The sequence below is a fragment of the Myodes glareolus genome, chromosome 14 (assembly GCF_982192425.1).
Source record: "Myodes glareolus chromosome 14, mMyoGla1.1, whole genome shotgun sequence".
Lineage (NCBI taxonomy): Eukaryota > Metazoa > Chordata > Mammalia > Rodentia > Cricetidae > Myodes > Myodes glareolus.
In genome coordinates, this window is record NC_142039.1 from 39,855,872 (window position 1) to 39,995,559 (window position 139,688).

Consider the following 139,688-nt stretch of genomic DNA (forward strand, 5'->3'; position numbering starts at 1 on the left):
ATCGGGCTTCTTGCTGCTTCTCTGAGTTTGCACTTTTACTGTATATTACAGTCTTACACCTGGGGAAGGAAACGCCATACGGAATAGCAGAAAAGATTATGAACGGAAAGTCTGGGCTGAGGTTTCCCTTTAGTTCATCCCCACACCTTTGTTTTCTAATTCCACTAATACACAACTGTCCGTTACTGAAAATTCAGGAGAAAAAGAAGGGGCGTTTTCCCTGAATCCTTGAATATTTGTTCCAGAAGGCTTGGTGTCACGTAAAGGTTTAATACAATTATCCTAGCCCTTCTTTCCAAGTCTGTTTGAAAAATGTTTTATTAATGAGACCAAGAACTTGAAAGGAAACCCGAACTTCCCCAGTATCAAAGCCGGGAAACCTGGGGCTATGTTGATTAGCATGAAAGCCTGTATTAAGCCATGCTACCCAGCTGGCAGGCCGGTTGAGCAGCCAACCTTTCTGCTCTGATCTCCTGTGTTGCAAAGTGTATTGTTAGAGGAGTAATAGGCCTTCGCAGTGAAGAATCACTCTGCACACTTGGAGGTAAAGGTTCTCAAATGAGGGTGTTTGTCCAGCTCTAACAGCTTCCCCAGGAGGAGCTGGCCTTGAATAGAAGATTTCACTAACTTACAGACACCCCGAGCTTCTGTATTCTGTCGCTCTTGAATCTCTTTGGGTATCAGGCCCAGGTTACACTCTGAGCAATTTAAACAAGGACAAATCTGCTTTTCTGGCTCCTCAGGCAGGTGGAAGATTTACACAGCAAGCATATTTCGAGAGAGTTTTTTTAAGGTTTTCTTTATAAAATGGCTGTTGCCTGGGATCATCTTGCCCACCTGGTAGAATAATGCTTTTCTCAAGAAGTTAGGGGAGTTGGGGGCGGTGGGTTGCTTTGTGGCAGGCCAGGGTTACACTGACTGTAACCCTACACTGACCCCTTGGGATGCCTGCTTAGAGTCCTGTTCTTTGTTATGGGAATGTGCCTAACCGCTGTTGCAGCTCACGGTTGTCTCTGTTATGGAAATGAGCCTAAGGGCCAGTTAATCCTGGTGAATAAACAGTTACCTCCTAGCACCCTAAATTTCCCTCCTCCCTGAACTGGTTAGTACACTGCTTATCTTTAGGGTTATTTGGAGGGCAGTGCTCCTTTTAAATTCTACCTCATGTGACTTCATGTCTCCTAAACAAACCTATTATTAACAAATCATTTATAATGTCATTTCTATTATTTTGAATCTCTTCCAAACCAGTACAGCAAGCATAAAATCAAGGGAAGCTCTACTTAAAGATACTTATTTAGAGTCAGCAAAAGAACCAGTAATACTAAATCATCCATGACTTTATGACTACCTCAAAGACAGCAGGCCTACATGACAACTTTGTGTAACAAACCTACAATAAAAAAAAGATATAGCTATTTTGTCTCAAAGCAAATGCATTCATAAACTTTTGATATTATCAATTCTATTACTTCAAGTTCCTTCTCCATTAGTATCGTCTCTGCTTCTGCAGGAACTATATAACTTTGCTCAACTTGTTGTTGAGAGAGGATGTCTTCTTGCCATCCCCATGATGTAAATATCTGATAATGAGTGAAACAATATAATATGGTTTTTTAAAATGTTAAAAATAATTTTAGATATTTTTCTTTAAACTTGCCAGAAATCACAAATCTTAAAACATTTTTTAATGAAGGAGCTAGAGAGATAGTTCAGCAATTAAGGACACTTGAAGCTTTTGTAGAGGACCAGGGCTCAATTTCCAGCACCCACATGGTGGCTTCAAATCATCTATTCAGTACCCCAGTGCCAGGACACCTAATCCTCTTCTGAACTTCATCACTGTTGGACATCAGGTATGCAGGTGTTGCAGGCACACAAAAAACATACTAGTACAAAAAAAAATTTACATGAACATAATCAAGTAAAAAAAGAAATCTTCTTAAACATGTGCCAGGCAGTGATGACACGTGCCTTTAATCCCAGCACTGGGAGGCAGAGGCAGGCAGATCTCTGTGAGTTCAAGGCCAATCTGGTCTACAAGAGTTAGTACCAGGACAGTCAGGGCTACACTGAGAAACCCTGTCTCGAAAAAAAAAAAAAAAATAAAATAAAATAAAATAAAAACAAAAAAAAATAAAACTTTTGTGTGGAAACAATACAAAATGCAATAACTGTCCTACTAGAATCAAGAAGTTATTATATTAGTGATAATATTTTATTTACTATAAAGTAATCAAAAAATCAGGGCAAGTGGCCTGTTGATGCATCAGACAGTCTTTCATTCACACTGAAAATACATTCTGAGCATAAAAAATATTTGGGCTGTAGCTATATATTAAATCTAACCCTGTGTTGAAGTCTTTTGGCTCTCCCCAACAAGATAACACAAAAACCACACCGTCTAGATAGGCTAAGTTTATATTCATTAATTAAATGCAGTCGACTAACTTCTAAGTCCTGGCATCGGCTGTTCTTCATCTTGCAAGGATCTGATGACCGTGTGTGAGGGGCACAGTGAAGAAACTGCTGGCATGACCTCTCCATGATATGTTAAGATCTTTACCACAGAGATGAGAGAGGGAAGCACCAGCGGCATCTGGATGAGTCCAGAGCAGAGACAGAGAGATGTAGACTGAGCACAGCCACAGCTAGGGAAGAGGGGAGCAGTAGAGAATAAGGGAGATATGGAGGAAGCCAGAGACAGAAACTAGAGCACAGGCAGAGAGGGTAGGAGAAAATGAGACAGTAGCTGTGAGGGAGGTAGGGGCTAGGCTGAGAGGAGGCCCTGAGTCACAGGGAATTTAGGGTGAAGGACAAGGCAAGAGGGCTGAAAAGCTAGTGGGGACTTTGAAATGTCTACTATGTACTTCTGATTCTGAGGGAGCCTGGAGGCCAACATGGGTGTCCATATGCAGGCAGACATAGCCAAAGATCACTTCTGCCGTAGGAAAGGAAATAGACTTTTGGCAGATGGAAACGAGGTTGGCGAGTTCCTGAGCAATACTGACTTTTATCTAACTGCCAGAGATCCTGTCATTCAGGCTGAGCTCATTTCTGGATATATAGACTGCCTGCCTGCCTTTTGGAGGTTTGGGAAAATGAGTTTATATAGGACTTGACAATGACCTCACATAAAAACAATTTTTAAAGTGCCTAGAGTTATGATTTTCTTAGTTCTGTTACTATAAAAAGTTCATATTACTATAAAAAGGGTACTATATTCTAGAAAGAGTTACTTACTTGAACATGGAATTTGGGTTAACTGAAATCTGTGTCTCTTGAGCCACGATTACTCATATTTGACTCCAGAATAAAGGATGTTATCCCCCTTTGATGAAAAAAGTATTTTTTTTTTATTTTTTACCTATCACAAATGCCCATCCTCTCGGGAAAAGCATTTGAATTTCATATTATGGTCAGAAATTTGTATTTTATATACGAAAACATTCCATCAGCATGGTTTGGTTAAATGTGTGAACTTTTGTTAAATGTGTGAGATTTCTTAAAATGAATGCCCACATAGTTATGTTGAAATATTAACTATACAAAAAAGTTTTAAGCCGGGCGGTGGTAGCACATGCCTTTAATCCCAGCACTCGGGAGGCAGAGGCAGGCGGATCTCTGTGAGTTTGAGACCAGCCTGATCTACAAGAGCTAGTACCAGGACAGGCTTCAAAGCTACAGAAAAATATTGTCTCAAAAAAAGAAATTTTAAATTTTTTCTGCACACCATTTTAAACTATTTCACGGTATAATCCCTCTGCCACGAAATACTGATCAAATTAAAAGTAGAATTTGTTATTGGTAGTGGTAGTATTCAATGTGGGTCTGAAAAGAGAAAACGCATATGATTTCTTATGTAATTCGTGAATTTCTTTGCAATTGGTTAAAATTTTTTCTATAAGTGCTTAAGGAATAAGCAGACATGACCATTAAGAAGCTATAGCTAGAGTAAATTATTTGAAATGTAGTCACTGTAGAGAAGGAACACAAGGTAATTCACTGCGTTACGCGCCTTAGAAAGTGTGCACTGCCCGCCAGAGCTCCTAAGCAGCTGCCTGCGGTGCTCCCTCTGGACCGGGTAACGGTTGTTAGGGGGCCGCTCGGCTTTTTGTATTTTGCACAAAGTCAGTGTATTGCTTGTGCGCTCGATTCTTCAACCTTAAAACAGGGTGAGGAGCTAGTTCCATTAGAAAGCACAGACAAAGAAACAAGAGCGCCTTTCTTTCTTTCTTTTTTTTTTTTTTTCTTAAGCCTTCCCCTCCCCCACAGCGGCGGGCGCAACTTCCCGCCTCCTCCCTCAGGTTCTCAGTTCGGTCCGCCGCCTGCTCTATAAAAGCCGGTGTTTGGGTGCCGTCTCAGTGTCTCAGCGTTTCAAGCTCTGAGCTCTCCGGTATCCAACCATGTCTGGTCGCGGCAAGGGCGGGAAAGGCCTGGGCAAAGGCGGCGCCAAGCGCCACCGCAAGGTCCTGCGCGACAACATCCAGGGCATCACCAAGCCCGCCATCCGCCGCCTGGCCCGGCGTGGCGGAGTCAAGCGCATCTCCGGCCTCATCTACGAGGAGACCCGCGGGGTGCTGAAGGTGTTCCTGGAGAACGTGATCCGCGACGCGGTCACCTACACGGAGCACGCCAAGCGCAAGACCGTCACCGCCATGGACGTGGTCTACGCGCTCAAGCGCCAGGGCCGCACCCTCTACGGCTTCGGCGGCTGAGCTAATTAATGACATTTGTCTCATTTTTTCCAACGGTCCTTTTCAGGGCCACCACATTTTCTTTAAAGAGCTTAAACTCTTATGTTTAAGAATACGATTATCTGAAAGCCTATGATGCTAGAAACCGACTGGTATGAATCTGTCCAATCAAAGCATAGCTGTCCATGCTTCATTTGCATACCACTTAGCTAAGTGCTGTCGCCAGGATCGTTTTGGAATCAGTTAAGCGGTTGTCAAAGTACTTAAATTATCCATGTTTAGGCTTTTCCCAGTTTTTAGATGTTTTCGCTCTTTTTCACAGCTTCCAGCCTCATAATAATTTGAGGTAGCTCTGACTTTACAAACTAACCGTTTTCTCTGCAAACAGTTTCTGCTGACTGAAAGTTGCCACCTTGGGGTTCTGAGCTTCTAAATTGATATTTTTGTAAGCTTTAAACAGCACGTAAGCAAAATTGATCAATAGTCAACAACTAAAACTATACAGTTTGTATGCATTCTCAACTAACGCTCCAACTTTCACACTTGTAAACATCAAATGTATTTTATGCCCTAATCCCTCTTTGAGAAACAAAAGTCCAGGACAGAAATAACACTAGGAAAATAGCTTTAAATATCTTGTTCAATACCTGCACTCATTCTTTATTCCCTCATACATGTCCTTGTTCTCTTCGTGTTGTGCTGTACCCTTATGTACATTAGCTTACATATATATTTTGCCTTATTCCGCGTTTGAGAGTATGTGGGGTTTTTTTTGTGTGAGATTGTGTGTCCTTGCTCAATATACATTATAATTCCATCTATTTTACTGCATTTCCTGACTTCATTTTTCTTTAGAGCTGAATAATATTCAAGTTTAGTTATTTATATACTGAATTTTCATTATCTGTTCCTCTGTGGTAGACAACGTTGTTGATTCCAATTCTTTGCCATAACGAATGAAGCAGCATGAACATCGGGGTACAAATATCTCTATGGTATTTATGGCGTTCCCTCAGTATATGCTCAGATATGAAATAGCTTCATCATATTTTTTTTGAGAAATTTCCAAAATGATTTCCACAATGGTTATCTATTTGCACCTCCATCAACGGTGAATCAGGGATTCTTCCACATCATCGCCAACATGTATTGATGATTGCCATCCTTAGTGAAATAACATTTCAAAGTAGTTTTAATTTGTATATCCCTGATATCTTTGATTATTGAACACTTAAATAATTATTGGCCATCTGCCTTTAACTTTCTTTTAACTATTCAATTTATTTACTGATTGGCAGCTTCATTTTTCTGGTTTTTAATTTCTGTGATTCTTTGTAAATTTTGGATATAGACTCTGGTCTGAAATATAGCAGGCAAATTTGATCCCATTTTGTAGTTTATCATTTAATGTTCTTATAGTGGTATATTATTTTTATTTTAATAAATTAATCTTGTCTGAAGGCCAGAGGCAAAGCTCCAACCACTAGAGGCCAGGTAATGGTGACACACACCTTTAATCACAGGAATTGGGAGACAGGTCAAGAGAATTCTGTCAAGGCCACCCTGGGCTACACAAGATCAACTCAGAAACAAACCCAGGTGGTGGTGCCTCACCTTTAACCCCAGTACTAGGGAGTCATGACTTTAATCCCTGCACTAGAGGGAATATAAAATATGGGAAGAGAGAGACTTGGTCTAATTGGTTTTTGGTTGACCAGCCTTAATAGAAGTAAGACTTCTCTAGTGGCTTGGCTAACTTGCTTTTTTGGTCTTCAGGCAAGATTTATTTATTAAAATACAAATAATATATGGCTATATGTTTTGATTGTTTATTTTGATATACAAAAATTTTTATTTTCATGTTGTTCCACCTGTTGGTATTTGGCTTCAGTTCCTCGGTTTTTTGTGTTCTAACAATTCTTCCTATTACATAGCCTGAAGGGAATCCTCTGTGTTTTGTATAAAAGTTTAAATGCTTCAGAGTTTTGATCCATTCTGAAATGATTTTTGTACAAGATGGAAGTTATAAATTCAAGTTAGAAATATCGTTTTACCAGCACTGTTTGTTAACTGCTTGATCTGTTACAAAGTGTGTCTTCCCCTTTGTCAAAAATTTGTTGGGTAAAATTTTTTTTTTTATTTCAAGGTCCTCTATTCTGCTTCATTGATCTGTCTACTTGTCTCTTTTTATGCTCTAGCTCTGTTGTATGATAAGATCAGGTACGGCCTCCAGCACTGCGCTTACTCAGTAGAATTCCTGTGGTTACTTATGGTCTGTCTCTTCATGGTTTTATATGAATTATTCCCATTTTTTCCTAAACCTGTGAAATGTGACTTGGATATTTCCATAAGTATTGCATTAATTCTCTATATTAATTTTGCAACTATAGATGTTTTTGCAATGTTATTTTGGTTATTCAGGAGCATGGGATTTTTTTTCATTTTTTGGCATCTTCTGGTGCTATACTTTCGTTAAGAAACTTACACACCATCATACCTATAAGGCCAAATTAGTGTTTTTTTTTATTTTTGGCCAGCCACCAAGCATGAGCTAGAGCAGAAGAATGTCTCTTGGTCCCGAAACTCAAGGAAACTGTGTTTTTAAAAGCGCAACAGACCATAATTATGTCAATATTAGGAGAGGGTCAAAGTAGCCTTATCTCTGTTTTTCCTCAACATTGTAGTTATTTCAGATACAACAAAATAATTTTATCACTTATTTTTGGTTATTTTTAATTTGTACAAACATTATTGATCTTAGTTAATACATCTGGACAACGGTCAGGGTCATCAACAGTGTAAAAGTGTCCCTAAGACAGGCAAGGCCATTGTAGAGCTAGAGAGCTGAGACATGTCTACATACACAGACAGAAAATGAAATCAGAACAAGATGGCCTAATCTTAGACACTTCACTGTGGTTTTCTTTTTCAGTATCTTAAAGTTCTTGTTGCAGAGCCTTTTGAATTTTTTGTTTTTTTGGTTGGATATATTCATGAATTATTTATTGGTGGTATTTTGAATGGAGTGATTTTTCTGACTAGTTTCTGGGAAGCTGAACTGTGTGTGACATGGAAACCACTGTTTTGTTTTTGTTTTTATTGATTTTTATATGCTGTGACTTTACTGTGTCTAGCTATATGAAGTCCATGGGGTTTCTAATCGACTCCATGAGATCTTTAACAGACTCCACAGGGTCTTGAACAGACTTCACAGGGTCTGTTAAGAATCCTATCATCTTTAAATAAGGATAGTTTGACTTCCTTGCTTTCTGTTATTACCCTTTGTATGTCTTCCTCTTGTCTGTTTGCTAAAGATAAGGCATTCAGAACTACATGGACTATGAAATGGGAGAACCCCTGTCCCTGCTTTCAGAGGAAATGCTCCCACTTTGTTTCCATTTAATACAGTGCTGGCTATAAATTTGTTGGAGATAATATTTATTATTTTGAGGTACTTTCTATCTATTCCTAAAGACTCCAGAACTTTTATCGGGAAGGAATGTTGAGCTTTATCAAATGCTATTTAAGAGTCATTTGTAATAATTCTGTGGATTCTGCTCATGAATTTGTTTCCATTTCTTTTTTTAAATTTAATATTTTCTCAATATCCTATAAAGGTTTATTATATAGATGTGATATGTAATATCTCAAATCAACTCTCCATTAATTTATTGAACATCTTTACTTTGATATCTTCAAGTAAAAAGGTGAAGTTTCATGTATAAAATTTAATTCAAAAGTAATCTTATAGCTATAGTTTTAATAGTTTTCTTATGGATCTATGACTAAAACTTTTGGTTATTACTTTTTCCAGTTCAAGGATATAGTTTGAAAGGAGATGTTTATAAAGTGTTACAGTAGATAGTTTTGAAGTTTACTAAGTACAGAGAACACATTTCATTGTTTCCTCATTTTATAGAAGACACACTTTATGTAAGAAAATAGTCATACAATTGAGAACAAGTAATTAACCTTTTGATAATTTTATCACTGAAACAGAGCAGAACAATATATATATATATATATATATATATATATATATATATATATATATATATATATATATATATGATACCATATCATTACACATCTGTTCCAGGGGTGGATGATACTTGGAAAAATTCATAGTCTTGGTATCCTGGCATTTCAAAAATTTTTCCCTGGAACTATTTGAAATTACTTAGCTCTGATACTAAGAAACAAATATGATAAATAAAACAATAAAGAATAAGTTGTGCAATTGTGTTAATGTGTTTAAAGGGATAAAGACCCAAGAGACTAGTAATACTTGTGAAGTAGTATTTAAAAATGAAAAACCTAGATGCTAAATTCATGATATACTAAATATACTTGGTATATGGACTGCCCAAATTCAGTCACACAGTGATAATATCCATTCTAGATCTATGTCCACCAAACCGCAAATAAAACTTGAAAGTATTCTAGAGGTTTGTGTTGAGCCACAGCGATGAGTGGGTTTATTTGTCTCCCAGCTTAATAAAGGGGAAATAAGTTATTTGCGTAGCCGCCTAGTTGCCCAAACAGGGACCTTTGTCTTCATAGCCAGTGAAGAAGCCTGACGCAGTAGTAAGAAAAATAAGCCAGAGGTGGCGATGTTTGTTGTATTTCAGACACTCCAGAGATGAAATCAGGAGCATCAGCCAGGAGTTCAAGGCTGGCTTTGGCTAAAGTTAGTTCAAGCCTAGCTGGTAGTATGTGAGACCCCATCTCAAAAATAACTTAAAACAAAAAATACGCCTTGCTCCGTTTCTTTCCCTTTGCTTTAGGATTTCTTTATAATTATTTTTATGTCCTTTCAAATACCTGGGTTAAAAAATTTACGTGTGTGCACATGAATATTGAGTCAGAAAAAATAAATGGAGCTGTTTCTGAGAGTACTAGGAAGTGAACTCCAGTCCCAAAAGACCAGCAATTGTTCTTAAAACTCCGAGCAATCTCTAGATAGTATTTTGACTCAATTGTCCTAGTTGTTGCATAAAGTTGGGCGGCTTAGTGGCACACTTACATTTTTAATTGTTGAGATGCTTAGTTTGTGTAGTCCAACATTCATTTTCAGTAAGGATTAGAAGGCTATTGGCTACTACTTAGGCTATTAAACATTGAGTGTGAAGGTTTGTAAGATTAGACAGTTCAGTAACTACAGAAAAGACAAGTCTACAATTAATACTCTATACAAACTTAAGATTGAACCTCTCGCCGTAAATATGGACAATGTTGCAGCTCTTTAAGAGGATAGAGTGGGTGGCCCTGAAAAGGGCCTTTGAATAAACAAAGCTTAAGAGCATGAAATAAACAGCTTAACCACCGAAGCCATAGAGGGTGCGGCCCTGGCGCTTGAGCGCGTAGACCACGTCCATGGCGGTGACGGTCTTGCGCTTGGCGTGCTCCGTGTAGGTGACCGCGTCGCGGATCACGTTCTCCAGGAACACCTTCAGCACCCCGCGGGTCTCCTCGTAGATGAGGCCGGAGATGCGCTTGACTCCGCCACGCCGGGCCAGGCGGCGGATGGCGGGCTTGGTGATGCCCTGGATGTTGTCGCGCAGGACCTTGCGGTGGCGCTTGGCGCCGCCTTTGCCCAGGCCTTTCCCGCCCTTGCCGCGACCAGACATGGTTGGATACCGGAGAGCTCAGAGCTTGAAACGCTGAGACACTGAGACGGCACCCAAACACCGGCTTTTATAGAGCAGGCGGCGGACCGAACTGAGAACCTGAGGGAGGAGGCGGGAAGTTGCGCCCGCCGCTGTGGGGGAGGGGAAGGCTTAAGAAAAAAAAAAAAAAGAAAGAAAGAAAGGCGCTCTTGTTTCTTTGTCTGTGCTTTCTAATGGAACTAGCTCCTCACCCTGTTTTAAGGTTGAAGAATCGAGCGCACAAGCAATACACTGACTTTGTGCAAAATACAAAAAGCCGAGCGGCCCCCTAACAACCGTTACCCGGTCCAGAGGGAGCACCGCAGGCAGCTGCTTAGGAGCTCTGGCGGGCAGTGCACACTTTCTAAGGCGCGTAACGCAGTGAATTACCTTGTGTTCCTTCTCTACAGTGACTACATTTCAAATAATTTACTCTAGCTAAAGCTTTCAAAATGCCATCTTAATATCTGTATTATTTTCTTACTAATTTTTCATAAAAGCAACATGAATCGGTGAATTAGTCACCTGCATCAGTTGTTGAATGCATCAAGTTTAAGGTCATTTTTCACATAATTTTACTTAATTTTACTTAATATCCTAGGGTCAATACTGATATTTCCATTCCATTTTGACTATATTAAATTATAAACTTTATATATAAATGGCATTATATTGAAACTTTCATCTCTTCTCACATATTTTCTATTTAATTGGCTTTCACCAGTATTTTCAAAGAATCGGCAAAATGCTTCTGTGAAGTTTGGATAAAATCTTTGAGGCTGGTCGTTCATCTGTGACTGCTATGCATAGTACAAGCAAAATGAAAGTGCTTTTTTTTTTTAATCTCCTGAACTATTTTTTTCCTTAACTTTGAAGTTAGAATCTGTGAAGAGAACTGGGGAGCAGTGTCTTCAAAGACTCACTGACTAGGACTAAGATGATGTGGAGAGATAGGGGCCCAGACCTAACAGAAGATGGAATCTTACTGGTCCATAGGGTGGTTGTCTCGTCTTTGGCTAGTTTTAAGCCCCTGCATGTGGTTGCCCACCTCTGTGTCTAAAGTAACACTAGTAAATAAAAGCCAGTTGCACCCTTAACATTGCAGACCACTAGCTTTCAAATCAATCCAAAATCTAAGAATGCCATCAGATGTAATCAATATGTATCCTGTAGCCATTGTCTGATCAGCAGTAGGCATGTATCGAGGTCTCCTGAAAGGACCCTATTTGAAGTTGAACTGTTGCCTACGAATTTTCCTGTTTGAATTACCAGGATAAACAGCCTCTGCAAGGCCCAGTTTCACAGCCTAGACCTAAACGATGAACTATGAGCTCCAATCAAGCTTAACCACCAAACACATGTACTGACAGATTGACACATTGCAGCAATGTGGCCCTCATTTACATGAATAGACTAGGTTGGGGATTGGGCTGCAACTTTCAAAGAATAAAGTTTTCTCAAACACACTTTACTTTAATGTGTAAAAATGTACATTTGCAAGCTAGTTGTTGAAATAATCTTTTTTATGTAAATTCTTTTCTAGTGTGAAAAATCCGTGTTTTTTTTAATTTCCCAAGATTTTTCATTTACACTAAAACTTAAACTCCTATTTAATGGCAACTTAACATAAAGTATCTCTGAGACATTATTCGACAGTGGTCGGTAGCAGTTAAAATAGCACTGCAGTTCATGCTACCCAGAGATGCTACGCCTGGCCTCAGATTCTCGGGCATCCTATCTCGACCTCCTGAGCCCTGGTATTGAAGGCCTGAGTATCAGACTGGCTAAAGAACAGAATTTTTTTACCCAAAAAATTTATAGAATACTTTGAACATTTGTTTCTTTCTTCTTTCTTTATTGTTTATTGTTTTTATTAGTTTACATATTCATAATTTCAATTTAGAACCTAAATAACTCTTACTTATAAAAAAGATTTAACCTTTTCTTTCCATTTATTTAGCTTTATGTGGATGAGTGTTTTGCTTGCATATATATAAATAAAAACATACACTATGTGCCCCTGATGTTTACAGAGGCCGGAATACAGCGTCAGATCTCTAGGATCTGAAATAGACAGTTGTGCGCTATCATGCAGGTGTGAGAACTGAACCCAGGTTCTCTGAAAGAGACACAAGGGCTCCTAAACCTTGAGACATTCCTTCAGGCCTCCACTCCACCCTACATTTTAATAAAGAGACGGTTGTATACCACCAGGGAGATGAGGGCTGTGTGGGAGGAGAACTGGTGGGTAGGACACTAGGCATTGCCAGGAACTGAAAGAACAGTTCCTAGGAGTGTGTGGAGTGTGTGTGTGTGTGTGTGTGTGTGTGTGTACAAATACACATGAGAGTGAACATGTACTTGCAAGTGTCTATGTGTGCAAGGGTGATGACCCAAAGGGTTACATGAGAGATCAGTGAGGAGGTATAGTAAGATCCCATCGTCTCCACTGAGCTTTCCAGTGGAAAAAGCAACACCGACTACTCTGACAAAGTCTGTTTGTTGAGAACCAGTCTACATGCTGGAAGCAAGCTTGTGAGTGTGACTATTTTAGTAAACCAAGTAAAATGCTGGCACTTTTCTATAGGTGTCTTGGAGGTGTGCTCATGACTCTGCTTTCACTGAAGAAGGCCAAGTCTCTTTTGTGAGAAAAAGAAAATTAACAATAAAAAGTGGAAGAGCTGGGCTTTCTTATTCCTCTGAGTTTCAAAGCTGTCATTTGAACACTAACTTGAAGATCTTGATCACAGAATCCCAAGGCAGGCAAGGAGACCCAGTAGAATTTCTGGTTTTGATTGACGATCTTTCTTTAGTCCTTGAGTTCTGCACGTACAGAAATGATATGTTTGGTTCATTCCAACTAACCAACGGTTGGCATAAAACCACAGGCAGTATATACTCAACCTATGAGATGAATAGTTTTGTTTTGTTTTTTCTGTTTTGTTTGCATAAATTTGGTGTTTCTGTATGCCTCAATGCCAGAACTGGAACCCACCCCATCACTCACCCCTCTATGACGTTCACTCGTAAGAACTAAACTCTGGTCTTCTTGTAAGATCAGCAACTCTTCTTAACCACTAAGCCATTTCTCCAGCACCCTTTTGAATGTAACTACTGCTAATATATACTGCAAGTAGTTTTCAGATAAAATACGGATTCTGGTGATTAAATTTAGTACATCATTATTTAAACCTTTTCTTTCTAAAGTTGCTCTTCCCACTAACTTATGAACTCGCGATAAATATAAAAGCACCGAATTTTGCATTTTTCGCATAAGTTTCTTAGAATTTTTTTTTAACTTTTCTATTAGTCTATGGACTCCAAGATGTCTCAGAACTCAAATCTCTCACCTTAGGCTTCGTCAAAGCCTGTGCCACCACCCCGTGCTTGTTTTTCCATATACCTTCCAAAACTCAATACCAACTCAGGAAGAGCAGCCTTCATATAAGAAAGCAAAAATTCAAGGTTGAAAACTAGCATAAAATTACAAAGGATTAAGGTTTTTTAAAGACAATAAGTCCTCCTGTAAATGCAAAGGCAGGAACAGTCCTAGACCGAAGTTGGTATTACTCATGCAATAAACACAACGTGATTTTCAATGCTACGTTCCTGTTATAACACTGGTTATCAGGCATTAGTACCTGATTCGCGCAATATTTAAATGGGTAACAAGTAGCATGTATCTTCACTGAAGATCTGATTTATTATCAATAAATTTAGCTGAGTTCACTTAACGTTTCTTTATCCCTTTGATATAGAACAGACTGCTGGTTCTACCACCGGCAAGTAGTACAGCGCTTTCCAGTGTTTTCGTAGGTGGCTCTGAAAAGAGCCTTTGTCTTTATAGTAACGGATCAGTGGGAAAAGACGGTCTTATTTCCCCTTGGCCTTGTGGTGGCTCTCGGTCTTCTTGGGCAGCAGCACCGCCTGGATGTTGGGCAGGACGCCGCCCTGCGCGATCGTCACGCGGCCCAGCAGCTTGTTGAGCTCCTCGTCGTTGCGGATGGCCAGCTGCAGGTGGCGCGGGATGATGCGCGTCTTCTTGTTGTCGCGGGCCGCGTTGCCAGCCAGTTCCAGGATCTCGGCCGTCAGGTACTCCAGCACGGCCGCCAGGTACACCGGGGCGCCGGCGCCCACCCGCTCCGCGTAGTTGCCCTTGCGGAGGAGGCGGTGCACACGACCCACGGGGAACTGCAGGCCGGCCCGGGAGGAGCGGGTCTTGGCCTTGGCGCGAGCCTTGCCGCCCTGCTTGCCGCGTCCAGACATAACTAGAAAACTAGCTGTGAGAACAAGCTCAGCAATGAGAGTGCCACACTGGTTCCGTTTATAGTCAAAGCATGGCGCGAAAACGGAGCGATTTCATTGGTTACGTATAGCAGTTTCATCTAAGCCACTAACAGAGTGGGTTTGAAAATTTCTTGCTTTGATTGGACACTTTGTGAATGACGTTTGCAAATCGCGATAAGCATAGACATACGTTTATTTAAAAAGAGGCCTCTGCAGACTACGTTCACACACTCACTTCTATTTCTCTTTGTTTTCTGTTTGGTCTCCGCCATGCCTGAGCCCGCTAAGTCCGCGCCCGCCCCGAAGAAGGGCTCCAAGAAGGCCGTGACCAAGGCGCAGAAGAAGGACGGCAAGAAGCGCAAGCGCAGCCGCAAGGAGAGCTACTCGGTGTACGTGTACAAGGTGCTGAAGCAGGTCCACCCCGACACCGGCATCTCTTCCAAGGCCATGGGCATCATGAACTCGTTCGTCAACGACATATTCGAACGCATCGCGGGGGAGGCGTCGCGCCTGGCGCACTACAACAAGCGCTCGACCATCACGTCCCGGGAGATCCAGACGGCCGTGCGCCTGCTGCTGCCCGGGGAGCTGGCCAAGCACGCCGTGTCCGAGGGCACCAAGGCCGTCACCAAGTACACCAGCTCCAAGTGAGCGTGCCGACCTCACTCTTAACCCAAAGGCTCTTTTCAGAGCCACCCACAATTTCGTGTGAAATAGCTGTTACATGTATTGGAGCTTTCTGTGTTTAGTGTGGCCTCTAACAAATCACAAAGTAATGGCCGAGAGTATGGAGTATGAAAATCGATTCTATCTAATTTTTTGACACCCCACCCACCTTGAGCTTTTCTGTAAGCACCTAATTCTCAGATCTTAACATTAGAGTTTCCCTGGTGTTTGGTTCCTTGCAAAGTCATTTTTTCTATCTCCTAATTGGAAAACGGACTGTACCCACAGAACAGCAATGCTGCAGGAATCATGACAGGCCATCTACAAGGCTCTGGGATTTGAATGTCCAGCAGCAGAAGTCTTAGCTTAAATGCTCTTTCCAGAACCACTCACTCTACTGGTAGGAGGTAGCACTATTGTCAATAGACATTTCTTAGAAAGCTGTAACAGCCAGCCACCCAGAGGTTGTCATCCGGATGAAGACTTGGTAAGGTTCTTGAGTACTTATTAACGAAACGTTAGCGCCTTGCACACCAAAGTTTTCCTGGTCTTTGAAGCACCTGTGCACAAATAACACCTATTGCTCAGTTTTAACGTTTGCTGTTCATACATGTTTATTTGGTTTGCCCCTGGAGCTTTGTTTTACCAAAAGTGAAACTAAGCAAGAGAATTTCTGCTCATCTTCATTGGCCAATCCACGCGCTGCGCGGGCAATTTAAAAATCACGCGCCAAATCTTTTTCCGAAAAGGAGCGTCTCTTCCGCGGAGGCGTTTTGTTTCCCCCACCTATTCATGCGGTGCTTCCCTGTTAATTTATTTTGTCTGTTTCTGACGCTTGGAAGAGGCTTAAAAAGAAAAATCAGAATGCTTTTGCTTGCTGTTCCCCTATCCTCACCTCGGATGATTAAAATAGGCTCTTCAGTTCAAATATGTAGTAGCGAAATTGAAATATTTCAACAGTCTTTACCTGGAATCCACATGAAACCACTTCCACAATAAGTTTATTTTGCTCAGCTCTTTTGTTGGTACATTTTATATGATTAGGATTTTCTAATGACTCCCGGCTGTTTTCGTGAGACTGCTGCAAACACAAGCAATAGGAGATGGGGGGGAGGTTCGTTTTACGAACAATGGTGTTCTTTCAGACAGACTAGTGGAAATAACCACATATTCATATAATAGAAATACTATAGTTGAGGTAAATTGGCATAATGCATTTTATATAAAGAAGAAAATGACTGAAATAAATTATTTAATTTCAGAGTCATACCTCAAGAGGTTTGCAAACAACAGCACTTAATAAAACCAAAACCAGACTACTTAGTTTTAAAGTTCATTTACAAATTGGTAAATGAAAATGTAAAACTATTAGACAGGCTGCTTCAGTGCTAGTGGTTGCCAAGGTAACGGGTAAAGCACAGTAGTTCGGTCTCGGGTGCCTCGTATAATTTGCTTTACATTTTAGGTGTGTGTTTCCTGTATCCTGCTTGTTATCAGATACTATATGATGGTATAGCTACAAAAGAGACCTGAAGAACCCTGTGTAAACAAACAAGTTCTAAGACTCAGTAAATGTAGAAAAATCTATGAGAACCTAGTTTTTCTAGGTATTCTTATTTTCTTTTAGAAAACGGGAGAAGGAAGAGAAATAAAGTAGTAATGGAGGAGGCCAATAGCAAGGCTCATGGTTTCAGATTTAGGCTAAAATTAAGTGTGAAAGATTGAAAGATCCAGTCAAAGAGACCATGGATGCAGAAGTCAAAAGGAGGAACAGAGTGCAGAGCCTTATTCTTAGCCAAACTATACTGTTGCAGCTCTGGTTAGAAAGTACAGAGTGCCTGAGATACCAGCCTATAATGCTGGATTTTTTTTTTCTTACTAGACAAAGAGCAGCTTTTTATATAGTCATTAATTGCACATTTTCCCAGAAGATAAATTGAAAAAAAAAATGACACCTGTCCAAGGAAAAGCTTCCCGGAGTATGAAGGCAGCATTCTGCCACAACTCTACAAACATTCCCTTGCTTTCAAGGGTTATCTGGCAAGTGTGTTGTCCTGGGTTGACATCTGTTCACCAAGTCTCCTTCATTTTCCACTTTTCATTTAATAATATTTGTTATGTAATTTTGCTCGGTGTTGAATTACCTTTTTTCTAGACTATTAAAAATAAAAAAAACGAGCAAATAATCAATATAAATATAACAGTATAGGAAGAGCTTGCAATCTTAAGTTGATCAAATGGATTTAACTTCCCTAAGACACCAGCAATCCCCACCAATAATCTATTAACAGATAGTCTGGGCAATCAATTGTTCTGCAAACATGTGAGTAATAGCAGACAGTAATTTCAATATTCTCTGATTCACAGTACCATGATATAATAAATGTTTTCTAACCTTATCCCAGGGAATAGAAATGATTCACATTCCACCAAGCACATCTTAATGATAGTCTTTTTAAGTTAGCAACTTGGTCACTTAACATAATCACAGCTGATTCTAAATCAGAGATTTCGGCATGTGGTCTAATATCTATATGTCTTAGAGTAGTCCATAAATTTTCTGAATAAGAGTATCATTTTTAACATCATATGCATTTTGAGGATTTTGATGTAGGGCTACTCCAGCAGTTATAGCAGTGGTAGCAATGGCAATAATTCCCAATATTGATGTGGGATTTTCCTCTGTATGCTGTGATTACCACTGATAAATAAAGAAACTGCTTTGGGCCTATAGCAGAGCCATAGGGGAACAGAGCTAGGCAGAGGAAACTAAACTGAATGCTGGGAGAGAGAAGGCAGAGTCAGAGAGAAGCCATGGAACTGCTGCCAGAGAAAGGCTTGTTGAAACTTTGCTGGTTGCCCATGACCTCGTGCACAGATTAATGGAGATGGGTTAAATTAAGATGTAAGAGTTAGCCAATGAGAAACTAGAGCTAACGGCCCAAGCAGTGATTTAAACAATATAGTTTCTGTGCGGTTATTTTGGTTCTGGGTGGCTGGGACGAACAAGAGCAGACACACACACACACACACACACACACACACACACACACTACGCAACCTAATCTTCATTTAATCCAATATATCATAAAGCATAGACATAGAGGGCATATCTTCCAAGCTTGACCCATCTATACAGGCATCCAAACACCAATTCACGATAGAAGTATGTAGATATTCTGGAAGCTCAAATTTACAGGAGTAATTAGCATTTAAACATGTCTACAAGGAACAATTGAAATGAGACACGGATCCTTCAGATTGATCCCAAGTGGTTTCTCCAGTCATAAAAAGTAAGGAAGAGTAATACATGCTCTACTAATATATGATATTTTTTAAAAGAACAGTCTCATTGTTAAAGAACATTTTTCCATATATCCCCTTGCCAGCTTAAATGTTACCTAATGTAATTTCCAAAGACGTTCTGGAGTAGTTCCTCACTCCAGATGAGGAGAGGAGGGAGACATCCTGCCTCCATGTCATACCAACTCCTCAGACATATTACTATGCACGGAGATGGTATAATTATTACACAACTATCAATTATTTGCCTTTCCATTTGGTGCAAGCAGAAAGCTGCAGGGCTCCAATCTATGGCACTACCTTAGGAAGTGTTAGTAAGAACTCACACCTCTGGTCCTCGACATCACTCCCATTCACTTAACTCTGAGACAGACAGCAGGAGCATTGCAAGGGGGAAGATGAGGTGGAATGAAAGGCTCATGAGTAATATTTCCTTTAAAAGCCTTAGCTGTGACAATGAACAGATTCTTCTTCCCTTCAGGTTTGTTCCATTACAAATACTAGATAACCATACCCTAGATCTAACTTTCAAACAGTGAATTTCATGCCTAATACAAATAGGAAGTCCTTCCACTCACATATAAGATTAATTCAAATTTAAGCCCCCTTCGTTGGGAAACAAAGAATCTCTACTATCATAGGGTCCTAGAATCCAAATAGAGTCATTAGTATAAATGAAATAGTTTGAACCCCCTAAGGTCACCACTGAGTTTAAGTGAGAATTACAAATGTAAACCCAGTAAAGTCCTCTGAATGTGGGAGACATTTGTGCAGCTTGGGCAGTGGCACTGGCAGTGGAAACAGGTTTAATCCCTAATGCATGAACCGGCTTTTGAGAGCTCATTCCTTATGAAGGGGTACCTTGCTCAGCATAGATATTAGGGAAAAATCTTGGTCATGTCTTAAAGTCAGACTTTGTTGACTCCCCATGGGAAGCCTGACTCTTTCTGAGGAGAGGATGGGGGTTGGAGTAGGGGGAGCAGGAAGAGGGGAGGGAGAAAGAATTGGGAGCTGGTATGTAAAATGAAAAAGACTGTTTTTCAGTTTTAAAAAAGTAAGTGAAAAAATAATAAAGGTAAGCAATTTTCAAATAGTCATTTTAAAAAATCATCGTCCGCTCCTGTCTCACACCCACTGATGTGAGCGAGTTTTGTGTGCTACGTCTCCCCCCGTTCGAAATCTCTCCATCTGCTTCTTCCTCCCCACAGGGACCCTGGGAGGTGCCCTAAGCATGCTGTGCACAGTGCTCCTGAGAGCCCTGACCAGGTCTACCCTAACCCTCTGACTGAATTGTCTGACTTCCTGCAGGTAGTAGCAAAAGATGACTCCCCCAGGTTCTTGGTACAACCCTGCAAACTTAATGCTAGCACCTTAGTGAGGTTTCCTGTAACAAAGCACCTCACAAAAGCAACTAAAGGGAGGAAGGGGTTGGGTTAGCTCCTGATTTGAAGAGATACAGTCCTTCAGAATAGGGATGGCATGGTAACCATCCTGGCGCGGGAGGAGATGCTCTACTGAAAACCACACAAGACCCTCCCTTCAGATATCAGGCTACCTAAAGGATGGGAACTTTACCCACATTAAAGTTGCCCCCTGGGAATCACGTACTGGGGAAAGGAAAAGGTTCAAGCCTTGATGCCAACTGGAAAAGGAACTCGCCTCCTCAGAAGAGGTTTCAAAGAGTTTTGACAATCAGGCAACCTTGCAGGACCAGTGGAAAATGAGACGATGATGGGCCAGTGTTGGGTGGGCCAAGCCTACATCAGGACTTACTAGTTATATATACCCGTTCGCTTCTGATTTAAGCTTGTGTCAAAAACCCAAAAGAAAAATATACTGGACCTCCTTATTTGTTCCTCTTCCCATTGTGAACACACTGAACAAATCCTCTTTCTCTGCTATTCTCCATGGTTTGTCTCCTTAGTCAGCCACCGTATTGAGAATGGGTGGCCGTGCCCCGCTTGCTGTAGCCCAGGTTTAACTGTAAAGACTCCTGTACTAAACATGGTAACGGTCCTATGAAGTAGCTGTCACAATGCATCCACACCAAGATGCAGAAAGATGCATGATGGCATTCTTGTTTCCTAGATTTCATTTTTATTCAGTCTAGGATCCAGACCAAGCTTGCTTTGGTCCAACCCACATTCAAGATGTGTCTTCCCTCCTTGGTCAAAGGCTAGAAACGCCACCACAGACACACACAGAGGTGGGTCTCCTTTGTGGTTCCAAATACAGTTCCTCTGGAGACGAACAGGAACCACAAGAAGGACACAGAAGCTGCCTTGATGCTCTTTAAGCACAGCACTGTGCAACTTGGCCGCAGGGCACAGAACTGAAAGATTCTAAGGTGCTTGGATGACTGAGTGGCAGTTCACTAAATCAACTTAAAGCACAGAGCAAGAAACAGGGGGCGAGATGAGCAGGCTAACAGTTTAAGGTACAGATGGGCTAAAGAGGCCAGCGCTCAGAATCAGGAGTTTGGAACTGGAAATCAATCTGCTCTGCCTTACTTTGCATGGTGAAGATGAGTAGGCCTGTCCACTGTTGGGAGCTGTCCATTTATCTGCTGAAGAGCTAAGGAGTTCCTTTTCTCCCTCTCTTCTTCTCCTCCTCTTCTGTTCCCCTAACCCCTTTCCTTCCCCCTTCCCTACCACTTCCACATAGAGTGCATGCTACCCATGCATGCAGCCCAGACTAGCTTTAATCTTATGATTCTCCTGTTCAGACTGTTGAGCAGAGGAATTAGAGGCCTGCGCCACCACGCCCAGATTATATCATTTCTTCAATACAGTATTAGTAGGGCAGAGAGTCAGAGAAGTCATAGATCCTCTGCCTGAGACAGACGCCGGTTAAGATCTTGCCAGTAAGCCATAGCTACGTGGCGATACACAAATTAATAAAAATAGGTTAAATTAAGATGTAAAAATTAGCCCATAAAAGGCTAGAGATAATGGGCCAAGCAGTGTTTTAATTATTACAACTTCGGTGTGGTTATTTCAGGGCTAAGCTAGCCGGGTGGCCAGGATGAACAAGCAGGCCTCTCCCTACAACAGGTGTCCCCAGCTTGTGTGTGTTTTAAAAGTATGTGAGTAGTTAATGTTTGAATGTGTCCCATGACTAATTCTATTTAGTGTTTCCTATTTATGTCTAAACATTAATTGTCTCTTGATGCTGAGGCCCTTCTGTCTGTATTAAATTACGTATGCTCTGTTTCTTAAGTACTTATCTATCCTTTAAGTATCTTAAGTTGTTTTGCCTATAACTTACTAACTAAAGGTATATTTATTTTTCATAACAGAATTATATCAAAGCCAGGCCTAGTGGCACATGCCTTTAATCCCAGCACTGAAGAGGCAGAGGCAAAGCAGATGTATCTCTATGTGTTCAAGGCCAGTCTGGCCTACATAATGAGAATCTGTCTCAATAAACTAAAAATCTTGGGGCTGGAGAGATGTGACTCAGCAGTTAGAGCATTGGCTGAGAGGACCCAGGTTCAATTTCCAGCACCCACATGTCCCCTTGCAACATTTGTAACTCCAACTCCAGGGGATCCAGCATCCTCACACAGACATACGTGTGGACAAAACACCAATGCATGTAAAGAAAAAATAAAGAACTTAACAAAGACATTGACTTCAAATCAAAAAGCATGCTACAATACGAAAAAAACCCACCTCTTTCTTAATGGTACAATTTTTACATCGCATTTTATTATTTGTACATTTGTAACAGTTTCTAGGTTAAACGTACAGCAGATTTTAGTGTTGTCAATAGCAGGGTGACCCGAGGCCATACAAATCTGTTCTTATAATTGTGAAGATTCAGCAGATGGCTAAATGGCTTGTTATGATGTCTTCACAAATATTTTGTAATGGTGACATGTTTGAGAATTATGGAAATAGAAAAAAAGTTTGTTAGAGGTTTGAATTCTTAAAAAAAAATTAATAGCCAAAATAAATGGGTTTCATGATGGCATTGTTGTTATGCCAAGATCCATGAAGTCACCCAAAACCAACAAAGAGACTGAGTCCCGTATATAAAAGCAAAGAGCCTTTATTTTATACAAGCTTGCAAACTCGGTCTTTCTGAATGTCCAATGTATTGGAATAATCAGAGAGCCCTGAGCTCTGTTAGAGTCAGGTTTTTATAGTAGTAAAGGTGGGAATTAGGGGTTTCTAAGGTTCAGGACCCCTGATTGGCTGACATTTGTCTAGAGGTGTCCTGGTGAATGTGTGCTGGCAGGTGATCCTATCTACAACAGTTGAAACTTTAGGTATTTTCTTAGGATGGTCTGTTCTTGGGTGTTGCTCAGGTAATTTCAATTTACGGTCCTTCCTGCCCCAGGTATTGCTTCAGGGTAAGCTACTGAGATTCAGGCCTCCATTGAGCTTGTCGATGACTGAGTCTTACTGCGGCAGGTGATAATGATTGGAAGTAAGGAACTTCCTTTGGGTGGTCTGTTTCTACTTAGCTTATAATAGCTGGCTCCCACAATTGTCATACATGCATATTACTGTTCCACTATTCTGCCCCCTTTAACATATACTCTTCACCTTTCTCTGGGAGTGTCTTAGCCACTGTTCTATTGCTGTGGAAAGACTCTGCGGCCAAATCAACTCATCAAAGAAAGCATTGACTTGGTGAATTGCTTACAGTTTCAGAAGGTGAGTTCATGACCATGGCAGTGGGTGGGCAAACAAGGACCTGAAGGAGCTCACTCACATCTAATCCATAAGGGAGTAAGCAGAGAAAGATACAAAGACTGGGCCTGGCTTGGGCCTGGCTTGGACTTTTGAAACCTCAGAGCTCACCCCCAGTGACACACTCCTCCACAAAGCCAATCACCTAATCCTTCTCAGAATAGCAAATAGGATCTAAGCCATAGAATAGAGCCTATAGGAGCCATTCTCATTCAAACTAACACAGAGAGGCAATTAAATCAGCATATATACTTTATTTAGACCAGGAAACTATTTCTATAGTCAAAATAATGGAAACTCAACAATTTTTTACGTGAAAATGTTAACATAGAAAGTGGTCAAGATAAGGGGAAGGGAAAGAAACTATAAGAGTAAAATTTTTATTCATTGTAAATAAATTGATAATAAATAAGAATAAATCAAAAGACTGAGTGTAATGGTCTGTCCTGTTCGTTTAAGAGACAAGCCCCACCCACTCCCTACTCCCCTACCCTACACCCTCTGGCATAGAGACAAGTTGATTTTTAGTTTCCAGCCTGAGTCTTTCCTTTTCCTCTCTCTCCTGAAGAGGTAGCTGCTGTTGTGGCTCCTATCCTCCCCACTTCTGCTTCTGTCTCTCTCTTTCTCCTCTCTGCCTCTCTGTTCTTCTCCCTTTTCCCCTTCCCCCTTTCCCTACCATAACCCACTAAATAAATATCCAACCTCACTGCATAGTGTGCCTACTCATCTCTGTCTCTCATCTACAACATGGCTCCCTGTCTAGGACCCACTGGCCCTCATGGCCCACGGGCTACTCGGGGGATCCCTGACTGGGACTGGCTGCCTTTGTGGCCCGCCATGGTCTCCGGACCTGCTCCACGCTGCCTGCTGCCACTTGGGGACCTGCAGCCTGCTCTCATGGTCTGCTGCCCACTGCCACCACTTGGGGACCTGCAGCATTGTGTTTAAATCATAACACTGAGACAGGCAGATTATGATTGGCAGGCCTGCCTGCTAGTCTCAAAGACCAAACAACAAGGACTGAAGAGATGATCAGTAATTAAGGGCACATAATGTTCTAGTAGAGGACCCAATTTCAGTCGCAGAAACCAGGGGATCAGAGGCCATTTTCCTCACACACAAACACATGAACACAGACACAGACACACACACACACACACACACACACACACACACACACACACACAAAGAAAAACTTTTTTCGTAAAGCAAGACAAAAGGTAATGTATTGTGTGGGTGTTCTGTTATATGTGGATCCATGGACAAAATCAGAGTCACTTCCAGTATGCATTTTGAGTTGAAGCAGCAGGAAAGTCAGTTTTTGGTGAACTTGTAATGGTTTAAATAAAAATGGGAGGAAGAGAGATGGGGGAAGAACAGAGAGAGACAGGAGAAAAAAGGGGGTAGAAGCAAAGTGGGGAAGAAGCTGCCTCAGAAAGAGAGAGAGAAAGAGAGAGAGAGAGAGAGAGAGAGAGAGAGAGAGAAAGGGAAGAGACTTGGGCTGCAAGCAGGAAGATCTGCCTGCCCTGTGGTGGATGTGGGGGAGGGAGGGAGAGGGTCTTGTCTCTTAAAGGGGCAGGACAGACCATTACGTACCCATCTCTTTTATAATAAAAAAGGTGGGAGATCAGGCACAACAGGTTAAAGGAATTGAGGCAGCGGATTTTCAAGACTGCTTCCTGCTTATTTGTGGCCATCAACTTGGGGGGGACCTGAGAAAGCTGGGTGCTGGTCACATTCTGGGGTAGCTGGTCTCTGTTCCTGACTGGTGTTTGTGGTATAGAAATGTCTGGTGTCTCTTACACCTGTTTAAGGTATTGGCAGAACAGAGGACAAAGTTAAGTTTAGGGGAAAAAAAATTTTAGGACCAAGGAACTGACAGGGATGTATCTGATTGTTTAAAGTGGATCCTTTAATTGGGCTCCCTGGAACTCAGAATTCTTTGGGTTTGTGAAATTATAAACAGCAGTATATTTATATCAGAATGACTGTGACAGATGACAGATACTTTTTTTATAATGAAAGTATTTTTAAGACTATGAGTGAGGGAGAAATTTGATAACTTGTTTTTGTCCTCACACCCTTATAACTTGCAGGTACACACCTTAATAACTTGTATTTGTATTTTACTGAAATTTGTTTGGTGAGGTTGTCCTTTTAAACTGACAAAACCTCTCAGCTGTCAAACTGCATCAGAGATCTTTGAGAAGGATAAAATTTTACTTGAGTTATTGATTTAGAAAACGGCACCACCACTACCCAGCGGGGTTGAGGGGTGGGGAAGACCACACTTTCTAAACCACAGGAGTTTTAAACATAATAACAAGAGAGGCCTAGAGGCATGATCCTCCCTATTGCCTAGTGGGAGTGGCCACACCACAAGCCACAGAGGAGCCAAGGCTGGAATTGAAAACAGCAGTGTTGGCAAATGCCTTTAATCCCAGCCTCAGGAGGCAGAGGTAGGCGGATCTCTGTGAGTTAGAGGCCAGCCTGGTCTACAAGAGCTAGTTCTAGGACAGGCACCAAAGCTACAGAGAAACCCTGTCTCAAAAAACCAAAAAGGGAGAGTGAGGGTTTATACCATAGCTGAAAATGCGAAAAACCCGCAAACACCGCAGGGTTTGTAGAAGAGCATCCTCTCTCTACAGGCCAGGTGTTAAAGCCTGACTGGCCCTGATCAGGGCAACTCGGAAGCCAGAGACATTTACAGGCACTGACTGCCCTTGCTTTGCAAAAAGGTCTTTTTTCATCGTTACACAATTTATACCTTAGCAAGTCAATTTCTGCAAATCAAATGTTAATTAAAGCAATTCTCAGTCACAAGACCTCTTGGTGTTTCAAGTCCTCCCATGACCAAATTTTGCAAAAGCTTTGAACCCTTCAGGAAGAACTCAGATAAGATTCAAACACACCAAACAAAAGGTAACATCACAGAAGGCAATTGCAGCCCAGGTGGTAACACTCAGGAAATCAAGGCAGATACAATGTAACAATAACACTACAGTATTAGCTAATTATCTTCTGCTGGAATGAAACACCAAGAAAGTTTATTTTGAAATATAACCCCAAAGAGAGTCCATAATGCCAGGGACCCAGCATGGCTATTGGGGCTGGAGGCTGAAAGTTGTGACCTCAAATCTCAACCACGAGAATGAAGCTAGTTGTAAATTGTAAAGGGTAGGCCTGAGGCTCTCAAACCTGGCCCCCCAGTGACAACTTTCTCCATCTTTATTTCTAAACCTCTCCAAACAGCATCAGCAACTGGGAACCAAGTGTTCAAATGCCAGTGACAACAGGGGACATCTCTCATTCACTCAAACCACTATAAGTAATAAGGCTGCTTTAAAAAAAGAAAAGAACAAAAAAAAAAAAAAAAAAGACCTGGATAAATCCAGATCCCCCTAGCAGGAAAAAATAGAGCCAAAAATCTAAGCAGGGAGGGAAGAATGAGAAATCTAGCTTTAGCTGGTTCAGTGTTTCGGGAACTAGCTGAAGATAAAGTTAGATTGTAATCTTGAATAATCTTGAGAAACAGGGAAGTTTCCCCCCTTGTGATTATCATTAGTATTTTTGGGACACTGTGTTTCAGGAACTAGCTGATTATAATCTTGAATAACCTTGAGGAACAGGGAGTTGCCCCCTGTGACCATCACTGGACCTCCCTACCCCTTTCGGATTACTGGGCTGTGGTTTCTTCCCTTAAAAACCCCTTCTCCCAGCTACTCGGGGTCAAACTCTTCCCCTGTGTGGGTTCTGAGTCTCAGCCCCAGTACACTGGGTCTCGTCTCAATTAAAACCTCATGTGATTGCAGCAAGGACGGTCTCTCGTGAGTTACTGGGGGCGGGGGGAGGTCGTGTCATCTCGAGGCTTCAATGAGAGTCTCCCCATATCGGGAGGTGGAGGTCTTTCACCTCCATCTCCCAGTATTTCTAATTTTTATGTTACTCATTTCAATGTTTCCTGACCATGCCCTTAGAGGCAGGTTCAGAGGTCAGCAGTGGAATCCCGCAGTCACATCCTTCCGCATCTGACGGCCTGAGGACTACAGTGGACGTGGCCCGAGATGAGCAGGGGCATCGGAAAGTGACAGTGGCTGATACAAAAGTAAGGAAGGGTTCCTTAGAGCCCTACATGGAGATGCAGGTTTCCTGAACTTGATCATGTAAGGTTTGAGGCAGGTCCTAAGGAGGAAAGAGAGGTGGAAAACAAGAGATAAGAGGTATGCTGGGAAGGCTCTACTTTGTGAACTCGGGTGGCTTAGCCACTCCTAGGGCTTCTGCACTACTTGTATTTCCATCTCCCTTTGCCAATCTTTATCAAATGCAACAAAATACCAGCAAAATAGGCACTATTGAAGAACGGAGTTTTGGCTAGCTTACAATACTGGATACCAAAAGTCTAAAGATAGTGAAGGAAGCATGACAAACGCTGAGAATCCCTGAAAAGATCACTTCTTCCAAGAGAGGGGCTTGCAGTGGAGGGTGGCTCACTCTTCTGCAGTAGCAATAAGCCTTTCTTCGGAATTAACTTAGGACTTTTCACAGTCACTTTGGTCACTTCCAAGGCCATTGTCCACAGTGACCTAAGGGCTTGCCAAAAAGGCGCTGTATGCTAAAGGTCAGGAATGTCTCCCATATCACCAAACTGGGAGCAAATTCCCATTGTAGGGACATTTGTAACCCAAACTAAACAAACTCAAACAGTACCTGTCATCCATTATCCAGCCACCAGCCAGCAATCCATGCATTCATCTATCCACTCATCCCAGATCAGGCATCCAGCCTTCTCATTCATCTGCTTCCTGGTCTGTCTTACAGCCAGGTGAGGCAGTGTGACTGACTTCCAGCCTTGAGATAGTTGACAAGGTCAGAGACCTTAGATTTCAAAAAATATTTGATGGGTGAAGTACTGTCTCCATAGTTAAAAGCACTTGCTATTGCAGCAATCCCTGGAAAACCTCACAACCTTCTTTAACTCCTGTTTGAAGGGATCTGACTCCACCTTCTGGCTTCTAAAGGCACTGCATACACATGGTTCACATACAGGCTTACAGAAACAATGCGCATAGAATAAAAAAACTTTTTAAATTTATTATTTAAATTGTGTGCGTGTGTGTGTGTATGTGTGTGTGTTTACACAGGCATGAGTGTACAAATTCTTGGCAGCCAGAGTCATCAGATCCTTCTGGAGCTGGAATTAGGAGTGTGGTTGCTGCCTGAAGTACATGCAAGAAACTAAACTTGGTTCCTCTGCAAAAGCAGTGTATCTGTTCTAAACTACAGGGCCATCTCTCCAGCACCCCAGAGCCAGAGCATTCTTTTTGGTTCATTCTTTATATTTTCCTGTTGGAATGGAAATGTAAAGGCTGGAGTCAAAATACCTTTTGTGGACAAGATCTAGAGGTCAATAGAAAGAGCTGGGATACTAGAGCATGACGGTGGAAATGGCCTGTGCTGTGTTTTACGAGCTTTCCAATAACTCCAGCCAGAAGTTCCAAGTCTGATGAGGGCACAGTTCTCCACCCAAAGCCTTACAATAAAAAGGCCAGCCCTTTCTCCCTGTCCTCAAGAGTGGCATCCAGATGTAAGAGAGACGGCTGTCACTCTCCTACTCCTGCTCCCTCTCTTTGGCATTCTAGCCGCCTGTCTGCGCAGCAGTTCAACCTGACCCAACTGGGATTTTCTACAATTATCTTTCTGGGTAAGATTTTTTTTTTAACTACACAACACGTTTTAAATGATATATGAAGTATGAGGGCAAATATGATGGCCAAAATATTCTAGTCAGAGGAATCAGAAAATATGTTTTCAACCATTGCAGAATAATTCAATCTGGGTTTCAAATGTCATACATCCCTCCCTGGATCTTGATCTTGATATGGTCTTAAGTCCAGAGCCCCAGAGGCACCAAATTCAGCTATCCTCAGTTCCGCAAGCTTTGAAGAAATGTTGAGACATGGGCTGGTATGTCAGAGGCCACTCCGCCAGAAATCAGCTGGGGGTACCCTGGGAGGGGGCCACTGAGGCTAAGGAAATGTTAGATTGAGAGAAATGAAGACTGAAACATAGGATAGACTTGGAGGACTAAAAGCCAATACCAAACAGCCCCGAGTTTATTTCTCAGTTTCTGAGTTTATATACTACAGGACAAAGACTGAACAAAGAGAAGTAAGTCAGCTGACCACCTCCCTGCACTGTCCTTGAAAGGAAGTTCATCATCTTATTCAGTTAAGCAGCTTTTATTCTCTAACGAGGAGTGCTGTGCCTGTCATATACCAGCCCAAATCTTAATAGAAAAAAAAATGTGCTCTTTTTGGAAAGGGCAAAAATGCACTTTCTAAGAGCTAATACAGATGTTACTCATAGCCCTCAAGGTTAATGGAAAAAGCAGAGCAGGCAAGGAGGTTTGAACTCAAATGACCTCTTTAAGTCAGAAATGACTCCAGATGGAAACTGAGTCACACATGGGCTCCCACATTGGTACAAGTTCATCCTCAAGAACAACTCCTGATGCGCACTTAGTCCCCCAAAGAAGCAGAAAGAAGCATGTTATAGTGCAACAAGTCCTTTGTGCAGCTGAAAAATCCAAGGGTTTAGAATTGCTGATCTCAAAGGGTAGAGTGGGAGGACACACTGCAGGCGTCCTAGCTCTGGCCTTCATCACAATAGGTTTCAGAGAAGCAGGAGCCTCTCCTGACCCAACTAGGAATCCTGGGCTGCTCCATCTCCTCTGTGTCCCATATTCTGCCCCTTCCCTCTCCCCTCTCCTCGGAGTTTCCCTGTCCCTTTGTCCTCCATGTTTCACTCTGTCTTCTGATTTCCTGTCTCCTGTGTCTCGCGGTCTGTCCTCTTGGAGCTGAGTCTCGGCGTACTGCACAGTTGTGCTGTAGCGCTACAACTCATTTCTCTCGAATAAGAAGTCCCCGAGTTGCTGTTCACCTCAGTCCTGAAGTAACCCAGCACATGAGACCTGGGTCTGGAAGTGACACCTGTTAACTTACTTTGAGCAGCTCATACCCCACCCTGTCAAAGCACAACCCCACCCCGAATGGCAGGCATAGAAGAGCAATGGGTAGACAGGGTGGCCAAGCATGACAGCAGAAATTGTCTTCAAACCATTCCCAACTGCAAGTGTTCCTCTCTGTCCCGCCCGCTCCCTCCTAACCCACAGGATCAACCCTAGGAAAGGCAGGATTTCACTGTTTTGCAGTTGGTCCTAGATAGCGGGACTGATGAGAGTTTACAGCAAGCCTGGGCTATGTAACTGGGAGAGGAGGTCAGTTTTGTGCCTCCGGCTTAATAGTATTTATCCCGGGAAAAGCCCTGTAAACCTAAAGTCCGTCCTTTTCTAGTTCACTCCTATAAAATATAAGATTGCCACAGGCACAGTGGAGAATAAGTTCTTTTCCTGATTTGAGTCAAACTATACATAAATCCATTTTCCTTAACCAATTTCTGTTTCATTCCTTTTGTAATACAGCAAAGTTAAAAAGCAGGGAAGGTGAACCTAAATGCCATGTAACAGTTGTGCCAAGGGGCAGAAAATGCCAGGGCTGGGAGTGGCGGGAGCAGGGATGCAAGTGGGTGTGGGTATTGAGGGGGATGTCGGCTCTGGCTGACCACTCCTCTACTAATGCTGCCATCTCTCCTTTCCAGTTCTGGGGCGCAGGGCTCTGTGCCTTCTGCACGGACGGCAGCAATAAGAACCCCTCCTAAATCAGTGTTCCCTTTTTTTTCCTGCTGTTCTTGCCCTTCGACTCTAAAGGCTGGAGTTTCGGTATAACCACATTTACCATTTAACCTCCTTGGTTTCTATTTCTTCAATTTGTAAATAAATACAATTAATAACAAAAATATCAATATTCTCATCAACCCCATATCCTATCCCCTTCTGCTCTGGGTCACTGTCCTGTCTTAGGCCTAGTGTAGTCAATGTATTTCCAATCAGAAGCCATCCATGTTGTACAGCATCATTGTTAGAGGGTCACTGTAAGGATTCTAAAGTAAAGGAAAAACCTTCCTGCAAACTATACTTCAGTTTTGCATATAGGAATCAATATAAGATTAAAATTTTTAAATATTTAAAGTGATAATGAAGTTAAAGCAGTAAAATATAAATTCACAAAACCTTCCAGTGTTCCCTTTTAAATTACCAAATAAATTTTTAAAAAGCAGCATTCCTAGGAAGAGAATATATCAATACACAAAAAAATTCAGAGGCAAAGATGAAGCAAGATCTGTTTGCCTACTGATTTGTCTCTCTAGAAACTTCTGAAATACCTTTGTCACTCAACTACTAAACTATACTGTCCTACCAATTAGTCAGTTAATGCCTAATTTTCTAATTGTTGAAAATACATATAAAAGCATATTGACAAGCTAAGGTGTTTAATCTGCAGCATACTCAAACTGGTCACTTAACATCTCACAAGAATGAAGTCCTAAAATGAGGGTAGGGGACACTCCTGGTCTTTGCTTAAGGCAAGGCATCACATTCAGAAATACTGCTTTATTGCTTAGAATTTCGTCCCCACATTGCAGAAGAGAAAGAATATAACGAAATGAAATAAAGAGCTAATTTAAAAAGACAAATCTCTATTGTGGATGAAGGAAAATTCTAACACCGTGGAATTAATGACAAACAGGCAGGTTGTCGCCTACATTCTAAAGCACTGCAATCCCAGCGCTGAGGTTCAGTAAGAACTGCTTTCTGGGGGCAGTGTGGGCTGGGTTGTGGCCATACCTGAAAAATAATAAGTAGTAACAAAATCAACTTCTATAGGGGCAAAACATTAGAAGGCAAATAAAACATAGGCAGCAAAATGAAGCTAGCATTTTCATCGTAGGAACGTTATTAAAAAGTATGGCCAGCTCTCGGAAGACAGAGGCAGGCAGATCTCTGTGAGTTTGAGGCCAGCCTGGTCTACAAGAGCTAATTCCAGGACAGGTTTCAAAGCTACAGAGAAGCCCTATCTCAATAAATAAATGAATAATAAAGGAAAGAAGGAAGGAAGGAAGGAAGGAAGCATGGCAACAGAAATTCCAGTTACTTTGCTCTGTATAGATCAGATATACAAATCCACAGAAAAATTCGAATTACCAGCAAAGAAAGAGTTTACACTAAAAGCCAATTCTGACTCTACTGTGGGATGCCTTGACTAAGTATAATTTAACTTCTTCATGAACATTCAGGCATTTCACATAAATTAAGCCTGCAGCGACCAAGAAACCGCATCCCCAACACTTATATTGCTAAAGAAAACACGAATTGGAAGTTGTTCCCTTAAAGACTATTTACTTAAGCATTCTTGACTGCCCAGCTGGGAAGCCTGCAACAGTTAACAATGGATTACTGAAATGTTCCCAGCAATCTAACCTTAAAACTGAAAACAATACACAATCTCTAACGCCTAAAACCGACCTAATGTTAAATACAACAAAACTCCTGTTTGGGTGTCACACCAGTCACATTATTAAACCTTTAGAACAAAAGGACTGTTCTCAAGGAACTTCGGTGTCTGTGTACCACCAAAGGAAGAACCCAGTAGACATTCCATTAGAAGCGTAAATGAGGACCAGGTGGAGTGGTCGTGCACGCTTTTAATCCCATCACTCCGGAGCAGACGCGAACGGATCTAAATTCCGTCTAATCTACAGAACTAGTTCCAGGACAGTCAAGACTGTCATACATTGTCTCAAAAAAAAAAAAAGTGTAAATGACTTGGACAGTTTTGCTGCAGTCGGACACGACGTCTTTGGCACAGGGCGTTGGAAGAGATGCCGGTACTGCGTGTAGCTCCTTCGGCACGTGTAAATCTACTGAGTAACTCTCCTTGGGGCTGGCTTCTAGAGGTCCTTCTGCGACCTGGTCACCGCCTTCATAGGGAAGGACTTCCAGTCGGGCGCGGACTTCGCGAGTTGAAGTACTGCGAAGAACGGGAACTTTAAAAAAAAGAAAGTGTTTAAAACGCATTGGCAATTTAAACAAGTAGCATGTATCTACAAACGTCACCGACTAACTGTCCAATCAGCGTAAGGTTAGAAGAAAACCATGGTGCCATTTGGTTTGGATTGTTATATTCAGCCAATAAACTCGGTCTCTTTTCGCGCCCTGCGTTACTTTAAATTGTGAAAGCTTCACTGCAATACATATGAACTGTGGAAAGCTGCATTCCTAACGTATGTTTTCAGACGATAATGGTGCACACACTTAAGGACAAGAGGGGGGACATAATCCGTGGTGTGCAGTTTGCCGCCCACTCCTCAGAAAGTCCAAGTACCCATGTCAGTACCAGAACGGTAGAAATACTTTGCCATGAAAAGACCCATCTCTGCAAGTATTTCTAACCTTAGCAATCGAGCCAACAACTGCAGCCAGGTGCCTCGATTCAAAGTCAGGACCGTTTAAAATTTCAAGCCAGTGTGTACAGCTACATTCACCGAGCTCTCTGGGTGGCTCTGAAAAGAGCCTTTGGGGCTTTGTTGCTGTCAGAAGCAAACCTACTTCTTTTTGGGAGCAGCCTTCTTCGCCTTAGCAGCTTTAGGCTTAGCTGTCTTCGGCTTGGCAACTTTAGGCTTAGCTGCTTTGGGCTTCACAGCCTTGGGCTTTGCTGGGCTCTTAGCTGCCTTTTTAGGCTTAGCTGCAGCCTTGGCCTTCTTAGGGCTCTTGGCCACTTTCTTTACTCCAGCCGCCGCAGGCTTCTTTGCTTTCTTTGGAGTTTTCTTGACGGTCTTCTTGGCCCCCGCAGCCTTCTTAGACTTTTTCGGAGTGGAGCCTGCAGGTTTCTTGGCCTTGGCAGCCCCGGCCTTCTTGGCTTTAGGCTTAGCCTCGCCGGAAGCCGCCTTCTTGTTGAGCTTGAAGGAGCCGGAGGCGCCGGTGCCCTTGGTCTGCACCAGGGTGCCCTTGCTCACCAGACTCTTGAGCCCCAGCTTGATGCGGCTGTTGTTCTTCTCCACATCGTAGCCACCGGCAGCCAAAGCCTTCTTGAGCGCAGCCAGGGACACGCCGCTGCGCTCCTTGGAAGCGGACACAGCCTTAGTTATGAGCTCGGACACCGGAGGGCCGGTAGCCTTGCGCTTAGCAGCGCCAGCCTTTTTTGTCGGCTTCTTCTTGGCGGGAGACTTCTCCACTGGAGCTGGTGCAGCAGTCTCGGCGGGAGCAGTTTCGGACATGGCGAGAATATAAGATGCTAGCAAAGTAAAGAAAACCTAACTCAAAGAGCAAATTTTGCAATGCTCCTTAGCTCAGGCTCCGGGCTTATATAAGGCAGAGCTGGGCTGTGATTGGTGGAGTGTCCAATCCACCGCCCTCTGGCCGCCGCGACTGAAGGCTACAATCCCAAATTGTGTTTGTTAGTCCCCAAATTTTTACTTACTGCTGAAAATAATGGCACAGAAATTGGCAATTTGGAGTTCTAAAGGAGAACAGCCTTCGGGTTCACATACCTGTGTGTGCTTTTTTGAATCACACTCAACTGAGCAAAGATATTTTTAAAAATCCCTCCAATGTTCACGAAGAATCCACTAAGCAGAAGGTATCCTCATAGTTACTTGCGTATTTTATTAAACTTAAACGAAGTAGACAAGGAACATTATTTAAAAGGATTTGTCTACAAGTTCTGCCTTTAATTTTTGCAAGTGTAAAAGTAATAGATTTTTTGGTTTGAGCACAAACTTTGTTTCTGACTGTAGCAAATAACACAGGTACCGGATGGGCTACAGACTGAAGTTAGCCATGGTAGATGTTTCTCTATAAAATGGCTCAGGCTCCTGGTGCTTTGCACACATTGATATCTTTAATGGAGAATGCAATTTTCAATTGTGAAAGTTTTTTCTTTGAAGTAGGAAGATTAAAAGTCACTGACTTTAGGAGTGGTGGAAATGGCTTGGCAGTTAAGAGCATTTGCAGCTCAGGGAAATCTGCATTTGTTTCCTAACACACAAAGGCACCCAACTGTCTCTAATGCCGGCCCCAGGGGATCTCAGGCTTCCTTATAGGTCTCCCGATATCAGGCCTGTAAGTGCTGAACATATATATATACAGGTAGGCGAAACCTCATAGACAAAGCTTTAAAAAGTAACTCAAACATTCAAAAACAGATCACTGACTTCAGAGACTAACCTAATTAATTCTGAGTCAAAATAAATTAGATATGAATCTGACTGGGTTATTGTCACTTATTAGTGATATATAAAGACAGAAAGCACAAAAAATAATTTACATTAGGAAAATTCTAGAATATTCAGAAAATTATTTGGGTGACCCTACAGCCCTCAAATGCAGTTGGATGAGATGGCCAGTGAGAATTTGAAAACATTGAGCAAACAGGCATGCTCTTAAGTAAATAGTCAATGCCAATATAGGGTTTGGGGAGGGGGGTGTACATGTTCAGATGCCAAGCAGAACAATATATTAGATTATTATTAAGGGGCCAACAGTTATAAAGTTTCAAAGAATTTGAGAAGAATAAAACAAGGTAAAGAGAAAGGGTGTGGTGAAGTTTGCTATATGGGAAAAGTGAAGCTTTGTTAGGGGAGAGGTGAGACTATGGTGGGGAAAGATGTGCAGTTCTGTACTTATTAATTTATGACATCATCAGATGGGTTTAGATGTGAAATAACAAAGGGTACTGTTTTATTTTAAAAAAGAAAAATGCAGTTTCTTTTGACAGTTACAGCCTTGATCCAGGTTTACCAGCGCATGCCGATAAACCTACAAAAAATCTTGCAACTGAGGTAAGATAAAGATGACAAGGTCTTTTGTTGCTACATCTTCAGGTAATTCCAACATTGAACAATAAGCTTCCTGAGAACTTACCTCAAAAAAAAGTAAAATAAAACAACTGCCTGACCAATACAGACATAAACAAGGACGCAAGAGACGCCAAGATCTATTTTTGCTACAAATGACCTGGAAATGGTGTACAAAATAGCAAAATTTACATAGTAAATTGTATGACTCTCAAAGTAGGAAGTTCTTTAACCCTAAAAAAATAAAAAATGTCAAAGATAGTGTGTTACTTTGAAAACAAGTTTGCTTCTTCACTGAACACCAGGCTAATTAAATAGGCCAGGTTAGCACTAGAGACCAAGATTATCAACAATTCCAGGAAAGCCAGATCTAAAGAAATGTATGAAGTTTTAACTACTAAACTACTAAAATTCCAGCTCTTCGGAACACAATGCAGAACAAGTGAACGGTATTTTGCTTTAGTAACATCAACAGGGAGTTAGAGGACATACTGGCTTTCTATGGGGGTAAATGGGAAACCATGGGGAAAACAAAAAAAAAAAGCACATGAACTTCGCGTTTAAAGGAAACCTAGGAAGGGGATTTAGCTACTGAAACAGGAAGCCCACGATATAGTAAACATTCCAGTGCTTACTCGATACTATATATATCTTCGTATATAACTTATTAAGAGTGGCTGGATTAAGTCTCACCATGTGAACTCACAATTGTAAAAGTAACAGCTCGATTTTAGTGAAAAAGGAGGGGCTCTGAAAAGAGCCTTTTGCAGAATTAAGACAACCAGGAAATTTAAGCCCTCTCCCCGCGGATGCGGCGGGCCAGCTGGATGTCCTTGGGCATGATGGTGACTCGCTTGGCGTGGATGGCGCACAGGTTGGTGTCCTCAAACAGACCCACCAGGTAGGCCTCGCAGGCCTCCTGCAGAGCCATGACGGCCGAGCTCTGGAAACGCAGGTCGGTCTTGAAGTCCTGCGCGATCTCGCGCACCAGCCGCTGGAACGGCAGCTTGCGGATCAGCAGCTCGGTCGACTTCTGGTAGCGCCGGATCTCGCGCAGCGCCACGGTGCCGGGCCGGTAGCGGTGGGGCTTCTTCACGCCGCCGGTGGCCGGGGCGCTCTTGCGGGCGGCCTTGGTGGCCAGCTGCTTGCGCGGGGCCTTGCCGCCGGTGGACTTGCGAGCAGTCTGCTTGGTACGGGCCATTTCAAAAGGCAAAAGGAGCGCAAGGAGTAGACTGCCCGAAAAATCCTATGTTTATATAACGGCTCTCCCTGTTGGATTGGACAGCAAACTGCTGACATCATACATCCAGACAAGGGATTGGTCCGCGTTGAAACCCAGTACTAGAAGGGAACTCGTCGCCTACATTTTCTTCTAAATGTACAAATTTCATTTTTAACGTAACAATTACTCTAGCATATCCCAGGAATTATGATCACAAAAAAAGTTCCTTTGAAAAAAGTCAAAGTATGGTTTTATTGCTTAAATAAAGGAGTCATTTGGGGCACAAATTTAATGAAAAACTTGAAAGGAAAATTGGCAAGAAATTACTAATTCCTGTTGTCATCCACACCTCTCACACTTGATCGCACGCAAGAACGGCACCAACAGTTATATCCCAGGAAACTGTCATAAATTACAGTTCATGCTGCCTTTCTCGCAACTGTTGCAGTTTTGGCGCGAAAACATTCAAAATGGTGAACCAGCAACTTCCTGTATTTACAAACCCCGAGGGCATTGAGATTTAACTCGGGACACTGGCTTGTGATCGGCACTCGTTTACTAGTTACAAAGTTACACGGTTCAAGGTGTAAGGAAACCCCGAAATTATTCAGAGACAGCAGCCTATACAGAAATTTATGCTGCCCTGCTGCGCCAGACAGATGGCAGGTTTGGTGATAATCCTGTGTATTGTGTAGGACTTTGGCGTTTAGCACGGGCTTTACCCAGGTCCTTCTCTCTTTTAATGTGGACATATTTGCCAGATACAAAAGACAATAAGGTCAGGCTGTTATTTTATAAACAGGTTTTTTTTTTATCTGATAGGGAACACTTTGTGCCACCAACATTTATTCAATATTTACCAAAGAACTTTATCAGAATTTTCAGAAAATAAGAAAGCACTGTGCTGGAACCCCAGATTCTCTTGCGGTCTATCAGGGAAATCTCTCCAGCCACGTCACCTTTGGAGCTACTCACTGCTAGTAGGCCACCCCGGCTTTGGAGTCAGGCTCCCAGCCTGCTTCGCTCACAGCAGAGATACAATAGTCTCGTGGCTGATAGGTTTGAGACTCTCAGTTCTGATCGAGTTATTTCTGACGTCTGGCGTGCAGAGCGCTTTCTTTCTAACGGGAGCCAAACAGCCTGAAGAGTGGACGGCTGCGGTGGGTGCAGGGTTACGGGAGATTACATGCGGCTTACCCCCAATTGCCAAACGTACTTCTTGTCTTTGCTCCATGTATAAATATTTCATGAAGAGGGATTGAAACCCCAGTCGCCTGCTGCTTTCAATCCCTTTGTTTCTCTCAGACTTGCCACCTTTCCGGTGAGAAGTGATTCATGTTTTCTTCATTCCGAAATCTTCCAAGAAGCAGGGCTCTTGCTCTGTATTTCCTTGCAGTGTGTAGAGATATAAAAGTGCTGTTCAGACCTCACTCCCATCCCCTTTCTCTACCTGTGGAAAGCAACTGCACCCAGACGGCCTCTCCTTTACATTTACAAATAAGAGAACGAATGACTAAAGATGGCTTTCTCAAAGGAAAACCGAAAATGTAAGAGTCCTGCTTGGTTCCCAAGATTCAAGCTGTTTGGCCGGGTCCTAACTTTCACAGCAAATGAGTTGTCTCCCACCCACCTCCTCCTCTTATCTTCAGTGTCAGTGACCGTTTGACTATAAAATGTGTCAACACATTGATAACTCTTGGGGAAAAAAATGTCACATTGAATCTTAACGAGGCAGTTTGTCTAAGTATATTTTGAAGTGTGATTTGCACATACAAAACAATACACACTCATGTTCTTTAAATGAGTATTTTTCGTGGAGTTACTAGTTTGTAAGTGATTGGTTTCGGTATCTTGTGGGAAAGGTTCAACAATCCCCTTTCCTTGCAAGAACTACTTTAAAACCAAGAAGCATTCCATATGTGGAAATAAGAAAAGCCCTGGGAGCACTATTTGAATTTCTGAAAAAAGAAATTGTGGGTCTGATTTTCTCTGTAATGAAAGTTCAAAACAAAAATAAAAATAAAAAAGTAAAAAAATATCCTCTACCTTAATGTTCAGTGCCTGGGGCCTTGAAATTAACCTGGCAAAAGGCACGTTGACAGGGGAAATTATTTACTTTATCAAATATACAAAGAAAAGTTTTGCAGCAAGCCCAGAAAAGTCAACCATAAAACGTATCAGCTATTCTAGGGAGATGGGAAGTTACTATGTGGGACGGTAAATACAGGAGTAAACTTCTAACAGGAAAGGCAACCTCATGGAAATCCCTGGGAACATGATGTCCTGATATGTAAGGGCCGGCAACTTAGGAACATTTCCATTTATGAACTTTTAAAGAAAAGGGAAACTTCTACCTACCAAGTGTTTCCCAATCAGTGTTCACTGTTTTAGCTTCAATTTATCCTTATATCTAAATAATATACTTAAGGTCAAATACTAAGTACCCTGCCCAAGGTATTTTGAAAGGTTGTGGTGACCATGGCTTATTTTGGTAATCCTCTCTGATTAGAGGTTCAGAGATCAGTACTGAAAGAGAGTGGAGGACCTGAGAAAGAAGTCCCTGGCATTCCACCATCCTGTCTTTTCTCCCAAATCTAGTTACCAGACAGAATTGCTCAACACAGCAGGAAGCAGAAACTAAAGTCAGAGTCGGCAAAAGCGGGACATTGGTGTAAGGAAGTTCATACTTTTCTTTCTCCTTTGCAACGCCCCATTCCATACCTGTGAACGTGGACCGACAGGCCTTACTTGCAGCAATTCTCCTTTGCACTGCTAGCACTGGTCAAATATGAATGGAGCAGCATTCCCTCCAAACCTCCAGTCTATTTCGTATCATTTACTTTAAACACATACACACAAACACCCAAATATTTTCGCCGTGAGAACCTTGAATTTCAAATCGTCTGGTGACTATGCTGTGTGTCAAATACATGCACATAAATCCTGCCGACTTGATACCTTGATACCTTAATCTTTCAGATGGCCTAGTGAGTTATCGAAGTTTTGAGCTGCATGTCACTGTTGGCAACTTTAGAATTGTAGGTTAGAGAAATCTAATCGCTGGGACTTGCCATTCCTTTGTCATCGGAGGTTATTAACTACATCCTACTTTAAGGGAAAGTAAAACTACTTTCTGATGATAGGTTCTGTAGTACAATATTCAATATGTATTAATACAAGTTGCTAATGCTAGCACGCTTAGTGGAATCAGCCTCTCTGAGAAATGTGGTGGCTCTGAAAAGAGCCTTTGGGGAAGAACACGCCAGAGGAATCTTAAGCCCTCTCTCCGCGAATGCGGCGGGCCAGCTGGATGTCCTTGGGCATGATGGTGACTCGCTTGGCATGGATGGCGCACAGGTTGGTGTCCTCAAACAGACCCACCAGGTAGGCCTCGCTGGCCTCCTGCAGCGCCATGACGGCCGAGCTCTGGAAACGCAGGTCGGTCTTGAAGTCCTGCGCGATCTCGCGCACCAGCCGCTGGAACGGCAGCTTGCGGATCAGCAGCTCGGTCGACTTCTGGTAGCGCCGGATCTCGCGCAGCGCCACGGTGCCGGGCCGGTAGCGGTGGGGCTTCTTCACGCCGCCGGTGGCCGGGGCGCTCTTGCGGGCCGCCTTGGTGGCCAGCTGCTTGCGCGGAGCTTTTCCGCCGGTGGACTTGCGAGCGGTCTGCTTGGTACGAGCCATGTCCTCAAAGTGAAGTATTACAGAATGGATGCTGCTGAAGGTGTATTTATAATCAGAATCCGAAGCTGATTGGACGAGAGTACATTGGGCCCATCCCACTCAACTATAAAGGTATTGGTCAACTGTACAAGCGCGTTTGCTTTTTTTTCTTCCAATCCTGCGCTTAACGTTTGAAGTGTAGAAGTTAGAATCCTAAACCAGTAACCCGTCAATCGGGAAACTGAGGCAGGAGAATCGCTTCTAGGTGAACAGCCTAAATTATATAGTAAGAGACCGTGTTTTAAAGAAATGTTTACAAATCCTTTGATACCCTTGGGCTATCTATTCCTCATGAATATGTTGTTTCATACGTCCTTTTTCCAGTTGACATAACTGCGAGTGACAATTTTTCCTAAGTACACTAAAACGGTAAATTAATAAGCCAGGTAATGTTTCCTCGCTGTTATCGCTCGCAAATATTATGCTCTCAAACATTTTACTGTTGGTTTGGATCTTTAAAAAAGACTTTAATCAGATATTAATAAAATTACATATTTTAAGGCAAGGTTTTCAAGCTTATGTGTGAGGGGATTTGTGAATATGTAGGGGAACATTAAACAAGAAAATTAGAAACAAGAAGCGATCAGATAAACCTGAATACTTGCAATTCATATTTACCAAAAACAGATTCTAGTGTGGAAGGTACTGGGTAAATTCTAAGCTAGTCCTATTCAACAACAGCGACAGGTTAAGTTTACCATTCTAAACTATGGCTTATAAAAATCCATAGTTTCAAGTCAGTAATCCTCTTGAGTAAACTATACATGAAAATGCCCAGTTCTTTTAAAAGAGGGAGTGGGTGGCTCTGAAAAGAGCCTTTGGGAAATTTTAAGGGACTTATTTCCCCTTGGCCTTGTGGTGGCTGCTCTCGGTCTTCTTGGGCAGCAGCACCGCCTGGATGTTGGGCAGGACGCCGCCCTGCGCGATCGTCACGCGGCCCAGCAGCTTGTTGAGCTCCTCGTCGTTGCGGATGGCCAGCTGCAGGTGGCGCGGGATGATGCGCGTCTTCTTGTTGTCGCGGGCCGCGTTGCCAGCCAGCTCCAGGATCTCGGCCGTCAGGTACTCCAGCACGGCCGCCAGGTACACCGGGGCGCCGGCGCCCACCCGCTCCGCGTAGTTGCCCTTGCGGAGGAGGCGGTGCACGCGGCCCACGGGGAACTGCAGGCCGGCCCGGGAGGAGCGGGTCTTGGCCTTGGCGCGAGCCTTGCCGCCCTGCTTGCCACGTCCAGACATCTCGAGTAGAAAACAGCCGTTAGCAACAGTGTAGACGAAAGTAGGAAGAGCTTGGATTTTATAGTTTTCTCTGGGCGCGAAAAAGAACCCTTCTGATTGGCTGTCTTCTTCATTTCATTTAGACCAATGGGAAGCATTTGTGCTGTCGCGCATTTCTATTGGGCCATACTCCTGATGACATCGCCCAAATATCACCCAACCAGAAGAGTGCTATTCTAAGCCTCATTTGAATAACGCCTTATAAAAAGGGAGGACACGGAACATTCGCCGTTAGAGTTTTTCTAGGCTGTGTCAATATGCCTGAACCGGTGAAGTCGGCATCCGCCCCTAAGAAGGGCTCCAAGAAGGCCGTGACCAAGGTGCAGAAGAAGGACGGCAAGAAGCGCAAGCGCAGCCGCAAGGAGAGCTACTCGGTGTACGTGTACAAGGTGCTGAAGCAGGTCCATCCCGACACCGGCATCTCCTCCAAGGCCATGGGCATCATGAACTCGTTCGTCAACGACATCTTCGAGCGCATCGCGGGCGAGGCGTCGCGCCTGGCGCACTACAACAAGCGCTCGACCGTCACGTCTCGGGAGATCCAGACGGCCGTGCGCCTGCTGCTGCCCGGGGAGCTGGCCAAGCACGCCGTGTCCGAGGGCACCAAGGCCGTCACCAAGTACACCAGCTCCAAGTAAACTTCAAAACCACACCACCAAAGGCTCTTTTCAGAGCCACATACATTCTCAAAGAGGAGCTGGTTTGCTTCTAAACTAGTAATTGGCAACAGTAAATGACCTTGTTTAGGCTTAGGCGCTCAGGTTTGTCTTCTCCTGGGTCCCGGTGTTAAAACTGTACACATTCACGGCACTAACGTTGTTTTGTTTTGTCTTTGAAATTTCAGATTCCACGAAGTGATGGAATTTGCCATGTCTTGTCCGTGTTGTGATGTAGTACTTTTAAATCCTATTAATAACTGATAAAGCTGAGACATAGCTTTTCCAAAAGTCACCTGGTTTTCTCTTAGAGCTAGGTTTTAGGGCCCAGAAGTCTGCATGTTAGGAGATGATGCTTACCGAAGATGTAAGAGGCATAGTCCAACGCAGCTTCTCTTGACTGGGTCCCATTTTCTTTGTTTACCCTGAGTTTTGTTTTGTTTGCACACCAGGTTTCACCATTTAGCTCTAATTAAATGGATCTTACTGCTTCAGACGTCATGAGTAGCTGAAATTAAAAGCCTCTATCACCAGGCTTGGTCTTACAACGACCCAGCACTTGGAAAAATAGGAAAACTTGTTTCTTCCGTTTTCTTAACTGATTTGTTACTTTCATAATTTTCTTCTATTTCACCTTCACTGTCTACTTATTTCTTGATTTTAAGATTTTGTGTGTGCGGTTTGTATATAAATATATTCTTAAATATATACTCTACTGATATGATAATTGAAAATATATTGTGGAAGAGAAAACACTAAAGAGGGTCTTAATGTGACTCTGCTATTGTATTTGAGTTTTCTGAGCATCAGATGCTAAATAAAGGTTTATTCAAAAAGAAATTTGGGGTAAAAGGCCATTTCTGTACATTCTCTAGTCTGGTATATGCAAATAAAGTATATGAATATGAACAGCTTAAACTAGTTGAATATCAAAGAAATGTTCGGACACTACTGGAAAATGTATGTCAGCTATTGTCTGACTAGTGAGATGTTAATAAAGCCTATCCATTTTCCCTAATCATCCCCATTAATCTCCACAGTATAGTGTGTGACAAAATCTGTTGTCATCCTTCCTTTAAAGATGAGGAAATTAAAATGACCAAAGTGAAGCTGCAACATAAATTCAGTCTTGTCTGAGGTGAAACCAAACTGGAAAACCCATGGTCCTGAAGAACTACTTACTATATTATTAAATAAATGTTTTTAATTGACCCAGAATGCAATACAATTGCATCCATTTGTTTATTTCTTGATTTGTCTTTGGGTTTTCTGGGGATCGCTTATTTGGCTTTTTTTCCCCAGTTTTGTGGATGTGCGAAAGAGAGAGGAGTCTTGCTCTGTATGCAAGGCTTAAGGAGAAAGCCTCCTTCCTCATCTACATTCATCTCCATCAGCTGCAGTTTATAGATAGAAGATTTTCAGCTGAATTCCTGTGGAGGATAAACTTTCCTTGTCCACTCAGAGTGCACCATGATTAAGTAAATGATGTAAACAGATAAGGCAAAGAAAAGAGTGTACATCTGTTGCATGAAAGCAAAGTGAATACCTAAACTTCAGCGATATCTTGAAGTTTATATTCCTTTTCAGTGGAGGAGGGAGAAAATACTGGAAAACTGGTGGAAAGGAACTGACCTGGGACATGCCCTTAGGAAATCACTTGCAGCAAGTCTCTATGAGCAGGGAGTTGATCTTCAAGGCTCTGCTGAGACAGTCTGTACTTGAGGCACATTTGACAGAAAGCCACATTGTGCTAACTTCTAGACATTTGCCTTTGTTCATCTCAGGGAAATTCAAATCAAGTCCCGCCCTGAATTTGATGTTTCTCAAACACCTTCAGTCAGCAGTGCAAAGGACATAATTTGGGGTAGCATGTAGCAAATTCCTTCACTTCACATGTATATGAAAAGACAAATACTTCGATTTGGACGTGTACTATTAGTCTCAGGGGCAAAAGGAAGAGAAACTTACCTCACTACTGCATCACAGCATAGGGAGTTCCCTTAATCTTGTGAGGGCCCCAACTCAGGTGCTACCAAGTCCTTTGACCAACCCACCTTTGTCAACCTCAGCTCCTTTGCTCTCACTTTTGTGCTGGTGATCAGTGGCCTTGGGTATCCTAGCAACAGCTGAGCCTACTCTCTCAGCTCCTTCTCGGATATTCATTAGACGCAATTTCGACCTGACTTATTTAAGCCAGTATGTCCTTCACAGCCCTCATTAGGGGCACCTGGCCTTCCTTCACTTTCGCAGGACCTGGACATCAGTAGGTTTGTTCCTCGTCGTTCTAGAACGCTATCCTACCAGTTCCAACGCTCGAGGTCCAGGTAAGCTGCAACACCCTTTCCACTGTGCTTGCTGTCATCTTCATATCATGGGAAGTAATAACTTATTCCTTGAAGTGACGCTTTGGGTCATTCTCATCTTTTGAAGTTTTGGATCCTTGGTGCTGAGTCTACCATATTTAACATAATAGGTAAAGCCCGCATTTTTCATGAAGGAAGGAAGGACACTGGCCACAAATCCTCAGTTTATTTCATCCCCATAGGAAGTCAAAGCATTCAGAGAAGAAAGGTAAATGCATCCATGAAGTAGTGCGTGATGGAACTGCAATCGCCCATGGAATCAGGCTGTCAGTCACAGCCGTGGGCATTCCCACAGCACGGGCACGCTTTGACAGCGAGCTGGGAAGGGACTGCCACCGTTTACTGGTTAGTTTTTGTCAACTTGTCATCAACTGCAATCACGCTGAAAGAAGGGAGCCTCAGTCGAAGACCTGCCTCCAGCAGATGGGCCTGAAGGGCGTTTTCTTGATTTATCATTAACGTAGGGCAGCCAAGCTCACTTTAGGAAATGCTGCCGTAGCCTGTAGGCTGTAGGCTGTACCAAAGCTGGTAGAGTACAAAGAATTGGTGGAAGTCAGAAGACAGGATCCCTCTATGGTCTTTGCTTTAGTTTCTGCCTGCATGTCTGTGGTGGCCCACAAGTGACTAGGTTTCCATCTAGAGTCCATTCAGATTTAAAAGTCATTCGAGTTCAGGCTTCCCTGCTCTGCCTGCTCCAGTATCTTGAGAGCTATGAGAATGTTCTGATTACGCCCATGGGAAAGAGCATTTTGTACAAGAGAAAGAACACATTATCTACTAAGATACAGGCTGGTGAATGCCAGCCAAAGGCACATCCAGATGAGAAAAAGAAGCTGCTTGCCCTTAGCAGTTAGCAATAGATAGCAGCCTGCTTGCTTGTTCTTCCAAGGACAGAGAAGGGAGGTGGTTAACTGACTGAACGGCTCTTTGTTCTGCTTTCTGTCCTTAATCTGTATAAACGCAAGTTCTGAAATAAACTATGCCCCCGTCTGCGCTCAAAGCACTAGAATGGAGGTTGAGGAAACACACGCAAAGACAGACCAACACACGGACCTCTAATCGCTGGTACAAAAGCCCTTCTTTAATAGCACCACAGAGGCTTAAATACCCAGCAGTCAATGGCCAACAGGTGAAAATCCCATCCTCTGATCCTCTAGGCAAAGCACAGGTTTTAGTCACTTCAATTAGAAGGTTCTAGACAGGGATGAGCAACTGAAGGCCAGGACTCAATTAGTCCCAACACTCTCGGCTGTTTGGTATTGGCCGAGAGATCTCTCAAACTTATCCTGTGTCTCTGTCTCAGTTCCCTTCATCCAGCATTTCCCCCATCTCTTGCACCCTTCCAGGTACTCGGGCTGACTCGGAGCAGGCTCTGCCATCCCCAGCTTGACTTTCAGATCCCACTTCCCTCAACCATGAACTATAACCCAAACGATGGAACAAATCGATTCCTCCCCTTAAGTTGCTTTGGGTCATGGAGTTTTATCAGAGCAACAAAAGCAAACGTTTGAGTCTCAGAAGATAAACTTCCCTGAGATGAAAGATTGGCAGGTAAGCCTGAACCAGCTCCAGGCACTGCGCCACCTCACCAGAGGACTCGTTCCTGTGTTGGCAGGCATCAGACACTTAGAAAGAGGCAAGCATTGCAGCAACCTAGGGAGTACTGAAGACGTTTATCTGCCAGTTGAAATAAGAACACTGGGTGAAAGTTTTACATGGAGCAGTCCCAGAAAACCACACCTAGGTAGGATGTGGAAACAGAGTACACATTCCTAGCAAAGTGGTTAGGTTTGGGAAGGGAGAATGGCTAATGGAGGCCAGAAAGAGGAACATCTTCAGTGAAAGGGTTACGTTTTGAGCCAGTCCGGAGACGTTAGGGGACTTCCCAGCAGGGAGGTACCTGACATAGATATTGGAAGAAGGGCTAGTGACTTGAAGTCTGGGAGTCTTAATTGAGTAAGACAATATCAGAAACAAGGCATGGTGGCTCAGGCCTGCAATGTCAGATTTTGAGACGCTGAGATAGGAAGACCACTGTGAGCGTAAGGACAGCCTGGAGTACAAGCTTAGTTGGCAGAAGACTTGCAAGAAGCTCCATCCTTAGCACCACATAGAACCCAGCACTGGGGCGAATGCCTCGAATCCCGGCATATGGCCGGTGAAGGCAGATAATTACAAAGTCAAGGCTGCCTGAGCTACCCGAGGCCCTGTCTCAAATAAAAGACTGTAAGCAAAAACAAAAGGCATGGTCAACTTTTTACCAGGGTGAGTATCTTCAGAGGACTTCTGCTTCACAGCCAAACCCAGCAGACAGTGATTATTCTATCTGTGTTCTTGCCTAGCATGCCTGAGGCCCTTCCTGCATTTACTGTTCTTACTGAGGATGGGGTGAGCACAGAGTGGTGATGCATGCCTGTACTTCTGGCATGGGTTGCAGAGGCAGGAGGATTGCTGAGAGCTAGAGGCCAACCTGGAATACATAGCAAGACCCTGTCTTAAAACAGAACAGAACCAAGAACCTTCCTCCCAAACAAAAAAGTAAGAGTGACTAGGAAAATTGAGAAAATAAAAGCAAGGGCAAACCCCATTTTTTTAGCCATGTGAAGGTATCTCAAGTGCAAAATTAATGGGCAATATGTAAAAATTACATTGCCTGCCCATCAAAATCCCAGTAAAATACTTTAAAGACCTCAAAAGAACAGTACTCAACTTCATTTGGAAAAGCAAAAGAAAACAGGATAGCCAAATAAAAGAACTTCTGGAGGCATCACAATCCATGACTTCAAATTCTACTACAGAGCTACAGTACTGAAAACAGCCTGATATTGGCATAAAAACAGACAGGAGGACCAATGGAACCGAATTGAAGACCTGGATATCAATCCACACATCTTCAAACACCTGATGTTTGATAAAGAAGCAAAAAATATAAAATGGAAAAAAAGAAAGCATATTTAACAAGTGATGCTGGCATAACTGGATAGCAACATGGAGAAAAATGAAAATAGACCCACATCTATCACCATGTACAAAACTCAAGTCCAAATGGATCAAAGACCTCAACATAAAGCCAGTCACACCGAACCTTATAGATGAGAAAGTGGGAGGTACACTTGAACGCATTGACACAGGGAACAACTTCCTAAATATAACCCCAGCAGCACAGACACTGAGAGAAACAATTAATAAATGGGACCTCCTGAAACTGAAAAGCTTCTGTAAAGCAAAGGACATGGTCAACAAGACAAAAAGGCAGCCTATAGAATGGGAAAAGATCTTCACTAACCCCACATCAGACAGAAGTCTGATCTCCAAAATATACAAAGAACTCAAGAAATTGGACACCAAAAGATCACAGAATCCAAATTTAAAAATGGAGTACAGACCTAAACAGAGAACTCTCAACAGAGGAATCTAAAATGGCTGAAAGACACTTAAGGAAATGCTCAACATCCTTAGTCATCATAGAAATGCAAATCAAAACAACTCTGAGATTCCATCTTACACTTGTAAGAATGGCCAAGATCAAAAACACTGATGACAACTTATACTGGAGAGGTTGTGGAGTAAAGGGAACACTTCTGCATTGCTGCTGGGAATGCAAGCTGGTTCAACCCCTTTGGATGTCAGTGTGGTGATTTCTCAGAAAATTAGGAAACAACCTTCCTCATGACCCAGCAATACCACTTTTGGGTACATATCCAAAGGATGCTCAATCGTGCCACAAGGACATGTGCTCAACTATATTTATAGCAGCCTTGTGCTTGCAAGAGCTCAAATAGTTAAAACAGGGCATCTTGTCCCCTGAATCTGGAATGAGAAGCGATGTGTGTCACCATGTGGGTTCTGGGAATTAAATGTGGATCCAAGAGCATCAGTAAGCATTTCTCCAGCCCTTTTCTTATTTTTAAATCTTGTTTTCTCCTTCAGCAAACTGTTGTATGGTTAATATTACATGTCTTCTTGTCAGGGCAATGAGCTTGATATCCACATAACTGGCCAAACATCACCATGGGTTTGTTTCCCTGTGCACTTTTTCCTTCATCCATAGATGAGTTTAACATTCACCCAGGGGAAAGAAGACGGTCCTCATAGATGGAAATGGGCTTCATCCAACTAAGTGTAGAGCCAAATAAAACAGAAGCAGCAGCAACCACACACACACACACACACACAGAGAGACAGAGAGAGAAAGAGAGAGAGAGAGAGAGAGAGAGAGAGAGAGAGAGAGAGAAGAGGGCCTGCCTTCCAGCACTGACAGCTTTTGGGATGAGACATAGTCTTGCAGGTATTAAACTCGAAATGTTGTCAACTCTTGCTAAGTATTGAACCGCAAATACGCCATTGCCTCCAGCTTGCTAACTGTAGGTGTTGAGAGTTGTCCATCTTATGCCTCTATGAAGATGTTTACTTCATATTGGTTTTGTCGCGAGCCCTATTCCTGAGCGGGCATTCTGCCCTTACTTAGAGGTCTGCAAGTAAATACTCAGGATGACCACAGTGTTTGTTCTAGGAACAAGTTTATTATGCCAATAGTCAAATCTCCAATTGTTAGCAGGTATGGGCAAACATCAAAACTATAACAATCATTTAAATCCCTAATTATTCTTATATCAAATATAAGTAAACATCACACCTATAACAATCCTAGTCAATCAATCACATCACACCTTCAATCACATCACACATTCAACAAAAGGTTCCTATGTGTCCTAGGCAAGGTCTTCTATTCTATCTTACTGAGGCATTTGTATATATGACCTGATAATGGTCCGTGGCTCTCGATGTAGACCTCTGGATCAGCAAGTCTTGATCCGCAGGCAAGAGCTAGTTCTCTGGCTCTTGGACGGTCTCAGCTGTGAAGTTGCTGGTTCGTTGGATTCTCTATGACCGCTCTGACAGCATGTCTAGCAAGTCATTTTGAGAATGTCTCCTGGTCGTGAGCCTCAAGTTTTTATACTATTTTGTGGCTATGGTACTTTTTTTCTTTTTAGATTAGCTTATCATATAGTGACGTCACACTTGTTCACCAGCTCAAACTCTTATCACCACTGCACACGTTGCTTCATGCTTTTTAGTTTCATTTTGTGTGTGACACCTAATATTGTGTCTAACATTTCTGGGCTTATTTTTATAAACTCATATCATTTCATTTAATATTGTCTCCTAAAACTCCTGGACTTATTTGTCCTTACAGACTCATAACAGGTTTCTTCTGACTAATCAAATGGCAAAGATAACCTCATTCAGATGAGACAGTAGGGGTGTAGTAGCTTTATAATTTCTCTACGAGTATGAGCTCAATTGAAATTTTTTCTTCCTTGATTAGTTCCTCTTTGAAATCCAGCCAGGCTGGTAGTGGCACACGCCTTTAATCCCAACACTCCAGAGGCAGAGGCAGATGGAACTCTTGTGAGTTCAAGGCCAGGCCAGCCTGCTCTACAAGGGCTACTCCGCGACTGGCACCAAAAGCTACAGAGAAACCCTGTCTCAAAAATAAAAAAATAAAAAATTTTAAAAAAAAGACAATCCAAGCTAGACAGTGATAGCATAGGCCTTTAATCCCAGAGGATCTCTGTAAATTCAAAACCAGCATGGTGTAGATTGAGTTCCAGGACAAAAAGAACAGAAACTCCATCTGTGGAATCACTCCCCCTGAAGCAGAAAGTCTGGTAGAGCAAGGAATCATGTTTCCCTCTACTGCTGCATGCCTGGTACTCAGACGTGCGCTGGAAAAGGAGCCTTCAGCAGACCGGTACATGATATGCACTACAGGCTACGTATGCACTTGATATCGACAGCTACATGCATGCATGCTGTACTCGATTCTATAAATTGTGTTTATGCAACATAGAAAACCTGTACATTAATATAAACTAAAATTATCAATCACATAGAAAACCTGTACATTAATATAAACTAAAATTATCAATCAACTTCCAGGTAGTAAAAGGAAGTGTTGGGACCCTTCAGAAGCAGAGTAACAAGGACAGAAAGGTTTAGATGGCTGGAGGTCATGCAGGACTTCAGCCCACTCTGTATGGACCTTAGCCACCTACCCTGTGCAACCCAGGAGATGACCACATGTCCATCTGGAAATTCTGTTATTTCAATCTACAAAACACTCATTGGTTTTCTGCTGCAGTGTGGAACATCACAGCCCAGCACATAAAAAGTGTTCAGTTCTCTGTTAACAATGAACAGCAAAGAAGTGCGGGCACTCCAGGGAGGAGACACCAGGAATGTGCCCTTCCTCACTCAACACCACAACACGGTTTCCAGCAATTGAGGAGACTCCCTGCAGTATTAATTTCTGACTGTGGGCCTGCTTGTGAAAGTGTGTGGTGAGCAGGTTTAGGGGTTGGTTAATACTGAGGGACAAGTAAGTTTCAAGGAACAACATTACTCAATAATGGAAATCTAGATGACCCTACCAAGATTTGAACTCAGACGCCTAAATTTAAAGCTCAGACCACTAATCATTACACCACATGGCTAGCAGGTTCCTCTTCCTACCGAAATTTTCCTGGGTAAACAACTGAGATACCACTGACTGCAGATGTTAAGTGGCATTTGTAATGAAACTCTACTGCCCTCTCGAGGTTGGTGTTGACAATACATGGGTGTTTTGCGTCTCTGGAGCATAAAATTGACATTTCACATTTTGCAAGGCAAGAAAGGCAAAGAGGCTGAAGTCCTGCAATGCCAAGAGCACTTCTGCCACGCAGAATGATCCCGAGGCCCTCCTATTTTTGGTGAACGTTTTGTCAAGTTTTCTGGGGAAACTGACTGTTCGGCAGTGAATCCTTGCTCAGCTGTGCCTTCCACTGAAGCACCCTCTCAAAGACATATTTTCTTTTATTCTTGAAGTGAAGCTTCACACCTGCAAACTGGATGACCTGGGGACTCATTTTTACAGACTTGAGCTAACAGATGGCAAATGTGACTCTGTCACTGTAGCGGTGGGTTGTCCTTCTGAGGGTCCCAGTACAGTCAACATCAGTAGCCAGATATGCGTGGGCAGATATGATGTGAGCTCAAGCCTCCTTACACCTACCTATCTGCAAATCTCCCAGATTCCGGCTGTGTTCAGTCCTAATCACTGACCCCAGAATTGGAGATTATGATACAAACAAACAAAGGAAAGATCAGGAACTTACCTGTGGCCTTTTCCTTATTCAAGGCACAGACCTTGAATCACAGCAACCGGGAGACAGAGGCGGGTGCACGTCTTTAGTTCGAGACCAGCCTATCCCAGAGCAAGTTCCAAGACAGGCACGGTTACACAAAGAAACACTGTCCTGGAAAATAGAAAACGAAATGACATCACGAACATAAAGAAACCCAATCCCCCACAATAGTGCCTGGTTAAGAAACAGTACTTAGTGCTCGCATGTTCAATTTGAAGCCCCCTCTCCGGGCCCAGGAGTTCCCTGCCACAGTAACACAACCTTTAAAGACCGCAGTAGCCTCACTCGCTGTCCTAGTTTTGTTTACATTAGCCAACAAGTTTTCGATCTGGCTTCAGTCACGGTCGACGAGGAACTTACCTGGCGCCTTTGCCCTATTCGTTTGCCTTCACTTTTTGGAAAAGTAGACGGGGCCGAGCTACTGGAAAGGAGACTTAGGAACACGACAACCACGCCGTCTCACAGGAGACAGGCTGAAGGCTAAAAGAAAAAACGATTCAATACGCCGCACGTTCCCAACATAGACACGTGTACAACTACTTTTGTTGAAAGTGTAGGTGGCTCTGAAAAGAGCCTTTGGCGGTGTCGCTTGGAAGTTTACTTGGAGCTGGTGTACTTGGTGACGGCCTTGGTGCCCTCGGACACGGCGTGCTTGGCCAGCTCCCCGGGCAGCAGCAGGCGCACGGCCGTCTGGATCTCCCGGGACGTGATGGTCGAGCGTTTGTTGTAGTGCGCCAGGCGCGACGCCTCGCCAGCGATGCGCTCGAAGATGTCGTTGACGAACGAGTTCATGATGCCCATGGCCTTGGAAGAGATGCCGGTGTCGGGGTGGACCTGCTTCAGCACCTTGTACACGTACACCGAGTAGCTCTCCTTGCGGCTGCGCTTGCGCTTCTTGCCGTCCTTCTTCTGCGCCTTGGTCACGGCCTTCTTGGAGCCCTTCTTCGGGGCGGGAGCCGACTTCACCGGTTCAGGCATACTGACACAGCCTAGAAGAACTGCAACGGCGAGTGGTTCTTGTCTTCCCTTTTTATAAGGCGTTATTCAAATGAGGATTAGAATAGCACACTTCGGGGTGGGTGATATTTGGGCGATGTCATCAGGAGTATGGCCCAATAGAAATACGCGACAACACAAACGCTTCCCATTGGTCTAAATGAAATGAAGAAGACAGCCAATCAGAAGGGTTCTTTTTCGCGCCCAGAGAAAACTATAAAATTCAAGCTCTTACAACTTCCGTCTACAGAGTTTCTGACAGCTGTTTTCTACTCGAGATGTCTGGACGCGGCAAGCAGGGTGGCAAGGCTCGCGCCAAGGCCAAGACCCGCTCCTCCCGGGCCGGCCTGCAGTTCCCCGTGGGCCGCGTGCACCGCCTCCTCCGCAAGGGCAACTACGCGGAGCGGGTGGGCGCCGGCGCCCCGGTGTACCTGGCGGCCGTGCTGGAGTACCTGACGGCCGAGATCCTGGAGCTGGCTGGCAACGCGGCCCGCGACAACAAGAAGACGCGCATCATCCCGCGCCACCTGCAGCTGGCCATCCGCAACGACGAGGAGCTCAACAAGCTGCTGGGCCGCGTGACGATCGCACAGGGCGGCGTCCTGCCCAACATCCAGGCGGTGCTGCTGCCCAAGAAGACCGAGAGCCACCACAAGGCCAAGGGAAAGTAATTTTACAACCGTCAGCAATTGCGAAGACTTCAGAATCAAAGGCTCTTTTCAGAGCCATCTACAATGTCTCTTAAAGCGCTGAACATCTTTATACAGAAAATGACAGATGCAGATTTACTGGTGATATGTTTGTCTTAACTAACATGTTGGCGATTTATGTACCAGAAACGGTGCTGAGATATTTAGAGCTATATTTAACAAACGTATAAGTATAGGCTGGGCAGTGATGCTGGCTTTTCTCTCAGTATGTCACAGGCAGGGCCAGACAAATATCGATTGTTCAAAAACGAAACTCAAATTGAGGCTTAGTCGATCTAGTTTTTCCCTGTCAGCTTCCCATCTGGAATTTAGCATTAGACATCCCACTACTTGATACTTTTATTTCTCCTTGTTTACTTGACATCTTTTTCAACCATAGGGGTTAAAGAATATAAGTGTTGACAGTCTTGTGGTAGCCACTCAGGTGGCCACTTACAAGTTTTAAATTCTTAACCTGTGTCTTGTTTCTGTGTTTTCCTAGTTGCCTTTGATACAGGGTTTCAGTGTTGTAGCCCTGGCTGTCCGTGAGCTCACCGTGGCATCAAGCTAGACATCCGCCTGTCCTTGCCTCTGGAGTGCTGGGGTAAAAGCACACCGGCCTAATAAATCTTAGTTTGTGTGTTTTTGGTTCTCGAGATCGGGGTTCTCTGTGTAGCCAGGGCTGACCAAGCTCGACAGATCCTCCTGCCTCTGCCTCGGAGGGCTGGATAGGATCGAACGCGGGAGCCACCGCCTCCTTGCTTTGTAGTCTGAATGAATGAATGAATAAATGAGATTTTTTCTTTGACATTAAATTATTCGGTTCTTAATCTATATCTCTAAAGTGAAAAGGCATACTTATGCCCAGATAGTGGAAAGAATATACAAGTAAGTGCTACAATTCTCGCCTTTGTAAGAATTATTATGTATACAGTGTTCTGCCTGCAGACCAGAAGAGGACCCAGATCTCATTATAGATGGTTGTGAACCACCGTGTGGTTGGTGGGAATTAAACTGCACCTCTAGAAAAGCAGTCTGTGCTCTTAACCTCTGAGATATCTCTCCAGCCGTTATTTCTTTGGTTGTTGTTGTTGTTGTTGTTGTTGTTATTTTTAAATTTTTTGCTTTTGTATTCCAAGACGGCTTCTCCGTGTGTCCTGAAACTCATTCTGTAGATGTGGACCAGGCCGACTTGAACTCAGAGTTATCTGCCTGCCTCTGCCTCTCGAGTGCTGGAATTGAAGGCCTGCGCCACCACCGCCCGGTGCCTCTGTATATTTTATAATAAATTTTTTTTTATGCCCACACATCAGGGATCACATCGAACGAAAACGGTCAAAAGCTCTTTAAAAACTCGCAAACATTGACTGCGCGCCTGACTGTTCCGTTGTTCGATACATGTACATTAAGTAATCACGGTCCTATACAAATAATACTAAAAAAAAAAAAAAACTTATAACGGGCGGTGGGAGTAGTTTCCTTTCCGTCTATAATCTGTAGCGTTAAATTGACGCTGAGAGCCCCTCCCCCAGACACGGGCAGTTCCCGCCACTGCGCTTCCTGTTTTCACTCCGGTCCGCACACTCCCTATAAGAGAGTCCTGCTGGCTTTGGCCCGTCAGTCGGGTTTTCTTCTCTGGCTAAAGTATGTCTGGTCGCGGTAAGGGCGGTAAAGGCCTGGGGAAAGGCGGCGCCAAGCGCCACCGCAAGGTCCTGCGCGACAACATCCAGGGCATCACCAAGCCCGCCATCCGCCGCCTGGCCCGGCGTGGCGGAGTCAAGCGCATCTCCGGCCTCATTTACGAGGAAACCCGCGGGGTGCTGAAGGTGTTCCTGGAGAACGTGATCCGCGACGCGGTCACCTACACGGAGCACGCCAAGCGCAAGACCGTCACCGCCATGGACGTGGTCTACGCGCTCAAGCGCCAGGGCCGCACCCTCTATGGCTTCGGCGGCTGAGCTTCCCACGCTTTTGTCGTTTGCTTTCCAAAGGTCCTTTTCAGGGCCAACCACCTATCTCCCTGAAGGGCTGCAGCATTGTGACCTCCCATTTCCAGCGCTTTTGTGCTGTGCCAGTTCGCGGCGTACTATCTCTCATTCACTCAGTGCCTCTTGTTGCTATGGGTACCGCGGTTAGCTGTTTCGCGTCTCCTGCATTAGTACGCCAGTGTGTACCAACTTTGAAGCTAGGTGTAGCACGGCCGGTTCTCTTAGACCCCTGACCGTCTGCTTAGCTGGCTTTAGATAACAAATACAGTTCGTATAAGATTGTCTGGTATAAGATTGCTAGCGTTTTTTTTTCCACATCCCCAGTAAATGCCTTTCTTAACTGTTGCTTTTTTTTTCTGCTGTGTGAAATATTTCAGGTTGACCGCTGCTACTTGGGAAATTCTTTAGTCGGTGGAGAAAACGAACCCAACCAAGACTCTTAGTCTGTATCTGCATGGTTTGGAGTGATGTTTTACATCTAACACCTCACCTCACTGTTACACGTACGTGTGTGATAGGGATGTGAGGTCTAGGCAGTGCTCATATTGGCATCACCTGACGCACGGTATAATAGGTGTCAAGAACTTGTGCCTTTGGCATTTTTCTCACTGCTCCCTATCCATGCAGCCATGCCTGTGCTCACCTGCATGCATTGTTTTACATAACATAAAAGAATCACAAATTATTTGGTGTCTTCTCTCCCCCCCCCCCCCCCCCAACGCCACCCTGTGCCTGTTTTACGTGGTATTTTATTCTGATTCATTTGGGTTTATCCTGGTGATAGACTGACTTCAAGGGAGCCAACAGACCCTGTCTCATAAAGATGATGTGTCTACTTGACCCCGGATTTAGGCTCCAGTACCCCTACTTACAAAACCCAGGTTTTGATATTTAAGCAAGCAACATTTGGCTAAACCTCCAAATTTCCATCCAAATGAAATACATCTGCATTCCACCAGTACAAACTTTTGCCCTTCCGCTGTATCTCACCCCATGTTACAGTAATGACTCCTTTTCTGCTAAGCAGCACCAAAGACAATCTTCACCTGTCAGGAGTCCCTTTTCTGGTAAGCATAAAAATAAGTAATAGTGTTTACTCACTAATTTTGCATAGTAGTTTAAGGTTAATGGCTCCCTTGAAGCCTTTAGAATGTAGGAGCACACTCCTGCAAAGTCAACTAGGGTTTCTAGAGTGGGAATCCTCAAGGCCAAACAAAAGTCTGAAGAAAGAAGCTGAGATAGAAGACAATGTTTTGGCATGTTTTGGCTCATGCCAAAACAGCAAACAGCCCAGAGTTTATTTCAAAACCTGCTTATAAACAAAAACAGAAATCAAAGCCCGACACAGACCCGTTGTCATCAAACCGTGGATCATTTACAAACACTGGCAACGTAACGGAAGGTTGTATGATCATCCACTTGAGAAGTACAATTAGTCAAAACACAATCAGCGCATGATACATTAAACAACACTGTTCGTGGAGGTTTTTATCTCTCCCACCAAAAGAACATCAGGCCTTTTTACGCACACCAAGACAGTTCTCTCAGGGGGCAACCAGGGTTTCACGAATTGAAATGTCCTGCCCCTTATCCCAAGGCAGCTCAAGTTTTCCAATATAAGTCTGTGAAAATGTTGTACCAGAGTACCAAATTCCACCTCACAGTCCTTGGTCCCAAGATTCTGCTCTAGACAAATGATGTGGAATTCCCCTCTGTATGCTGTGAATGCCACTGATTAATAAAGAAGCTGCTTTGGGCCTATTGCAGCGCAGAATAGGACAAAGCAGGAATTCCAAGGGGTCCCAAGACCAAGAGAAAGAGAAAATACCATAATCCTTTTAATTTGTGAGAGGTGGATCCAAGTTTTATAATTCTCTCCATGTTCTGAAGTTTGTATGAATCTCCATTTTATAAAAGGACATAAAAGTTTCAGATATATTAGCATTGTGAATCTGTACTGAAATCCATATTGTAGAAAAAGGAGGTATCAGGTATCCGTTAAAAACAAAAATAAAAACAAAAAACAACAACAACAACAAAACAACAACAGAAAACAGGAGTAGACTCACATCCTTGAGTCCTAGCAGAAACTATAGATTTGGGTTAAACAGCATGTTTGGACTTTTCTATGGAAGTCCGAGTAGCAAAGAGGTTTAGCTTTGTCATTTCATAGGAGGCCGATCACACAGAACCCTGTAACTCAGAGGGTTGCAATATGATGATTAATTAGTGACTTGTATTTAGGACCTCAGTCCTCCTTTCACCTTTAGAGAACATGATCCCATTATTAACATAACTATTCTGTAGTGAAGACTCACCAGCCTTATTAATGAAGAACGTCAACCAGAATTAACTTCACATGGTAAAATCTCAATTTTTATAGTTTCCCTTAAAACTCAGTATTGTACGTAGATGAATTCCTTTTCCTATATCATTTCAATCTCTGTTTGTCACTTAGTCCTACATGCAAAGCTCGATTAATGACTCGTCTTGTGGATTCTTCCAGCAGTCCAGAAGATTGCATTTCAAACAAGAGCCAAGAAAAATATATGTGTATGTATTACGATAAGAATAACTTAAACTTGCGTTCACATAAAAAACCTGTAACAATATGAAACTTTCAAAACTAACAGCAGTTTTCTTGATCTTAATACTAATCTGCATCCAATTTCCTTAAAAGATAAGTATTTGTAACCCATTGGATAACCCATTGGATCTAAATGACTTACACCCATATATATTTCTCTTTCTTGTGAAAACAAAAGCATAATTTTCCCCAAATATAAAGCATCTTTGACTTTTACTTTAAAATCAACCCTTCCCAAAATATTCAGGTTGGTATAGTTCAACATTTTTTTCCAGGCAGTATCAAGACAGAGAAGGGTTAAGGTGGGAGACTGCTGGCCCGCAGAAGAGACGTTGAATGTTACCACAGTGAAGAACTTGACTTAGGAAAGAAAATAGGGGTGTGGGACCCTCACCCCTTATTCTCAAAGGGGCAAGAATAAATTTCCTAGCAGAATGTTTTCCCAGGAAGATAGTGGCCTTCCCCTCTCCCACTCAGGAGATTCCGATCACAAGGTCACTTAGCTCAGCCCAGCCAGCCTCCTGGTACAGGCTAATAAAGATGGCCTAACTCAATAACAGTGGCCTTGCTCTAAAAACAAGGAAAAAGCTGACTTAACAGAATGGGAGGGAGCAAAAGTCCTTGTACCCGTGCCAAAGCAGCTTCAAAGATTCTCTTTGTAGTTATGACTTTAGAAGCTTACCCCACAGAGGAGATACAACTAACTCCTCTCTACACCTCGCTGTAACGGGGATGGAGATGAGTTCCAAACATGTTTGTATTATGCTGATTAAACCTTATTTATAACAGTCTGGGCCTCTCTGGTGGTCTCTCTCCCTGGGGGTCATAATCTGGGCACAACAGGGGGAGCAGCGCTGGTGGGCACAGAATGTGTCCTTGACTCCCAGTATCTCTGAAAAAAGAATTTTAACTTCTCAGGCCACACTCAAAGAATCTCTGGCTCACATCCGTGCAGTTTTTCAACTGCAAGCAGTCAATTCCCTGCCGCCCGGTCCACATGAGCGTGTCTCTCTGTAGTACTAACCTCTCTGCCCTCCTGAGCATGTATTTGAGCAGTCTATTCCCTGCCGGCCCGTCCACACGATCATGTCTCTCAGTAGTATCCTCTCTGCCCACCTGAGCATGCGCACTCCCGTTCTCCGCAGGAGCTGCTGGCTGACTGTAGACCAGAGAACAACGGAGAGAGGGGGCCCTTGCCATGCTTCCCCTTTGAGAAATTTTCTTTCGGGACCCATAGTCCTGGAATTGAATCAATAAAAATGCACAGGGACGGGGCCTAAAGGCAGAGGCCGCCTGCCTCATCTCCTCCAGGACGACAAAGAAGGTCAATAGACAAAAATGAACTATAATGACTGACAGACGTACGGGCACCACGTAAGCTTTTCAGGGACATGAACACATAAAAGAGAAGAGCAACACAGTGACATTCAAAACACAGACCAAGACAAAGAGCGCTCTTCTACACCTTTTTAAATCTCTAGACTCACCGTCCCTTCTGCAGGAACCAGGGGTATACATCGTTTACACATTTCAAAAGCTGAAGCCCTTGCCTTGTCCTTCCTTAGCACCGCAGCCTTTAAAATATCTGTAAGTAAATGTAGAAATTCTAAAATTTTACACAGTTGTTGATGCCCTCCCTACCTTGGCACCTCCAACTTTTAAAATATCTTTCAGTACACGTACAAACAGCTGTTTAGTACTAATTTTAGTACTAATTTTCTTGGCCCATAATTACTTTTTACAGTTATACTCAAGTTATTTCGTACTGGTTTTTCATGCTGTGCAGCTAACCTCCTTTTTGTATTTATACCGCGCAACTGCTTATTCTCCGGGGATGTGCTTACGGCATTTCCTAGTGCCCATGGAATCTGCCATGGCCCCATGAAAGATACCCCTCCCCAGAGGCCGCACAGCTGGGCGCCACCTGTAGGAGCCCCTCCTACAAACAGAAACAGTCGAACAGCCCAGAGTTTATTCCAGAACTTGCTTATATGGAAAAACAGAACAAAGCTCAGCACGGACGGTCAGTCCGTATCTAACCACAGACCATTCCTGTCGTTGAATGAGCAGCCTCCTCTCTAACATACATTTGCTGCTCAGAAGCAGCCTCCCTTTCTGTCTTGATTCTTGATGTTCCTCCTGAGGTTTGTCGTCAGCAGTATACTGCCTTTTAGATAGAGTGTTCTTTTCTCGGGCTAAATCAGAAGTCTCTCACAGTCCTCAGGTTTATTGGAAAAAGCAGAGCAGGCAAACTTGAACTCAAATGACTTATAAGTTAGAATGGACTACAGATGGAAACTGAGTCACTCATGGCTCACACACCAGAACGGTTTTTTTTTGTTTTGTTTTGTTTTTTAAAGCTCACCCTGTTTAAAAGCACGCCTTTACTTCCAGCACTCAGGAGACAGAGGCAGGCTGATCTCTGTGAGTTTGAGGTCAGCCTGGTCTACAAGAACTAGTAGCAGAACAGGTCCCAAAGCTACAGAGAAACCTTGTCTCACTCAAAACAAACAAAGAAGCTCACGCTGAGAAAGCCTTACAGCTAGACTGGGATCCTGAACATGAAGTATAGTAACTGAGTGTCTAGTAAAGACTTTCTATTGGCTTAAACCTATGTCTGAACAGTCTTCTCTGGAGAAGACTCACAACCACCACCTCTCCTCCTCCTCCTCCTCCTCCTCCTCCTCCTCCTTCTCCTCCTTCTTTTCTCTGTCTTTTCTTTCTTTCAGAATGGGTTTCTCATTATGTAGCCTTGGCTCACCTTGAATTTACTATGTAGACCAGGGTGGCCTCAAACTCATAGAAGTTTGCCTGCGTTTGCCTCACATACTTCATCACTCCCAGCCAAAGTCACTGTTCTTAAGTTCCTGATATATTGGAAGACATTTCACAAAATGCTTTTCTAAAATTTGAGAGGACAATTTGAAAGTGAAAACAACTGAAAGAGTGTTGATCCAGAAAGCAGGCATTAGCAAGGTGATCTTAGTGATGATGAATTAGCTCGTTCCTAAGTAGCTCTTCCTGTGCTGAGCTTGGGTGAAGCACTGTCTCTATTACAATCTACAAACTCTAAAACTGCTTCAAAAGTGGAGTTTGACAAGCACCTCTTATACTGTCATTTTAATGTCTCAGGAAAAGTCACTTTAATGTCTCAGGAAAACTCAATTACAAGTCGGAAATTTGTGCTATGGGCCTTTGGATAAGAATATGGAAAAGAAGACTCGTTCATTGATAATAGAATAGAACTTGTCTTGTTAACTCCTACATGAATTGGCGTTTCCATTATGAAAAATAGTGATCTCTATTTAGGTAGTACAGGATCAGCGGTTCAGATGTTGACAGCCTTTCCAGGGCTTCTGAGATGTTTCCAAACATTGCAACAATAACAGACAACAACAAATCACATAAAATTAATCTGCTATCATTTTTATATTAAAAGGATGTGTTATAGCTCTGGTTATAGCTCAGGTGGAGGAGTATGTGCCTAGCATGCATGAAGCCCTGAGTCTGATATTCAGAACTACATGAACCAGATATGCTGGTTCACAGTTGTAAGCCCATCACTCTGAAGGTGGAGGCGGGAGCATCAAGAATTAAAATTGTGGCCTCTAGTGCTCAGGAACATGTACTGTTTGTGTCCCAACCCCTCACTGAAAGGAAGTCTTACCTGGTCATAGGAGATGGCCAGGTCAGGCTCCATAGCCCCTACTGCTAGGAGTCTTAGCTAGGGCCACCTTTATAGATTCCTGGGACTTCCCACTGCACTAGATTTCTAGGTGACCCCGAAATGCTCCCCTTTTCTGTTGCCTCTTCCAGTACGCCCTTCTCCACATCCCCAACCTGATCCCTCCTGTTCCCATCCCTACCTTCCTCCAGTTCACCTGTAGAATCTATTCTAGTTCCCTTTCCCAGAGATATCCAAGCAACCCCTTTTGAGCCTTCCTTTTTGCTTAGCTTCTCTGGGTCTGTGGATTATCCTTTACGGCTAATATCCTCTTATGAGTGAGTACATACCATATTTGTCTTTCTGGGTCTGGATTACTTCACTAAGGATAATTTTTTTTTCTAGTTCGTCCATTTGACTACAAACTTCATGATTTCATTATTTTTAACTGCTGCGTAATACTCCATAGTATAAAAGTATCACATTTTTTTAAACTCCATTTATTGCGTGAGTGAGGGACATTCTGGCCATTGCAAATAAAACTGTTATTAGCACAGTTGAGCAGGTGTCCTTTTGTCATGATGGAGCATCCTTTAGGTCTACATCCATGAGTGGTACAGCAGGATCTTAAGAAGATCTATTCCCAATTTTCTGAGACCCCTCCCCACACGTGTGTGTGTGTGTGTGTGTGTGTGTGTGTATGTATGTATATGTATATATATGTATATATTTTGATTTCCAACGTGGATGTACAAGTTTGAATTCCCATCAGCAATGTAGGAGTGTTCCCCCTTGCTCGCATCCTCTCCAGCATGAGCTGTCATTTTTGTTTTTTGATCTTAGCCATTCTGACAGGTGTATGATGGAATATCAGAGTCATTTTGATTTGCATTTCCCTGATGGCTAAGGATGTTGTATGTTTAAATGTTTCTCAGTCATTTGAGATTCCTCTACTGAGAGTTCTAGGTTTAGATTCATACCTCATTTTTAAATTAGATTATTCGTTTCTTTGAGGTCTATTTTCCTTAATTCTTTATATATTTTGGAAATTAACCCTCTGTCAGATGTAAGATTGGTAAAGATATTTTTCCATTCAATGGGCTGCTATTTTGTTTATTGATGATTTCCATTGCTATACAGAAGCTTTTCAATTTCAGGAGATACCATTTATTAAGTGCACTTAGTACACTTAGTGTCTGTGCAGCTGGTCTCCTATTCAGGAAGTTGTTTCCTATGTCAAAGCATTTATGGCTACTTCTCACTTCCTTTTCTATCAGGTTTAGTGTTTCCGGATTTATGTTGAGGTCTTGATGCACTTGGACTTGAGTTTCGCTCAGGGTGCTAGATATGGATATATTTGCATTCTTCTATATTCGGACATCCACTTATGCCAGTACCAGTTGTTGAAGATGCTTTCTTTTTCCATTGCATAATTTTGACTTCTTTATGAAACAAAAATCAAGGGTTCGTAGGTGTGTAGATTTATGCCTGGGTCTTTGATTCTTTTCAATTAAGCCACATGTATGTTTTTATGCCAATACCATATGGTTTTTATTACTATAGCCCTGTAGTAAAGTTTGAAATCAGGGATGTTGATGCCTCTGGAGGTTTTTTAATTATATATGATTGTTTCAGCAATTCTGAAATTTTTGTTTTCCCATATGAAGTGGAGTATTGTTCTTTCAAGGTTTATGAAGAACTGTGTAGGTAATCTGATGAAAACTGCACTGAATATGTTGATTGCTTTTGGTAGGATGCTTATTTTTACTATGTTAATCCTACCAATCCTTGAGCACAGGGAGATCTTTCCACCTTCTGATGTCTTCTTTCATTTTTTTCTTCAAAGACTTGAAGTTCTTGTCATGAAGGTCTTTCACTTTCTTGTTTAGAGTTAATACAAGATATTTTACATTATTTGTGGCTATTGTGAAAGGTTTTGTTTTCCTGATTTTTTTTCCTCAGTCTTTTTGTCATTTGTATATAGGAGGGCTACTGATTTTTGTGGAGTTAATCTTGTATGCAGCCACTTTACTGAAGGTGTTTATCAACTGTAGGAGTTCCCTGATAGAATTCTTGGGTTTCCTTATGTATATTATCATATCATCTGCAAATAGTGATACTTGGACCTCTTCTTTCCAATTTGTATTTCCTGGATCTCCTTTAGTTGTTTTATTGCTCTAGCTAGGATTCAAGTACTATGCTGAATATATATGGAGAGAGGACAACCTTGTCTTGTTCCTGCTTTTAGTGGAATTGTTTTGAGTAGCTCTCCATTTAATTTGACATTGGCTGTCAGCTAGCTGTGTGTTACCTTTATAATGTTTAGGTGTGTTCCTTGTATACCTGATCTCTCCAAGACTTTCATCATGAAGTGGTGTTAGATTTTTGTCAAAGACTTTTCCAGCATCTAATGAGATGACCATGTGGGTTTTTTTCTTTCAGTTTGTTTATGTGGTGGATTACATTGAAAGTTTTTCATATGTTGAATCATCCCTGCATTTCTGGGATCAAGCCTACTTGACAGTGGTAGATAATATTTTTGATGTGTTCTTGGGGTCAGTCTGTCAGTATTTTATTTAGTATTTTTACCATCAATAGTCAAGAGGTAAACTGGTCTGTAATTCCCCTTCTTTCTTGAGCCCTTGTGTGGTTTGGGTACCACGGTGACTATGGCCTGATAACATGAATTTTGAGATGTTCCTTCGTTTTCTATATTGTGGAATAATTTGAGGATTATTTGATATTAACTCTTCTTTGAAAGTTTGATAGAATTCTGTGACAAAGGCATCCGGTCCTGTTTGTTTTGTTTTGTTTTTATTTTTTATTTTTGTTGGGAGACACTTAATGACTGCTTCTATTTCCTTAGAGGTCTATTTAAATTATATACTTGATCTTGATTGAAATTTGATAAATAAGTGTTATCCATCAAGAAATTTTGTCCATTTCCTTTAGATTTTCCAGTTTTGTATGGTACAGGCTTTTTAAATATGTCCTAATGATTGTCTGGATTTCTTCAGTGTCTGTTGTTATGCCTTCTTTTTTCTTTCTGATTTTGGTAATTTGGATATTCTCTGTTAGCCTTTTCGTTAGTTTAGATAAGGATTTATCTATCTTGTTGATTTCCTCAAAGAATCAACTCTTTGTTTCATTGATTCTTTGTATTGTTCTCTTTGTTTATATTTTATTGACTTCAGCCCTCTGATCATTTCCTACCTACCATCTACTCCTCTTGGGTGTGTTTGCTTCTTTTTGTTCTAGAGTTTTCAGTAGTGCTGTTAAGTTGCTAGTGTGAGATTTCCCCAATTTTTTTATGCAGGCACTCAGTGCCAGAAAGTTTCCTCTTAGCACAGCTTCCATTATGTCCATAGGTTTGGCTACGTTGTGCATTCCTTTTCATTGAATTCTAGGAAGTCTATAATTTACTTCCTTATTTCTGCCTTGACCCAGTAGTGGTCATTCAGTATAGAGTTTTTCAGTTTCCATTAGTTGTTAACCTTTCTGTTGTTTCTGTCACTGTTGAAATTTAGCTTTAATATGTAGTGGTCTGATAACATGCAGGGTGCTATTTCAATGTTTTTGAATCTGTTGAAACTTGTTTTGTGACTGAGTATGTGTTCAGTTTTGAATAATGTACCATGAGATGCTGAGAAGAAGGTATATTCTTTTGTGTTTGGGTAAAATGTTCTGTAGATGTATGTTAGGTCCATTTGGTTCATAATGTCTGCTAACTCCATTGTTTTTCTGTTTAGTTTATAAGCATAAACATAACTGTCCCACGCTATCCTCGCCAGCAAGAACCACGCGGAACACTAGGATCCTTTTGCAGGAATGGCTTTAATACCCCTTGGGAGAGTGAGCATCAGCCAACATGGCCGGGGACCCAGATAAGATGGAACCCATCCCTTATAAAGGAAACAGACCCTGCTTCGGACGTGTCACTCTTGGATTGGTCAATTGTCCATAATCCCAGGTGAATGCCTCGGGAGTAGGCGGGGACACTAGTGGAAAAATACCAACACGTGTGCGTTCACCTGGTGGTGAAGCCGGATGTCAGCGCCATCTTGATGATGGAGAATGTGGCTGCGGCCCCCCACATCTCCCCCTTATTATTACTGCTTGTAGAAAGGCAATTCCCTCAGGAGGTAAAGATAGAGGTCGCACTTCCCAAAGTGGAAACATTAAAATGGGCTTACACGGAATCTGCCCCTAGGTTCATGACACCTGGAACCTATCCGGCCTGCCCTCTGTCATTTTTTTGGGAAGGGGAATATACGGCAGGAAATCCTTATGCAGGGCGACTTATCTCTCAGAGAGGGCCATTCTCTGTGCGATGCTCTTCAGCTCGACAACCTTCAGGGCTAGCTAAGCCAAGCACTCCATCCTGTGTCATGGACCACAGTCCTAGGGGTGCAGGAGCTGGTTGGCTTAAACCTTACTGCTTTAACAAGATAACCACATGTCAGTAGAGGCTCCCTGTTCTAGGGCAGCCAGCGCTGTGCAAAAACCACTTTGTCCCTAAGACTTTGGGATTTGAGTCAGCAGACCATCCAGAGGAGAAACACTATTTCTTAGCAAGACCGTTCCACCCCCATCCATTCTTTGAAGTAGGGGAAGAAAGACACGACCCAGGACTAGAATTCTATGGCCAAGCTTATAAATCATCTCTAGGAAGGTAGGGGAGCCCCAGAGTCTCATTGGTTGTAAAAAAAAAAAAACCGAGGAAACATCGCCACTCTATGGCTGACTGGTGTCAGCTTCGGGAAGGCTGAGAGTATCCCCCATCGGTGCTTCATTACAACCGCTGTCATCCATCTGCAAAATGGCAGGAGGAACAGCAGCCAGGTCCTCAGGCGAATCCGTGTGTTGTGGATCACTCTTCACTGTTCAGGTCAATCGCTCTGGCAGCCAGAATGGGCTTTCTTGATCCTGTGGGAAGACACAAACAGCTCCCCTGGATCTCAATAAGATGGGATCCGGGCCTTTCCATTCATTAGAAAGCACATCTTTCCACTTAACCAAATCTTTGGGCCGCTGAGGATCCGAACAATGTCGTGTTGCAGCATTTTGGCCATTATCATCCAGATTTAAAAAATTTATGGTGAACAGAGCCATGGCGATGGCCACCCTTGGCGTCGTGGGCAGCTCTGTCAATATTCCCCCTTTCTGTTTAAGTAGATAAGATTTGAGTGTGCGATGCGCCCGTTTTACGATACCTTGTCCCTGGGGGTTATAAGGCAGGCCAGTAATGTGGGTGACCTGTATCTGTGCACAGAATTGCTTAAACTTTTGAGAAGTATAGGCCGGCCCATTATCTGTTTTTAAAGATGTGGGCTTGCCCCAAGCATTCCATGCCTCAAGGCAATGTTGAATGACATAAGAGGTTTTTTCTCCTGTAAGTGGTGTGGCATGAATAATGCCAGAGCATGTGTCAACTGACACATGCACATACTGAAGTTTTCCAAAGGCAGTGATATGAGTTACGTCCATCTGCCATATTTGTAAGGGCGTAATCCCTCTGGGGTTTATGCCAGTGTGTCTGATAGGAAGAAACTGGCAACAATTGTGACATTGGGTTACAATGTCGCGAGCCTCTTTTCTGGTAAGTGAAAAACGTTTGTGCAGGGTTTTAGCTGTAACATGAAAATTGTCATGAAAGGTTTTAGCGGTCTGCAACGGGGAGGCAAGAGCTACCGCAGCAAGCTGCGTAGCACGATCAGCCAGGTCATTGCCCAAACTCATTGGGCCTGGAAGCCCCGAATGTGCTCTTATGTGTGTGATAAAAAATGGAGCTCTCCTATTTAGTAAGCAATCCTGTATCCTCTGGAAAAGAGCTGCCATTGTACTAGTAGGTTTTATAATTTCAGCGGCCTCTAATAATTTAACAGTGTTAACCATATAGGTAGAATCAGAAACAATATTAAGGAGACAAGGAAATCTTTGAAGAACCTCTAAAACCACTATACATTTCATCATCTGGGGCGAGGTGGCAGAAAAGTTTTTTGTATATATTTTAGAACCTACAACATAAGCTCCCACATCATTCTTGGAGCCATCTGTATAAACTGTCATCCCGTCTTTTAGCGGGGCAGAAGACGTAACTCGGGGAAACATAATGGGATGACATGTAGCGAACTGCAGCAGAGGGTGTTTAGGATAATGATTATCAATTTTTCCTGAAAAGGTGGTAACCAAAATGGCCCAATCGTCAGAGGCGGCGGCCAAGGTTTGTACCTGAGAGGAGGTATAGGGAATTATCATAACCTCTGGATGCTTGTCAAAATGACTAACAGACATTTTAAGGCCTTTAAGGGCAATTTGAGCTATAGCGGCGGGATATCATTCGATACTTTTGTTAGGAGAAGCATGCGGATGGATCCACAGTAACGGTCCATCCTGCCATAACATAGCGGTGGGTAGCTTTCTTGTTTTAAACACATAAAGAGCAAATGGTTGAGTTTTATCAATATGGCACAGCTGTGCCTCCTTAATGGATTCCTCCATTAGCAACAAGGCTGCTTCTGCTGCCGGCGTCAAGGCCCGAGGGAAGGTAATATGAGTATCCCCTTCCAAGATATCAAACAATGGCTTTAAATCAGCGGAGGGGATTTTTAAGAATGGTTGCAGCCAATTAATATCTCCTAACAACTTTTGGAAATCATTTAACGTTCGCAAATCATCCCTATAAATCTTTATTTTTTGAGGCAGAATCTTTTCAGGAAGAATAACAGAACCTAAAAATTGGCCAGTATCTGCAATCTGGACCTTCTCAGCGGCTATTTGAAGACCCCATAGCTGTAAGCTTTTAACGAGCAGCGGGTAGGCTTCCTTTAGGACCTGTAAGTCCTCATGACACATAAGTATATCATCCGTGTAATGAACCACGAGCAAACATGGAAACCGTTCACGAAGCGGTTTAAGAGCCTCCTGCACAAACATCTGACAAATGGTCAGACTGAGACACATACCCTGAGGTAGAGTTTTCCATTGAAAACGTTTATCAGGCTCTATATGATTAATTGAAGGAACAGTAAAAGCAAAGCGAGGCCTATCAGCAGGATGCAATGGAATAGAAAAGAAACAATCCTTAATATCTATTATTACCAGACTCCAATTTTTGGGCAAAGCTGAAAGCACTGGGAGTCCTCGCTGCACAGGCCCAAAGAGGTGCATTTGTTCATTAACGGCTCTCAAATCATGCAGCAAGCGCCACCTTCCGGATTTCTTTCTAATGACAAAAATGGGTGTATTCCATGGAGAGGTGGATGGTTCTATGTGTCCCAGAGCCAACTGCTCATTAACTAGCTGATTTACTGCTTCCAGCTTTTCAGAAGTAAGTGGCCACTGGGGAACCCATACGGGGGTCTCTGTTTTCCACGGTATGGGCCGTGCTGCCCCAGTGGCGCCTAGGAAAAACCCAGGCCCTGTTTGCTGATATTAGGTTTAGGATTTATTGGCTCCTGTATTCCCTGCTGGGAGCGACCCAAGCCCTTTCCTGGCCTATGACCCATTTTGATCATTATATCTTGGGCCTGAGATGAATATGCATTAGATAAGGTCAATCCCATGCCCTGCATCACGTCTCTTTCCCATAAGTTGACCGGCAGGGGGAGGACATATGGTGTAAAATATCCTGACTGCCCTTCATCTGTTTCCCAGGTTAGTCTGGTAGAGCTAATGGTGGGGTTTGCACTGTAGCCCAAGCCCTGTAGGGCATGAGACGACTCAGTAACTGGCCAGGACTGTGGCCACCAGCGCGATGAGATAATACTTTTGTCCGCGCCGGTGTCCAAAATGCCTTCGAAGCATTTACCATTGACCCAAAGGGGCAGTTTGGGTCGATCTTGAAGGCTAACAACCAAGTAGGCTGAATCCTGTCCTGTTGACCCCATTAATTTATTTTCCGGCCTCTGGTGGATGTCTGCCGGGAGAAGCAGTAACTGAGCTATCCTGTCTCCTTTACTGATGGAAAAAACTCCACTAGGGCAAGAGCATAGGGCTTGTATCTCAGCAGTGTGCTGACTATCAACGAGACCTGGGTGGACGATTAATCCCTGTAGGGTAAGCGAGCCACGTCCTAAAAGCAGGCCCACGCTTCCAGGGGGTAGGGGCTCAGGCAGCTGCACAGGGACGGGCTGTACCCCCATTTGAGGCATCAATAAGAAGTCGGTGGAGGCACACAAGTCCATTCTTGTTCTGCCTCCGAGGGTCCCTCGGTCGTTGCCCTGACGAACTTGTTCCCATATTTTTGGGGGCCCTGGGACCGAGGGCCCGTCATCCCGTTTTTTGGATCACCAGTCTGTGGGTTTCCTAATGGTGGGAGGATCTTACCATGGGCATCCCTAACGGAGCGGCAGAGCTCCGCCCTATGATAACCTTTACCACAGCGTGAGCAAAGCGTAGGGGGCGCTCTCTCCTTTCCTGATGACCTATAGTCCCTTTTTAAGTGTCCTGGCTTCCCGCATTTAAAGCAAACTCTTGCGTCTGGCCCTTTAAAAGGGCGTTGTTGTGACCACAAGATGGCTGCAGCCAAACCTGTATTCGTCAGGGGTCCTCCTAGTTCTCTACAGACCCTGAGCCAGTCCTGTAGCCCTTTATTTTTCCTAGGGGCTATGGCGGCACGGCACTCCTGTGTGGCTTGCTCAAAGACGAGCTGCTGTATTAGGGGCGTGGCCGTATCAGTATTGCCAAAAATGCGTCCTGCTGCCTCAGTCATTCTTGCCACGAAATCTGAAAAAGGCTCCTGAGTCCCTTGTATAATCTTGGTGAGCGGAGTGCTCCCTTCTCCCTTTTTTTGACAAGGCTTTCCATGCTCTTACAGCTGTATCGGCTATCTGGTGGTAGGCGCCGTAAGGGTAGTTTGTCTGGGCAGCGGCATAGTGCCCTCGCCCAGTCAGGAGGTCAAATGTCCATTGCTGTTGTTTTGGAGTTAAGGCCTGAGCGTTAGCTCTGGCTTGTTCCTGGGCTGCCTCGTGCCACAGCGCTTTCCATTTCAAATATTGACCCATGCTGACGAGCGATGCTTTTGCAATTGCTTTCCAGTCCGCTGGAGTCATGGCAGACGAGGCCAATCTGTCCAACTGGGCTAAGGTAAAATTAGCAGTCACTCCATACTTTCTGACTGACTCTGCTAACTCTTTGATTTGGTTGTACTCCACAGGCGCATGTATTCGCCCGTTTTCCCCTTCATAAATGGGGAAGGCAAAGTGTAGCTTTTCCTTGACCTTGTCAGGGATACATGAAAAGGTCTTTGGCCCAAGGCGTTCCTCATAAGGAGGCTCCGAAGGGGCAATTGGGGGAGGGCGTAGCCTATAAGGAGGCGGATGGGCCGTTTGAGATAACCTCATGGCCCTGCCGCTGGCTAATTCTACTTCCTCCTCTGTATCCAGTTCTCCTACCTCTTCTCCTGAGCCAGAACTTTTGTGCTCACTTTCATGGTCACTTTCAAGGTCATTTTCAATCTGCAAACTACTGTTCTTTCCTTTTTTCTTATTATTGATATCAGAAAGCTTTTGGCCTTGTGGGCCAATGTTCTCCCCCATTTTTACTTTTTTAGAATCATTGGAGGGTCCTCTTTTCTTAATTTTTTTTTTCACGCGCGCGTCTAACCTCCCACTGCATTCAGTTTTTGATATTCTGTCCTGAATTTTTTCCGCCTTTGCAACAACCACTTGGCAAGATTCATCTTTTAAGCAATTTTTGGCGGAAAATAAGAGAATTGCTAAGATAAGTATCAAGGCCTGTATGAAACCTTCCCAATGCGGAGACAAGTCAAGCTCAAAACCGAAAAATCCAGGAGCAGACATTACCTCTCTGATTATGTAGACCCATAGTTCTGAATCCTTTCTGAATCCAAGAGATCCCCGTAGGTGTGGTGGTCAGGATTTCTCGGCGTCCTGGGTTTCAGCACTAGTTGTCCCACGCTATCCTCGCCAGCAAGAACCACGCGGAACACTAGGATCCTTCTGCAGGAATGGCTTTAATACCCCTTGGGAGAGTGAGCATCAGCCAACATGGCCGGGGACCCAGATAAGATGGAACCCATCCCTTATAAAGGAAACAGACCCTGCTTCGGACGTGTCACTCTTGGATTGGTCAATTGTCCATAATCCCAGGTGAATGCCTCGGGAGTAGGCGGGGACACTAGTGGAAAAATACCAACACATGTGCGTTCATCTGGCGGTGAAGCCGGATGTCAGCGCCATCTTGATGATGGAGAATGTGGCTGCGGCCCCCCACACATAACCATTGGTGAGAACGGCTACTGAAGTCTCCCACTATCAACATGTGAGGGTCAATAGGCCATTTAAGATTTAGTAATGCTTCTTTTACAAATGTGGGTGTCCTTGCATTGGGCACAGATGTTGAGAATTGAATGTCATCTTTGATCACTATGAAGTGTCTTTTCCCATGTCTTTTGATTAATTTTGATTTGGAGTCTATTTTGTTAGATATTAAAATAGCTACACAAGATTGCTTCTTAGGGTCATTCGCTTAGAAAATCTTTTTTAACCTTTCTTATGGTGATTATTTTCTTTATGCTAAAACAAATAAAGCTTGCCTGAAGATCAGAGGACGAAGCTAGTCACTAGTTAACCATCGAGGTCTGGAGGTCTGTACTGACAGACAAGAAGTGATATGACTGGGTGGAGAGAGGTATAGAAGGTGGGAGGAGACAGGAACTCATCCTCTATTTGGGCTGAGAGTTGCAGGGGTAAGAACTAGTGACTGCTGATCTACTCTGATCTTTCAGCATCCACCCACTAATGCCTGACTCCAGGTTTTATTGTTAATACCAATTAGAACTGATGCAACACTTGTTACTCTGAAGTAATGTCTATCCTTGATATTGAGGTGTGTTTCTTGCATGCAGCAGAAGGATGGATCTTGTTTTCACATCCATTCTGTTAGTCTGTGTCTTTTTATTGAGAAATTTAGTCCATTAATATTGAGAGATATCAATGACCAATGATTGTTAATTCTTGTTATTTTGTTGTAGTTGATGGTGGTAGATTGTGTGTGTGTGTATGTGTGTGTGTGTGTGTGTGTGTGTGTGTGTGTGTTGCCCCGGCCCAACGGAGACCCTAGAGGGGGAGTGAGAATGGGATGGGATGAGAGGCACGAGAGATGGAGACAAGACAGGATTCTGATCAAGTCTCATTTATTCAAGGGAATAATCCAGGTAAATATAGGGTAAGGGAAAGGAGGAAATTCTCCTTGTATATATGAAAAACTAAGCAACTTACTAGGCAACCTAACCATGGTCTAATGGTTAGGCAGAAAGTGTCTAACTGCAACATGCAGAAAAGTCAGAATGTTCAGAACACGGGAACAATGGAACAATAACTACTTGCAGAGTTAGTATTTGACAGATCAGAAGAGTAGGAGAAGCCAAGTGCAACAGGGTGGGCAAAACTGATTCAGGGAGCTGTAAGTCTTCCACAGGGTGTGTGCATGTGTGTGTTTTCCTTCTTTGGGTTTTGCTGGTGTGAGATTATCTATTGACTGTGTTTTCTGGGTGTAGTTAACTTCCTTGAATTGGAGCCTTTCCTTCTGTATGGCTGGATTTGTGAAGAGATACTATTAAATTTTGACTTTATCATGGAATATCTTGTTTTCTCCATCTATGGTGATTAAAAATTTTGTGGTTGTCTGATCTGATATCTGTGGTCACTTAGAATATACAGCACATCTGTTCAGGCCCTCTGGCTTTGAGAGTCTCCATTGAGAATTCAGGTCTTATTTGAACAGGTCTGCCTTTATATGTTATTTGGCCTTTTTCCTCTTGCAGTTTTTAATATTCTTTGTTTTGTGTTTCATGTTTCAATTATTATGTGGCAACATGACCTTGTTTTCTGGTCCAATCTATTCAGTGTTCAGTATGTTTATTGTACCTTTATAGGAATGCAATTCTTTAGGTTAGGAAAATTTTCTTCTATAGCTTTGTTAAAAATATTTTCTATGCCTTTGCACTGGGAATCTTCTTCTTTTATTTCTATTATTCTTAGGTTTGATCTTTTCATAGTATTCCATGTTTCCTGAATGTTTTATGTTAGAAATTTTCTTTGACTGATGGATTTCTTCCAGTGTATCCTCAATCTCAGATTATTGATTTCATCTCTTGTCTTCTGTTGGTAATGACTGCATCTTTAGTTTCTGTTCATTTACCTAGATTTTTCATTTCCAGAATTCCCTCAATTTGTGTTTTCCTTATTTCTTCTTTTTTCATTTTTAGGTCTTAAACAGTTTTATTCAATTCCTTCAACCATTTTTCCCCCAATTTTCTTGACATTCTTTAAGGAATTTAATGATTTCCTTCAATTTTTTGATTATCTTTCTCTCAATTTCCCTAAGTGATTTATTCATTTCTTCTTTAAGGACCTCTATCATCTTCATAAAGTTGGTTTTAAGGTTGCTGTCTTGTGCTTCAGTTGTGTTGGAATATTCAGGGCTTTGCTTAGTTGGATGGCTGAGCACTGGTGGTAACATGTTGCCCTGATTGTTGTTGATTGTGTTCTTTTACTGACATTAGATTAGACATCTGCATTAGGAGTGATTACTGGTTTAGGCGCTGATTTCTGGATTTGTATTTCATGGATGAGTGTTTTCTTCCTTGGTTTCTCTTTCCTCTGCCATCTTCTGACTAGAGTGATCTGTGCTTGAGTAGAGGGTCTCTGCCCACGTTGGCTGAACTTCTGATGGCTGGACATTGGAGTTCCCAGTTTCAAGCTGGGACTGGAGTTGTGGCTAGAGGTTGTCTTACCTGATTTTCAGGGAGTGGGCCAGGCTCAGGTGGGGTAGGATGCTTTCACCAGAGGTGTGGTTCAGGATATGGTGACAAGGAGATGAGGTATGTTTTGGCTATGCTAGTTGAGCACGGGCGGCTTGGGAGGCAGTCCACACCTGTGTAGGTGGAGGCTGCTTGTCTGTTTCCCAACTTCCCAGACCTGAAATAATCACACAGATACTATATGGATTACAACACTGCTTAGCCTACTAGATTAAGATTCTTATTAACTAACTCTTACATATTAAATTAACCCATTGCTATTATTTTATATTTTACCACGAGTCTGGTGGTTTACCAGTAAGGTTCTGGCTGGTAGCCTCATGTCTTTCTCCTTAGGTGGCAGCATGGTGTCTCACTGACTCCACCTACTTTCTCCTTTAGCTCTGCTTGGCTCCTCTAGCTCTACTAAACCATTGGCCGAAGCAGTTTCTTTAATAAGCAATGGTAATAAAACATACTTAGAGCATACAGAGGGGAATCCCACATCATACCTGGTGTCAGGATGCCAGAGTGGCCTCTGGTGGCGTAGGAGGTTTCTAGCAGGTAAACATTCTTACTTATGAGTTTATTCTGGTGAACTTCCTGTTGTGATTTGCCCCTTTCCGCACACAACAGTTTTCACAATTGTATATGAGTATTTACACAACAGAGTACGTCTTCTATAAAATGAGGAAGAAATGTAATGGGTGATCTGTGGTCGTTTAAGAAACTCCAAAAATAACTGAGATACAACTAATACTTTTAATAGTTCCACTATTTCAAAATGTGTTTTTTGATTGGGAAAGGGAGAAAAGAAAGAAATAGTTGTTATATCAAGGGCCTGGAGGCTTAAGAGTTAACCTTAAGTTGTTGGGTTAAGAGCACATACCAATACCTGAGCAGTTCCCAGTACCCATTAGGGGCTAATAACTTCCTGTACCATGTGTTTAGGAATCTTACACCCCTTTCTTGTCTCCATGGACACCTGTGTATAGATACACATGAACAAAAATAAGTCTGTTTGTCTTGAGACAGGGACTCTACTTGCTCTGGCTGTCCCGATATCCCTTCATGGACCTCACGTTCGGAGCTCTGACTGCTGTGCATTCTTAGTGTTGATGTTAAGGATGTGCACCACCAGGCCCAGCTATTAGAAAATAAAAATAATCTTAGATTTCCTTTTTTGCAACCACTTCATGTTTCATTAGATCAGAAAATAAGCATTAGTAACTTCTAGATTCTTTTTCTTTGTTTGACTTAAAACAGGGTGTTATTTAGCTCTGGCTGTGCTGGAACTTGACTTGTAAACCAGGGCTGGCCTTGAACACAGTCAGAGGTCAGATCAACTATCTCTCTTCAGTGCGGAAGGGGTTGGGGAATCTGTTTTAATTTCTTTGTTTTGAGATAAAAGAGATATAAGATTATAAGGCACTGAAAGACAGGTGTTTAGTTCTTGTGCGGATAAGCTCTCCAAGGGATTAAAAACAGAAAACGTGGAGTCTGAGTTCCGCAAGAACTGAGTATCGGAAAATCCTGACCCTGTTTAGACTGTGGCACACAGTGAGATGATTTCCCTGAGAGTTGGGTTCGTTTTGCTTCCCTAATTAAGATCAAGTGTCCCAACTGCTGGGCCATTGTCTCCTGACCTGTTACCCAGATTAGTCGGTAGGGGGCCTCCTGGTGGAATGGCAAAGATTTAAAGCAAGCTTCTTTTGTAAAAGCCACTTCTGTTCGAAGTTCTCTTTAGCGTAGAAACGTCACACCAGGCACTCCCAATAAATTGTATCTGTGCCTAAAGCAATTTAATCAGACGCTCACACGTCTAAAAGCTAACTGCGGTTCTACATTTAACTTCAAGTTGGGCAAAAACGAATGAATGCAGGAGACGGCAATCAGCTAACCGCGATTCCCACAGTAACAGTTGAATCAAGAACACAGTTCACAGCCCACTGGACGCCACAGCCTATGAACACTGGAAACGTTAAGGACACGACAATGCTGCAGCCCTTCAGGGAGATAGGTGGTTGGCCCTGAAAAGGACCTTTGGAAAGCAAACGACAAAAGCGTGGGAAGCTCAGCCGCCGAAGCCATAGAGGGTGCGGCCCTGGCGCTTGAGCGCGTAGACCACGTCCATGGCGGTGACGGTCTTGCGCTTGGCGTGCTCCGTGTAGGTGACCGCGTCTCGGATCACGTTCTCCAGGAACACCTTCAGCACCCCGCGGGTTTCCTCGTAGATGAGGCCGGAGATGCGCTTGACTCCGCCACGCCGGGCCAGGCGGCGGATGGCGGGCTTGGTGATGCCCTGGATGTTATCGCGCAGGACCTTGCGGTGGCGCTTGGCGCCGCCTTTGCCCAGGCCTTTACCGCCCTTACCGCGACCAGACATACTTTAGCCAGAGAAGAAAACCCGACTGACGGGCCAAAGCCAGCAGGACTCTCTTATAGGGAGTGTGCGGACCGGAGTGAAAACAGGAAGCGCAGTGGCGGGAACTGCCCGTGTCTGGGGGAGGGGCTCTCAGCGTCAATTTAACGCTACAGATTATAGACGGAAACTACTCCCACCATCCATTAAAATTTTTCTTTAGTATTATTTGTATAGGACCATGCTTACTTAACTTACGTGTATCGAACAACGGAACAGTCAGGCGCGCAGTCAATGTTTGCGAGTTTTTAAAGAGCTTTTGACCATTTTTGTTCAAAGTGATCCCTGACGTGTCGGTATAAAACACAATTTATTAGAAAATATACAGAGGCACCGGGCGATGGTGGCGCATGCCTTCAGTCCCAGCACTCGAGAGGCAGAGGCAGGCCTGGTCTACATCTACAGAGTGAGCTGCAGGACACAAGAGAAGCCCTGTCTTGGAAAACAAAAGCAGAAAATTAAAAAATAAAATAAAGAAAGAAATATAAAGAAATTCCAGGCGGCTGGAGAGATGGCTCAGAGGTTAAGAACACAGATTGCTCCATCTATGATGAGATCTGGTGTCCTTTTCTGGTTTGCAGACAGTACACTGTATACATAAATAACTCTTTCAAAGGCAAGACTTTAGAACTTAGTTTTATATTTTTTACACTGTTTGGACATAAGTATGCTTTTTAACTTTAAAGATATAGTTTAAGGTGAAGGGTCTGAAGACAAGAATAAAAATATAGAAATAGAAATATAGACACTAAAGATTAGAAGGCAGAAGTTTAGGATGTAGGAAGAAGGACACATAAAGCTGTAAACCTAAGTAAACTATCAACAACTTTCCCAGCAGATCACAGATCAATCTTCACAGGGATTACTTTCTCGGATGCCTGGGAAATCTCCATCATGTTAGCTATTTACAACTGACTTTTTTATTACAAGGCCAGAGCATCTCCCTGTAAACTGAGGGTAGTGTCTTGACTGTCCTTAACAAACAGTAGGTGTGAACTGAGTTTAACCCTTAGGAGACAGAAATATGTGACCTCTGAGTCAGACACTGTCTCTGTTATGGGAGACTGGCACTACCAGAGGAGAGGCATGACCTCAGTTTGTACTCGGGGATACCAGGAGACAGTGGATAAATAAAAGAAGGCTTTAATGAGCTCTGATAATGAAAGTTGTAAAGTATGGCAGTCAATTTACCTAAAAATAATATGAAAGACTTTTCTTCTAAGTTCTCAGTCCAAGAATCCTAATTTATTAACCTTCTAGTGTTACAAGCAGCCCCCTTTCTGACGAATTGCTAAAGATATATGTTTTCTTGCAATTAGAGACTTTCGTTGTAGTCTCTCCTAAAACATATTTCATGATGGCTGCCTAATTACTCATGGACACTAGCACTCACTCCCCTCTTTAGGGTCTCCGCTGACCAACCCAAGGGTCAGGACAAGGTTGTAAAATTCTTTGGTTCAGGGATAATGCCTGGTGCCCCTGCTATAAAAAGGAGGTTCAAAAACCAGCCGTTTGCCACAGCCTAACAAACACCATTTCTGGCTGTGGTCTCAGCTAGCTGATAAGCTTCTGTGCCCCGCGGTGTTTTATTTTTATTTTTTATTTTTAAGTTTGCTTCTGGTTTTCCTAGGATCTGGTTTCTGGAATAAAGTTTGCTTCTGGTTTATTAGACTTGGTGGTGCTCTCATCTTTGCGCGTCCCCCCTGGACCCAACAAAGGACCGAATAATTAAATGCCAAAAAATAATCTCATTCATTCAGATTACACAGCACGGAGGCGGTGGCGCCCGCCTTCGATCCCATACAGACCTCCGAGGCAGAGGCAGAAGGATCTGTCCAGCTTGGTCAGCCCTAGCTACACAGAGAACCCCGATCTCGAGAAACAAAAAACACACAAACCAAGATTTATTAGGCCGGTGTGCTTTTATCCCAGCACTCCGGAGGCAGGGCCAGACGGATGTCTAGCTCGAGGTCATGGTGAACTCAGGGATAGACAGGGCTACAACTCTGAAACCTTGTCTCGGAAGGCAACTAAAGAAAAAAAAAATCCACAGGTTCAAAATTTAAAACGTATAAGTGGCCACCTGAGTGGCTACCACGACTGTCAATACTTATATTCTTTAACCACTACGGTTGAAACGGATGTTAAGTACACAAGAAAGGATAAATAAAAGTACGAATTCGCGGGAAGTATTATGGTAAATCCCAGATGGGAAGCTGACAGGGAAAACTAGATAGACTAAATCTCAATTTGTGGTGTGTGCTTTTTTGCGTGTTTGAACAAGAGATCCGTCTGGCTTTGCTGTAGCGTACTGAGAGAAAATGCGTGCAGCATCATCACCCGGCTTTTTAAACAGGTCCACAAATATCGCAGCACCGTTCCTAGGACATAAACCGCCAACATGTTAAGTTAGAAAAAACAACAGTGAACTTGCATGTAAAAGTGTCACTGTATAAAATGTTCAGCGCTTTAAAAGACATTGTAGATGGCTCTGAAAAGAGCCTTTGAGTTTGAAATTTCCGAAAGTTCTGGTGATTTTTCACATTACTTTCCCTTGGTTTTGTGGCTGCTCTCGGTCTTCTTGGGCAGCAGCACCGCCTGGATGTTGGGCAGGACGCCGCCCTGCGCGATGGTCACGCGGCCCAGCAGCTTGTTGAGCTCCTCGTCGTTGCGGATGGCCAGCTGCAGGTGGCGTGGGATGATGCGCGTCTTCTTGTTGTCGCGGGCCGCGTTGCCAGCCAGCTCCAGGATCTCGGCCGTCAGGTACTCCAGCACGGCCGCCAGGTACACCGGGGCGCCGGCGCCCACCCGCTCCGCGTAGTTGCCCTTGCGGAGGAGACGGTGCACGCGGCCCACAGGGAACTGCAGGCCGGCCCGGGAGGAGCGGGTCTTGGCCTTGGCGCGAGCCTTGCCGCCCTGCTTGCCGCGTCCAGACATCTTGAGTAGAAAACAGCCGTTAGCAACTGTGTAGTTGAAAGTGGCAAGAGCTTGGCTCTTATAGTTTTCTCTGGGCGCGAAAAAGAACCCTTCCGATTGGCTGTCTTCTTCATTTTATTTAGACCAATGGGAAGCGTTTGTGCCATTGCGTATTTCTATTGGGCCATACTCCTGATGACATCGCCCAAATATTACCCAACCAGAAATGTGCTATTCTAAGCCTCATTTGAATAACGCCTTATAAAAAGGGAAGACAAGAACCACTCGCTGTTACAGTTCTATGCTGTGTCAATATGCCTGAACCGGTGAAGTCGGCTCCCGCCCCGAAGAAGGGCTCCAAGAAGGCCGTGACCAAGGCGCAGAAGAAGGACGGCAAGAAGCGCAAGCGCAGCCGCAAGGAGAGCTACTCGGTGTACGTGTACAAGGTGCTGAAGCAGGTCCATCCCGACACCGGCATCTCTTCCAAGGCCATGGGCATCATGAACTCGTTCGTCAACGACATCTTCGAGCGCATCGCGGGCGAGGCGTCGCGCCTGGCGCACTACAACAAGCGTTCGACCATCACGTCCCGGGAGGTCCAGACGGCCGTGCGCCTGCTGCTGCCCGGGGAGCTGGCCAAGCACGCCGTGTCCGAGGGCACCAAGGCCGTCACCAAGTACACCAGCTCCAAGTGAGCGCTCTGACTCCAACCCTAAAGGCTCTTTTCAGAGCCACCTACACTTTCAACAAAAAAAGTTGTTGCACTCGCGTCTATTTGTCGGGGACGTGTGGACGTTAAGTCCTTTTCTTTTAGCGTTCAACCAGTCTCCTGTGAGATCCTGTGGGTTTGCCGGCACCAAGTGTCTACAAGGCTCCTGCTCAGACGCTCGGTTTCTTATACTTTTCCAAAAGGTGAAGGAAAACAGAATAAGGAAAAGGCGGCAGGTTAGTTCCTGGGCGTCCGTTAGTTACTGGACCCGTGTTGAAAACTTGTTGGCTAATCTAAACAAAACTAGGGCAGTGAGTGAGGCAGCTGCGGTCTTTTTCCTTAAAGGGTTCGTTCTGGGGGCAGGAAAATCTTATTCCGGAAGAGAGAGCATAAAAATGAACATGCGAGCACTAAATATTGACCTTTGACCAGGGAATATTATAGGCGAGTGGGTTCCCATATTGATATTTTCAGAGTAAGATGTTTTATGTAGCCTCACAAACCGTAAGTATTTCAGTCAAGAAAAAGATCTATCGAGATAAGTTTTTGCTTGTTACTTAGCAAGATGCAGGTATAAACTTAACAACAACAACAACAAAGCCTTACAATTTAGGTTGGCTTAGGAATGGGAATGGAAAGACTAGCTTTAGGCCCCAGCTTTATTGCCCACTGGGGATTCGTCTGTAGAGTGATTGACTACCCTCTTAGCACATCATACACCTGGAAAGAATAGGAGAAATCAGCGGGTTTTTGGTTAGATTGTTTGTTTTTTAATGACCAGTATGTTAACGTCTCATTTTCTCCCAATTAACGACTTTTCAAGGTGTTAAAGCACATTTTTTTAATGTTTTTCTTGCTACCACCAAAGCCGCCCGTATTTCCTAAATAGTAGTTTGCTATCTAGTAGACACATTGCTTTCAATATCTATTATTCACCTAATAAACATGGTAAGATAGGAATGAGAAATCGTTAATAAGCCTGCCTGACCATTATTTTCAGCTATTGTTGGTGGCCTGTAAGTTGATTAAAGAGAAAAAGGAATCTTAAAAGAAACTTTGAAGGAGAATTTAGTAATGTCTGTTGGACTTAAGAATGTATGTATGTGTCCTTCATTCCCTGAAATTCTGTTAGAAATTTACTGCTTTTGAAAATAGTAGTGTGGTGCTGGTGCACATACCAGTTTTCGGAAAGCAGAGGCACATGAATCTGAGAGTTTGAGGCCAGCCTGGTCTACAGAGTGGGTTTCAGGAAACCAGGGCTAGACAAATCCTGACTCAAAAAAAAAAAAAAAAAAAAAAAGGAAGTTTCTTTAGGGTGGGTTTTTGTTTTTGTTTTTGCTTTTCTTTGTTTTTCCTTTTAGCAACATAGTTTGTAAATCAAAAGACTAAAAGCAATCTGATGCACAGCAAATTGCAATGCACATTCTGTTTGGTGGGAAAACAGGTACAAAACAGGTCCCTTAGTACAAAATTAGGCTAGATGACGATTTTTAAAATCCTTTATAGTCACAATGTCATTTCATTTTCTGTTTGTTTTTTGGGACAGGGTTTCTCTGGAACTTTCTTGCTCTGTAGACAGGCTGGCCTCAAACTAAAGACATGCACTTGCCTCTGCCTCTCTGTTGCTGGGATTCAAGGTGTGTACCTGTACTCTAGATCACGGGACACGTGTGCTCAGTCAATGACATCAAGAAATTGCCCGAGTTTGCAGAACTAATAAATAGAAACTCCTTTAAAAAAACAGTCTTCAGATTCAGAACACACTGCTTAAGTGATGAGTGTCTCCAAGATGCAAGACAGTATAAAGCAGGTAGTAGCACTGTGTGCCTGTGTATGTTTGTAGGGATGTAAACCGCTCTGGAAGTGATAGAGGATGCTTTCTGGCAAAAAAGGAAGGGGAAAGGTCCTTTGCAGCCACCTACTTCCCAGGCATTGGTTTGAGACTTAGGAACTATCAGTGTGTCTGCTTCCCTAAAACAAAGAGAAGTTGATAATACTCTTTTTATGTAGATGTGGGCACTTCTTTTGCTAAGAACAGAGACCTCCAGTAAGGAGGAAATCCTGTTTTACAACCAAGCCTGAAGCCAGGGTAGAAGGAAGTGAGATCTACTGGAAGATGTGGTAAGGAAAGGGAAGGGATAATATCCCGTTAAGGAGATAGATACCACTAATAGCCCTCCCTCAACAGACTCATGGATAAACCAGTCTGTCCACTGGAGTGCTACCTGGGAAATCATCACTTCCTCTTCCAGTCGCCCAGTTCTCCTTGCCCCGACACTGGGAGCATTCTGTCTCTTTAGTGAGACCCTCCACCTCACCCCTGCAGACTGCCGCTGGTGAGCCTTTCCACTTTCTTTGCTTTGTCTCTGTCTCCCCCACCTCCACCTTCTCCTAGAGGTGCCTGCTGTGGTGTTCACTGTCTCGGAAGTCAATAAAATTTCCTAGAGTTTTTTTCTGGGTCAACTTTAAAATTCTTTTATATGTGAGATCAAGAACCTGCACAGGGGACCGTAAGTTCCCTCCTGACATAAGAACACTAAATAAATTGTTTTCTTCTCCTTCCCCACCCCTTGTTTTGAGACAGTTTCTTGTTATGTAGCATGCATACTTGGGAGCAGAGCTGTCTATCACAGAAGCAAGGGCCTAAAACCTGACCTTGTCATTTCGGCTGTCTGTCATAATGATGTTCCTTCGGCATCCATTTTCACAAGCAATATGGAACAATCCAATATGTCAAGCAGACTTAATTAGGAAGCTTGTGTCTGAGAAATGCATCAGGGATACTAAAACCTACAAGAAATAATAGTGAAGAAGCTGGAGAGATAGCTCAGCAGGTAAGAGCACCTGCTGCTTTTCATAAGGGCCCACCTTCGGTTTCCAGCACCCTTGTCAGGTGTCTCACAGTCACCTATAAGTCGAGCTCTGGGGCATCCATTCAACACCCACTTCTGACGTAGGACACCTACACACATGGCACACGTTCACTCAGATACACACAAAATAAAATGGAAAATCCAATAATCAGCTGTACCAAGTAGGCTTTATTAGGATGTTGTATCTGAGGAATATAATTGAAATTCTAAAACCTAAAAGAAATTCTAGTGAAAAAGGCTGATTATTAATGAACATTTTCATAATTCTGTAATATGAGTATAACTTGACTCAGCCATAGTGAATACTGAATACACTGCAGCTTTCTGTTTCTTTATAAAAATCTGAAGTTTGGGGGGTGGCAAGGTGGCTCAATGGTTAAGACCACTGACTGTTCTTCCAGAGGACCCACATTCCATTCCCAGCACTTAATGGCAGCTAGTAACTGTAACTCCAAAGACTGATGCCCTCACACGGACCTATATCTGAGCAAAACACCAATGGGAATAAAATGAAAATAAGTTGTTAAATAAAATATAATGAGCCCATCATAAAAAACAAAATGAAAAAAACTTGGGATTTTAAGTGTGTCAACTACACACATGCACGTGTATCTAGTTAAACTTGTTGGAATTTCTACTTTATGTCATTTTACATTTGGAATCATGATTTTTTTAATATCTGAAAGCCATCAGAGAGGCTAGAAAGAGTTGAAATAATGTGTATTTTCACAAATACCATAACCAAATTCTAACTCTTTGCCCTTCATATCTGAAGAAGGAAACAGGAAAAAAATAAATTTAAATTTAAAAACAAAAACACATTTGAGGGTATACAACATCGAATTCCTCTGTGGTATTCCCTAAAATTCACTCAACAGAACTTGGAAATTTCAGTTCAGTTCAGAGTCTCAAGAGTAATGACCTGGAATCTCGGTGTTTGTATGGACAGAGATTAGGGCCTTAAAATTTCAGGTGTGTAGAAACTGTCACAGGAGGAAGAAGACAAGGAAACCTGCAGGTGTGACTAAGCAGATGACTCTAACCCTCCAAAATGTGGCCCTCATAGCTTCCTGTGCCTCTCTACGAAATGAGGCAGAAGTTACAACTTTCAGACCTTTGGTAACAAAGGGCAAGCGCCTGAAGACTCAAGGCCACAGAGGTGGTTGCCCAAGTACACAGACAAAAGTCACTTTGACCACTATGCGGTCATGGACAATTCAAATGGAAGGTGTTGCTTTAGCTGCAGTGAAGGGGTAGAGAACCATCCTGTTTTCAGGAAGCTTTATGATTCAAATAGACAAATTCTACAACAGGAAAATAAGTAGATAGTAGAGATTAAGGCAAAAAGAACGAAAGTGGAGGTACCCTACAGAGGGGTGACACCCCTCCCAGAAGCCATAGGTGTCTGAAAATAAAATCCCAAGCCAAACGTGGGGTACATCTACTTGAGTTGCCAGTCTGAGGTGTACCAGAGACTGTTCTTCCACCAAAAAAAAAAAAAAAAAAAAAACTGCTTTTGGTTGCCCACCAAAACTTCATGGTGACACCTGACTTGTACAGCCAGATATGCCCATGGCATATCTTGTCACAAATATCATGGGGAAAACCTGCCGTTTTCTGATTGGATTTGAGGCTGGCTCCACAAGAAGAAAAACATCACATGCCTCATACTTAAAATCTGGCCAAGAACCCATCATTAGGGAGCTCAGAGGCTCCAGGAGAGAACCTAAAATTATTAATTTTAATAATATTATTCAGTAAATGGACATAGGGTTAAGCTGCCCTCTAAATCCTAACTTCCTACCCATAGATTAGTGCAGCTCTCAGACCTCAGCAGAGAAGTTTCTTTGTGCAGTGGACGGGGTTAACACAGAAACTCAACGAGTTGTCAAAATACAAAGGCTGTGTGCCAGGGAAGTGCTCAGCCCCAGGTGGAACATCTCTCTTGCACATATAACTAAGACTCAGGGACCACCAGCGAAGAGGGGCAGGAAGGATGCAGTGTCTTCTGGGTACAACAGGGCGGCTACACTCAGGAACTCAGCCTGCACAGGATCTAATCCAAGGGGATTCTGAGCCCTCGCCCCTCAGGAGGTGAACAGTGGGGAGCTTCTCGGAGAGGGACAGATTTTTATTAAGGTATGACCCCTGTAGGTTAATCACACTCGAAAACATGGCCCCACACCTAGGAGCATATGGATAGTAAAGATTGGATTGATGGGTTATTTTTTAAAGTAGAGCATGCAAAATTTCGGGAGTAAGGAGGTGAAAGTGGACTTGTACAGATTCAGGCAGAGGGGTAAGGAATAAACATGACCCAAGTGCACTGTATGAAATCCTCAAAAACTAATAAAACTATTTTTAAAAGTAACGGTTTGGCCATTTTAAAACAAACAAACAAAAAGAATACTACAGGGTGTATACTGAAGTATTTTCTTAGACCAAATCATAATCCTATGCTAAATTTAAAAATAAAAATTCCACTCTTGCAGACCCAGAGCCCACAGTATTGAAACAGGTTTCATCAGGAGTCTGTAGCCTCTGAAATTCAATGATCCATGGGGAGTGTGGGGGGGGGGGGGGTAGGCAGGAATGAGAAGATGGTGGATCAGTACTATCTGGCAACACAGTGAATATTTAGATACAGTTACTGTTTGGGGCCTTCTTCTGGCTCCAATTACATATCAATCCAAAACTTGCTGATTTAAAAACCAGCATGTATCATAACCCTGGATTATTTTGTATCATAATCTGAGATTAGCATGTATCATAACTCTGGATTTTCTTGTATCATAATCCCAGATTCTGGAGTCAGTGATTAGGACAGAACACAGCTGGAATCTGGGAGACTTGAAGACTCAGGTAGAAAGAGACTTGAGCTCACATCAGATCTGCCCACGCACATCTGGCAACTGATGTTGATTGTACTGGAACCCTCAGAAGGGCAACCCACCGCTACAGAGACAGAGTCACATTTGCCATCTGATAGTTCACGTTTGAAAAAATGGGTTCCCAGGACATCTAGTTTGCAGGTGGGAAGCTTCATTTCAGGATTAAAAAAAAAATGTCATAATATGTCCTACCCTGCATCTGAAAGGATGCTTCAGTGGAAGGCACAGTTGAACAAGGATTTCACTGCCAAACAGGATTCCCCAGAAACCTTGACAAACGTTCATCAAAGATGGAAGGGCAGGACTTCAGCCTCTTTGACCTTCTTGCCTCGCCAAAAGTGAAATGTCAATTTTATGCTCCAGAGACGCAAAACACCTGCCTCGAGAGGGCAGTAGAGTTTCAGTGAAAATGACCTTTAACATCTGCAGTCAGCGGTATCTCAGGGATGAGTTGTTTCCCCAGGAAAATCTCTCAGTAGGACAAGGAACCTGCTGACCCTGGGCTGTAATGATTAGTGGTCAAGCTTTGAATCTAGGGATCTGAGTTCATATCTTGGTGGGATCATCTAGGTTTTTATTATTGAGTAATATTATACCTTGGAACTAACTTACTTAACCCTAAACCTGCCCACCACACACTTTCACAAGCAGTGTTAGTTTTATCTGTCCTTAGAAATGCGAGCTTACATGTCCAAGCAGGCCCACAGTCAGAAATAAATACTGAAGGGGGCCTCCTCAATTGCTGGAAACCATGTTTTGGTGCTGAGTGAGAAAGGGCACATTCCTGGTGTCTCCTTGTTCCTGGAAAAGAATACTCATGTGCATTTTAAAGAAATGCCTATTTTTCCCCTGTTTTAGAAAGAATGTTCACATTATTTCCCCTAGGACTGGAGAACAGTATCTGAGTATTGATAACTATCTAATGAGAAAGCAAAGCACTCTGAGAAAAATATGCGCTCTCCTCCCAGACTCTACACTGTAAGGCACAGGTGGATCAGCAGTTGGTGGGCAGGCCACTGTGCCCAGTCACAGCTGCAAGTTTCTTAGGCTGTCTCTCAGATTCCAGTTAGGGAGAGCCTCGCAACTGAAGATCGCCACAACATAAAATCACAAACTTATTTAAAACTTAATGAGATCTTTTTGTTTTTTATAAGCCTATTGCAGGACTGCGTGGTTCCGTAGTGGTAACTCTGTAGACTGCAGCATCCTGATACAATGTCAAAGACTGGACCCAGCTGACAGGTCTTTCCCCGAGTTTGTTTTAATTGTCGTTCTCATCGAGAACTCCTTCCATTCCCCAAATATTAACTCTGACCTCCCAGTCTTTTTCACTGGGATCTGCACCGGTTTCCCATTATCTGGGCTTGGGTATCCATGCCATCTGGTTCCCCTTCTCACACTGCCTCAAAGTCTAATCTTGTCTTTTAGCTCGTCTTTCCCGGAGTGGCTCGCAGCAGGAGTTCGAGACCCCCTCTGGATGTATATGATTTTGCCTGTCTGCTTTGATCACCCGAGAACCTATGGTTGCTTATGTCTGTTTGGTTGGAAGTTATTCTGCTCCTTTCTTCCCAGTTTCCTTTGCCCCTTGCCTTCGCCTCTCTCCAAGTGCAGGTCCACTCACAGAACACATGTTGGAAGATCTCTACAGCTAGGAAGGTCTCCCTGGAGCTGAATTCCAACCATGACTGTGTCAAAGGTGAAACTGAGGTCTCTACTTTCCTAGTTTTGTTTAAGAACATACCTGTGGGAAGAAAAGCTCCTCTTAGCCACCACAGCCCTCCCCGCCCCTCCACCCTGCCCCAACCCGCATTCTTGGGCACCTTCCTGGAAGTCCACTCTTAGCTGTAGAAGGATCTACCCTGGCAGAAGCCAAACCTCTGGAAGACTCTAACCATCTGTGATTAAACTGAAGTTTGGGGGGTGTTTGCTTGTGGTTTTAGCTGTGCACCCAGTCAGCAAGGGCGGAGGGCACCTGTTTCCTTCTTCGAGGTACAGGAAGTAGACAGGGCCTCTGAACTACCTCTTCCTCTTCTGGTCAGTAAGTTTCCCTGTGCGTTGGCTCTCAGCAGGAGTCTAAGGGTGGTCCTGGAGACAGCAGCAGTACAAGTTCTGATGCTGAGGTCCCGGACGCCAGATCCAACGGTGGTATACTTTTGATCACCTACTCCACAGCATCAAGGATACGTATTGGCTTTGAACTGAATTAGTGTGTTCCCGGCTGGCTGGTTACGTTCAAGGAAAGGTTCAGAGCTTTTCCCATGAGTCTGAATCCCACCCGTCTTTTCTTAAGGACCTTTTCCTTTGTCTTCAACAGGGCTTAGCAGTTGCCTTGAAGGAAAACCAAAACGGAACCCAGCTGATTTCAGTTTCATTTGTTTGCTGAGGAGCGCGTTATCTACTAGAGGTGGCAAAATGCTCGGAGCTTGCCGGTGACCTGAAAGGCCAGGCTGTCCCTAAGTCAGGGAAATTCAGTATCTGCTCAAGCCCCTGTCGCTAGACAGGCGTCTACACCACTTCAGCTTCTCAGAGCAAAGCTGGTCAAATGCAGGGGAACATGCTGAAAGTTGGACTTCAGACAATTCATCTGGCCTCTCTAAATCCCTGCGTCAACTGAAGACCAGCCACATGTTTCATCGTTGTCCACCGCAACAAGCGCCAATTCAGAACCAGTATGCAATAGCCCCTAGAAAGTACGATTGCTTTTTCCCCTATATACAGTTACCCTAGTTAAAGGGATATAGGTCCCTCTGAGGAAGGACGGGAGAAAGGCTAGCAGTAAAACTTTCATTAAATATTTTAGCAAGAGCCCCCAAGGAGACCTGGCATTTTCTCCGTTTAGGGAATTCTGGGTCTGCAAACTGCGAAGAACCGGAGTTTATTTCTGTAAGGACAGAGAGTACAAAGGCTCAGCTAGTCTTCTTAGAATGTTAAAAACTTGGGCAAGCCAATAATGGTGGCTAGGTATCCCTCACTGTGGAAACCTGAGAGGACTGTGGTTGAAAACGATGCACAGGCGACTGCCTGTGGCAAATCGTGAAGATGGAGCCTCCATGTCCAATGCTTGGGAGCTGGGGACTAGCTGAATCGGAAGCGAGGCCAGCCCGAGCTACGGGGGAGGAATTGTTGCAAAATAAGTAAATAGACACAAAATAACACTATTATTTATGAGTTGGGCGTGCTTCAGAATTACTAAAGGGAGCACACCTAGGCCTACTGGGAGTGGGATTTGAACCCACGTGAGCATCCGCCCATTGGATCTTAAGTCCAACGCCTTAACCACTCGGCCATCCCAGTGCCAGTTGGGTCCTAAGCTAAACATATTTCTCTACTAAAATTGATACACCTGTGCTGAATCGTTTTTCCTGTAGACTTTCGTTGGAATAGGATGACTATGACGGCGAGTTTTTTCTACCGTGCTTTAAGAAATCGCTCTTCGTGATCACCTCTAACACTCTAGAAAAATCTTTATTTTTCCTGGTGGTGGGGAAGGGTCAGGAAATCTCCTGCTCCACAGGGCTGAGACTACAGGAGTGTACAACCACACGCTAAGTACACCAAGGCTGACCTCAGGGTCACAGAGATCTCTCTGCCTTTACCAGTCTAATAATGTTGGCACAAGATTACGCCAGCAGGCCCTAACCAAACCCAGGGATTGAGCAAGCTAGGCAAGGAGTATATTGGGTGCTCTACAATTTGAAGTTTTACTGCCTCCTGATGCTAGGATTACAGATGTGCCACTATGAACACGGTGTCGGTCGTTTGTTTGCTTGCTTGCTTGCCTGTTTGTTTTCGAGATACATCTGCTTTATGTTGGGGGCCAGTAGCTTCCATCTTAAAGAGCTGGAAATTCAAATTTGGAAGGATCTTCTTTGAAGATTCCGTACCCAAGGAACTGAACTCAAGAAATCTCATCTGTTGATGTTCAGATCATGTCACCCCAGTACCAAGTCCGGGTAAGGGAGGCTGAGAGCATTTCCCATGTGACACTGAGAAAACCGTAGGGTCTCAAAGGCAGAGAAGAAATGGATAACAGAAGGGCGATCCCCTCGTGCTTCACTAACTGAATGGGGCACATAATAAAGTCTGAGTTTGGGGAAGGAATTATGAGGGTCAAATTTGAACCAAACCCAGACCACCCCTCTCATGCCCTCTCCATGACCCCAAGTTCCCAAAATGAGTTGAACTTCACCCTGGGTATAACTGACAAGGATAATGTCACACGGCTAACAACAGCTACTAACCACACGCCTCAACCATGCTTGTTGTATTTTTAACTACTTTAATCTTCCATTCTGTACTTCCTGTCATCATAACCAATCAAACGTCAGCTACCGCAAGACCCTCTGACAAGGAAGGCTGTGCCCCATTGGTGGTTTTCCCTATATAAACTCTAACCTGTAAATGTCCAGGGCAGCTCTCCTCCACTCTTGGCACCAAAGTGCTGGACTAAGCCCAGGCCTGAAATCAACAAACCCCTTCGTGTTTGCATCAGATACCGGCTCTGTGGTGGTCTTGTTTGGGGGTCTCATGACACGGGCGCAAGAGAATTTTATAATATACTGTATTATCATAGACCATAGCCTGTGGAGCCTGGTGGTATATAGCTGGTTAAAGTACCTTTCTGGTAAAATGGAAGAACCAGGGTTTGTGTGCCAGTGCCACATTTTCCTTTCTCTGCAGGTTTTAGGTTCTAGGCAAATTCTTATCACTGAAGGTAACTGAGATTTGTGCCTAATGAAACAGCTTGGCCATCAGTCTTCATGGCTGAGACACTTAGAAGCGGTAATGGACAGGACTAGCTAGGGACCCCCGTGACTGACTCTGCGGTATAGTGCAGAGGGTGGGGGTGAATTTGTATTTGGCTCACAAGAAATTATCAGCATTTATGTCAGAGACCTCCCACCTAGAGAATGAAAAGTGATTCGTGACGAAGCACAGAACCAACCAAGCCAAACAAACAAAAGATAGACGACAAAGAGAGACCTAAAACGTCTCGGATTGTCTCTTAGATAAGAAATTAAAAGGGTGGGGGGGGAAGGGGGTGAACCCTGTAATAAACTTTTAAAAATCATACTTAGTGAACGTGTGCGTGCATGCGTCTGTATGTGTCTGTGTGTAAAAGTGTGCAATAGCGTGTGTGCAGCAGTCAAAGCACAATGGGGCTACATATATTTCATTTGATACTGAAGCGTGTCTTTAAAGCGCTGCATTCTGCGAGCGCCTCCTCTCACTCCTCCGAAGTATTGCTGCACCAGCTGCCCGGCAGACGGGAACACAACCCCGCGTATCTTCAAACTTAAATCTTTCTTCTTTCCTCTGACAGGGTCTCACGATGCAGTTCTGGTGGCCTGGAAAGCACAATGTGGACCACCCTGCACCAGAACTCAGAGCGATTAAAGTGTGCGCGACTTCCTTGTTGGGTTTGTGAGACTGTGTCTCCTCGGCCAAGACTGATCTGCTGATCCGTGTGTAGCCCTGGCCTGACCACAACGGGGAGGCAAGCTCTTGGGTGTGTGCCACCATTCCAGGCAAGACTGGGATCACTGAACAGCTCCCCAGTGCTCACACTTCTTCTCCTAGTCATTGTGAACAGAGAACTGAACACTTTTAATTCGCTGGGCCGTGATGTTGTTCCACACCCAACAGAAAACATTGCTGAAAACAACAGATTGTTCCTCTTTGGAACAACCAACCACAAGAGTGCAAAACGAATCAAGTGGGGGTGCGAAGGCCTGTCCTTAAGGGACCCAACATATTAACACACAACAGTTTGCTGGGGAAAAAAAAAGATTTAAAAATAAGAAGAGGGCTGAAGAAATAGTTACTGATGCTCTTGGACCCACATTTAATCCCCAGAACCCACATGGTGATACGCACTGTTTGTCACTCCGGTTTCTGGGGACATGATGCCCTCTTTTGACTATTTGAGTCCTTGCAGCACGTGGTGCACGTACGTACACTGAGGGACACAAGCATACAGAAGTAAAAATAAATAAAAGAGACATTGTAAAGAAGAAAAGTCAGCGGTGGCTCGTGCCAGCAGCATTGGGGACACTGAGGCAGGATTTCAAGGCTACACGGCAAAACCCTGCTACTCCTTCCACAAAGGGGGACAACACTCTAGATGGAGGAGGAAGAGAAATATTTTCCTAATACGAGGCAAGAAAGCAATATAATTTTGTTCATGTTTTCAATTAGCTTTGCACTCGAAATACATTCCTATGGTTCAGCAGTGCAGGGTTTGCCCCTTCTTTTATCTCCTCAGTTTTCCTTACCACACTTCCATTTGCTTTGGTTGGGGGTGGTGGTGGTGCTTAGTTTTGTTTAGTTTAAAGACAGGGTCTTGCTATATACTCCAGGCTGACCTCTAACTCTCTGCAATCCTCCTACTTTGGCCTCTCATGTGCTGGAATTACAGGCATGCAGCATTAAATTTGGCTCACCCTCACCCTCTGTACAGGGTATTATATGAATGGCCTCAGGAATGTTAATCAAGAGCACACATAGGCAGATCTCTGCGAGTTTGAGGTTGGTCTCCAAGTGCTAGTTCCAGGACAGGCTCTAAAAAAATAAAAAATAAAAAAATAAAGAAACCCTGTCTTGAAAAAGAAAAAAGAAAAAGAAAAAAAAAAACAAAAAAACAAAAAAACACATAGGATAATCTGCATCCTAAACCAAGAAGAAACTCGGGGGAAGAAAAAAGAAATCTCTTGTCCTATTCTAATAGTACCATGGCAGAACTCAAGAGCTCCTTACTTGGGATAGGCTCCTACTAACCCACAGCCCACAGTGAGTGTTGTCCATGAGTCAATAAAAGCAATTTCAATTCCAGTGTATTCATTTGGAGTCTGTATGTTTGGTTGGGAAGCATAAGTCACCCCTGGTTTAAAAAAAAAAAAAAAAAAAAAAAAAAAAAAAAAGACCATGTCTTTTGTTTCTGCTTTTCAGTTTTCTATTTGAGACAAGGGCTCGGGTAGATCAGGCAAACTTGAATTTCTAACTATCTTCCTTCACCGGCCATGTGCTGGGATTACAGGCATTCGCTCCAGTGCTGGGTTCTATGTGGTGCTAGGGATGGAGCTCCTTCCATATTAAGCAAGTCTTCTGCCAAATGATCTTGTAGCCCAGGCTGTCCTTAAACTCACAGTGGTCATCTTATCTTAGCGTCTCAAAAGCTGACTTTACAGGCCTGAGCCACCATGTCTGGTTTATGTTATTGTCTTCATTGAGCTTCCAGACTCCAAATTACTAGCCTTTCTTCCAATATCTGTATCAGTTACCTCCCTGCTGGGAAGTCCCCTAACATCTCTGGATTGACTCAAAAGGTAATCCTTAGAATAGCTCCAAAAATGTTCCTCTTCCTGGTCTCCATCAGCCATTCTAATCTGTCTATCCCTCCCCAAAGCCTAGCTACTTTGCTAGAAAGTTGATGCCATGTTTCCAAAATCCTACCTAAGTAAAGTTTTCTGAGACTGCTCCATGTAAAAGTTTCTGTATCATCCTTAACTCATTCAGCAGACAAATATCTTCAGTACCCTCTACATTGCTACAGTGAATGCATTTTTCTGAGTGTCTGGAGCTGGTTCAGGCCAATCTGATAATCCATCATCCCAGGGAAATTTATCCTCTCAGACTCAAATATTTGGGGGTTTTGCTATGATAAAACACCATGACTAAAAGTAACTTGTGGGAGGAAAGTGTTTGTTCTCATCATGGTTGAGGAAAGTCAGATCTGGAACTAAAAGAAAAGCCCATAGAGGAATTCTGTTTTCTGGCTTACTTCAATTCTTCATACTCAGCCAACTTTCTTACAGACCGGGGCCACCTGGCCACCGGGACCTCAATATTTGGAGCTGTTAAGGGGTATAGCGTTTTAGAACCACGAAGAACAGACCTATCAAGGTCGAGGTCCAGTGGAAGTGAAGAAAGGCCAGGTGCCCATACTAAGGGCTGTGAAGGACTTAAAAGCTTAAATAAGTCAGGTGGAAATTGCAGCTAATGAAGGACTGAGAAAGAGCTCAGGGAGCAGGTTTAGCAGTTGCTAGGATACTCAGGGGCCACTGATCAAAAGCACAAAAGTGGTGAAAACACAGGATATATCTAAGAACAGTTCAGACAAAGATAGGTTCACTTAAAATGAAGTACAGGAAGATTTCAGAAGCAAATGCAAAACCTGCTGGCCCGTACGGGGATCGAACCCGCGACCTTGGCGTTATTAGCACCACGCTCTAACCAACTGAGCTAACCGGCCACTACAATAAATGCTTTCTTCTTTCTTACCTACAAAGACCTCAAACAGTATCTCTCCTTTTATTTTTTTTTTCTTTTTTTTTCTTTTTTCTTTTTCCCCTTGAGGATCAGAATAAGTAATCGTACTGATTCATTTTGTTCCATATTTGGCCTCAAGGAGTGCTGTGTCATCCAAAGAAACGCTTGGGATCCTTTGTTTTTGCTTTCCCTTAAACCAGATAAACCGAGTCTGCTAACGGGTTATCTTCCCTGTGCTCCGCCTGCAGCGCCTACAGTTGCCACACTCACCCGCAACCACACACCCTCAGATTCAACCACACACCCTCAGATTCAACCACACACCCTCAGATGCGGTTCCGAGGCAGCGATGGTTGAAACGAGATTTCCTCTGACTTCAGCCTTTGTCAACCGGAGGTCGTTGCTTCAGTCCAGATTTTATAAGCAATCATTTAAGGAAAAGTTCTCTCTTTGGTTGTGACTGGTATTTCTGATCTTTTTCATTTCCAAACCAATTTCCAGGGTTTTTGAACCTTACTAATGTATGAGATCCTATTCAAATAATACATAACTACATGACTTCTCAGTTCTGGCTCCGTGGCTTAGCCGGTTAAAGCGCCTGTCTAGTAAACAGGAGATCCTGGGTTCAAATCCCAGCGGGGCCTTTTTCTTTTTCTTTTTTTCTTCCTTTTCCTTTGCATCTTTGTTAATCCCACCGAGTATTCTCACTGATTGACTTGCGGTGCTTTTATTCACATCCACTCACATCCTATAAAGTGGAGTACAATCCAGCCTTCTAAACTCTTCTGAGAAACTGAACAGTCTTGCATTGGAAGATGGAGATGTGAAATGGAGCAATTCAGGAAAAGTTTTCGAGTAATTCCTGAGGACTGGACAGAACTTTGTTTTTGAGATCATTGGATTAGAGATGCATAGTCGGTCTAGACTAGCCGAAGCTTGTTCCTTTTCACTGCACACTGTCTGAGAAGAAGTAATAATAATTTATGAACTTTAAACTCGTTGAGAGTGATGACGCACTCCTGTAATTCTAATATCTTGGACTTTGAAGTGAAAGGACCAGTTTCTGATACATAACACGGCCCTACTTTTTCTTTCTTTCTTTCTTTCTTTCTTTCTTTCTTTTTTATTTCTTTCTATTTTTTAATGATGATTAGTAACAAAACATAAGTATTTGACAACTGACAACTGATTATAGGTAACTGAAAAAAATCATTCTGAACTTGATGTCTTTAGGTTTTTTTTCAGGCAGATTTTGCATAGAATAACTGAAAAAGACACCGAACCCTGAAAAATTAAGACATCCATCTTGTGTTTTCTGCTTCTTTTCCTACTTTTTATATTCTAAGGTATATTTTAAGATTAAGTTAGACTCTGTAAAAGCCTAGTCTCCCTTCCTTAATAAGGTTCACAGAATTCTATAAGCAGAGAATTGGATTTCATGAAGGTTCTTCACCTGCATGCCTGTAATGGCCTAATGAGTGGTTAGTGGGGTTTTGTTTCTTTGTTTGCTTGCTTGCTTTTTTGTGCTGAGCATGATGTATTATGCAGTGTGACAGATTGACAGTGTAAAGGACCACTTGGTTGGAGACATACTTCAGTGACAGAAAGCTTGTGTGCTTGCCCAAGGCCCTGTGTTAGATTGCCCTTACTACAAAACTAAATAAAGTAAACATGAAAATAACCACACTGCAGAAAATGGTTTCCAAACACAGTGTTGTCCAGACCAGCTACCATCCAATGTTCTTTTGGTCTGCTATAGTGTTTTCTTTTATGTCTAACACGGAGGCCAAGTCTACAGTTCCACTTAAGGAACTCAGGTAGAGAGAATAAATAGGAAGAAAAAATTTGGGAAGAGAAGATCGAGGAATGAGAAAGAGGAGGAGAGGAAGACTTCAGGGGCCAGTCACCTAGGTACATAGCAAGCCGCAGAGAAAGAAGTAAAGAAAGACATACAGAAATAGAGGAAGATAAAAGTTCAGAGGCAAAAGGTTAATGGGATAATTTAAATTAAGGGAAGCTGGCCAAGAAACAAGCCAAGCTAAGGCTGGACATTCATAAGAAATAATAAGCCTCTGTGTGTATTTATTGGGGATCTGGATGGCAGGCACCCCAAAGAGTAAAGACCAAAGAGTAAAAAAAAACCAACTACATTACATTACAATACAACAACCAACCAACTGCCATTGTCACTTATAATCACGCCCGATTTACAGCTGCAGTAACTAAGGAGTGGTTACACATTGATAATTACCCTGCCCAAAGTCAGACAGACTGTAGAATTTGGAGCCGGTGTTTGCGTCAGCGGGCGTGAGCCCATTTGGGGACCCGGGAGTAAGAGGGTGACAGTGAATGAAGGTGACTACAAAGATGGAGAAACAGGAAAAGAAACCCAGAATCCAGAGACTCTAAGAACTAAGCCAAGTCTAGTGTCAAGGGCCTGTAATATCAGATACTCAGGCGACTGAGGCAGGAGGATTCTAAATTCAAGGCTGCCCAGAGGGCTGGGGAAATAGTATAGTGGTAAGTGCTTTCCTAGCATACAGAGTACCCTAGGCAAGAATACAGGGAACAGAGTAACTAAAGTGAGCTCACATAAACACTGTGCTCCCTTGAAGGAAATAGGGAAGGCCTATTTCAAAATAAAAGAAATTTCAAAATGTTTAGGCTATATAGTTATTGTGTGTTAATACTGCCTCTGGTTTACCACGGGAGTTACTTCCCAAAAATGTTACTTACAGATGGATTGAAAGAGCATTTGAGTCAGGTGGTGGTGGTGCAGGTCTTTAATCCCAACACTGGAAGCAGAGGTGGGGACTCTCTGAGTTAGAGGCCAGGCTGGTCTACAGAGAAGATTCCAGGACACCCAGAGCTACACAGAGAAACCCTGTCTGAAAAAGGCAAAAAACAAAAAGAAAGAAAAAAAACTGGGAATGTGGCAGTGTGGTCTACATAAGTATACCACATTACAAGTCTATTGGAGATACTAAGTGATTTCTTTTTGTGTCATTTGGAACAAAAGCAGTATATACTACTGAGGGAGGTTGTGTCCTGACATAAACAAGTTTTCACTTAGCAACAGTTAAATATTTTACAATTGGGACTGGAGCAATGGCTCAGCCACAAAGAGTACCCAGGTTCTGTACCCAGATTCAGTTCCCAGGATCCACATAGTGGCTCAAAACCACCCATAATTCCAGTTCCAGAGGAGCCAGCACCCTCTTCTGACCTCTGTTGGCTCTGCATTCATATGCTGCATCTCTCTACTCATACACATAAAATAAATACTGTTTCCTGAGTTCTAATTGTTCTTAATAAGAAAAACCTGGAGCCAGGTACCAGCGTCAATGCTAAAAGATGAGAGAGACAAAGAAGCAAGCTATAGCCATCTCTCACCTTGATAACTCCTCAGCTGAAAAAGAGCTGCACTCCTGTCTTCTCCCGCCTTGCATTCCTCTCTTTGCCCAGCCATAACACTTCCTGTCTGTCTGTGCAGAACTCCAGACCTCTATGGTTAACTAGTGGCAAGCTCTGCTCTCTGATCTTCAGGCAAGCTTTATGTGTTGGAGTACAAACAAGATACCACCACAAAATACATCTAATAAAAATGAATTTTAAAAAATATATTTTACTATCATTTTAGCTTCTTTTCCTTTTTGTTTTTATTTTCAATGTTGTTGTTGTTTTAAGATTTGTTTGTTTATTATGTATACAATGTTCTGCCTGCATGTGTCCCTGCAGGCCAGAAGTTGGCCCCAGATCCTATTAGAGATGGTTGTGAGCCACTATGTGGTTGCTGGGAATTGAACTCAGGACCTCTGGTACAACAATCAGTGCTCTTAACCACTGAGCAATCTCTCCTTTTTTGTTTTTAAATAATAAAACCAGGAGAAGAAGGGTGGAGTCTGTGCGATGCCAGCCAGCCACTGAGGAAGCAAGACATAAAGAAAATGAGATAATGTCGTGGTCACGTGACAGCACATAGATTAATAGAAATTGGTTAGTTTAAGTTTTAAGAGCTAGTTAGCAAAGCCTGAGCTAGCAGCCAAACATTTATAAGTAATATTAAGCCTTGGAGTGATTATTTGGAAATGTCTGTGGGACAGAGCAGGACAGAAAAAAGCATCCATCTACAAGACACTCCTGAACTCCAGAAGCAACTGTCAAAGAAAAGGAAAAAGTAGGAAAGGATGGGAAAGTCCATGATGCCGACATTTCAGGAAAGGGGAGAGAAGCAACAGTGAGAACGCAGACTGCCTTCCTCTGGGCTGAAAACAAAGAGAAGGGCTCTGATGAATGGCATTAAAAATAAAGCATGAAAAATCTCCGAGGAAAGCAGAGGTAAAGTGGGCATGGTGGTGTAGGTCTTTGCTCCTAACACTCAGGAGTTGGAAGCAGGCAGAGTTCTATAAGCTCCAGGACAGTCAAGGCTGCCTCAATAAAAAAACCAAGAGGTGTAGCATTAAGACTGGGATTAGACAATGCAAAAATGTTTTAACTCTTTTACAACCACCGTTCTTTAAAGGAGATTTCTTATTTTTCTAGAAAGAGAATTCTTCTCCATAGAAGAAAAGGATAAAATAAAAAGTAGCTATCTCTTAAAAAGCAAAAGGGAAGCATAAGAAAAAAACATTAAAGAGAGACATAAAGTGAGAGAAAAGGATACATCATTGAGAATATTGTCCAAGTAAGTACCCTGTCATAAGCAAGTTGACAACATTCCAGGTTTGCGGGACTTGAGGGACAGGAACTCATATAAACAAGACTAACCTCAAACTCGTAGAATATTAAAGGCTGGCCTTTAACTCCTGACTGTTCTGCCCCCGTCTCCCCAGTGCTATAACTGCAGGCACATTCCACCTGCCTGTTTCCATAACCACTAACTTCCCTCTCTACCCTCTCATCCTCCCCCAACAAATATGATCATTAATATCATGACAAGTGTTTAAAATATATGTGTATGTATTACTCTTATAAATCTTATACCTTAAGAAAAGCTGCTAAAGAGTCAATATAAAACCAAAGGTTTATGAGATTAGTAGCAATAAAATAGTCCTTAAATTTTTGTTTTTCTTCTGTCCCTTATGAGGTGGCTCTTCTGACATAAGACAGAGATTGGGATTTCACTTTAATAATCTTGCTTGGGTTTCGGGAAGGAGAGCCACACTCCAACTCCAAGCTGCTTTAATCTTTGATTGAACTAGGCCTACAAAAAGACCATTTGTATTATATGTCTGTAGAGAACAGAAGAAACAAACATTTTGGGAAGATTTATAAAATTTTATCCTGTTGGAAATGTGATTTACCAATAGGCCAATTTGCTCTTTTTCTTGAGACTTTTTTTTCTGGATGATTTGTCCTTTTTCTTCAGATGTCTCATCTGTTCAGTGGTCTTCAAATTCCTTAGGTAGATGTCTTTGTTCTCCTGAAAAAGAAACAAAACTCTTCCCCAACCCTAATTTTGGGGAGATTCTCTGCCTTTTGGCAAGTTATATCCCATCAAATGAAAAGCATTTTAGTTTATAGCATTTGTTAGTTTTATAGGTTACTTTAGACTAAACAGTAATGCTTTTTGATGAAATATCATCTCTTCTAATTTGTCTCTTGTTCAAATCAAATCTTTCTCAATTTTGATGGTATCCACAGTTTTTCTTCTCCCGTGAAAACAAAAGCAAAACCTCTTCCCCAACATGTTATCCAATGCCTCTCTACAGCTGTTGTTTCTTTCTCATTAGCATTTAGAAACTCAAAGTTAATAAAGCATTATGCAATCTATTTCTGGGAGTATTTATCATTTCTTTCTGCTTATGTAACATATTCTTTAGACTTTGATTTGATCTTTCTATAACTGCCTGCCGTGTAGGATTGTGTGGAATACCTATAATATGCTCTATATTATAATAAGCAAAAACTGTTTCATTTTCTTTGAGACATAAGCTTGAGAATCATCTGTCTTTATTTGTGTAGAAACACCCATGATGGCCATAACTTCTAGCAAACGTGTGATTACCAAATCAGCCTTTTCCAAACACAAAGCAGTTGCCCATTGAAAACCTGAATAGGTATCAATGGTGTGGTGTACATATTTAGCAATGGTTTTTCCCATTGTTTTAATGTGGGGGAAAATACTCTCTTTTAAATAATTCCTCCCTTTAAGAATTCCCAGTTGTCTTGTCAAATCTACTGATGATGTTGATGAAGATGTGAGGCTGATTGCTGCTGTGTAGAACAGTAAAAGCCTGACTGGATTTCAAGGCAGCTACCTAGTTTGGTAGCTAAACTAGACGGGGGTTCAGGGAGAGCCCACAACTGACAGGAGAAAGAGAGAAAGATGATTGTTTGAAAAATGCACAACGGATTGTTCTGAAAAAGCACATGTTGGGGGGCTGCATAAATGTTACAAAAGAAAAATTCCCAAGTTTCTCAGAGGCTTGGGGAAAAAAGAAAAGAAAACCTAGTCACGTAGGCTGGAGGTCCATGTGCAGCTCCAGCCTGTGTCGGTGGCTTTTTTGTGAGTTTTGCACCCCCAACGTTGGACACCAAACGTAGCACAAATGATAAAAACACAGAGGCAGATATTGGGGTTCAAGCCGAAGATCAGAAAAGCAAAACAGCCACACCACTAGAGAAGTCTTTTCTTTTAATATTTATTTATATTTTACATACATTGGTGTTTTTGCCGTGAGTGTTGGGTCTCCTGGAATTAGAATTAAAAACAGTTGTGAGCTGCCATGTGGTTGCTGGGAACTGAACCCGGGTCCTCTGGAAGAGCAGACAGTGCTCTTAACCACTGAGCCATCTCCCCAGCCCCTAGAGAAGTCTTATATGTACCAAGGCTGGGCAACTGCGGACTGAGCACTGTCTCCTCCTGTTTTATATTCCCCTTTATTGCTGGGATTAAAGGCGTGTGACTCCCTAGTACTGGGATTAAAGGTGTGAGCCACCACCACCTGGATCTGTTTCTACATTTAGTTTACGTATCCCAGGGTGGCTTTGAACTCACAGAGAGCCTTCTGCTCTGTCTCCCAAATTTTGGGATTAAAGGTGTGTGATACCTCTGCATGACCTCTAGTGGCATTGTTTTACCCTCTGATCTTCAGGCAAGCTTTAATTATTAAAATATCACTATACAGAGGAGTTCTGCTATGCTAGAAGGTGTACAGAGGCAGGTGCATGCTGTAGAAGACCGTGTACTCTAAGGAGTGACTGTCAATGGAGCTGCGTCTCATCTCTAGCTCACACTGCAGAGCAAATGGTATATGTTCATTTTTAAATGAATAAGTCTTCCTACTTTAGGTTGATGATGACTGAATGGTTAAGGCATAGGACTTTGAGTCCAAAGAGGCTCCCCATGCAGGTTCAGGTTCAAATTCTGCTTACAACTATATTTTCCTATTTAATTCCACAAAATATTCAATGGTCTGGTGGTGGGATCACTACCCTGACAATCCCTTTACAACCTGAAATCCAGGGAGCACCCAGAAGTTGAATTCTATCTTATATTTAAGTGTCCTTAGTTATTTCGTTGCATTATAATACCACTTTACAATGCATTTATCCATGGTGATTAATTACACTGTTGACATGTTTGGACACAAGGGAAAGGTTAACTAAACTAAAGAAACAGCTCAAAACTGGGCACAGAAAAGAGTATAAGCCCAAATCTGAAGAAATTAATCTCCTTATAGCATAACTAATATCCCAGAGATAAAAGTGGTCTTTATGAAAATAGGAAAAGACTGCCCCAGGGTGGAAGAGGTCTAAAACGAAGGAAACACAAAATATGGCATATTTTATTTCATATGCAGAATATATATGTAAATGTCCACGTATGTGTGCATCTTAGTGCACCAAAGCAGGAAGCCTTTCTGTGAGGAAGGACATCATTGAAGGAGAAAGAATGACAATGGGCAAGGTACAATGATATGTGTTTTGAAAAAGTCATTATTTTATAAGTTAACTAATTATAAGAAGTAAAATTGGTCCTTGCTTCCAATACAGAATTTTGTGTGGAAATTGTAGGCAAATAAATCATGATCTCCTAATTGCATTTTGGGCTCCCACCCTGTAACCCTGATATGGCTCTGATGGTGTTACTGCCTAGATATATAATCAATCATTTTTTTCTAGTTGCTAAGTACAGCCAAGTCCTGGACTGACCCTTAAAGGAACTTGGGGTGCAGGTCAGTTGCGCGATAAATAGGATTTCTGACTCCGAAACGAGAGATTCCTGGCTGAACTTCGAGCTGCTTCTGTTAGCTTGTTCGTTTCTCTGCTGCATGCTTTCGCTCAGATTCACGTAGAAACAATTCGAAGTATTCAAACGCCTAAACATCCATTTTCTGTGACGTTGTTTTCTATGTCTGGAAACTATTTCCGAAGCAGTTAAGCAACTTATTCTGAGAACTTTTCTTTCTGATTTCTAGCTCTTCCTAATTTAAGGAGTTAGAAGAAATGCTTTACAACCAAAGTAAGGCATGAAAGCAGAAAAGGACAAAGACGGGGCGGGGGCGGGGAGTAAGATAGTAACAAAAGGCGTAGAATCCGAAAAGAATTTGGAGGGAGGAAGAGAATCGGCAAGGGAGGGAACCCGTGAGAGCAAGTGGGAGAATTATATCAAAGTATAATGATATCTGTATGAAAATGTCACACGAAAACTTACTTCATTGCATACTAACTTAAAAACAATATAAATTACGTTAAATAAACACCCTAAAGGAGCGGCCGGGGTGCAGGTCAGAAATGCCAGCGTTCGGAAGGAAGAGGCAGAGCGATCGCTAGTTTCAAGGCGCGATCTCAACAACCAAGTAAGCTATGTAGAGAACTCTTTCCTATCTGGCTTCACCAATACTTTTTCCTACCAGAAAGAGCGCTCACTTGTGGAGTCGGTCACTCCTTCCCCGTACAACTCTAGAAATGGCCCCTGCGAAAAGTAAGGGGACATCTCCCTGAGGATTGCTAATACAAGCCTGGCTGTGGGGTCTAGGGATACTGAAAGTTTGGCCTCAGTGGAGCCAGCAAGACTCGGTTTGGGCTACCGACCTGGTCTACCTAGCAGTTTCGCATCCTCGACCCTCTGCACCGCGATCTTTACATAGAGATGGGCGTAGGCTAAACACAAGGACTACCCAGGGAGAAAGGGAGGCGAGGCGAAGAAGTGCGTAAAGCAAGCCTCAGAATGTGCACCTAAAACCGACACTTTATCCTGCTTCAGGCAGAACCGAGAAAGATGCTGGGAGGTTGAGGTTACGGTCAAATGGGAGGAATTTTCTGAAGTTGTACCAAGAGCATTTTAGTTTGTGGAAGGACTTCCTAACTTCCGTCTCACACAGAACTTGGAGATTATTACTCACGTCCCAGAGGTTATGCGAAGGAAGCTAACTACGCACTGCCTCCAGGTGACAGTGCCTGTGGCTCCGTGTTCCGGTCACTGTTCAGGTGCAGACTCAGGAACGATTCATTTAATGGGCCCTATGCATTCGAAAGCAGATCTTAATTAACTCTTGGAGTGTCTGGTTAGACGAGGCTGTACAAGCGACACCTAACACCAGAGAAAGAGCCGGGCACAGGGGAGTCCTAGGCTGCTGCTGCAAGGAACCCTTTATTCTGCACCTCGGCTGGGTGTTTGTACAGCAAACGCATCTCAGCGGCCCCCGCTGTCCAGAGGATCCCACAGGGCCCTGCAGACCACATCAGCCCAGCCGGCCTCCAGCTAATTCCTATGTCTTGAACTACCAAGATCCTTTCCAAGAGCTGCCTCACCTGAGCGGGTGAGTTACCCCCCAGTGTTTACCCCAGCAAAAATGAAAAAGATAAGTCCGACTGAGAGGTTGAATCAGGAGGATCAAAGACAGATTTTGCTTTGGAGACCCAGCCAGTTCAAGACCAGTCCTAGCTAAGTGGTAGCAGAATGAATACGTTGATCTCCTTCGACAAATAATAAACTTTGGATGATGAGCTACAGAAAACCTGAGTCAGATGTGAGGATTCAAAAGTTCCAACCACTGGCCCGTACGGGGATCGAACCCGCGACCTTGGCGTTATTAGCACCACGCTCTAACCAACTGAGCTAACCGGCCATGTGGGTGCCTACCAGGAAAAGTACGTGAGGAGGTTTTGCATTTGGGCGATTGAAAAACTTCATATTTTTCCAAGAAACTTTTAAAGTTATATTCGTATATTTGAGCAAGAGAATCTTGGCTACTTCAGCATCAAATTCAAGCCAAAAGTTTTAACAGTTGATGAGTTCCTGAAAAAGTGCTCAGGACCCGATGTTTCACTTTCGAAGCTCACTAGTCACTGGACTGTAAATTGAAAACTTTTCAATCATTTGTTACCTGTTTGTTTCAAGTTGGCTCAAAGCAAATTCTCAATGCCCGGTTGGGTTGAGGAATGGGTTCTCTAAAGAATCACACACATTAGCATCTAGGTTTGGAACTAGGGTTGACCCACAGAACATAGAAAACCGGGTGTGGCTTTCCACCTCGGCACGAGGAGGCCCAGGGAACCACGTTGGTGCTAGAGACGGAACTCAGAACCTAGCATATAAGGCCACTGCCTCTGAGTCACATTCCCTTCCTTGAATCTTACACATGCATTTAATAGTACCTACTTTCACAAGAATAGGGCACTGGATTTTTTTTACCCCCTTCGGGGAATTACTTGAAACTGAGGAAGAATTTAGCTTCATGGACGCAAGATTTTCAAAAGCCTTTATCCATGATAGCAGTAAAATTACAAAACCCGTTATCATATAATGGGGTCATTCGCTCAGCTTTACCAAATTAACAATGTCGAACACGATGGGGTGTGAAAAACAAATGTCTGCCGAAACCCGGGATTGAACCAGGGACCTTTAGATCTTCAGTCTAACGCTCTCCCAACTGAGCTATTTCGGCTTGTTCCGAAAGGGCTGACCAGCCATATCAAGGTTTCAGGGAGTCCCGATAGGACCATTAGGGACAAAAAAGAAAGAAAGAGATCGAGAAAGGAGAGAGTAAAAGCTGGAGCCAGAAAGATTGCAAAGTCTGAAGACCGAAGCCAGCGAGTTTAGCAGGTAACAAGGCAATAAACAAGTCAAGAAAACGAGACAACAGAATTGCGGGTGTGAAGGTCTGGATACCAAGTCCAAACTCAAGGAGAGAACAAATGCCAGAAGGTAAAGTCTCAAGAGCTAGCAGCTGATGGCCAGGTGGCACTTCTAACTCGGGAAAGAAATACGTGCCCCGTCTGCAGAAAACATCAGTCTTTTATGCAAATGTTGCTGTTGGACAAGTAAGAAGCAAGCAAGCGGATTACAGGGGCCAATGAAAAGCAGTTAGCTTGCGGTAAATCACAAAATTGTTTAAAGTTTTCAATAACGCACAAGGTTCCAGGTGTGACCTAGTTTAAGCAACTTTCCTGAACAGATGTTATCACCTTCCTGTTACTGCGCCTTCCTTACAGCACACTGAACCTGTACGGTTCACCGATTTGAGTTTTTCTTTTGGAGATGTTTTTCTCCTAGGTCACATCACGGGGAGCTCAAAATACTTCAATTTCCCCTTTAGCAAGATACATTCTGGAATGGCAAACAAAGCATATTGCATCTCAGTGTCTGGAACATCTGACCACAGACATGCGGGGGTACGACCAAGTGCCAGTTCCCGGTCTACAGCCCCCCCGAAAGTCCCTTCAGTTCTTAACCAGTTTTGCCTGGCTTGATTCTGCCTAGGTGAGGGGCAAAATGTCCGCATCCCATCACCTCTGGGCAGTCTCCAGTCTAGCCCCCAACATTTCTGGATCAAACTTTAGTTTCTCCCTGTCTGTGTCTCTCCAGTCTAACCGGTTCTCTCTCCCTGTCCCTCTGTCTGTCTCCTCTCTTTGAAGCAGAATTTTCCTATTGCCTGTAGTTCCTTTTACGAAAGTTCCATTACAAAAATCGTGTTTGCTGTAAACATAATCTTCTGCTCACTTGAAGAATAATTATGGAAAGACGCTCTTAAAGGGGGACCAGTGGGAAACAGGTAACGAGAAGAGAGGGGAAAGTGAAAGACGGGGGGGGAGGGGGTGTTAGTGGGAAGGGCGTGGGGGCTCAGTTCAGAAGGAGATGGGAAAGAAGGAAAAAATAATACTAAGATTGTTGAAAAAATCACTGGGATCATATTATTTTATGTTTACCTAAAATTAAATTCAGTGCATGTGTGTGTGTGTTTAAATGAAGTTACAACACATGGGTGACAATGATTCTCCCAAGAGCCATAAATTATCTTAACCAAAACTCCAGCACAAGCTATGAGAGCTCTCCTTCTGAGTTGTTGGTCAGGGAAATCCAGGAAGACTCCACAAATGGTCTAGGCTATAGCTGTTGCCTTGGTTGCCTTCCAGAGGTTGAAGATTAGTAGATTAGTGCCTGTTGCCTAAACCATCCCCCAGTTCAAGACTCAGGATTCTACCATCTGATCTGAAAGCCCTCTCCTTGACAACTATGGGATGTGCTATGTAAACTGTCAAAGGAGGAAATGGATCGATAGTCCTTCCCAGCTGTGGGGCCTATATGTTGGCTGTAACCAACGGTCGGGCTTAAGACCCACGCAACTCCTGGAAAATTTTGCCTAGTACTGTCAACATGGCTAGTGGGGTCATTGATCTAGAGCACAACCCACTCCTGCCACTTTCCTACACCAGTGTAATTCCTAAGTGTGTTCTAAATGCTTACCCACAGGTAAGTGTAACTCAGTCCCCCTCATCAAAGATGCTTCTTTTTGCAGCAGACAGAAGCCGTTACAGCAGCCACAAATGGTCAAAATGCAAAGAACAAAAGGCTGTGGCCTCCCCAAGCCCCAAGAGATGCGTGTATAGCACATAACCCCTATGCCAAAGACACAGGAACATTGGGGAGATGTTGTGGGAGTAACTTCCGCTGCCTCAACCAATAATCACTGAAGCAGGAGCCCACAGTGCAGCGGGGAGCGACTTCCGCTCCGTCAGCCAATAGCTGCTGAAATACCAGCCCACTGGGGCGTAGTATATTTCTCTCTTAAAAAGAGAAGCAGTTCCGGATAAGGCCCTCTTGGTTCCGGCTCTTGGTTCCGGTGCTCGGTCTCAGCTGCTGCTCCCGGCTCCTGCTCCAGCGATTATTGGTTGAGGCAGCGGAAGTTACTCCCACAACAGGGAGAGGGAGCAGAAATATGACAAGAGTCAGAGGAAGTTTGCTAAAATCTAGACTGTGACAGGGAAACTATATCCCTGGATTCTCAACAGTTTGACTGCCTAGACAGACCTGAACAATGCCAACACCAGTTGACATGCTGACATCAATGGAGGAAATCCTACTGGGCTCTACTCCTCGATTAAAGACTATCGGGAATTAAAGACAGATGAGAGAAACAGACTTCGTCTCCCCACAGATGAACCCCTAATTGGTTATCTAATACCAAGTTGTCAGCCCTAAAAACATATAACATATTAGCAACAACACTAAATGAATTCCATAGGCTGTATTTATATATTTATTTGTGTGTGTGTGTGTGTGTGTGTGTGTGTGTGTGTGTGCGTGCGTGTGCAGGGACGACTGACTCCATTTTCTTTTTTGTAAAACAATGTTAGATTTTAATCATGTACTTAGAGGTCAACTTGTCCTTCCTCAATAACCTTGTAAATTACACATTGTAAAGTGTTTCCTTTATTCTGAGAACTGACTGACCACAAGATGCTTCATGGTATATTAACTGTCTGACCATAAACCCATAATAACATAGACCTTTTCCATGATCATAATAATAACTGTAACATTCCACTTTGAATCCCTTGATCCATTGGTACAAAGAGATGACTCTGCCTTTAATCTAGGCCGATTTCATCCTCCTACTATGGGAGACTGAAAACATTGTCCTGCCATTATTCAGCTTTCACTTTTCAACATCTCGGTGCCTGGTTTTCGACACCATAACACTCTCATGGTCTGGTTTAGTCTGCCAGCCATGTTCAGCCTGGTCTGTCCCGCCTGCCTGCTTTCTGCCTTAGATTTAAAAAAAAAAAAAAATACCCTCCGTACTTAGGAGTAGCCATATCCTCCCCCTTTTATTTCAGTTTTTCATGCAATCACTCCCTTGCTGGACCCCCTAGGCCCTTTTCTACATTTATTTGACATATATTCCATTACTCTCCGCTTTCTCTCCCCTCTGAACAACTGCAGTTTCCCCACTGAAGCCCATGAGGTGCCTTGCTACAAGCTTTTGGCCAGGTCTGTGATACCATAAGTCAAACCCTGGGTTCAGGTCCTGAGACAGGGAAGGGGCGTCAGTATGAAACAAATGAATCATCCTACCCTGGATGAGCTTCACACAAGTGGCGAGCCCCAAATAGCTCCAGTCATCTTTATTTATACATCAAAAAACAAGCATGTTTTTCTACACTAACAAACAAATTTTTCCCATCCTCCAATGTTAACCTCTGGCAAAAAGAAATATGTCAAATGTGTTTTTCTCCCCAACTTTTACATCAGAACATCTTTAAACCAAAAACAATACTTATCATCTTGCTAACCTGGCCAAATATCTAGCTAGTTGCATACTTTACAAAACTGAAAGGTGATTGACAGAGACACGCATTTTCGTGTCATTCAAAACACATTTACAGAAATAGGGGTGCTCTGCCTCCGATCCCATGAGCATGGAATCACAACAGCTCCCAGGGTCTGCAGTGACAGCTGGCACCCTAGACAAGAAACCTGAGAAGCATCAGCTCCCAAAGAATTTTAGGGGAAGATATTCGAGAAAAAAATGAGGTTTCCAGGAATGATCATATCTGTCCAATGCATGATTGGCAAAATGATACTAAAACCACCAAGAGAATCATCAATCATTATAAGAGAGAAGAGATTGTACAAGACATGCTGTCCCCAAAGTCCACTGGTCCTTGCCGAGTGAGACTAATCCTGTGGGCATTTGCCCTATCTGGAGACCCATCAGACAAGCACTCACATACTGGTCCGAAACTAGGTTGCACAACTCCCAACAGAGAATCTTTGTTTTTCTGGTCACTGTACATGGCCTCTTTGCATATCATTTGGTCAGTGCCTTTAACATATGTAACACCATATATGGTACCAGGTTTTTAAAACTTTTTTGTTTTTGAGACAGGCTTCACAATACAGACCAGAGTGGCCTGGAATTGGGGGTATACAGCTTTTGCTTCTTTTTTGGTGTTTTGAGATAAGATTTCTCTGTATAACAGTCCTGACTGTCCTGGAACTTGCTGTATGGACCAAGCTGGCAGTCCTGGATCTCGCTTTGTAGATCCTCCCGAGTGCTGGGATTAAAGGCATGTGCCAGCTCTGCCCAGCCCACACTGAACTGAACGTTTTAAAAGTATCTTTCTGCCCTACTTAGTTTCTTGTTGTTTTGGTTTTGGCCATTGGCTGGGCCGGAGGAGCAGAGAGTGGCAACTAAAGTCCCAGGTGTCAGCCCACGAGAGGAAACTCTCAGATGCACCGATCTCATTTTGGCCAAAACACGAGCTGTAGATCCTGGAATGTCTTTTGCTTCTGCTGTGTCTTTACAAGTTTGCTGAAATTCTTTTTCTCTGGTATCTAGCACAGTGCGAGTGAACGTAGAGAGATCTCCACTGCCTGAAATATAGTGTGTTTATCTTTTGGGACTATTCCGTTCTCCTGGGTGTTTTTACCCGTGGATTGTAAGGAAGATGACCTCTGCCTAAATTGTACTGTCTAACTGGATAAGAATAATGAAAGTCTATACAGAGTTTTGATGAATAAAAATAAATGCAAGGATATCTTTCACAGCTAAGGCCTATGACTTCCACTTTAGGATCTACTCAGGTTGATGATTAAAAGGGAAGCAACTGAGTCCAGGGGCCGGGCTCTAATCCGCTTAATGCTGGAAAGAGGTGACCATGTACCATTGGCTAAAACAAAGCTTGAAAATAACTTCAGGTTAGACCAGATGCCATGCTAATAGTTTTAAGATAAATAGCCTCAAAAAACAAAATAGCCGGGAGGTGGTGGCACACACCTTTAATCCCAGCACTCGGGAGCAGTTGGGTCTGTGAGTTCAAGGTCAGCCTGGTCTACAAGAACTAGTCCCAGGACAGGCTCCAAAGCTACAGAGAAACCCTGTCTTAAAAGAAAAAAAAAGGGGGGGGGGCTGGAGAGATGGCTCAGTGGTTAAGAGCATTGTCTGCTCTTCCAAAGTTCAATTCCTGGCAACCAGATGGTGGCTCACAACCATCTGTAATGGGGTCCGGTGCCCTCTTCTGGCCTGCAGACATACACACAGACAGAATATTGTATACATAATAAGTAAATAAATAAATAACCTAAAATTCACAAGGGCACATAGTTTAAATGTCTGACTCATTAAGCTAGGGCCGAAAATACAATACAGCCCAACTGTTGCTAGCTCTCTTTCCTAGATCTGGTTAATAACCAAAGGTGATGATGAATTCTTTATCATCATCATTTCTGCCCTCAGTCTTCTATTGATGAATGGGTTACATACCCTAAAGATTTAAAGTAGAGCTGACTGATTCTTTTTCATACATAAAAGATTAGGTTTGCAATTCCTTTAAGGTTCTTATAAGATTACCTTTCAAGATAAGTAATAAAGTAGTTGGCCCTTTCTCTGTAATTGCAAAGTGCAGCCTGCCAGTAAAAGACCCAACAAGAATAGCTTGCTTGCCACATGGTTAATCTATAACAAGTTGCTTGGGTATGCATGCATGTAGGTTCTTGAGATAATTTGCTCTTCACCTGTAATGCATAAAATGCTTAATCACGTAAGGGAGATGAAAAACATGTTTTTACCTGTCTTCATTGATAAGTATTGGATCCCCAGTTGTTAGTTAGGTTCCTCCGCCAAAGTAGTGAACCAAATCAAACTGAATTAATAAATCCAGATTTAATAAACAGAGCAGAGCAAAGCAAATCCTCGGTGGCGATCAGGAAGGCAAGTAACACGAATTCTAGTTGGTTTTAATAATAAAAACTCAAAGTCAGATATTAGAGGGTAAAAGCTGAGAGATTAGAGAAGCAGAGCAGCCAGCCACTAGAGGGTTGTCATCTCTACCAATGCTCAGACCAAAAGGGCAATCCTGTCCTTAGAATACCTCCTCAGACTAACTGCCTAGACTGCTGTTTTTCACCCTGCCCTGAGTTCCCTCCTCCTCCCGCCTTATCTTCCTCTCTCCACCCAGCCTTATCACTCCTGTCTCTACCTCCTAGTACTGAGATTAAAGGTGTGGGATCCCAGGAGCTGAGATCGCCTTTGTGTGAGCTCTGTTTCTCATTTAGACAGATTCAATCTCATTTAGTCCAGGGTGGCCTTGATCCATCTGCCTCTGTCCTGGGGTCTCCCGAGTCCTGGGGTTAAAGGTGTGTGATACCACTGCCTGACCTCTAATAGTTTAGCTCTGCACTTTGCACAGAGTGGGTTTATTTTGTGTGCGTTTTGTTAAAATACAAGCAAAATATTACTAAAAAAAAGCAGGAGAGTGAGCATTCAAGAATGTGGCATATCTGTGGACCAGGTCTTAATAGGTTATAGATAGTTTTGTGCACTTCCAAGGGGAGGAACTGAGATGGTGGGCTGGGAAAAAAAAAAAAAAAAACTTTAAACAGGTTGCAGTTTGTTTAACAATGTGCATAATCTTAAAAACAATGGGTATAGTCAGATGACATACACCTTTAATCCCAGCTAGCAGGAGGCAGAGATAAGTGGCTCTTTGTGAATTCCAGGACAGCTTGGTATGTGGAATGAGTTTCAGGACAGGCTCCAAAGTTACAGAGAGAAACCCTGTCTCCAAAAACAAACAAACCAAAAAAAAAAAGTAAAAAAGAGTATAAACAGTCAACAGTCATTTAAAACGTTTAAAAATAATAAAGTCATTAAAGAGAGAATAAAGTAAAAAGAACAAAAAGCCATGTAAGGATGGAAAATACACAGGGAGCCTGGATCCTATTTCTGTTAACGTTACATTTTTTAAATGCTAATGCACAAAAACAATAGCTGCTGAGAGACATTGGATTATGGAAACTGCTAAATAAACCAACCTATATATTTTTAAATTGCCTTAATTTCAAAAGGGAAGTTGGCAATGTGTTGCATTAGGGGAGATGTTAAAATTTTGTTCCACAGGAAACAAAAGAGTGTGTATTCCTTCCAGATTAATAGAAATCAGATTTGGCCAGGGGAGACCTTCTGAGTATCTTGGCTACAGACATGGGGAAGAAGGTCAAAAAAGACTACAGGACAGGTGATGTGTGTAAGCTGATCCCTTGACATGAGAACGACTCTCAGATGAGATGAAACATGGTAAATTCTGTTGGCAAACAAAAGATTATTTTTAACTAACTTGTGTGCACTACACAAGGACTTCCATACTTGTGTTAATGCAGCTATGTGCGCTACCTGTAATGGTTATCCTATCTCTTTAAGAGACAAGCCACGCCCATTCTCCCCCTCCCCCATCTGCTGACAGGCTGATCTTCAGCTTTTGATCTGAGTTCTTTCTCTTTTCCATCTTTCTCTCAGAGAGGCAGTTTCAGTCTCTCCTCTCTCCTCTCTCTCCCTCTTTCTCTCTCCCTCCCTCCCTCCCTCTGCTCTTCTCCCCTCCCTTCCATAACCAGTAAATAAATATCTCACTCCATTCTGTGTGGCATGCCTATCCATCTCTCTTTCACCCACCACCACGTGGTTCCCCGCTGGAGACCAGTCACCTTCGTGGTCTCATGTGACATCCCTGCCTAGGACTGGCTGCTTTTGGGACCCGCTGCCCCTGCCTGCTGGGGATCCTGCAGCAACTTTTAATAATCCATTACAAGCATGTCATATAAGTCTTGCACTTCCCCATTGCACAGAGACTGGACAGCAAATAATCCAGCAAACTCTCCCAGGACTTGACCGTTTTACCAATTTTCCCATGATCCTCTAAGGATGCCAGCTCTTCCTGACAACAGGAAGCAGTCTAGGGAAGCCAATGCCCACATTCCCAAGAGATGAGGTAGATGACTTTTGGTTATTTGATGGGTTGAAGATGTTTTTCATCATTTAGGGGGTTTGATGACAAGTTGTTATTGGTCATGGTCGGGGGAAAAAAAGCTAAAGAAAGGAGTTAGATTTAAGGATCTCTTTCTGAAAAAGAAAAGGGGAGTATAGAAATGATGAGATAAAAGAGTAGATTGTCGAGTCTACTTTTAAACAGTCACTAGTCTCAAATATCTCACATTGCTCTGGATTCTTTTGTATATTGATGCAAATATAAAGTTATTTTTCTTAGAATATACTGTACTATGTGTCTACTCTTATTTAAGATATTGTATCTATGCTACTCATTTAAAAATGTTATATAAATTTCTAGTCCTTGAAGGTTATTATAAACTGTTCACAATAATAAAGAAATGCAGGTTAGTAGTTAGTTACCTGTAACAATCACACTTGTAGTCATGTTCGGTATGGGCTTTTCATGAAAATGAGATATGTCTGCTCCTGGCAGCACCAGTTTACTTCAGAGTTGATGGGTGTTGGAGGATGCAGATCAGTCAGTAGAGCATGAGACTCTTAATCTCAGGTTTGTGGGTTCATACTCCACGTTGAATGTCAGTGTGTTGGAAGGAGGCCGCTTGTTTGTTTCCCAGCACTCCAGACTCCTTTAACAATCACACAGAAACTATATTATTTAAGTCACTGTTTGATCTATTAGCTCTAACTTCTTATCAGTTAACTCTTACATCTTAAGATCAGCATCAAAGACCCTCCATATGGAGTTTGCTTTCAATGTGGCTAAAGTTAGCCACTGGGCAAGAAACTGTCCTTGCCTCGACTGCTGACAGTATGTTGTCCAAATTGGACAAGAAGGACACAAAAGAAAGTGACTGCCAAACTTGGCTAAGACAAGGCTAGACAGGCCTTCAAAATTCCTGTTTCACAAAAAAGTCTGTCAGATATTCTAGGCATGTAGGTTGATGATAGGTGCCCTAACGTTACAGAAGAATCTTGGAGTGACTGTCCAGGCAGCTAGATGTATCTGCCATTTCTTAGTTTTGGGAATGGCTTGCACTGCACTTCCTGTTTGCTCAAGTAATATTTTACCCTTCTGGTATAACCCTTTGATGGGGTTAAAGACTAGGTAGTTATAGTTGCAGTTTTCCTTAGTTATGACAGAAGGTAAATTAGATACAAAGCATTAAATTCACCAAGATAGGATAAATAATGGAGTATTTTCCCCAAATATGTCAAATACAAATGGACTAAACATTATAAATGTAACTCTTACCTGATAGTTGGTCTTATTGTATATAGTTTTATTATATTAGAGTTAGAACCTAACATATATAGGGAAATGTTATAGAATGATCTTTTTGAACACTGTGAAGATGTGTCATTCATTTCTGTTTATTAAAGAGCTGAATGGCCAATAGCTAGGCAGGATTTCCAGGCACAAAGGATGCTTGGAAGAGGAAGGACAGAGTCATGAGGAGACACCACGGACAAAGAACATGCAGCATAGTGTAATCGAAAAATGTAAAAGAACATAGATTAAAAGATGTGGGTTAATTTAAGTTATAAGAATTAGTTAGAAACAAACATATTCTATCAGCCAAGCTATCATAATAAATAAGAAGATTCCATGTGGTAATCTGAGAGCTGGCTGTTGGGACAGAAAAATCCACCTACAATCCATCTCCATCATGTAGGGAAGATATGGCGATAGGAGGCAGCTGCTCACGTCATTTACATATCAGAGAGCAGAGAGCAATGAATGATCGTGCTCAGTTGGCTTTTTTTTTTTTTAAATGCAATCTGGGATCCCATTTCATAGTTTGGTTCTGCCCACATTTAGAGTGGGTCTACCCTCTTCCGTTAATCTAATCCAGAAATTTCCTCACAAATACCCCCCAAAGACTTGTTTCCCAGGTGATTCGAGCTCCTGAAAGTTGATGATCAAGATTAACCATCACAGCTTTCCATTGGGTCTTAGTGGATACCTGACCACTCGGCTGTGGGCTACCGTGTTAACATGCAGCCTGAGCTCCTGTGTGGATGGGGTGCCATCTGACAGTTCAAGACACAAAGGTAGATGTGCACAGCCACACTCCGTCATCCAACTGAAGTGTTCTGGGTGTTACCAGGGCCCGAATGCACTTGTGGTTTCCTTAAAGAAGAAAGCAAAACACTCACAGGGTCACTTATGCCGTGACCTTTTCTCTCATCACCTGCACTTGTGGCTTCACAGGCAGTGCTTCATAACCAGCTGATGGAGGAAGCGAAGTCTCAGGCCTGCATTTATACATGACTATACATTGTATGCAGGCAGCAACAGAAAGTGGGCAGCTGCAGTACTGCACTCTCTACCTTGGACATTCTGCAACATTGCAATATAAGAAATCTCACCAGGCATAACTGTGGTTAGTGAACAAGTCAAGCACTTTACTTGGCAAGAGAAATGGCTAGGTGGGCAATTATGGACCAGCTCCGTGGGTGTGGCTAATGGTTTGGCTAGGTGACCAAGGATTTGGAACATGATTAGGAAATTGTTTTAGAAGAAGTAGGAGGAAGAGGAGAAGGATAGGGAGGAAGAGAAGTACAAGCGGGAAGTTGTAAAGGAGAAGATGAAGAAGGAGTAGGAAAAGGCGACAATGATGACAAGGCCATTTGAGAGAAAGGGTGTGCATAGACCTCCGTCAACTGGGGGAACAAGCAGATATTTCTATTTCATGCTGAATAGTCACCAAAGGGTAAATCCAGTAGGAGATTTTAGTAAACCTGGGCATAACATAACCTATCCTGTGAGTAACAGCAGGCAGCTTTCCTTTGTCACCCACATCATTGTCCATGGGCTCATGAACACAATGGCCATGGTAGCACAGGTACAAGTTATGCTGTTGTTTAAGACAGCGTCTCACTATGTGTTCCTAACTGGGCTGGAACTCATGTAAACCAAGCTGGCTTTACACTCACAGAGATCTGCCGGCCTCTGCCCAGTGAGTGCTGGAGTTAGAGACATCGACCACTGTGTCCAGTCAGATACAGGTTTTGCATGGGTTCAGCAGTATTGACTTTCAGTCCCCAATTCCAATTTCTAAGTGTTCAGCCTCCTCACAGTAAAACCAGTACTGAGATCCTCCCTAGAGGGTCATAAGTCAGTCAGCTAGCTAACGGCAAATTTGATTGCTTTTGTCCACTTCAATCAGGGGAAAGGAAGTCTTCTGTCCCCACTGAAATAGATGTCAATGTGGATGCAAACTTACCTTCACGTGCCTGAAATTCTTTCTGCCAAAATTAGCATCTGTGGACTTAGGGCGCGTCTGTTTGCCGTCTTGTTGTTTCAGACATCCTGCTCTGCTCAGAGAATTGTCTCGTCACTAAAATAGTTTGGCAGCTGGCCCACAGTTGTCAATTTCCTGGGCTTAACCATTCCCCGCTATCCTGAAGCAGATGGCTGGACAGGGTGACACCAGCTAAGAATCAGTTCTTTTCAGGGCTGGGACAAGACTTTCTAGGTGGCAATGTGTGTTCTGGGTCGGCGTCTGGGATACAGTGCTGTTTTACCCACAACCAGGATTTTGAGTTCCAGAATGACAAATAAAAATAAAAGGGGCATTATTCACCATGACTCCTAGTTACCCAGTTGCAGAGGGGAGGTTCCAATTCCCACAGTTGCATGTTCTTCTGGCTTGGAGTATTAGTTTTAATGGAGGAATGCTTTCCTTAAAAGATGTTATAATGAGCCCATTGGCCTCTAAGTTGAATCTCTAAGCCAACGGACCAAGAAGGCAGTTGATCTGACTAGACTGATTTCCCCTGCCACCAAAAGGAACTTGGACTATTATTAATCCACTGAAGGGTAAGGAGGGTTATGTGCAGGACACAAGAGATCCTTGGGGCTATCAATCTTAGTATTTCTTTGCCTTGTGATTAAGACTGATGACCAGACTTATTAGGAAAATGAAGTTAAAGAACTGTTATTAGAAAAACTATTGGGTAAAAGTCCAAGGGTCATAGAGAGCAATAGAGGAAGACAGTTATAAAATAGTGGCTATGATTGCATACATGATGAGCTACTAAAAATGATTGTGGTTGGAGAGATGGCTCAGCAGTTAAGAACGTTGGCTATACTCTTCCAGAGAACATGGTTTCAATTTCCAGTAACCATAAAGAGGCTTACAACCATCTATAACTCCGTTTCTAAGTGTTTCTAAGTTTCTAAGATCTGACACCTCTTCTAGCCTGGAAGGGTACCAGGTAAGCACATGGTACACAGATATGAATGCAGATAAAATACCATACACATAAAAGATAATTTTTAAAAATTAAAGAATATTTAAAAAGAGAGACAGGGGCGTGATGGTACATAGCTTTAATCCCAGCTCTTGGAAGCAGAGGCATGCAGATCTCTGTGAGTTCAAGCCCAGTCTGGTCTACATAGTGAGTTCTAGGACAGTCAGGGATATGTAGAGAAACCCTGTCTCCAAAAACCAATCCCCCTCCCCCCAAAACATTGTCATTTTCATAAACGTTTCCTCTCTGTTTTGCTAGTAATACTCTTGTGTGTGTCAACATATATATTAAATATCTTTCCTTTCCTCTCTCCTAAGATGTTAATAACTTTCTCTCACTCTTAAAGTATTGTTCACTTTCCTCCATAACTTTTAAGTTACATGATATCAGATGAACAATACATCATGTAGGTGCTTTACTTCCTTTTCTGGGAAAGGAGTAACCATGTTGGGAACAGAGATGAGCAGATGGTGATGCTTAAACTGTGAGGGAGTTCCCCAAGACAGAAGGTGGCAGTCGAACTAATTAGACATACTGCAAAATAGGAAAGCAAGTGTCTGCACTGGAGACTGACAGTAGGCACCTCGGAATTTCAAAGTCAAGGTTCCCTGGCTGTGGGTCTCATGGGGGGGACTCCTGTGTGCGTTTCTTTGGGGACCTGGATATCTGTGCCAAGCAGGTATAGGGAGCCAAACTTTTGAGACTCTGCGCATGCTCAATAAAGAATAGCTTTCTCTACAATGGTAGCAGGATGACCTCAGGCCGATTGCAGTTAAGAGCTTGTTAAGGTTAACTCATCTTGGTCCTGAGTTCAAAGGCATCATGGACCTTGATCTGAGGCAGAAGCATTTTTATCCTGAATAGCTGAGCAGGGCCGAACATCGCAGAATGGCATCTACAAGAGTTAGCATGTTTTCGTTGTGTGTACACTACTTTCACATGGAGGCCCAAACAGTGAGCCTATTGTATCTTGACTAGTGGTCAGAGCTTTGGGACTTACTTCTGTTCCTTCAAGGTTATTGTCTATTTTTACCTCAAACAAAGGTCCCACCTTTGTTCTGCTCTCTTAAGGTTACTGTCAACAGGTGTGGTTAATATCCAGACCTTGTACTTCAGACATTGAGAAGTAGATCTGTTTCTACCTCAAACAAGTCTCCTTAGACTTTTGGATCCAACTAATTTCCTACTCCCTTAGGGAGATAACAATGGATTCCACCCAGGAAGTGGTTTGCCTACAGACCATTTTGGTCTAGGGAATGAGGGTTACTTGTCTTGTTTTGGCAACAGAATGTTTAACTAAAAATGTAGCCTGCAACCTTCAATGGGTATGTTCATTTCCTTGTACCATGTTAATGCAGTTTTTTTTATCTTACTCCTATATTTTGGGGTCAGGGTATTTAAGCAAACGGAAATTAAATGTGTTTCAGTATTCGCTAGAACTCCCCCTGATATTACCCTGTGTTTCTGTTTTATTATTTCCACTCGCATCTTTATTCTCGTTACTTATTTCTCTGATGCCCATGCCCCTACTCTGGTAAGTGCTATACTTGTCGAAGCTGGTCTCTGACACTTTCATGTTAGGAGGGTTGCGGCCGTATTATTGCCTTTATTACAAGATAAATTATGTTTTATGGAGATGTTTAAAGGATGGAACCGGAATCGTTAAGTTTATCTTACTCTCTATGCCAGGCTGGCCTGAAAATCGATAACGTATTCCAGATTGGCCGTCACCGCCAGGCTGTCTTCCTGCTTCAGCTTCTCCAGTGCATGGATTATACAGAGCACCTTTTCTAAATTAGGTGGTGAGGCAGGACTTGGCACAATTGTAGATTTAGGTCTCACTTCAAGCCTTGTGGAAATAGCAGAACATAAGATCAGTATTAGCATTACCAGGTACTGACTCAGTCCTCAAAATGTAAAGAATCCTGTCCTGAGATGGGTCGGAAGTGGGTAGTGTTTCTGCCTGTCTAGAAATTAGCATACAGGTTTAGTTAATTTAACCTCTTGACTCATGGTTTTCCACCCATGTTTGAGTAGGATCAGATGATCTTTACCATAGAAATTTACATGCTCGCACAATGCAAAATATTTACTATTTTTTGTTTTCTTGGAAGGAAAAATGCATTTTCAAACATGTTTGAGCCGGAAAGGGAAGAAAACATGCTCCAGGTGAGGCTCGAACTCACAACCTCGGCATCACCCGCACATATACTGCTGTATAAGTACCGCGCGCTAACCGATTGCGCCACTGGAGCATGCTTTCTCTGTGGTGGCTGTGCACACTCTACAGAGGGATGCACGGGAGCGTGCCTGGCGCGAGGAGCATCCTTTGCTTGGGGTGCACCCCAAGAGTCTGTGATGCCCTCTCCCCGACCCATCTCAGGACAGGATCCTTCAGATTTTGGAAGTTCCATACCCACGTGAGCTTTCCCAGGTTCTCTTGGAAACAGCTTTACCAAAGGGTTTTCGTGGAAGGCACAGGTTAAGGGATGGCACACACAGCCTTCCTGCGTACCTGCAGGCGCTGGATGCTGCTTGCTAGATCTGGGAAAAGCCAAAGAGCCCGCCTGCCTCCGCAGTTTCTGGAAATTGCCGAGGTCGCTTTCTGATCTCTGAATTTCCCCCGTAAACCTCCATCCATCTTGCCGAAAAAGCCAATTCTGTATTGCAGAGCCCTCTGGTCTGGCGCTCTTCAAGGAAACCTGAGGCTCACCATTCTTTTGTGCAGCGCGCACGGAGGACGGAGTTGTGTGCACACCAGCAGCTTTTCCTGCAAGACCTTCTTTAGAGGGTCCTTTCAGAGAGTTACTCTGCAACACACGCCCGCTTTCCTTTATTTCTAGGGACCCTAATTAAAGACATTAAATTTGCTAACTGGGTACGGTGACTCGTACTTGTAAATCTCAGCACTAAGAGTCTCAAGCAGGACTGTGACGAATTCGAGAACCAGTAGGGAAGCCAGGGCGAGTTTGCTTGTGCTATCCAGGTACTCATGTTCCTGCCGCAACAGCTCCTCTTGTTTCTAGCATGATTCTTGTCACACATCGGAATTGTTAGGGAAAGGAATGACCGGCCTACTCCTGACCTCTAACACCTGAAAAGCAGAACCAGGAGAAATAGAGATGTGACCAAAGTTCTTCATGCTGACCCAATGAAGGAAACAAAAGAGGAGTCGCCTCCCAGCTGACATTTACTGCATCGCTGTTTAGGCAATCTTAGGTGTGTTGTTCTTTAAATTTACATAATTTGTAATTATTGATGCTGTTACTTTAGTTTTTGAAACAGAATTCTATGAAACCCAGGCTGGCCTCCAACTTACTGGCCTTGAACTGCTGATAACCCCTGTCTCTGATGGGGTGCGGGGAGACGGACAGAGACCCTTTTGTATTACATATTGTAGAAGGGAGTCTACATCTGCATCTTATTAATAGCGTATGCACACTGCCAATGGCTTGTTCTGAGTTCACTCTCCAGCCCAGAGAGCATCTGGAGGAGGGAGGGTTGTTGACAGCAGTCACTAACTAGATCCAACATTCTGAGAGGTGCCTGAGCCCAGGCCTCCAGAGGATGGGAGAAGTATGCAATTGCTGTAAGGAGGGGACCAGTTGTTGGTTCCTGGCTGCTCAGCCCTGAAATAATCACATAGAAACTGTACCAGTTAAATCATTGCTTGGACCCTTAGCTCTAGCTTCTTATTGGCTAACTCTTACATATTAATTTAACCCATTTCTATCAATCTGTGTATCACCACATGGCTGTGGCTTACTGGAAAGTTCCTTCCGGCTCCAGCAAGCTAAAGTTCCTTCTGGCTCTGGCAGGTTTACATGGTTTCTCTCTGCCTCCACCCTTCTTTCTTCCAGCACCCGGTTTAGTTTTCCCCGCCTAACTAAATTATGTGCTGCTAAAGGTCCAAAGCAGTTTCTTTATTCATTAACGGTAATCACAGCAGAGGGAAATTCCACATTATGCAATGAATTATAACAATGACACAGGCATCACAAGTCTCAACACGGTGGCCAACCACCTGAACAGAGAGGCGCTTTTATACCTGAAGTTAGAATAATCAAGAACAGGGCTGGAGAGATATCTCTTGCCATGAGTTCAGTTCATGTGAACCACATGGTAGAAAGAGAGAGCCAACCAACTTCCAGGATTGTCTTCTGACCTCTGCATATGTGTCATGGCACACACAGATAATGAATGAAAATAAAAAGATTGTTTAGGGACTGGGAAGATGGCTCAGTGTCTCAGTGGGTACTTCTAGAGGACCTAAGTTCAATTCACAGCACCCACCATGACAGCTCACAACCACTATAACTGTAGTCCCATGGGATCCGATGTCTTCTTCTGGTGTACAGATGTACATGCAGACAAAGCACCCATATGCATAAAATATATAGATAAAATATTTTTAAAACATAAATAACTTTTTTGGTTTTTCAAGACAGGGTTTCTCTGTGTATCTCTGGTTATCCTGGAACTTGCTCTGTAGACGAGAGTAGCCTGAACTCAGAGATCCACTAGCCTCAGCCTCCTGAGTGCCGGGATTGAAAGCATGCACCACCACTGCCTGGTTCAAAAAATAAATAACCTTTAACATAATAGCATTTTCAATTTCTTTATAACAAAATTGTCCTTTCCCCATGAACTAAATATTTTTAGTGACACGCTTATGAGAAACCAGGATTCTATAGATTTTATGAGGTTAGTAAAATCTTATTTCTTACTTCATAATCAGAAGAGAAGCAGGACTCCAGTAGGAGTCATTTTATAATACTACCCATCAACGTCCCCTCAGATAGTAAATATTGTTTAGTGTGTTTCCAACAATTATACTTTGAGCTATTTTGAAGACTCATTCAGTACAAAAAAAATATGGATTTTTAAGGTAATATATATTATAATATAACATAACAATACATTTGTGTGTGTATGTGTTGTGGATTGAACGTAGGGTCCCACACCCGTTACCAGCCACTCTACCTCTGAGCTACATCTACATCTCCAGCCTTCTTCTAGCCCTCTCCTTGCTTTTTGAGCCAGGATCTCACTCTGGCCCTGGCTGGATGGGACTTTGACATGTAGATCAGATTGACCTTCTTGCCTCTGCCTCTCTAGGTGTTGAGATTAAAAGTGTGCATGCCTGATTGCCCCTCCCCCTTCTTTTTTCTTTCTTTTCTTTTTTTTCCTAGTTTTTATTTTGTTGTTGTTTTTTGCTTGTTTGTTTGTTTAAGACGATCTTACTGTGTAGCTCAAGAAGCCTGGAGTCTCTTCGTGCACTGGTTGTCCTTGAACTCAGAGATCCATCACCTTGCTTGGCAAACATATGTAGCCCAGGCCGGTCTTACACTTGTGCGCCTCCTGCTTCCACCATTTCTACCGCATATCCTATTGGTTGTGGCACTGTCTTAGATACTCTTCTATTGTCAGGACAGAACACCATGACTAAGGCAGTTTATAAAAGAAAGCATTTAATTTGGGGATCATCGTGTAGAGCATTAATCCATGACCATCATGGTAGGAACTGTTATGCCCAAATCCGAGAAGTCCTCCAAAAGCCAATAAGGAGACTGAGCCCCGAAGTTAAAGCAAAGAGCCTTTATTTTATGCAAGTTTGCAAACTCGGTCTCTCCACATGCCCAACATATTGGAATAAACGAAGAGCCCCGAGCTCAGTTAGAGTTGGGTTTTTATAGTAGTAAAGGTGGGGGAGAGGGGTTTCTGAGGTTCAGGACCCCTGAGTGGCTGACACTTCTCTAGGAGTGTCCTGGTGAGTGTGTGCTGGCGGGTGATCTTATCTACAGTGGTTGGAATGTTAGGCATTTCCTTTTGAATGATCTGTTTTGGGGTGGGTAAATCTCAGTTTGTCGTTCTTCCTGAAACTAGGTATTGCTTCAGGGTAAACTACTGAGACTCAGGCCTCTATTAAATTTATCAGTGGCTGAGTCCTACACTGGCAGGTGATAATGGTTGGAAGTAAAGAACTTTCTTTGGGTGATCTGTTCATATTTAGCTTATCATGGCTGGCTCCTACATTTCCCCCTTCAAAAGCACAGATGATAGGACCCAATCTTAGGTCCTGCTTGCCCCTGGTTTTAAGAAGGCAAGGAACTATTAAATTAATAAATTCATTAATTGACAACTCTGGACCTACTTTTCTGGTATATCAACAGGCACTCTAGGTATTTATCTTGTCCCCCATGCCAGGGAGTTCCCCCTTGTCTCAGCCTTTCAACCTTTTTTTGGGCAGGGGATATGGCATGACATGTTCCATCTGCAACTACTTTAAGCTGACATTGGGGCATTTTTATCCAGGCCCAAGCAGGCTGAAAGGCTAGCCAAAGGTGGGTATTAAGAATTTTCCTTAATGCAAGCTCTCTGCTGATGCAAAAATCCCAATCAAACCAAATCACAACAAGCCAAATTTAAAAATATCCAGGTTTAATGGGATTCCTGCACTCTCGGGTGGCCCCAAGGGGAAACACGGAGGCCGCAAATGCAACGGGGTGGGGGGAGTTGGGGGGCTATGGGGGGGGTAAGAAGGACGGGACACCACGTGATTCTCCTTTGGGAGCTAACTTAAATACCCTGTGGGAGTGGTCCTGACCTGGCATGCTGGGATTTGGAGTCCAGACCAATACACCTCTCAGGCCTGGGGGCTGGGGGCTATGCTCCCAGCTTAACAGTGGTGGGTGCATTTAGGCAATGGGGCACTCATCAGACTTCATTGAAGGAACAGGGAGTGGTCATGGCAGCTGGACTGGTTCACACCAGCTTTCCGGAAGTTCAGGGCTCCCTACCATTCAGAGCAAGTTGTAGTCAGCAACTGAAGCCTAGAAAGCTTCTGCCAGCCAAGTGGAAGCCTATTGAGATAAGTTTAAATTAGGAACAGAAGTTAAAATTTAGAAAAAGAGCAGGTAACAGGTATCTGTAAACTGAAGGAATAGGTTCATACCTTTGAATCCTAGCAAAAACTACAGATTTTGGTTAGAAGCACGCATATTTTTCTTCTGTCCAGAGAACCATGTATGGTAGCTTTAGAATGAGCTAACAACTTGGCTATAGCTTTGTGGAAGACTCTGGATACCTTTTGCTGTTAAACTGGCATTATAACTGTCCTAGCCATTAATACTATCAGAGGTCTCAGACGGATAAAGCATATCTGAGTACAGACCAAATAGTTTCCAAATCTATTAAAAATGACAGGGACCAGAGTCCATATACAGTTAATCATACCCAGGTCTCCATATTATTGGAGGCAGAAATATCCAGAACAGCAGTCTTACTGTATAAGCCAGGCTCATAAGGTGATTTTTTTCCTGTGGAAGAGGGACATGGAAAAGACTGACCTTATTTTGTCTAGGCAAAAGTGGTGCAATCAATTCCCCAAGGTCCTGCTGTTTGTCCACAGCCTGGACTGAGTCCTGGCAGCAGGTGTTGCACTGGGGCATCTCGCCCAGTGGTCAGCATCGTCGTAATCCAGGTAGAGGCATCATAGTGTCTCATAATCTTCTTTGGAGATCTTGGATTACTGCTAGCATCTTGGAGTCTCTGTCTAATATAATAAGCTTTTTAAAATATCAAATGGGAAAAAAGAAAGCATATTTAAAAAATGGTGCTGACATAACTGGATAGCAACATGTAGTAAAATAAAAATAGACCCATGTCTATCACCATACACAAAACTCAAGACCAAATGGATCTAAGACCTCAACATAAAGCCAGCCACACTGAACCTTACAGAAGAGAAAGTGGGAAGTACATTTGAACACATTGACACAGGGAACTACTTCCTAAATAGAACCCCAGCCCAGATACTGAGAGAAACAATTAATAAATGGGACCTCCTGAAACTGAAAAGCTTCTGTAAAGCAAAGGACACGGTCAACAAGACAAAACGACAGCCTACAGAAAGGGAAAAGATCTTCACTAACCCCACATCAGACAGAGGTCTGATCTCCAAAATATACAAAGAACTCAAGAAATTGAACACCAAAAGATCACATAATCCAATAAAAACAATGGAGTACATGAGAGACCCTCACGAGCGACCCTCACCCCATATTCTCAAAAGGACAAGAATTTCCTAGCAAAATATTTTAAAATTAGAAACACAGATTAGCTTTTCTTTCCCCCTCCCACCTGGGAGATTCCAAGCACAAGGTCACTTAGCAAGCCAGCTGCCTGGTGATAACAAGTAAAACAAGAAGAAAACTGACTTATCAGGATAGGGGGGTCAGAAGGCCTTGCACCTGTGCCAAAAGCCATTTCAAAAAGCCTCTTTGTAAATTGCACCTTTTAAAAACTTACCCTGCAAAGGAATTTTTAACTTCTCTCTCTACCTTGTTGTTTCAGGGTAGTAAAGAGGAAGTTCCTGGCCAGCCAGTAATTGTCTTTACTCTCTTGTACTTGCAATAAAAGAGTCCAGTCCTCTTTGCTTTCTGGTGGTCTCCCTCTGTGGGGGTGGGGGGCCGCCCTGGGCACAACAGTACAGACCTAAACCGAGAACTCTCAACAGAGGAATCTAAAATGGCTGAAAGACACTTAAGGAAAAGTTCAGCATACTTAGTCATCAGAGAAATGCAAATCAAATCAACTCTGAGATTCCATCTTACACCTGTCAAAATGACCAAGATCAAAAACACTGATGACAACTTATGCTGGAGAGATTGTGGGGAAAAAGGAACATTTCTGCATTGCTGGTGGGAATGCAAGCTGGTACAACCCCTTTGAATGTCAGTGTGGTGATTTCTCAGAAAATTAGGAAACAACCTTTCTCAAGACCCAATAATACCACTTTTGGGTATATATCCAAAGGATACTCAATCGTGCCACAAGGACATGTGTTCAATTATGTTCATAGCAGCTTTGTTTGTCATAGCCAGAACCTAGAAACAACCTAAATGCCCCTCAATCGAAGAATGGATAAGAAAAAATGTGGTACATTTACACAATGGAGTACTACACAGCAGAAAAAAATAACGACAGCTTGAATTTTGAAGGAAAATGGATGGAGCCAGAAAACATTATTTTGAGTGAGGTAACCCGGACACAGAAAGGCAATTATCACATGTACTCACTCATAGGTGGTTTTTAAACATAAAGCAAAGAAAGCCAGCCTACAAACCACAATCCCAGAGAACTTAGACAACAATGTGGACTCTAAGAGAGACTTATGTAGATCTAATCTACATGGGAAGTAGAAAGTAGAAAAAGACAAGATCTTCTGAGTAAATTGGGAGCATGGGGACCTTGTGGGAGGATTGAAGAAAGGAGGGGAGAAATAGGGAGGGGAGCAGAGAAAAATGTAGAGCTCAGTGAATATCAATAAAAAAATTTTTAAAAAAGCTTTGTAATCAATATTTTAAATGCCATATTCTGCATATCTCTGAAGTATGAGGGCTGCCTAGGTATGTCTGATTAGACAAACTTTGTTTCTCGTTATTTGTTATAAGTTTGACTTTGAAAGCATAGACAGGGAACTAAATAAGGCTTATTCCTATAATTAGTTTATATCAGTTCTTTAAAGATGGCTGATTAACTTGTATTTCCTAACAGTCTATAATAAGTTAGCAGCTTTCTCAAGACTAGAACTCCAAACTCTGTAATGATTTTGAATTAAAGCTAACTGCTTGCTAGTGTGTGGCAGTGCACTGCTTGCTGTTGACAGAAGCTTTCTTGTTTCATTTTATTAAAGGATCTCAGGAAGAACACCCAGGAACATTTCCTATTCTTGTATTCCTACATCCCGTCTGTGTCCCTGATAAAGGTATCCAAAATTGAGACAGATAACCACCAGGACTGTCTGTTAGGTTTTTTTTTTTATTTTTTGTTGTTTTATTTTGAGACAGGGTTGCTCTGTGTAAGGGCTCTTCCTGTCCCTCGCACTCACTACCTCTGCCTCCTGAGTGCCGGGATTAAAGGCGTGCACCACCACCACCACCACCCAACTGTCTGGGGTTAGCTTTTAAAAACCTGCTTTTCATAAACTTGAGCCAATTTTAGATGGCCTACATCTGTAATTCCAGGAGACAGGAGGCGAAAACGAGAGAATTGTCATGAGCTTTGGCGTCACCCAAACTACTGAAAAACTTTGAATTAACGACAACAACAAAGAGAGAGAGAGAGAAAGAGGGAGGGAGAGAGGGAGGAAAGAAGGAAGGAAGAAAGGAAGGAGAAGAAAAAGCAAAAATTTCAGGAGAGAAGGAAAAGAAGTTGGGAGAGAATAAGTTTTCATTGAAAATAATCACGTTTAGTTTGCCGTGGTGGCACACACCTTTAATCCCAGCGCTAGGGAGGCAGAAGCAGGCAGATCTCCGAGTTTAAGCCTAACCTGGTCTACAGGACAGCTAGGGCTACACAGAGAAACCCTGTCTCAAAAAATAAAACAAGAAGAGAAAGAAGAAGAAATCACTCTTACAGAAAATAATGGATAATGTGTCAGGAGAGCAGAAGGGAGAGGGGCTCCTCCGGAGGAGGAAGGCAGCAGGACAAGTGGGACAAGACAAAACGGTAATGATTCGTGTGTGTGAAAATACTGTAGGGAAACCCACTACTTTGTAGACTAAAATTTAATGGAAAATCACGTCTCACTTTATTAAGGAACGAAGATGCCTCTGCTTCCCCAATCATCTACCAGGACCCACACTCAATACTTCTTTCCTGTATTTAGTTCTTACAGACATTCTTCTTTGGTATCTTCTAAGTGTTTATGTTTTATTTCCCCTCTAGAAGGAAATTCACTTTAAGGTCTTTTCAATATATTCTTATGACCATGTCCACAAAAACTACCGAGGACTTTGTTTAAGTAGCACTGAGCACTGAGATGTCAAACCGAGGGCTCCAAATTCTTCCATGAACCCCTTAAGCACATGCTCCGAGAGCCCAGAGCCATGTGTGTTGAAGGGCAAGGGGGAAAAAAGCAGGAAAGCCCAGGAAAGAGAACTAAAAAAAAACATGAAATGTCTCAGCAGAGCATCTGGCTGACTCCTAGCCCCAGAGAAAAATGAAGTAGGCAAACCTTGTTCTAAAGTGCTGAAATGTTCTGCTGGAATTCTGAATGTAAATCCAGGCATGACGATGTAGACACGTAACCCTTGCGCTGAAGTAAACATAAGCAAGGAGGATTAGGTTGCCTAGCCTGCCACTGCCAGGCAAAATACCTGCCAGTGGCAAGGGGCAAAAGCCACTGTGCTCTCTAAGCGCTCTGAAAAGCGCTGGCTCCTAACTCTAACCACTAGGCATAGACTCTCTAGGAGGCTTACACTGCAGGCAAGCAGGGGAAACTGACTCCGGCGCTCCCATCTCCCACAAAAGGGATTGAGGCTTTGACTAACTAACCCGCCATGCTGTGCATTCACCACTGTTTCAATTTAGCCTACAAGACACACGTTTAAAAATAAAACAAATGAACTGTGTTGGGTCAAGTTTGTAGTCAATTCAGTAGTAGGCTGAAGCATACCGATTCCTGAAACTTCAAGCCTAGGCCACAGAGAGGCCCTCAAAACAAAGAGAACGAAACAAAAGACAACGCGATTAAGAATCAAAGTAGTTAAGAATTTCAGTTGAGGCTAGATGCATATCTATAATCCCAGAGACCGGAGGAGCTCAAGTTCAAGGCAGACCTGGGCAATTTTGCTAGGCATTCTCTTTCGTTAACTTTCTTAACTAGATTGCAAATCACTGTAGGGAATGAAACATAAGACTGACACCCAGACAGAAGAGTGCGAGAATGGAAAAGGACAGAGTATTTGTGACTACTTATCAGATACAGTTTGTGTGAGTAGCAGAGTGGCGCAGCGGAAGCGTGCTGGGCCCATAACCCAGAGGTCGATGGATCGAAACCATCCTCTGCTAGTTTCCGTTTTCTTTCCATTACCTGTATATTCTGACCCGAAGAACTTGAAAGATAGGAAAGGTAATACGACCAAGAAAACTGGGTGCTATCAAAATCTTCAACGCTTTAAAGAAGCACAGCATTTTGGGAAATACTACATCATGATGCATATTTTCTACTTTGCGGAGTCTATCACCATCTCTGAACCAAAGTTATGTGGTCGGGCGAGGCTATGGCTCAGGCTCATTCTCATAGCTTACCCCAAGCCCTGGGCTCAGTCAGTCTCCAGAACGAAACCCTAAACCAAATTAAAAATGTACAAGCACACCAAAACTTGGTTAGCGATTTGGCGTTAAGCTTTAAGTCTGAAAGAACTAGGAAAGCAGGGAAGACTATGAGACTGGAAGCACCTGCCCCGCCACGACCTCGTCTTTCCTCAAGTTTCTTCACGTCTTCAAACTTTCAGACGTGCGTCTCACCTCTCCCCACTCTGCAGAATTGAGAAAGGAGCTAGTGTGGGTTATAACCTAAGTGCTCCACTAAGGGGATGCCACCCTACCATCGATCTTCCCTTCCTGCCATAAATACTACATGACTTGTTAATTGTGCAACGAATACACGTTTTGAACGGAGCGCCCGACAAAACAAAGCTTAGTTATCATGACGAGAAAACTGCACCTTTGGAATAAAAGGCCCAAATTGTAATTCTAAAAAAAAATCACAGTTTAGTGACCAACGATATTATAAGATTAAAAAAAAATCCTCCCCAAGAGCCTGGATAGCTCAGTCGGTAGAGCATCAGACTTTTAATCTGAGGGTCCAGGGTTCAAGTCCCTGTTCAGGCGGAAGAAAATTATTTTGTGTAGGAGTCAGCCACCATCAAAACCTAGAAAGGAAACACAAAGTAGGACACCAAATCTAACCTCGTTCTTTAAATTCCTTTGACCCTTAACATAAACTCCTTTAAAGAAAGGGTGGGGAAAAGGGCTTAGTTGGGGTTGGGTGGGAGGGGGAATGTCACCAGAAGACAAATTCAGTTGTGCCTCAAAACTGGAAGAGCAAACCCTTAGGCACAGAGTCCAAGTTTTTGGAATGGAGAGAGGAGAGTAGGGAGTTTTCTAGAATTCCACAGGCAGCTCGTTTCTTGAAGGCTTAACTCTATTTTATGACCCTGGTTTTGAAATGCGGCATTTCATTTATGCGGAGATGAGGGAAGGCTATGGGGAGTGAATATTGTACACACATGTAAACATCATAACAAAACGTATTATGTATAATTAACATAGAGTAATACAAATAAAATAAAATTCCAGTGAGTTCCCAACCACCTGAGTTGTGTGGTAGGTAACACATCTCCAAAAAATTCCTTTAAAATGATCCATCCATTGTCCCTTGGCTGGTGACTCTAATCTAAAACATCTGCAGAGCCTTTCTCTGTCCTTACCATTCAGAACAAGCTCTTCTCCCGTGCTGAACATTTGTGCCTCCTTGAGAAGTGGGAAGAGGAAGAAGACTGGGAGCCCTGGCTGAAAGACACCCAAGCATGCTTGGAAATTTCCTCCTGATTTTTCCTGCTATTTGGTTTTGCTTCTCTCAGGCAGGGCCGACCTGAGTCCAGTCTGGCCTCGGTTCACTTTTCCTCTCCGTGTCCGTGTCTGTATTTTCACGTGTCCGTGAAAGGTGTTCTGTCCTCACCCGAAAATCTACACGTTGGCTAGTGACTTATCTTGGCCCTTGAGTTTACATTTCTTTTTGCAAAGTGCCAGGCCAAATCACGCAGAAACGAAGGTCCTAGGATTCAAAACCGTGTATGTCACGCCTTGAGTTTGTCCCTGCTGGGCCAGAATGCTCCATTCACAAGTTCACTGTGTTTGTTTTCAGTCCCGTTCTTTTCTACTTGAAATAATTAGGTCCAGCCAGGTATAGTGACCCAAACCTGAAAGCCCAGGTTTCAGGGCTTTCAGTCTGGGAAGATTCAGGCAGTAAGATTACCACAACTGGCCACAGAGATGAATGTCTTTAAAAAGAAAAATGTCCAGCACTCCGGAGGCAGAGGTGGGCAGATTTGGTCATAAGAGTGTTCCAGGACAACCAGGGCTACGTAGAGAAATCCGGTCTCGAAAAACAATAAAGGAGGCAGGGGAACAGGGGAGGAGGGAAGGAGGGGAGGGGAGGGGAGGAGGGAGGGAAGGAAGGGAGGGAGGGAAGGAGGGGAGGGAAGAAAGGAAGGGAGAAAATTGAAGAATTTAGTCCGTTCCGCTTTCACTATGTCCATCATTCTGGTGTGTGTGGGGTGGGGGGGGGGGAGTTTGCTGTTGTTTTTTTGTTGTTTTCTGGGATTGGCAGATATTCCAAAAACGTGTCTTCATGGTCATTACTGTCATCAAATTTGGAGATTATAACCTGTGCCAAACGAGGAGCTATCACCTATTCTCGACAAGCCAACTAAAAGAGCCACACTAAAATTGGAAATGTGAAGATATACTCAAGACAACCATATTGGGGAGAGGAGAGGAACAGAGAGATCCAGGGACCCTCCCCTCCCCACAGCTCCTCACTGCCATCCTTAATTCCCAAGTCCTTCCAGAAAGCCTGTTTAATTCTTGGAACGATGTACTTTAACAATAAAAAAAATATAATATAGTAAATACATAAAGCAGTAACAATTTACAGACAGTTTGTTAAGTTCTTAAAAAGAATCTTTGTAAATTGGGCAGCTGGGTACGGTGGTGCACGCCTTTAATCCCGGAGGCAGAGGCAGGTGGGCCAGCCTGGCCTACAGCAAGTTCCAGGACAGCCAGGGCTGCATAGAGATACCCTGCTTCACGAAAACAAAAAATGAAATGAGAGAGGGGGAGAAACATAACACTGGAATCATCTTAAATAATTATGGTAATTTGGGAAGAAATAGTGTCTTTGAGATATTAATTTTTCCTGTTCATAAGCATGATAATATCGTTCTCCCGTTATTAGGCTGGGAGTCTTTTTCAGAAGGAGGCTAATCTGTTACTCTGACCTTTTAAGAGAGTTGCGATTTCCGTGTGTTAGTCATCTGGATTAGCACCTCTCCACAGGAGAGCTGGGCTCTTGTCCTTTTCGTCCTCTCCTTAGACGAGTCCTTCTTTAATAGCTTGATGTCTGGGGTGTGAACCTAGATTTTAACGACTGAACCACCTCTCCAGCTCTTTGCTCTCTTAACGGTACACAAACCCACTTTCTCCCCTACTCCCTACCTCATTCACATTCCATCTTTGCTTTGCTTTGTCTTTTGGAGCTAGGGTCTACGTGCCCTCCCTGGCTGGCCTGGAATTTACTACGTAGACAAGACTGACTGTGATTCTGGCTTGTGCCAATATACCTGGTCCCACAATCTTTTTTAAAAAGTAGTTTTTAAAGTGTTTTATTATTATTATTATTATTCTTGAGGCAAAGGTTCATGTCTTAGCGATACCGGTCAAGTGTAAATCTTTGGATTTGCAGGAAGGGAATGGGAGAGGGAAAGAGGGATAGAAAAAAAAGAAAAGATAAAAGGAAGAAAAAAGAAATGAGGGTGAAGGAAATGATTCTTTATTTGGACTTCACTCAACGTCGCCAGCCACAAACCTGTCCTCCTCGTTAGTATAGTGGTGAGTATCCCCGCCTGTCACGCGGGAGACCGGGGTTCGATTCCCCGACGGGGAGTCAACAGACACGTCTGTTCTTTTGCTACGTTTTGGGACACCACGGACGATGACTTCGGTACTTCTGGTGGTCACCAAAAGATCTCTTTCTACAGTTGCATTTTCACGATTGTTTTGGATCAGATCACCACACGCTCTCTGATTAGGACAGCCTGCATGGCCTTCTTTCCGAGAGGGAGGTTCATTCCAACGCTCTTGGAGCTCAGCTGTGTCCATCTGTTTCAGAATTTGTGCGAGGATTCGCTAGCAGGTGAAGCCCCGCTGGATGATGGACGAACACCCAGGGATGGCTGCAGTGCTCGGAGCTGTGCGACTGCTCTCCTTGTATCTGAGACTTTAAGACAGCAGTTTCCACCTCAGGATCCCAAAGGAGGCGAGGGGAAAGCTGACTACAATCTACAGGACAATAAAGTGCATTGTCTTAGGTTATCTTTATACTGGAAATAAGCTTTGTTTGATTATTTTGCTCACCAAAACTACATTTATCACCTCCACCTCCCCACCCCCATCGCTTATTTTACAGACAGCCCAGGCTGACCTAGGACTGGCTTTTATCCTCCTCCATGGGTGCCAATCAAGACCTAAGATTATAAACCTCTGTCTCTTCAAAATTTGACTTTGACTGACTGTATTTCTATCAATTATCTTTCTGCCCCCTTTACCTGTACAGGGATCTAGAATACACAAACACCCTACCTGAAGTTTTTGTTTGTTTGTTTGTTTTTCCAGACAGGGTTCCTCTGTGTATCCTCGGCTGTCCTGGAACTCACTTTGTAGACCAGGCTGGCCTCGAACTCAAAGATCTTCCTGCTTCTGCCTCAAGTGCTGGGATTAAAGGTGTCCACTGCCCAGCTCCATCTAAAGTTTATGCTCAGGAAAATTTGTGATTTCCAGGGCTGCCTTAGACAACACCTGATTTGACTGAAGAAAAACCCTGAATAAGATCTGAAAATACATCATCCATCAGGTAAAAACTTGACTTTTTGCCCAAACCCCATTTAAAGTTTCAAAGAAGTCCATATAGAACTGAACACACATACATAATAAATAAACAAACAAATAAACAAACAAACAAACACAAATTCGTTATAGATATTCTAAATCATTGGGGAAGGAAAATGCCATTGTAAGGAGAACACAAAATCAATAACTAACATTAACTTCTTTTTTCTTTTCTTTTCTTTTTTTTCTTTCTTTCTTTCTTTCTTTTTTTTTTTTTTTTGGTTTATAGAGACAGGGTTTCTCTGTAGCTTTGGAGCCTGTCCTGGAACTCGCTCTGTAGACCAGGCAGTCTCAAACTCACAGAGATCCACCTGCCTTTGCCTCCCAAGTGCCGGAATTAAAGGTGTGCACCACCACTGCTTGGCTAACATGAGCTTTTTTATTACATTTAAAAATTTTTGAATTTTTCATACAGTATATTTTGATCATATTCTTTTCCTCTCTCCCAGTTTTCCCAGATCTTCCCAACTTCCTATCCATTTAACTTCATGTCTTTGTTTCTCTCTCTCTCTCTCTCTCTCTCTCTCTCTCTCTCTCTCTCTCTCTCACACACACACACACACACACACATACAAAACTACAAACCGTAACAACAAAGAAAGTGCACAATTATTCCTGAACACGAGACCTGCCCTGGAATGTAGTAGCTGATAAACTCAGTATCACTCCATTGGAAAAAACTGATTTTCCCCTCAGGTGCTAATTGCAAATAGCTCCAGGGTTAGGGTGGGACTTTGAGCCCATTTCCCATCCCCACCCTGGGACTTTGAATTGAGTTTGTGCAGACCTTGTGTGTGCTCTAACATAATCATAAAACATAAAACTTGCTTGGATTTTGGTTCATCAACAGTTTTTTTGGTTTTGTTTTTTTTTTTTTTTCAGGGTGCTGTGTGATCCATGAAGAATTCTGAGATGAAAAGACAAATGTCACAACTCTCCAGACTGTCAGCAGAACAAACTGATCTTGTCTATCCAGTAAGAAACTCTCCTATACCATACACACAAAGGAATGTAAGACGAGTCATAATGCTAAGTAATTAATCTGAAGGCTTTTTGTTTTATTTTCCTTTCCACAGTTCTTTTTTGTTTTTGTTTTGTTTTGTTGACACAAAACCCTGTCTCTGTAGTTTTGGAGCCTGTCCCGGAACTTGCTCTGTAGACCAGGCTGGCCTCAAACTCTTAAAGATCCACCTGTTTCTGCTGGGGTTAAAGGCATGCACCACTACCCCCTGGCAGTGACCACATTGCCAGACTCCAGAGAATCCACGAATCATTCAAGTTGGAATGTGTAACTGACTGTAGGTAGATCAGGGTTTTTTTTTTTATTTCTATAATGATAATTTATTCTGATCAAGCCTGTCCAAAGTCAAAATTTATATTTGTTGCCTGAACAGGAACTCAAAGCCTGGACTCTTGGGATAAAAGTTCAATGTGTTGCCAACTACCTGGGCTCTGGAACCGTGCTGCTGTTCATCCTATAAACAGTTTAATTCCATAAGGAACTTAAGTTACTGGGAAGAGCCGAAAGACTCATTGGCTTCAGCTACAACCAGGGTCTTACGAAAGCTTGGCTCAGCTACTACCTGTGTTATCTCAATACCTCGACACTTTGCTTACCTTCAATAGCTAAGCCAAATATGATATTTGTGACTGAAGAAAGAATGGAGATTATTCCAAGTGAATTCTTCAGCTTGGACAGAGATGCTTGGGGATCACAGTTGCAGGTGGACCGAGGAGGGAGAACTCGCTTTTAGAAATGTTGGTGCAACTGAGCCTAAGCTTCAAGAGAATCAAGGGAAGGAAAAAGAAAGTGCTGGTATTTCTCCTGGGGTTTCTCCTGCACTTAGAGACACCAATGTCATGCTTTTTAGAGCTTTGGGTTTTGTTTTGTGTTTTGCTTTTATTTCATTTAGTCTCATGCTCCAACTTGCTCAAAAGACTGGAGGCTGCTTGTTAATCCAAGCTGTTTTCAGATCACTCAGTAGTCATTCATTCACAAGCCGAAATTTAAATACCTGTAGAGAGGCCTCAAAAGACGTCAAAATCTGGTTCCGTGGAGTTTCTTTTTTGAGAATAGTAACTTGGGCATAATTCTAGTAGTTAGACCTGATCAGAAGTTATGGTTTTTTGTTTGTTTGTTTGTTTCAGTACTTTCGAGATGGCTTAGTAGGTAAAGGTACTTACCACCAAGCTGGAAAACATGAGTTTTCCCTCTGGGACTCACAGGTCTGTAGAAGGGAAGGACCAGTTCCTGCGGTTGTCCTCCAACATCCACGTGTGTGCTGTTGCCCTTGTGTACACACATGTAGTTGTTGTTTTACTCTTTTGGTTTTTGGGGGGCCCACCACCCAGTTCCCAAACACACACACACACACACACACACACACACACACACACACACACACTCAGAGAGAGAGAGAGAGAGAGAGAGAGAGAGAGAGAGAGAGAGATTTTATCTTACTTATGAATGCCTGGCCTTAGTTTAGCTTGTTTCTAGCCCACTTTTCTTATCTTAAAATACCCCATCTTTCTTTTAGCCTCTGGGCTTTTACCTTTATTTCTGTACACCTTTCTTTACTTCTCTGTGGCTTGCTGTGAAGCTGGGTGGCTGACCCCTGATGTCCTCCTCTCCTTGTTCTATCTCGCTCCTTCTTTCCTTTCTCCTCTCAGATTTCTCTTCTATTTATTCTCTCTGCCTGAAAGCCCCGCCTATCCTTGCTTCTGGCTTCCCTATTGGCCATTCAGGTCTTTATCTGACCATCAGGTGTTTTAGACAGGCAAAGTAACACAGCTTCGCAGAGTTAAACAAATGCAGCATAAAAGAATGCAACACATCTTTGTATCATTAAAACAAATGTTCCACAGCATAAACAAATATAACACATCTTAAAATAATATTTTACGATGCCCACACGCAGACGATGTAAATTAATTTCGAAAGCTCTTCTAAAGAAGTCTGCTTTCCTGTATCGGGAAGGAAATGCTACTTTTTAAAAAATTCAAAAGTTGTTTCATTGGTGAGGCTTTCCACTTTGGTTTCAATTTTATTTATTTATTTATTTATAATACATATTATATTTTATTTATTATATATATATAGTATTTTGAGACAGGGTTTCTCTGTAGCTTTGGTGCCTATCCTGAAACTAGCTCTCACAGACCAGGCTGGCCTCAAACTCACAAAGATCCACCTGCCTCTGCCTCCCGAGTGCTGGGATTAAAGGTATGTGCCACCACCGCCCAGCAGTTTCCTATTTCTTTTTCTTTTTTTTATTTGAATTTTCTTTATTATAACTGATAGATAAAATAAAAATGTACGTATTTATTGGACACCATGTGATGCTTTGAATATGCATATTCTGTGCAATTTTTTGGTTTTTTATTTCAAATATTCTTTTTATTTTTTTAATTTATTTATTTATCAGTTTCCTATTTCTAATCCGTTTGTCTTGTGCTGTTGTGAACACATTAGGTGACAAACTGTGATCCAGTATCATATGATAGCCCTTCTCTGAAGTAGAACCAAGTTAGCTGTATGCCCTTGGATCACATCCTTTGCTGGCGCCCCTTCCCCTTCTGGTGTCCCTCATAGCGGTGCTTGGTTAAGCCTCCCTCACAGCCCCTGCCTAGAGTATGACAGTGTTATGAGGATGAAGTGTGAACCACATCCTACTCGCTCTGACTTTAATTCATTCTTTCTACTAATCGGGCTTTACACAGAAGGAAAGAGCAGCATCTGACTCTCCTTTGACCCCTGTCCACCCACAGAGAAACCTGTAGCAAGTAGTGCGGTAGGTGATTTACTGTTTCTAACAACATTCCTGTGTGAAAAGCAAGCGGGAACAATTGGATCGAACGTCTCAGAAAGAAAAGGAAGTAGGGCGATTAGACAAAAGGGGTGAGGGTAGGAAAAAGACCGGGGACAGGAGAGGAAGAGAGACTGTTACTAGTTCATTCAAATCATCTATCACAGGCCTTCATTTCACAGCCCCTTTAACAGATAATTTAAACAATAACAACAACAACAAAAAGATGAATGGTATCAAAACCCGTAGAAGAAAATTGGAAGGAGCCATGAGGTCAGAGTGGAAAACGCCCGCAGGAAAGTGCAATAGGACTGCCAACTTTATTGCCAGAAAGAGAGTGCTACAGGAGTTGAACGAGGTCCCTACCAGCTCCCTTAGAACCCTAGCCTCGGATTCAAGTAATCTGATTTACAACAGGTCCGACTCTGAGGAGCGGCTAGCTAATCGGTGGGGCAGGGCTTAGCGTCGGGCTAACATTAGGATGCCAGTGGCATCCTAACATTGAGTCACAGCCACCGCCTTGTGGGGCGGGGCTATCCTGGTTTCTTTCTTTCTGCTTAATCCTTTCGATAAGGTCAGAACTTTCGTTGCGGAGCTCTGAACAGAACCAGGAGCTGGCTGTTTTTCATAACAATTGATTATGTTAGCCGGCGGGACTGTGTGTCAGGGTGGCCGAGTGGTCTAAGGCGCCAGACTCAAGTGTTCACTTCCTCTGTCGAGGTTTCTGGTCTCCGAATGGAGGCGTGGGTTCGAATCCCACTCCTGACACGGTTGTCCTTTTTGTTCTAGCAGCTTTCATAACAGGTAGTCAGTTGATTGAACCCGTCAGGAAGGACTTTCTCTGA

The 139,688-nt window shown here is 43.0% G+C and overlaps 15 protein-coding genes and 10 non-coding genes across 26 annotated transcripts; 11 read left to right on the top strand and 14 right to left on the bottom strand.

The window, feature by feature from the left end:
• Positions 1 to 4,381: 4,381 nt before the first annotated feature.
• On the top strand, positions 4,382 to 4,741 carry LOC148119809 (histone H4). Its single transcript, XM_087896455.1, has one exon. It carries the CDS (start codon positions 4,407 to 4,409, stop codon positions 4,716 to 4,718), a length of 312 nt encoding a protein of 103 aa, XP_087752581.1. The 5' UTR covers positions 4,382 to 4,406; the 3' UTR covers positions 4,719 to 4,741.
• Positions 4,742 to 9,959: 5,218 nt separating this feature from the next.
• LOC148119810 (histone H4) lies at positions 9,960 to 10,352 on the bottom strand. Its single transcript, XM_087896456.1, has one exon. It carries the CDS (start codon positions 10,325 to 10,327, stop codon positions 10,016 to 10,018), a length of 312 nt encoding a protein of 103 aa, XP_087752582.1. The 5' UTR covers positions 10,328 to 10,352; the 3' UTR covers positions 9,960 to 10,015.
• Positions 10,353 to 13,701: 3,349 nt separating this feature from the next.
• LOC125396142 (histone H2A type 1-E) lies at positions 13,702 to 14,611 on the bottom strand. Its single transcript, XM_048427996.3, has one exon. It carries the CDS (start codon positions 14,609 to 14,611, stop codon positions 14,219 to 14,221), a length of 393 nt encoding a protein of 130 aa, XP_048283953.2. The 3' UTR covers positions 13,702 to 14,218.
• Positions 14,612 to 14,877: 266 nt separating this feature from the next.
• On the top strand, positions 14,878 to 16,297 carry LOC125417639 (histone H2B type 1-C/E/F/G/I). Its single transcript, XM_085699286.2, has one exon. It carries the CDS (start codon positions 14,903 to 14,905, stop codon positions 15,281 to 15,283), a length of 381 nt encoding a protein of 126 aa, XP_085555412.1. The 5' UTR covers positions 14,878 to 14,902; the 3' UTR covers positions 15,284 to 16,297.
• Positions 16,298 to 31,790: 15,493 nt separating this feature from the next.
• On the bottom strand, positions 31,791 to 34,544 carry H1-5 (H1.5 linker histone, cluster member). 2 transcript variants are annotated; one of them, XM_048460880.3, is made up of 2 exons: positions 33,806 to 34,544; positions 31,791 to 33,243 (listed from the first exon to the last, which is right to left on the bottom strand). In XM_048460880.3, the coding sequence occupies exons 1-2, from the start codon at positions 34,471 to 34,473 to the stop codon at positions 33,180 to 33,182; spliced, it is 732 nt and encodes a 243-aa protein (XP_048316837.2). In that variant the 5' UTR covers positions 34,474 to 34,544; the 3' UTR covers positions 31,791 to 33,179. The 2 variants fall into 2 exon arrangements, with proteins under 2 accessions (XP_048316837.2, XP_087752574.1); XM_087896448.1 differs by having other exon boundaries at positions 31,791 to 34,543.
• A 1,927-nt stretch (positions 34,545 to 36,471) lies between these two features.
• LOC146891987 (histone H3.1) lies at positions 36,472 to 37,252 on the bottom strand. The gene has a single exon (XM_085699283.2). It carries the CDS (start codon positions 37,250 to 37,252, stop codon positions 36,842 to 36,844), a length of 411 nt encoding a protein of 136 aa, XP_085555409.1. The 3' UTR covers positions 36,472 to 36,841.
• A 3,245-nt stretch (positions 37,253 to 40,497) lies between these two features.
• On the bottom strand, positions 40,498 to 40,957 carry LOC146891988 (histone H3). The gene has a single exon (XM_085699284.2). The coding sequence runs from the start codon at positions 40,955 to 40,957 to the stop codon at positions 40,547 to 40,549; it is 411 nt and encodes a 136-aa protein (XP_085555410.1). The 3' UTR covers positions 40,498 to 40,546.
• LOC148119811 (histone H2B type 2-F-like) lies at positions 40,902 to 43,764 on the top strand. The gene is made up of 2 exons (XM_087896452.1): positions 40,902 to 41,068; positions 42,352 to 43,764. The coding sequence occupies exon 2, from the start codon at positions 42,526 to 42,528 to the stop codon at positions 42,904 to 42,906; it is 381 nt and encodes a 126-aa protein (XP_087752578.1). The 5' UTR covers positions 40,902 to 41,068; positions 42,352 to 42,525; the 3' UTR covers positions 42,907 to 43,764.
• On the bottom strand, positions 41,431 to 42,263 carry LOC146891989 (histone H2A type 1-E-like). Its single transcript, XM_085699285.2, has one exon. It carries the CDS (start codon positions 42,227 to 42,229, stop codon positions 41,834 to 41,836), a length of 396 nt encoding a protein of 131 aa, XP_085555411.1. The 5' UTR covers positions 42,230 to 42,263; the 3' UTR covers positions 41,431 to 41,833.
• A 6,026-nt stretch (positions 43,765 to 49,790) lies between the features above and the next one.
• LOC148119812 (histone H2B type 1-C/E/F/G/I-like) lies at positions 49,791 to 53,480 on the bottom strand. Its single transcript, XM_087896454.1, has one exon. It carries the CDS (start codon positions 53,453 to 53,455, stop codon positions 53,075 to 53,077), a length of 381 nt encoding a protein of 126 aa, XP_087752580.1. The 5' UTR covers positions 53,456 to 53,480; the 3' UTR covers positions 49,791 to 53,074.
• A 271-nt stretch (positions 53,481 to 53,751) lies between these two features.
• Positions 53,752 to 55,621, top strand: LOC125417350 (histone H2A type 1-E). Its single transcript, XM_087896451.1, has one exon. It carries the CDS (start codon positions 53,752 to 53,754, stop codon positions 54,142 to 54,144), a length of 393 nt encoding a protein of 130 aa, XP_087752577.1. The 3' UTR covers positions 54,145 to 55,621.
• Positions 55,622 to 55,688: 67 nt separating this feature from the next.
• Positions 55,689 to 56,199, top strand: LOC125417353 (histone H4). Its single transcript, XM_085699287.2, has one exon. The coding sequence runs from the start codon at positions 55,809 to 55,811 to the stop codon at positions 56,118 to 56,120; it is 312 nt and encodes a 103-aa protein (XP_085555413.1). The 5' UTR covers positions 55,689 to 55,808; the 3' UTR covers positions 56,121 to 56,199.
• A 20,981-nt stretch (positions 56,200 to 77,180) lies between these two features.
• Positions 77,181 to 77,553, bottom strand: LOC148119813 (histone H4). Its single transcript, XM_087896457.1, has one exon. The coding sequence runs from the start codon at positions 77,551 to 77,553 to the stop codon at positions 77,242 to 77,244; it is 312 nt and encodes a 103-aa protein (XP_087752583.1). The 3' UTR covers positions 77,181 to 77,241.
• Positions 77,554 to 80,083: 2,530 nt separating this feature from the next.
• On the bottom strand, positions 80,084 to 80,538 carry LOC125417537 (histone H2A type 1-E-like). The gene has a single exon (XM_048461120.3). It carries the CDS (start codon positions 80,524 to 80,526, stop codon positions 80,134 to 80,136), a length of 393 nt encoding a protein of 130 aa, XP_048317077.1. The 5' UTR covers positions 80,527 to 80,538; the 3' UTR covers positions 80,084 to 80,133.
• Positions 80,539 to 80,769: 231 nt separating this feature from the next.
• Positions 80,770 to 81,341, top strand: LOC125417536 (histone H2B type 1-C/E/F/G/I-like). The gene has a single exon (XM_048461119.3). It carries the CDS (start codon positions 80,820 to 80,822, stop codon positions 81,198 to 81,200), a length of 381 nt encoding a protein of 126 aa, XP_048317076.1. The 5' UTR covers positions 80,770 to 80,819; the 3' UTR covers positions 81,201 to 81,341.
• An 8,848-nt stretch (positions 81,342 to 90,189) lies between these two features.
• On the bottom strand, positions 90,190 to 90,272 carry Trnal-uaa (transfer RNA leucine (anticodon UAA)). Its single transcript has one exon. It is a non-coding gene; the product is annotated as a tRNA-Leu (tRNA).
• Positions 90,273 to 95,155: 4,883 nt separating this feature from the next.
• Trnai-aau (transfer RNA isoleucine (anticodon AAU)) lies at positions 95,156 to 95,229 on the bottom strand. The gene has a single exon. It is a non-coding gene; the product is annotated as a tRNA-Ile (tRNA).
• A 587-nt stretch (positions 95,230 to 95,816) lies between these two features.
• Positions 95,817 to 95,890, top strand: Trnat-agu (transfer RNA threonine (anticodon AGU)). Its single transcript has one exon. It is a non-coding gene; the product is annotated as a tRNA-Thr (tRNA).
• Positions 95,891 to 105,248: 9,358 nt separating this feature from the next.
• Trnai-aau (transfer RNA isoleucine (anticodon AAU)) lies at positions 105,249 to 105,322 on the bottom strand. The gene has a single exon. It is a non-coding gene; the product is annotated as a tRNA-Ile (tRNA).
• Positions 105,323 to 106,068: 746 nt separating this feature from the next.
• Trnaf-gaa (transfer RNA phenylalanine (anticodon GAA)) lies at positions 106,069 to 106,141 on the bottom strand. The gene has a single exon. It is a non-coding gene; the product is annotated as a tRNA-Phe (tRNA).
• A 14,539-nt stretch (positions 106,142 to 120,680) lies between these two features.
• Positions 120,681 to 120,774, bottom strand: Trnai-uau (transfer RNA isoleucine (anticodon UAU)). Its single transcript has 2 exons — positions 120,737 to 120,774; positions 120,681 to 120,716 (listed from the first exon to the last, which is right to left on the bottom strand). It is a non-coding gene; the product is annotated as a tRNA-Ile (tRNA).
• A 9,529-nt stretch (positions 120,775 to 130,303) lies between these two features.
• On the top strand, positions 130,304 to 130,375 carry Trnam-cau (transfer RNA methionine (anticodon CAU)). Its single transcript has one exon. It is a non-coding gene; the product is annotated as a tRNA-Met (tRNA).
• Positions 130,376 to 131,127: 752 nt separating this feature from the next.
• Positions 131,128 to 131,200, top strand: Trnak-uuu (transfer RNA lysine (anticodon UUU)). Its single transcript has one exon. It is a non-coding gene; the product is annotated as a tRNA-Lys (tRNA).
• Positions 131,201 to 133,964: 2,764 nt separating this feature from the next.
• Positions 133,965 to 134,036, top strand: Trnad-guc (transfer RNA aspartic acid (anticodon GUC)). The gene has a single exon. It is a non-coding gene; the product is annotated as a tRNA-Asp (tRNA).
• Positions 134,037 to 139,505: 5,469 nt separating this feature from the next.
• Positions 139,506 to 139,611, top strand: Trnal-caa (transfer RNA leucine (anticodon CAA)). Its single transcript has 2 exons — positions 139,506 to 139,543; positions 139,566 to 139,611. It is a non-coding gene; the product is annotated as a tRNA-Leu (tRNA).
• The last annotated feature ends 77 nt before the right edge of the window (positions 139,612 to 139,688 follow it).

Bases quoted from the DNA above. Each gene is read 5' to 3' on its own strand.
- LOC148119809 (XM_087896455.1), top strand. From the start codon at position 4,407: ATGTCTGGTCGCGGCAAGGGCGGGAAAGGCCTGGGCAAAGGCGGCGCC.
- LOC148119810 (XM_087896456.1), bottom strand. From the start codon at position 10,327: ATGTCTGGTCGCGGCAAGGGCGGGAAAGGCCTGGGCAAAGGCGGCGCC.
- LOC125396142 (XM_048427996.3), bottom strand. From the start codon at position 14,611: ATGTCTGGACGCGGCAAGCAGGGCGGCAAGGCTCGCGCCAAGGCCAAG.
- LOC125417639 (XM_085699286.2), top strand. From the start codon at position 14,903: ATGCCTGAGCCCGCTAAGTCCGCGCCCGCCCCGAAGAAGGGCTCCAAG.
- H1-5 (XM_048460880.3), bottom strand. From the start codon at position 34,473: ATGTCCGAAACTGCTCCCGCCGAGACTGCTGCACCAGCTCCAGTGGAG. The intron at 33,244-33,805 runs GTAGGTTTGCTT...TTTTTTTTAAAG, and splicing joins AAGGCTGCTCCCAAAAAGAA to TTCCCGTTCTTCGCAGTACT.
- LOC146891987 (XM_085699283.2), bottom strand. From the start codon at position 37,252: ATGGCCCGTACCAAGCAGACTGCTCGCAAGTCCACCGGCGGCAAGGCC.
- LOC146891988 (XM_085699284.2), bottom strand. From the start codon at position 40,957: ATGGCTCGTACCAAGCAGACCGCTCGCAAGTCCACCGGCGGAAAAGCT.
- LOC146891989 (XM_085699285.2), bottom strand. From the start codon at position 42,229: ATGTCTGGACGTGGCAAGCAGGGCGGCAAGGCTCGCGCCAAGGCCAAG.
- LOC148119811 (XM_087896452.1), top strand. From the start codon at position 42,526: ATGCCTGAACCGGTGAAGTCGGCATCCGCCCCTAAGAAGGGCTCCAAG.
- LOC148119812 (XM_087896454.1), bottom strand. From the start codon at position 53,455: ATGCCTGAACCGGTGAAGTCGGCTCCCGCCCCGAAGAAGGGCTCCAAG.
- LOC125417350 (XM_087896451.1), top strand. From the start codon at position 53,752: ATGTCTGGACGCGGCAAGCAGGGTGGCAAGGCTCGCGCCAAGGCCAAG.
- LOC125417353 (XM_085699287.2), top strand. From the start codon at position 55,809: ATGTCTGGTCGCGGTAAGGGCGGTAAAGGCCTGGGGAAAGGCGGCGCC.
- LOC148119813 (XM_087896457.1), bottom strand. From the start codon at position 77,553: ATGTCTGGTCGCGGTAAGGGCGGTAAAGGCCTGGGCAAAGGCGGCGCC.
- LOC125417537 (XM_048461120.3), bottom strand. From the start codon at position 80,526: ATGTCTGGACGCGGCAAGCAGGGCGGCAAGGCTCGCGCCAAGGCCAAG.
- LOC125417536 (XM_048461119.3), top strand. From the start codon at position 80,820: ATGCCTGAACCGGTGAAGTCGGCTCCCGCCCCGAAGAAGGGCTCCAAG.